The following is a 109984-nucleotide window of genomic DNA, read 5'->3' as shown; positions in this document are numbered from 1 at the left end:
TAGCTACATTGCACAATTTTGACAATACATGATCATAAGTCATTCATCTTGCTTTATTTAAAAAAAAAAAATACATAAAAAGAAAATGAAACCCTAATTAATAATCAACCATATATTTTGGGGAGTTATATCAAAAAGAAAAAAAGAGAGACCAAATGTGGTATATTAGTTGGTAATTAAGAACGTTATTCCAACTATATTAATTAAAGAATATTAAAAATATTTAAAAATAAATTTAATATATTTTAATTATAAAAATTTTAAAAACTAGAATGCTAAAAAATTCTAATTGATCCAAATGGGGTAGGCGCGATAGCCTATCTTGCACAGCAATTACTTTTTTTTTTTAATTATTATTAGGCTCTTGTAATTTATTAAAATTAACTATTTAATAATTATTTTTTAAAATTTAACTAAAATGTTATTGTATTTGAAAAAAAAAATTAAACTCTTTATTTCTTTTTGAACATTTTTGTAAAAAAAATACATTAACAAATTTATTTTTGTCTTGGTTACAAGAATTATATAGAATGAATAATTAAAATTATAAAAAATAAACAATATGAATAATTAAAATTACATAGGCTAAATAGTATAAATATTTAAAAATAAAAAAATTTAATAAAAATATTTAAGTTAAAATAAGTTAATTAACATTTTTTAATAAAACAATTACAGAGTTTTTTAAAAAATAAAATTAAATAATTAATTTTAACAAATTAAAGGAATTTGATAATAATTTCAACCTTTTTTTTTCCTTCCAATTTTGTTTTAGTGTTCTCATGAGTTTAATGGACAAAGGCATGATCTTTCCATCTATATGCAAGTCTAAAATACTTGGAGTGAGGTAGAATAATAAAGTAAAATTTTTCATGTGAATTTTTTTTTAAGTATTTAAAATTTTAAAGAGAAAATCTTATTACCTCACTAATTTAGTAAATTAAAAAATAAGAATTTTTAAAAATTATATTTTAAAAAATCTTTTATTTTTTAATATAAAATTAAAATTTGTATGCTTTAAAAAACTATCATTACTTTTAAAAATCTATTCCCAAAGGCTAAAGTTTTACAATTTCTTTACAATTAATTATGTCCTTTTTCTTCTCTTGGGGTTCGTTGTCTTCACATGGTTGTTCAGGCTTTTTTTTTTTTTTTTAATATAATATATAAAGAAAGAAATATTGAATTTTGGTTGCTTACATATATGGCTTCAAAAAGTTCATTGCAATAATGTTGGCATCCCACATGTCACTCATGATTTTTGCTCATTTGGCTCTTAATTTTAATCTTTAAATTAATAGAATATATTGCCCTTTCTCCCTTTTCTTCTTTTCTAATAATAATAATAATAATAATTACTATTAAACCATTTTCCAACCTCATCATCAATTTATTTGGGTAGATATCATGGATAGATTATACCAACAACATCGAATAATACTATAGTTTTATTTTTTTCTTTGTAAAAAATATTCATTGATTAATCAATGATTTCTTCATTTTCAAGATCATGAATATGGTTTTAGCTACCTCAATCAAACTTAAACATTACTCTTCTTCCCGTATGAATGCTTTAGTGGGCTAATTAATTTCTTCATTGTATATTTTGGGAGAGGGACTAATTAAGATTTCTCCACCAGCTGATCATGATCATCAATTAAGCTAAGACTAACCCAATTAATAAAAGCACAAAAGTATTAGCATTGTAAATTGTAATTAATAATAACGTTTTTCTTTTTTTTTTTTAAAAAAAAAAGAAAAGCAAGATAATATTATTCCTTAATAGTATAAATGCATTAATAAAGCCCTAATAAAGGGTGGCTGATGGGAAGTAGCAGCTGAAATCCTGCATGCCACATGCATGCAACTCACTAGAAAGATTCGAGATGCTAATCCACACCGACATTTTTTTTTTTTGGATATTATGCATTTCGTGGAGTTTGGGCCAACCAGACATTGACACAATTAGCCAAAGTGTCAAGCATATTTACTTTCTTTCAATTTTATTTATATTAATTATTAATAATTTGAGAAGATTAGGTGATTTAGCGATTGATTTTTATGGGATAATTGCTTAATTGTTCGTTTATTAATTTTTTGGATTTTTGAGTTGACATGAATTATTGGGGAAATGATTATTTTAAATATATAATCTTGGGATTATTATTATTATTTAATGTATTAAAAGTAACAGTAATTATATGATAAATGTCCTTAAAATCATGTTGTCTTTCTTTGTAGCTACTAATTAAGTACACAAATTAGTTAAGCACCTAATTATTAATTTATATTTTTCACGTTTCCAACACCAAATTGATTGTGCTGAATCATAAAAACTTGCCTCCTAATTAATCATAACAAAATCATCAATGATTTTTTTTTTTTTTTTATAAATTTTTATTTCTATGATAACGAATTATAATTTTCAGTTAAATTTCCCTTTCAAGTTTTTATTCATAGGAGTAAATTCCTGATTAAAGCTAGGATTCCGCACCTCTTGATTTAGTGAAGATTCATTTCTTGGAGACCTCCCTCCTGTTATCAGTGAGGATATTAAATGGCAATAAATAGATAAAAAAAGGCTGAAACAGAATCCCTCCAGAATGTCCATAGCAAGCGAATGAGATTGGAGAGCAATGAAGCAAAAACAAAGGGAATAATAATATAAATGATTAATGAAGTATGAAATTCTTGAAAATTCTAAGAAATATGATTGCAACATGTGAGTGGTAAAACGAGAGGCCATCCCCTTCTTTTAAAACCGTTGAGTATACTTTAACTAGTGGTGGATGTTGACACCTAGAAAAAGTGATCCTCTTTGTTTTATCCTCAAATGAAATTCCCAACTTTATCTCAACAGCTGGATCAATAATGGGTATTCCTAAATAATAAAAGCCAAGCTCTTTCACAGTCAAAACTGGTAGGTTTTTTAACCACCGTAGTTCAAAATTTCAAGTGGGTTATGTAGTTTTATTGACTCTGGCCACTGGCCACCTGAAAAAAAAAAAAAAAAAGTGAGAGGGAGGGAGGTAGGCTTAAATAAGGCACATGGGTGCATGTGTACTCTGGTTGTTTGTATGCTGTATGCCACAACGAAATGAATGCAAACCATGTGCCCAAAACGCATATTAATATTGCTCCGCAAGTTTTATCATTTCTCATCACATTGTTTGCTCACATTGTATTGTACTAGTTGTAATTTTTTTTTTTTTTTTAACTTCTTTCATTTCATAAAAATATTTACTTTTTTAAATAATAATTTATTTATTAACATACTCCTATTTAATATGCCTTAAAAAAAGTAAAATTTATTAGTTTTAAGAAAAATTTGATAATATGAATTATTTAATTTTTAATTGAGCAATATGAGTAAAGGGTATATTAAAAAAAATTTAAAATAAAAGTTATTGCTTTAATTATATTAATTATAAACTTCTTTCTTTTTAAATAATAATTTTTTTTATTTATCTTAAATGACAAACTTCTTTCTTTTTAAATAATAATTTATTTATTAATTTATTAATATACTCCTATTTAATATGCCTTAAAAAAGTAAAATTTATTAATTTCAAGAAAATTTTGATAATATGAGTTATTTAATTTTTAATTGAGCAATATGAGTGAAGGGTATATTAAGAAAAAATTAAAATAAAAGTTATTGCTTTAATTATATTAATTATATTTTATTAATTCATGTAAAAATAGAAATAAGTCTATCTTCATAAGACTAAGGAAATATTAAATTATCCTAAAGTAATAATTTCTTTTTTAATTTCTATAGTGAATTTCTAAATAGAAAATAAAAAAATTTAAAATAGAAATGCAGATTAAGTGACAAGTAGCATCGATTCATTTGGAGGAATTGAAGGAAAAATTTTATATTTCAATGTTGTGGAGAGAGAATGAAGAAAGAATAGAAAGATGAGAGAGAGGAAACTCCATTTTTTTTCTATTTTAAGGTTTTATTTTTTTAGTTTCTAATTAAATTATAATGCACTTATATGCCTCAAATGACACAAAATCAATTAATTCACATTTCAAAATAATTACAAAAATAAAAATTCAGAAATACATTAGCCCTCAAAAAATATCATCACTCATATGAGCATATGTAAAAAAGAAAAAAATCGTGGTCCTTGGGATTTCAATCATCGAATTGTCTTCACTTCACTCTCTCCCAAATCAAATCCAACCCTAAATGATAGTGATCAAACAGGAGCACTCGTGTGGCTTAATGAGGTCTGGCAACGAAGGTGATAGGTAGCTAGGTGGCTCTCCTTCAATTGGGACAGGGAACATATGTACCTCCTTCAGAGCTTCTCAGACCCCTCAAGACATTCCTCATAGACAAAGAAGTAGAGAGGCAAGAGTGCACTCAATTTGCAAGATTTCAGTTTTGATTTTGTGGTGCTCTGGTGGGGACATTTCGCCACATGATATTGTGCCAGTTTTCTCATTAATATTTTGGTGCTTTCGCGGACTTTAGGGGGGGGAGTGAAGTTGGATATTCAAGATACTAGATTTACCCCCCACCCCCTACCCCCTCAGCCCTTTCCACTCCCAGTTCCCCTAACACTAAAGCAACCCATCTCTGTTTTAATTCTTTTTATTTCATCTAGAAGCAGAATTTGATGCCATATTCAGCTAAGCTAACCTAACCACCTGTTATCACCATAACTACGCCTCCAACTCAGATATGCCCAAGCCAAATAGGTCGCTCCCCCAAATAATATGTGCACTGGGCGTCCTTTTCTCTCATTTTCCAGGTGTCCTAACCAGTAAAAATTCCTTAGTTCAACCAAAAAACGGTGTAACGCCAAAAATGATGACGTTTAGCAGTTAAAAGGCTAATGCAGAACTGTTCCCTCAACATTTTAAAGCAAATTAGAGATCACCACCAACAAGAAGAAATAGAGACCAAAAGAAAAACAATTTTGAGATGGTAAAATAAAACCCATTAAGCAAAGCCTGCGCAGTATATACAAATAATAGAACAAAACAGAGCTTCTATACTAATCTAGCCCCAAAGCATTTCATGCACTAATATACTCCAAAGGCAACTACAGAATAATGGAGTCTTTGCCCAAAAAGGCTCGAACCAGTTGTTCACAGATTGTGAGCGAAAGATTTCACTGGTCAATTATTCCTTCTAAAGTACTCAAAAGAAAGGACACAAAAATTTTAGAATAAAAGTAATGTGAGATAGAATTACTCAGAAACAAAAAGGGAAAAAATCGAAAAGAGGATGAGGAGAAGGACAAGTATTTAACATGAGATTACTGAGGAGAAAGTGGGGGAAAGATGAAAATTAAGAAAAATATATTGAAGAACCACGTAATGAAATCTGGCCCTGTGCCGAGACTGCCATCAACTCGTTGGCCCAGAACTAGAGCCGGCGCCGGAACTTGAGCTGGATCCAGAGAGCAGTTCAGCAAGAGCGCTCATGGCTCGAACTTGCATCTCCAAAGCAGCTATATAATCAGTCGCTTCTTCTAGAATAACAGGCAATGGTTGTTTCCGACAACCAGGAACCAATCGGCCTAGAAGCCGCACTTTCCTTTGCACAGCCGGCAAACTCTTCCCTTTCAACCTCAAAACACTTACTCTCGGCTTCTTCGACCTGCTAGTCCCGGTTGCCATCGAGGCAGTAGCCGCAGCCACCACTCTCTGCCTCTTGTGTTGCTTCCTGAACTTGAGCTTGATTCGGCTAGTCAATATGGCTCGGCTCCACCTTGTTCTCCCCTTAGCAGAGACGGCCAGGGCTCTGTCAGCGGCTTCTCTAACGGCGCGGCCTTGGCGCGGAGCCGAAGGAGAAGAAGGGTTGAGGCGGACTTGGCTCAAGGCTTGGATGAGTTTAGAGCAGTAGATTTGTCGCTGAGCTTCGGTTTTCCATTTAGCATGGCCTTGATTTTGACTCTCCTGGGATTGAGCTTGCGATTTCTTCTTCTTTTTCCTTTTCGAGCGATCAGAGTTAGAGTTGGTTACGGGATGATTCGAGATCAGAGCTGACGCCATCACGATCGATTCTCTTTGAATACGAATATAGCACCAGTCAGACACCAATATTCAACAGAACAAAAAAAATTCTCTATCTTGCTTCAAATTTTTGAGAATCGAAACGCTCTGATTTCCTTCTCTTTCCTCTTGGGCAAGCACCTGATTGAAAAGGAGAAATTTTAGACTCACATGAAAGTAAAATCGAGACCAGATTCAACCGCAAAAACACGAAATATAAACATCCAAACAAAGTTTAGCATCCACAATCGAGAAAACAAGATTAAAATACAATACATGATTAAAGAGACTGATTTTGATCCTAACAAGGGATTACAAGGATCAAAATCGAATGATTAGCAATTAAAGTAGATGATTTGTTAGTTGAGATTCCAAATTGGATACATGAATCGTAAAAACAAAAAAGAGAGAAACTTGTGAAATGGCAGTACAGGATAAGATTATTACCTTTCTAAGGAGAAAAAAGGAAAAATGTTTACATATCAACCACCGTGATAGAGCTATCGATTTACGAAAGCTGAAACTGAAGAAATCGTAAAACCGTTGTTTGGAGAGTGCGAAACAAACGGAACGGAGTTGGTAAGGGTGGGAAAGTGAGGAGTGGCCTGGGAGAGGACAAGAGAGAAACGGTGGTGAAGCTTATAAAGGAATCAAGAGAGAGCACGCATCATTTCCTTAAAACCAGATTAATTGATTTTCTTTTTTTTTTTTTTTTAATTTCGTCAATAGTTTCTTTTAAATAAATAGAATTTAATGATAAAATAAATTAAAAGTAAAGTAATGATAAAAAAAAATCCATAAAATATTATTGAATATATTATGGCTTTGGTTCCCATCTCTCAGATAGATCATTAGTCCTACTTTGAAAAAAAAAAAAGAAAGAAAAAAGAAGAGTATATGTTTAACGAAATTATTTTGTAGCGATTGGCATATATTCCAAAATTTTCAGAAAATTAATTATTTATCGTGCACAATTTATGCGGATGTGAATGGGCTCGTGCAAAAATCAATTAACTGTTTTTTCTTTTTTCTTTTTTTTTTTTGGTTACTGTTTTGTTCTGGACTATGTGTTGCAAGTCTCTGTATTTCAAATATAAGATCATCTCTTCTGATGTACAATGGCGTAAGAGGTTTCTAGAGAAGATTGCATTTCGCGGATGTTTGAAATTAGACACATAAAACGGGAATGAGTAGCTAATAAGCTGTATCACTTCTCTCCTCTATCGAATTTGCGATGCTTAACGGATTCTTGTGTTTCCGTTGGCCTGGGGATGGTCAGTCACTTACTTCAATGAAGATCCAAACGAAGATAGTGAAGGCTCATCTATTCTTCGGTTGGGTTTCTATGTCATGCATGGCAATAACAGTTAAGTCTTTTGTGTTTTTTTACCTTCCTTGACTCTACATGTCTCTCCGGTGACCTACGGGTGTTTGGGTTAAGCGGCGTCCCTACTGCTTCTTGCGCTAATGAGTCATGATTCCGAATTGATTACCTGTTACAATTAGGGTTTTTGATTTTGATGTTTGACTTATCTCTTTATGGGCTTAGTTAAATTATTTTATTTATAACTCCTTTGCGATAGGCTTCTTCAATCAAACATCTATCTTTAAAAAAAAATAAATAAATAAAAAATACCATGTGCCAGCCACAGTACATAAAGTGCTGGCAAAAGTTTTGTTGTCTCCAAGAAGGCTGAAGTTAGGAAAATGCAAAGCAAAGCTGATCCAATTTGTTTTTATTTGGTGGCTGTGACGTAAATTCCAAATATATATATATATTTTTTTACATATTTCTTGGACTACAAAAGGGTCTCATTGGTCAATTCAATTCTGAATTAAATAGAATTGATAAAATTAAAAATTAAAAATAAAAATTTTTAAAAATTAAATTAAACTGATCACTAAAAAATAATTAAATAAAATTAAATTAATAAATATCAATTCTATTTAGTTTTAAATTAATCAAATTAAATTTTATAAGATTTTATATTTTTAATATTTAATTTTAATAATAAAAATATATAAAAAATTTAAAAATCAAAATATAAAGATATTGAACTTCCTTAAGATATATATATATAATTTTAATTTAATTTTTTAATTTTAATCAAAATCTACTCACCCCTATTCTTATTTAAATATAAATCAATAACATTTAAGGAGGAGAAAAAAAAAAAACGATAATAGACTTTATTTAGAAAATTCCAAATTATTTCATTATGATTTATGTATTTTCCTCTTGTCCGGTGAACAGTGCCATCTCTTGCCGCATATTTCTAAATTCACCCATTTTCTTGCTCTCTCTCTCTCTCTAGAAGTAACCTTTTTTTGTTCTTTACAGGCAGCACACGGCATAAATCCTGAAGGGAAAAAAAGAAATTGACATTATGCACTGAACAAAAGGGATAAATACCAGAGTTGCTAACAAAAATATTAAAATTTTCATAATTGAATGGACTTCTCAACAGGTAAAAAAAATTAAAAATTCTAACTGGAAAGATGTTGAAGAAAAAAAAAACCTAAATTCCCAGGAGAAAGCCTTATTCAGGCATCACTTTCCTTACTGAAGGTTCAGGAGGACAAATACAACTCTAAAATCTGTGGTTTTGCTATCATCGCTAGAAACATATGCCAATCATACACAAATTAATATGAAAACCTTAAATCCCCTGAAAAAAGATTTAGAAATAATTAAATAACAATGATATAAACACAAAATGATGAATTTTTTTTTTCTCCGAAATGATGGAGTTGACTACTTGACAATTTCAACCCAAATATTAGAAATTGGGCAGGGTTTCAAAATCCAGAGACAACCAAGCTGAGAAAACCAATAAGCAGACTGAATATTATAAAAGCCTAGGGGTTGACGACGTCGCAGCAAGCGATTGGAAGGATTTGTGGTGTTGGCTTCCACTAATATAGTAGGAGTATGGGTCCAGTGTAATATTTTGTTATCATTCCGTGCAATGATTAATGAAGGTGATGATCCAGAAAAGAAATGATAAACAAAAGGAAAGCATGTGCAGTGTAGGTTGTTCCTCTGGCACTTTCCTACCTCCGGCTAAGTTTTTGCATTTGTTGGAGGAGATTTTGGAATTTTGCTACCTTGTAAGGTGTGGACAGTTATGCTTCACATTTCCAGCAATGGGTCCTTGATTAGTTCACCTTATACAACAGATATTTGTTTCAAGCAATCACTAATTGTATATGATATGTACTTGTCAAGTCAGACACTGCTAAGCATAAGAAATGTCCAAACAGATTTAACTTGATTTAACGGGTCGGCAAACCGGCAATAATCAAGTACAGGCTGTTTTTTCCTAATATTTTATCAGTGAAAAATAACATAAGCATGTTAAAGTCAAATACCAAATCAGTGAAAAATAACATGAAACATATTTAGAAGAAGATTTTTGGAGATAAGCCAAGGGTTTTTAAAGAAATGAGATTATAATGGATAAGAAGGTTTTTTTTTTTTTTTTTTTTTTTTAAAAAAGGCAAGGTTTTTAAAAAGTTTTAAAACCTTAAAAAATACCACTTTTCCAATTCAAGAGTTTTAAGAGGGTTTGCTACTTTACTTTTAATTACCTTCCTTTATCTTATCTCTTTCACACCATTCAAATACTGGCCTATGCATGTCACTAGGCTCCTCGTCCTTGGAAGCACCCTGTGGAGTTCATCTTTGACCAAGTAATAATGAAAAGCTAGTCACCCAATGTGATATCCACTCCATTGAGATTGATTTCGTCGAAATGTTCACACTTCCACTGTAGGTTTTCCTAGTAATGGCCAAAAGAGAGCTTCGGTTAACAGCTAGGTAGTTCACGACACTAACGAAATGCTAACCTGACTTTAAGGATAAACAACACAATGTCATTATGAGATGTTTGAGAGTGCTTGTTTTAATCATGAATCTAATCCTCATTATCACCGAAATCGTGGTATCATGTGTCTGTAACTCTACCATTGGACAACGGATTAAGAAACCTCAAAAGGGTGTTTTGAGAATCCAACACACTACTGGGCATTATGGCGTGCCAGAGAGATTGCCTCCTTTGCGCGACACACAATAAAACATTAAGCATTATAAAAGGCAACAACAATAAACAGCGTCAGAAAGTGAGGAAATTATAGCTAGTAGATAACGAACAAGAGTGATTTGAGACTGAATTCTTAAATCTCAGTGACTTATGACATGGCAGTTGTAAGTAGTTGATCATGATGGCCGTTAATTCTGACTCAGGAGCATCACACAGATGCTAAGGGTCTGATTATGGACGTTAGAATTTTGGTTCTTATATGATTCGGTATGAGTCTGTCATGGCGACTAAATTTCGGTTTTCAAGTTAAACTAACATACTTAGGCTTTGGGTCCAGAAAATTAACAACAGTAGAATAAAGGTTAAGGAACATATATACAAAGTTGCCAAATTTCATTCCAGTTTGATTAATATCTGAATTTCAAGTGCATCAAGGCTCAAACCAGAATCAAAGGTGTTTATGCAATATCAGGATCAAATCCAAAGTGGAATGACTTCAGCTGCTGTTCCACTCCACATCATCGCCATTTTATGGCTCGCTGGCCCCCGTCTACATAGCTGAATTTCTCTCAACCCCTGCCAAGATTAGTTGACCTGTGAGCTGGATTCAACAGGCTTAAGCACACATTGTATCTAGCACTAGAAGTCAAACATTTGAAATGCGCACGAAAATGCACAAGTAACTGTAGTCCCATCCTAGGATGATTATAAAAAAAAAAAAACCTCCAATAATTGTGGAATAGGAGCACCTCATATTCTAGTATGCTTGTTGACAGTTTGCATTTAGCTGGCAGGACTTGGTGGGAATGGTGCAATATAATGTTTAGGGTGTGTTTAGTAAAAGCTTAAAAAATTAAGAGTTAAATGTTAAATTTTAATTTTTAAAGAAGATTATTATTGATTTAGACTCCAAGATTTGTATACCCAATGAAATATAAATATTAATAAGATGAAAAGTATTTTAAACTCTTTAAGCATTCAAATATTATTGATAATAAATTAAAAATTAAAAAAAAAAGACAATTATTCTTATCAACCTTGTACCCAAACACTCCTTTAAGAGATATGAAATAATGAAGATTCTTCCAAGAATATAATTATGAAAATGTATAAATAACGACGAGATTATCTCAAGAGCCATATTGAATAAAGGATTAAAATGGCACATCAAATATTATATTACCACGCCCTAAAGCCCAAGATGTTCCTAAAAACATTCATTATATATTCATGAGCGTATGGATAGACACAAATATCTATACAATATAAAATGCATGAATGCTTATGACAGTTAATATGGAAGTCCTAATTCATTTTTATTTATGATTTAAGTTTTTTTATATATAATTAATAAAATAATTAAATAATTTAAATTATATAAAAAAAATTCTTTAATTTGATTAAATTACTCTTTATTTTATTTAATTATAAGAGAGTTAATAAGATGAGTTTTAAGAAATGATAAATAAATTTAGAAAAAATAACTTTTAAAAATTATAGATAAAAATGAAAAAAAAAATAATTAAAAGGTCCCAACAACAATATTTATCAACAGTTACTGAAGTTTTCACAAACATTATCAGTACTTCATTCGAATAGGAAAGAGATTGGACAATACTTAAAAAATCTCAACGTACCCAAAGGTTGACGAAGCATGGGAGGATTTTTCAGTAATGTACATAATTTAAATAAAAATAGGATTTGGGATGTGGCAAATGACCAAGGTGCAAAATTCAAATAGCACTCGCTCCATTTTAGAAAATGGATCTTTGGCCAGCCTACAAATGCTCTATGCAAACAAAATCAAATCACTCCATTTGTATAGGACACCAAAAATGCCCTTGCTCCATAATTGAACTAGGTATCGGCATAAGATGCCTACTGATGGAAAGCACACATCAAATGATTGTCATAAAGCCTACTAATAACTTAAAAAACTTTCTTTTTGGTATAATAAACCATTGCTTTCAATTACAGCTTGCTCCCCCATACCTTCTCTCTCTTAACAATGAATTTCTCTTATTCTAATGCAACAAGCTTTAGCAAAATTGTTGGTGGATTACACCAAATCTTTGCCTTTAAGTACAGCTAGCTAAAAAAGCTTCACTGTCTGATTAATAAACTAATTTCATGGATTACTTCAAATTATCCCCAACTTCCACCCTATCCACCCCGTCAAAAAGAGTGCACTCACACCCTGTCGCTTGGTTCCATGAATAATGTGATGCTTGAAAATAAAATCGCTGCTCATGGGGGAAAAAGTTACTTGAAGGTATAATTACCTTACGAAAATCCACAAATAACTAGCAAGTTTCAGGCTTCTCTTATTAGCCCATTATAATCTAATTACGAAATGGCAAATTAGATATGATTTACTCTCTTCACTAAGGCACTTTCAAGAAGAGCCCAATAGAGTTATACCCGGGGTCTTTCTCATATTCCGTTTCGTCCACTCTTGCAAGTTTTAACAACTTCCGTCCAAATAGCCTATCAGGCCTTGTTAGGCTGTCCTTTTATCGTAATAAAGAAATATCTAGTTAATAATATTAGTGTGGCTATTAAGCTTTTAAAGGCCTGTCATTATACACTTTAAAGATGTCCTTTCGGGAACATCCGATAAAATTATACACTTTAAAGATTAGCTTAATGTTGTCTTAATCCAACAATAAGTCTGCGCTCCGTAAATTTTCAGTAGCAAGTCACCCTTCTGATTTTCTAATACTTCCTTTATTTCATTTCAAGTGGTGCTTTAGAAATTTTTTTTATTCTATTTCATTTATTATTTTAAAAAATTAAAGATGTATCAATTATTTTTATTGAATTTTATCTTTATTTATTTTATTTTTAATAAATTATTTTTTCTTATTACTTTTTTAAATTTTAATAGGGTATTTTAGTTGATTACTATAATTTTTTTTATAAAAATGAAGCTATCTAACCATTTTCTTAATTATTATACAAAAATCTTAAAAATTACTTTGAAATAAAATAATAAAAAATAAACTTCTCCTTCTGTCCATAAAAATATATTTACTTTTTCTTTTTTATATGTCTCAAATTATAGCCTATTTTCTATTTTGAAATAGTAATTTATTTATTTATTTAATTACTAATGTTACTCTTATTTAGTATTCATTAAAAAAAACTTATTAGTTTCAATACTAATTTAATAATAAGTAAATTTTAATAGAGTAATATGAATAAAGGGTAATATTAAAAAAATTAAATAAAATTTATTATTTTAATTATATTAATTATATTTTTTAAATTATATAAAAATAAAAGTAAGTCAAAGTAAAATTTTTTACTCCTAAAGTTGACTGGATTTATTTATGTTTTGTCCTATTAATCACAAGTGATTTAACTGCCGCTTCATAATAAATTACCAGAAGACTTTGGCCTCCTAGGTCATGACTCCTCAGGTCCTTGTATTGAAGTTCACATTGCTTATAAGTTGTTTGAAATTAGGTTATACTTGGTAAAGTTTAATATAATACAACATAATTAATTATATAATATAATTAAAATTATAATGTAATGTAATTATTATTTTATTTTTATATTTGATTGTAAAATAAAAAATATAAGTGATGTAATATAATAATAATTTTTATTTTTTAATATTTAATTTTTTATAATGTTAATAATAAGTAATAATGTTTACAGTGATTAATAATTAAATAATAATGGTAGCTAAGCAGTGGTGGTAGTGGCGACAGCAATAATTAAATAGTGATAGTGACAGTGACTAAATACTAGTTATATTGATAATAAATAAAAAAATTAAAATAAATAATTATGATTACATATATTTTTGTATGTAATAATCATTATGTTATTTTGAATATAAATAATTACATTATCTAATTATCATTTCATTATGCTAAATTTTTTTGTATTATCAAATAATATAATCAAATATATAATGTAATTATAATTACATTACAACTTTGATTACACTCTACTAAATATAACATTAATTTGTTTCTTGGATTTATTTGAGTTTTTTATAAAAGTAATAAAAATAAAATATAAAATAATTAATAAAAATTTAAAATATTATATTATTTTTATATATTAAAATTAAATATAATAATCAAGTAAATTATCACGGATAATTCTCTAATTGCTTATAAGTTTGTTTAAGATTTTTATTAACTTGGTTATATGGCGCATCTAATGGCCTATAATTAATAGCATCAGATTAATATTATGTCACCTTAAAAATAAATTTTATATAATTGGATTTTAGGCTCAGATAACAAAAATTTGCTAAAGGCTCTTTTACTTGCCAATTCCATTTAACGTGATCCTTGTATCTTTTGCATACTCGTTAGGCAGCTAAGACCCAAGAAGTAAATTAATAATATGTTGAATACCCTTTTGTATGTATTATTATGTATGTATTAAAATCGGTAACTTGACATGGAAAAGAACTCCCAGACCTATCATACGATATCCTGTTAACAAAACACCTAAAATAACAGCAGATTGTACATAACAAAAAAAATAAAATAAAATAAAGGATGTAACACATTCACTTTAGCTAGTTCGTATATTCTACTGTTCTAGTGATTAATGTCTGTTCGGACAGCCAGAATGTCTGAAACTATATTTAAACTAGAGTAAGAAGTCATAAATAGTCCAAATAATGATAAGAAAAATTAATAAAAAATCTAAGCAATGAAATGCACAAAGTTAAATGAGCCGTGGCTTCAGCGATGGGTGACCTTAATGGAAAGTAACGATGAAGGCCGTTAGCAACTCTAGATCCAGGGGAAACCCTGCGAAATAATTTTTGGGATTTCAGTGAAGAGTTATTGAAGCTGAGATGACAATGAAATGTCAAGAAAATGCTAAAAAAATTTTATCAATCGGTACAGACAACTTTAGCATAATAAGCTAAACGAATGGCATTTTGGTTATTTTACCTTCAGAGATGATTTTTGACCATCTTGTCCATTTAAGTGAATAAGGTTAATGTCCTAAAATATGAATAAATATTGCTAAAAATTTAATTAAAAATGAGTAGAAAAGAAAGAAAACAAAATGAAATTTAAAAAACTTAATTATGACATCATGCATGTATAAGCATGATGCAATTAAAAAGCTCCACCCAATCACAATTTGATAAACGAATTAAAGGGATAAAAATGGAATTAAAATGGAATAAAGACAAAATTAAACAGCCATCTTCTTCATTCTTCTTCTAATGGCCTAAATTCCCACTCTCTCTCCTCCATGAAAATTCTTTCATCTCTCTTCAATTCTCATTGATTTCTCTCCACAAAACACTAAACCTTCTTCATTTAAACTTGTTATCTACCATTGGGGGAAGTGTTTGGCTGCTAAGAAAAGCTAAGAAAGTGAACTTTGAAGCATTGAGAAAATCTTCACATAAGGTTAGTGCCAATTCATCCATCCCTTTTTATATTTCTATCATTAGGAGTAAGAATTGAGTGGAAATTTGACAAAATTGAAAAAAAAATATACATGTTTGACTAGCTTGAATTTTCAGCAGCCTTTATAGGTTAGGGTTTTGATGATTTAATTGAATTGTAAATGGAAATTGATGACCCATTGACATGAATTTAGTGATTATAACATTAAATTGTATGTGTAGTGCAAGAATTAGAATTTTGGGAATTAGGGTTTGTGGCAAATTTAGGGTTTTGTGAATTGATGATAAATTGGAGTTATAATGGTCAATTAGTGACCATTTAAGGTAAATTGACCATAAATTGGAATGAGTTGTGGCATTGGAATGTGAATTAGTTGCTGCCCCAAACATGCCAGAATTTCTGGACTTGAGTTCAGTGGGTTTGAGTAGCCCTAACTGGACTTATGTAGCTCCAATTGGTGCAAGGCTAATTGAAGGTGAAATTAGACACATAATGCTACATTTTTTATGAAGACACCCTGCCCAGAAAACCAATTTGGGATGACCTAAAAATTGACCAAATCTAGGTAACTAATTCTGAACCTGGTTAAAATGATCAAATAAATAGTGTTTATTCATATGGCCATACCTTTGTATAGGAAGGTCCAAATGACCTGATTTTTGAACCAATAGAAAGTTTAAACAATTTAGAATAACTTTTATGAAGAACACAAACTCAAATTCTGACAATAACCAATTCAAATTGCTAGCCAAAATCAGGACACAAAAACTGCCAGAACCAAATCCTACCCAGAAAATCTGGACAATGAATCAATACGGCTAGTTATGGTAAAAATGCCATAACTTGAGCTACAAAACTGCTAATAGAGTGATTGAAAAAGGAAATTAAAGAAGACACATTAAGGAACAATTTTCAGAAAGAAAGTTTAGCCAAATTCTCACTGTAACTTAGTCCAATAGAACAGTAAACTTAGGCAATGAAATCTGAAAATTTGAAATAACTCTAAATGAGTTTTGAATTGAGATTGGCTATTAATGCCAAAAAGTCTAAAATCCAAAATGTAGAATTTTAGTGTAATTAGAATTAACACATCTGTTATGTATGAAAAAGTCAACAATTATGCACAAATAGTAAGGTGAATAGTAACCACTAAACATTAAGTGCAAAGAATTAAATAATTAATTTTGTAATATGTCCTAGTATGCCTAGAATAATTGGTTTGGATAGGTTGGCATGCCAATAGGGTTCTGATAGCAATACTACATATGGCTTTATGTCATTCTGTGATTTGTGGTATTTTATGTCATTATGGCTTATGGCCATTTTGCTATGCTTGACACACTTGGCCTTGTGCCCGATGCTCGTTATAGCTTGTTAGCCATTCTGTTGCACACCTGGTAAACACTTTGTGATCGATGGTGTGATGGCCCAAGGTACTTAGTACCTAATGCCAGTTTACCCATTTATCCAGTCCAGTCAACTGATATAGGTTACTTGAGCAATTAAAATAAGTCTAAATAAATTATTACCAATTAATGAACATAAAAGTATTAAATTAATAAAAATATTAATAATTACCAAAAAATTTCAGTTTGCATAATATATCAACATAATATCTACATATTTATTCATTTAGTTTATTTTTACATTATATTGGCACCACTAAGCTGTATTGCTTAGCGCGTCACTTTTTGATGCATGCATTTTATATCATCATTTAGATATAATTTTTGCACATAATTTACCTTTGTTCATAGCTATTACTATAGATGCTAGCATATATTTAGTCAATTTTTACAATTTTACACTTATTAGTTTAATTTTTGAATTTATTTGTTTTGTAGGTTAAATTTAGAGAAATTTAGTGTATTTTGATCAGAGCAGCCATTTAGAAGAAATTAGAGTTGAATTGCAAAAAATTTTGAAGTTGAGTTAAAGAGGCCGAAAGTGACACAACCTGCTTGTGTCACAGGTTGTGTCGATTGTCAGATATGCAGTTTTTCTCAGGCAGCTGGTTTCACAACTTGCGATACAATCGATTCAGCTTGTGTCATTTTTCTGAAAATTACTGACGTAGCATTTTTGTTCCTCTAATTTAATACATCACTTTCTCTAGAATCTTCTGCCTTTTTACCCATTCTAGGGTAGACCTTTGAACCATATAAAAGCTCCTTTATCTCTTTCTTTCCATTAGGAGAAAGGGAGAGATTTTCGGCAAGAAAGAAGGAAAGGAAGAGGAGCTCCTCTAGTTTTGCAGCAGCAGCAGAGGCCATTTTCTGCAACTCTCCAGTAGCTGATCCTTCATCATTTTATTGGGTTTTCTATTCCTTAGATTAGATTTTCATTATTTCTTCATTTCTATACTTGAGTTTGTCTTGAAACCATGATTTGTGAGTAGATATTTGAGATTCTAGAGATGGGTTTGTAAATATTACTTTGTATTGTAGTTTTTGAACTGATTTAGTCATTTAAATGAGATTTGCTGCATTTTGATTTATTGCTTGTGAGCTTGTTGCCTTGCTTGATGAATGAGCCGTTATTAAGTTAAGTTTTAATCCTTGATAGATGGACTAAAAAGTGAATGTTTGGGATAGATAATCTTGCAACAAACTTAGTTTTCTTGGTGTTAGAGATAAGCTAAGAGGATTAAGGGGACTTTCCAAAATCAATTAGAGTTTTAATTGGATTTTTGTTAGGTTTGAAATACCATGAAAACAGGGTTTGATTTAATGAATACCAACTTTGAAATGCTTGAAAAGGGTTTCAAAGAGCTAAGAATTGATTTTCCTCAAAATTGCAATTCTCATGTGTTTGGCTAAATTAGAGATAAACCACATGCAAACAATATTGAAAACCCTATCTCTAGAATCACTTTAATTTTTATTGAATTTAGATTTAATTCCTCCAAATTTCATAAATAGTAATTTCAATTTAAATTTTAGTAATCTAGTTTAATTAATTTAGTTAATTGTTTGATTTAGCTTAAATTCCTCAAATACCAATCTTAAATTTTAAATTTCATTTTATATCTTTAAATTTTACATTCTAATTAGCTTATTCTTTTATTTCCAATTTAAGCACAATTCCCTGTGGGAACTATATTATTTTTAAAACTCTACTATTGTGACCCGTGCACTTACAGAAGCTACTTCATAGCTAGCACACAATCAAGTTTTTGGCGCCGTTGCCGGGGAATTGTTTGTTTTTAAGTTGGATTTTAATTGTTTTAAGCTGATTAGAATTTTATTTTCTTTTATTTTCACTGCTATTCCTTGTGTTTTTCAGGTACTTTTCTTGTTTATGAGACGATCGAAAAGCACAAGTGATACTGAATTGTTGTTCAAACCTGAAATTGAAAAATTTTTTCGAGCCAACAAAAAGGAATACAAGAGAAGAAAGGAAGCAGAAAAAGAAGAACAACAAAGATTTGAGCAAGAGGAGACAATTGAAAATATGGAGAATCAAAATAAAGCTATTGGTGGAGACAATGGAGGAAATGAGCAAAACAGGCAAAATGAAGTTGTTAATCAAAATGATCCTCAGTGAAGATCCATGTTAGATTATGCTTTTCCTAGATGTGCAGATGTGAGAGATAACAGACCTATTATTGGAGCTAATCAATTTGAGTTAAAGACTGGTCCCATTCAAATGGTTCAGAATTCACAATTTGGAGGTAGTCCACTTGAAAAACCTCATTCTCATTTGAAGAAATTTTTGATGATATGTGGTACACAAAGGCAGCCTGGAGTTTCAGATGAAGTGATTCGGCTCACCTTATTTCTATAGCTACTTGGGAGCAACTATCTCAAGCTTTTCTATCTCAATTTTTCCCACCTGGGAAGACCACTTATTTGAGGAATTTGATGGTAGCTTTTAAGCCAAGGGATGATGAAACTTTGTATGAATCTTGGATGAGATTTAAGGAGCTTGAAAGGCAATGTCCTCATCATGAAATACCTAAATGGATGATTGTTCAGAATTTCTACACCAGAGTTACTCCAGCCATAAGAAACACAACTGATTCACAAGCAGGAGGAGATTTCATGAGAATGACAAGTGAAGAATGCTATGATCTATTAGAGAAGATTGCTCATAATACCCATTTATGGGGAAATCCTAGAGCACTTGAGCCAAAGAAGGCTGGGATTTATGAACTTGACTCAGTTAGCTACATGAATGCAAGATTTGATCAGTTGACTCAGCTTCTTAGTGATTTTTGCACAAAGGCAACAACCTCAACTCCTACGACTATGCAACAAGTTGCCTACACAGATGGAACCCAAAGTTGTGGAGTTGATTACTCTTCTTATGGTGATGATTATTTATAAGAACAAGCTACTTATGCAGGAGGTTATCAACAGAAATCTATGGGAAATTCTTCTCTAATGTGAACAACTCAACATGGAGACCACAAGTAACTTTTGCTCAACAAGGTCAAAGCTCAAATTATGCTCATAACCAGCAGTATATGCAGTAGAATAGATCTCAGTTTCAGCTTCAATTTTAGCCCACAAGGCAGCCACAACCTGGATATCAAGCAAGAGTACAACAAGCCCTTCCACCTCATGAACCGAAGCCAACCTTGGAAAGTATGATGGAGAAATTTTTTACTGAACAAAGCAAGATGAATAGCAAATTGGAGGAAGAAATGCAACACATGAGACAAACCATGGATCAATTACCAGTCCACAATCGTATGTTGGAGACTCAATTGGCTCAACAAGCAAGTTCATCGTGAAGTAAATCCTATGGCAAACTACCTAGGCAACCACAAAACCCTCATAAACAATGTAAGGTTGTGACCTTGAGAAGTGGTAAGAAAGTTGGTCAAGAGAGTGAAAACAAGAGAGAAGAAAAAGAGAGCACAAAAGAAGAAAATTCAGTTGAAAGCAAGAAAAATAAAAAAGAAAAAGAAAGCAAAAGTGAGCAAGATGAGGGAGAGAAACCATACATCTCACCTGAGCCTTACAAGCCCACCCTTCCCTACCCTCAAAGATTCATTAAACATAAGCTAGACAAACAATTTGGTAAATTCCTTGAAGTGCTAAAGAAGTTGTATATCAATGTGCCATTCACTGAGGCACTATCCCAAATGCCAAGTTATGCCAAGTTTTTGAAGGAGATTCTTACCAACAAGAGGAGGCTAGAAGATTATGACACCATTAACTTAGGAGAGCAATGCAGTGCTATAATTCAAAAGAAGTTACCTCCCAAACTCAAAGATCCGAGTGTGTTTTCCATTCCTTGTCATATAGGTGATAATTGTGTGGCAAATGCTTTATGTGACCTTGGAGCTAGTGTTAGCCTAATGCCTCTTTCAATATATGAGAAGTTGAATATGGGAGAGTTGTAGCCCACAAATATGTATCTTTCATTGGCTGACCGTTCAATTAAGTATCCAGAAGGCATTCTAGAAAATGTGCCTATCAGGGTTGGGAAATTCTACATTCCAATAGACTTTGTCATTTTAGATATGGAAGAAGACACAAAAATTCCTATCTTATTGGGAAGACCCTTTTTTGCAACAGCTGGTGCATTAATTGATGTAAAGGGTGAGAAATAGACACTTGGAGTGGGAGATGATCAAATGATATTCAACATCAATCTAGCCATGAAAAGGAAACATGAAGAAGTTGAGTCTTGTTTGCGGGTAGACATTATTGATGAGATTGTTCAAGAGCATTTCAAAAAAAGCTATCCACAAGACCCTCTTGAAAATTGCTTAGTCCATGGTGGAAGCACTGATGATGACAATCACAACATAGCTGCTTTTGCACAACACTTGGAGAGCTCTCCACCACATCCTGAAGCCACAAATTTTCAGCTTGAAGAAATGCAAACTTTGGAGATTAAACCACCATTATTAAAGGTAGAGGATGCCCCAAAGGTAGATCTTAAACCTCTTCCTTCCAATCTCAGGTATGCTTTTTTTGGACCAAATGGAACATATCCTGTTATAATTAATGCATCTTTAACTGATATTGAGATTGACAAATTGTTGAGAGTTTTGAGAGAATATAGGAGAGTTTTGGGTTATACAATTGATGATATAAAGGGAGTTAGTCCAACAATCTGTATGCATAGGATTTTCCTAGAGCCAAATAGTAGACCTTCTATTGAACACCAAAGAATATTGAATCCTACAATGAAGGATGTTGCGAAAAAGGAAATCTTGAAATTACTAGCTGCTGGAATTATTTACCCCATTTCTAACAGTGAGTGAGTTAGTCCTATGCATGTTGTACCAAAAAAAGGTGGGGTGACAGTTTTTAAAAATGAAAATAATGAATTGATACTCACTAGAACTGTTACAGGCTGGAGAATGTGCATAAACTATAGGAAGTTGAATAATGTTAGAAGAAAAGACCATTTTCCCCTTCCTTTTATGGATCAAATGTTAGAGAGATTAGCCAAGCATTCTTTCTTTTGTTACTTAGATGGATATTCTGGTTTCTTTCAAATTCCAATCCATCCTGATGACCAAGAAAAAACTACCTTACCTGTCCCTATGGCACCTTTGCATATCGAAGGATGCCATTCGGATTGTGTAATGCGCCTGCCACCATTCAAAGGTGCATGATGGCCATTTTTTTTTATTTTATTAAAGAAATTATGGAGGTCTTCATGAATGATTTTTTAGTATATGACACTAATTTTGATTCATGCTTGACTAATTTGTCTAAAATCTTGCAGAGGTGTGCTGATAATGATCTAGTGTTCAATTGGGAGAAATGCCACTTTATGGTTCAAGAGGGGATCGTTTTAGGGCATTTGATATCAAACAGGGGAATAGAAGTAGATAGAGCCAAAATAGAAATTATTGAAAAAATGCCCCCTCCAACCACTGTCAAAGGAGTGCGGAGTTTTCTTGAATATGCCGGGTTTTACCGGCGATTTATTCAGGATTTTTCTAAACTTGCTAAACCCTTAACAAATCTTTTGAATTATGATATTAAATTTGATTTTAATCAAGATTGTATGGTTGCTTTTTGCAGGTTAAAGACTGCATTAACAACAGCTCCTATCATGCAACCACCGAATTGGACTTTGCCATTCCAAATCATGTGTGATGCAAGCAAGTTTGCTGTTAGAGCTGTCCTTGGCCAGCGAAAAGATAGAAAACCTTATGCCATTTACTATGCAAGCCGAACCCTTAATGAAGCTCAAGTTAATTATGCTACAACTGAAAAGGAGTTCCTTGCGGTAGTATTTGCAGTCAATAAATTCCATTCTTATTTGGTCAACTCAAAGGTAATAGTTTTCATTGATCATGCAGCAATAAGGTATTTAATAAGCAAGAAAGAAGCTAAATCTAGGTTGATTAGATGGATTTTGTTACTTCAAGAATTTGATTTAGAAATAAGAGATAAAAAAGTTGTTGAGAATGTGGTAGCTGATCACCTTTCTAGGATAAAAACTGAAAATAAAGATGATGATATTGTGCCAATTGATGAGTTTTTTATGAATGAGCAATTGTATGTGTTGAAATCTGCACTTCCATGGTTTGCTGATATTGTGAATTACTTGTCTTGTGGTGTCTTGCCACCTGATTTATCTTGGCAGCAAAAGAAAAGATTCTTGCATGATGTTAAATTTTATTCTTGGGAAGAGCCTCTTTTGTTTAGGAGATGTAATGATGGAATAATTAGGAGATGTATACCAGAGGAAGAAATAAATGATGTTATTTACCATTATCATTCCTCTGAATATGGTGGTCATTGTAGTATCTCAAAAACTGTTGAAAAAGTCTTGACATCAGGTTTCTATTGGCCTATTATGTTTAAACATGTGAGAGACTTTATAAGCAAGTGTGATAGGTGTCAAAGGATAGTGTAACACCCTCCCGGTAAGGGGTGTCACAGATAGACAATATTTCCAAGAGAGATGAGATGCCCCAACAGTCCATATTAAAAGTTGAATTGTTTGATGTGTGGGGAATTGATCTCATGGGGCCATTTCCATCCTCTTATGAGAATAAATATATCTTGGTAGGGGTGGACTATGTATCTAAATGGGTAGAAGCTATTACTACACTAACCAATGATGCAAAAGTTGTGAAATTTCTAAAAAAATTTGTTTTGACCAGATTTGGTGCCTCACGTGCCATAATCAATGATGGTGGTAGCCATTTTTGCAACCACCAATTTGAAAAATTGATGAGAAAGTATGGGGTAAAGCATAGGATTGCCACACCATATCACCCTCAAACAAATGGCCAAGTAGAAAGCACAAATAGAGAACTTAAGCAAATCTTGGAGAAAACTGTCAGCAAGTCTAGAAAAGATTGGTCCCTTAAATTAGATGACACTCTTTGGGCATATGGAACAGCCTTTAAAACCCCTATAGGAACTACACCTTATAGGTTAGTTTTTGGAAAATCATGCCATTTGCCCGTGGAGTTAGAACATAAAGCTTATTGGGCCATAAGAGCAATCAATTTCGATTTACAAGCTGCTGGACACAAAAGACTTTTGCAACTTGATGAGTTAGAAGAATTGAGACTTGATGCTTATAAAAATGCTAGGATCTATAAAGAAAGAACTAAAAAATGGCACGATAAGCACATCAAGAAAAAGGACTTTAAAGGAGATTTGGTTCTCTTATTCAATTTAAGGTTGAAATTTTTTCCAGGAAAATTAAAATCAAGGTGGTCAGGTCCATTTAAAGTTGTGAAAGTTTTCTCCTATGGTGCAGTGGAAATTTTTGGTGAAAAATCTAGTAATTTCAAGGTAAATGGGCAAAGGTTGAGGCATTATTCAATTGGTGAGCCAATTGAGAAGATAGCAACCTGCTATCTCTCTCATTCTCCATAAAATTTTGATTGAGTAAGGTCAAGCTAAAGACCTAAACTTAGCATTTTTGAGCATAACCCATAATTTTTCATTGATTCTTTATTTCTTTCATATATTTGTTTTAAGTTTTTCTATACTCTTTATTCAAAGTTTGACATTGTTCTAATTTTCTTGTGCAGATGGGATACAATTAATTGCAAGCAAATGAGCATTAAAAAAATTTTTGTTTTAGTTCTAGTTTTAAATTTCAGCTTTAAAATTGTTCACTTATACTTTTCAGCTTTCTATTGTTGAATATTTGCTGGTGGATTTTGCAGGACTCATTGCCCTGTTTATTAATTTTAAGAGGAAGTTTTTCCAAACTTTGACATCTTGGTTTAAAAAGAAAATTGTTTGAATATGGATGTGTGAATTGGTGCTTTGAAAAAATTTTTTTATGAGTGTTTGATGAACATAACAGGTTGAGCAATTAGAATTCATGTTATAAAGGTCTAATCACTTGAAATCTAATTTGCTTTAATTTTTCAGGTACTGTGTAATTTTGTCAAATTTGGGCAGTAGATTTTACAACCTGCGGCACAATTGATTTTGGTTGTGTCGTAGCTTGTGTTCACTGGGTGCAATTTGGGCAGAACATTTCACAACCTACGGCACAATCGGTTTTGGTTGTGTCGTAGCTTGTGTTCACTGGGCACAATTTGGGCAGAAAATTTCACAACTTTCGGCACAACCTCCATCCTTGTGTTCTAACTTGTGTCATTTATTTTGTTTTGCAGGTTGATAACCCAATTCACTAGAATGGGCCCGCAACTAACCCCATGCCCAAAAAGCCCACTAACCCATTTTGAAAAAAATAAAATAAAATAACTAAACCAAACCCATGGCCCGTAGCCCACTTAACTAAACCCATACCCAACAGCCTTTACCTAATTACCAAAGCCCAAAGCCCACACCCATATCCAAAACCCATCACTTTTACTCCCTAACCCGAACCCATACCCGATAACCCTACTACCTCCTTCTTTCTCTCGACATAACCTCCGACACAACCCCACTCTTTTCTCTACGCCGCAACCTCCGCCACCCACGATCCACAACAACATTTTTCTTCTTTCTTCTTCTACTTCTTTGTATTCTTCTTCTTTTTCGGTCCCTCTCTTCCATTTTCACCATGATCGATTCCCCTCTTTCCTTCGAAAACTCCCCTCCCCATCCCTCACACCCTACGCCGCAACTTGAACCCACCAAACCCATGGATACTGACTTGCCGGCAACCTATTCTGGTGATGCTCCCATTGCTACATACAAGAAGAAGAAAGCAAAGAGTATTAAGCCACACAAAACCATAAGCGGCACAAAGAGAAAGAAATTCGAACAGCCCACATAGCCTCAACCAGTCCAGCCGCCCACTTTCTGCCGTACCTGGTGCTCGCCTTGGAATCCCGAGATCAGCGGTAAAGCGCCCAAGGAAATCTTTAGGTAACTCTACTATTCCTTCATCTGTGCCTACTACTAGACAATGGGTATTGCCTACTGCCGAAATGAAGAAAAATAAGACAAGAATTAAAACTAGAGAAATTGTTCAGACTCGATATTTGGATGTGTTTACACTTAAATCTTTGAATATGTATGATGAAATGCAGTATTTGTTGGATGCTTTGGGTTGGGTGAGATTTGTTCATAAACAGGAATTAGTTTACCCCACTATAGTGCAGGAATTCATGGCCTCCCTGTCCACTAGTAAGCATAAATATGAATTGGATAATAACTTAACAATCAACTTTAGATGCCTCGGTCAAGATAGGGTACTGTCCATGGATGATTTTCATCATATATTCGGGTTTCCCACTGATGGTTTGATTAAAATGCCTACCAGTAGAAGGGATTATAATGGGTATGAATTTTAGCAACAAATAGCACCCTTAGTAGGTGTTTTCAAACTTGGGCACAGTAAGGCCTCTAAAATTGAGAGTCACTCCTTGCGATTGCTTCAAAGATTAATTGTAAAGACAATTTTAGGAAGAGGAACAAGTGTTGGGACAATGTCTCAGTATGACCTATTTTTTTTGTGGTATGCCATGTGCTCCGCCAAACTACTAGGGGTACTGGTAAGATTGTGTTTGGAGGTTTGGTCACACCCATTGCACATTATTTTGGTTTTGACCCTCAAGTTCATAGGTGTCTTTGCCGTCTGGCCCAGCTTCTTTGTATTTGGATGGACCTCATTTTGCCAACCAAAAATTTTGTATTAAAAATGAGGCAACACAGCTTTATGAGATTCCGGCACCAGCAGCAACACCACCAAGCTCCCCTACTGCAATTAGCTCTTCCTCACCATCTGACCAACCTACTGAGCAGCCTTCAACACAACCTTCATGCCAGGCTCCACCAGCTGCACAACCTGTTTCATCAACAGCTTCTGGACCCTCCATGGCAACCCTTCTGACATTCATGGAGAATCTAAGTGATGAGATCTACTCCTTTCGGCAAATGACAGATGTCTCTTTTCAAACATTAAGGGATTTAGCTGATATATATTTGGATAGAAGTGCTGAAATGCAAGACGAGTTGAAAGCCATGCGAGCTAAGCTAGAGCAGATAGAAACTAACCAGGCACTCATTTTGAGCATTATTTCTCCACAACAACCACCAAAAGCACCACCACCTCCACAAGATGGCAAGGGCAAAGGAGTTATCATTCATGACTGATCAGCTTCTATTTTCAGTTTACATATCTCATGTCTTTATTTTAGTTGCTTAATTAATTAGTATTTTTAGTAGCCTGTTTAGTTAATATTTTGCTTGTGTTGCTTTTCTTTTACTTGAAATATTGCTTATTTAGTAATTTTTTTTTAGTTATTCATAAGCACATTTTTCTTTTGAATCTTTAATGCTTTGCTCACTTGCTTTTATATGCTATTTTGGAAGTTCACTTGATGAGTGGATATCTCATGGTTATATTTTTTAGCTTAACCTCTCTATTTCAACTTTTTGAGTTTAATTGCTTTAATGGATTCCATTCCACTGTTTCTTTTGCAATGAGTGCAGCAGCTGTCCAAATTTTATTTAATTAAATTGGTTGCACCTTCAATGAGGTAACAATTCTTATATCAGCTTGTGTCATTTTCAGCACAAGTTGTGCTACCACTTATGAAACAGGATACCCCTTATCCACTTTAGGCTTACATATCTATTTTTTATGCACATATTAGCCACCTATTTTCTGCACAATATTTGAGAGAACCCATTGCATTTATAGCCAATTTTTCCCATTCCTTGCAATCTTTTAACATTGAGGACAATGTTCATTCTGAGTATGGGGGAGAGGGTAAATTTTTTGCAAAAATTACTTTTCCCTTTCACTTGCATATAGTGACATATTCATTAATTCATACTTGTACATATTCACATATATACACTACATATAGCTTCATACACTTAGTTATGCATACTTAGTTGCATATAGGTTCATTATACATTCATACATTCATGCATTTCATTTATTCATTTAAAATTTTTGGATTTTTAAACCAGTTTTTGAGTTCCAGAAGCTGCTTATTCAAGCAATCCAACTTGCCTTTAGATGGTTAGTGGAATGAAAGTTCTAGCCGGGTACAAAGTCTTAAGCATTATTCTTTCTCTTACTTAATAGCTTAAAATTAATTATTTTGAGTTTTGAGTGTCTGAATAAGCCTTTAAGAAAGAAAATGGTCATTGTCGTCTCACCATTCCTAGAATAAGCATTTTAGATCTTTCAAAGCGAAATTTTTAACTTGCATTTGATAAGAATATGATTTAGGCATTCCTTCATATTTTAAACCTCATATTTAGCCTTAACCTACCTTAATTTCATATCAACCCTTGCAAACCCCCTTGAACCTTAATTTCCTAATTTCTTTAGAACCCAAATCATTTACCTAGCTATAAAACCTAAACACTACCACCTATTTATGAGAATAATATTTTAGCAATTAAGTGCATAAAAAAAATAAAAATAAATAAAATAAAAAAAACTCGGAGGATTGAAACATCTTGAAAAGTGCTAGAGTAATTGTGAAAATTTGATAAAAAAAAAAACATCACCAAAATATCCCAAAAGTAATTTTGGGTGTGACATGAAATAGGGACACATACAAAATTAAAAAAAATAATAAAAAAAGTATAAAAATTAGTCCCTTTATATAATCATTGTGATAGTACTTGAGATTCATTGTGAATTTCTTTCCTCTTGATATATATATATATATATATATATATATATATATATATATATATATATATATAAAAGAATATTGGATGCACTTTAAATTTCATGATTAATATTATTCTCATATTTTGTTTACCTTATTTTCTTTCTTTGTTAACCATAATTTTACCCTATTTGACGCCATTACAACCCTTAAAAAGACCTAATGATTCTTTGAAAAATGCTTGTTACATTAGTAGAGTTAAATCTTTTATGCTTGCATATGGGTTTGGCAATATAATCTTCCATACATTACTCACCATCTATTTGAGACACATTGGCTAACTATTTTATTTAGGTTTGTTTTCGCATAATTAACTCTTGTAACTGGTTGGTATTTGTTGCTTGGGTTGATTAGTTAATTCTTAGCTATTCTGTAATTGTTGAGAGTGATTACTTCATTCTTTGTGCTTCACTGGTAGGGATTTAGAATGTTGGTGGCTAGAGGTAAGTTGGTGGTTTGGATTAGTGATTTTTGTGTTTTCAAAGACTGATTCTATTCCATTCCAAATGAGTTTTAATGAAATTTTACTTGGGAACAAGCAAGAGTCTGAGTATGGGGGAATTTGATGCATGCATTTTATATCATCATTTAGGTATAATTTTTGCACATAATTTACCCTTGTTCATAGCTATTATTATAGATATTAGCATATATTTAGTCAATTTTTGCAATTTTAAACTTCTTAGTTTAATTTTTGGAATTTATTTGTTTTGTAGGTTAAATTTGAAGAAATTTGGTGTATTTTGATCAGAGCAACCATTTGGAAGAAATTAGAGTTGAATTGTAAAAAATTTTGAAGTTGAGTTAAAGAAGCCGAAAGTGACACAACCTGCTTGTGTCACAGGTTGTGTCCATTGTCAGATATGCAGTTTTTCTCAGGCAGCAGGTTTCACAACCTGTGGCACAACTCGCGACACAATTGATTCAGCTTGTGTCATTTTACTAAAAATGACTGACGTGGCATTTTCGTTCCTCTGATTTAATACATCACTTTCTCGAGAATCTTCTGCCTTTTTACCCATTCTAGGGCAGACCTTTGAACCATATAAAAGCTCCTTTATCTCTTTCTTTCCATAAGGAGAAAGGGAGAGATTTTCGGCAAGAAAGAAGGAAAGGAAGAGGAGCTCGTCTAGTTTTGCAGCAGCAGCAGAAGCCATTTTCTGCAACTCTCCAGTAGCTGATCCTTCATCATTTTATTGGGTTTTCTATTCCTTAGATTAGATTTTTATTATTTCTTCATTTCTATACTTGAGTTTGTCTTGAAACCATGATTTGTGAGTAGATATTTGAGATTCTAGAGATGGGTTTGTAAATATTGCTTTGTATTGTAGTTTTTGAACTGATTTAGTCATTTAAATGAGAATTGCTGCATTTTGAGTTATTGCTTGTGAGCTTGTTGCCTTGCTTGATGAATGGGCTCTCATTAAGTTAAGTTTTAATCCTTGACAGATGGACTGAAAAGTGAATATTTGGGATAAATAATCTTGCAATAAACTTAGTTTTCTTGGTGTTAGAGATAAGCTAAGAGGATTAAGGAGACTTTCCAAAATCAATTAGAGCTTTAATTAGATTTTTGTTAGGTTTGAAATACTGTGAAAACAGGGTTTGATTTAATGAATACCAACTTTGAAATGCTTGAAAAAGGTTTCAAAGAACTAAGAATTGATTTCCCTCAAAATTGTAATTCTCATGTGTTTGGCTAAATTAAGGATAAATCACATGCAAACAATATTGAAAACCCTATCTCTAGAATCACTTTAATTTTTATTTAATTTAGATTTAATTTCTCTAAATTTCATAAATAGCAATTTCAATTTAAATTTTGATAATCTAGTTTAATTAATTTAGTTAATTATTTTATTTAGCTTAAATTCCTCAAATACCAATCTTAAATTTTAAATTTCATTTTATATCTTTAAATTTTACCATTCTAATTGGCTTATCCTTTTATTTCCAATTTAAGCACAATTCCCTGTGGGAACGATATTATTTTTAAAACTATACTACTGTGACCCGTGCACTTGCGGAAGCTACTTCATAGCTAGCACACAATCAATTTTTACCACGCGTAGGTACTGGTGAGACCGATAGAGAGCCCAGCAGACCTCAGACTGGGTGAGCATTTAGATCTGCATTATGTTCCAGTGTCACCACATCTGCAGTGTATTTTGGGTAGGACACTAGGCTACAGCATGTATTTTGTATTTTATGTTAGATATTTATTTTGTTATGTAAATTATGGAACCATGTAAATAATTGTAATTATGTACATTAATGACATTTAGTATTTCATTTGTGAATGAGTACCAATTTTATTGGTTTTATATGAATGAAAATTGTGAATTTGAGTTTGAAATGTCGTGATTTGATGAAACTGTGTTGAGGTTTATTGGAGTTGCGGATATGATATGAATACTGAAAGTGTTTTTAACAGATTCCGAAGAATTGTTTTCTCAATTTTTAGCCGGCACTCTGCCGGATTTTCTGTAAAATTTTAAAATCCCAAATTAATTGAAAATTTCAATAAATGGCATAAACTTCACTTAGAGGATTTTAATAAATAAACTAAGAATTAGAACTTAAAATATGATGGAGTCCATATCATGCATTGCATTTGTAAGAGTTGAGGTGGCACTAATGCAGATCTATTTGTCATTGATTGTTTTGGTTAGGATATGGATCCTGCTTCGCAGAGAGAAGTTGAGGAAGAGGTGGAGAGTCATACTCCTCCCATGGCTTAAGCTGGAGGTAGGGGAGAACCTGCACAGCCTCAGTTTGCTCTATTTCAACAAATGACTAAATTTTATCGACAGATGATGGGGGCTATCCCACCACCATAACCATAACTACAACCTCCACCACCACCACAGAAGTCCCATTTGGAGAAGATAAGAAAATATGAGGCTGTGAATTTCTTGGGAAAGAAAGAAGATGATCCTCCAACAGCCGAGAACTGGCTAGATAGAACAGAATGAGTACTGAGACAACTTCACTGCACCCCAAAGCAAAACCTAGAAGGTGTTGTGTCCCTGCTTCAAGATGATATATATCAGTGGTGGGACAAAGTATTCAGGAAGGTATAGCCAAATCAGATAACATGGGAATTTTTTCTCACAGAGTTTAGGAAGAAGTATGTCAGCAATGTGTACCTAAAAGAGAGGAGAAGAGAATTTATTAGTCTAAAGCAGAGGCAGCTATTAGTGGCAGAGTACGAAAAAGAATTTATCAGACTGAGTAGGTATGGAAGGGAGATAGTCCCTACAATAGCTGAGAGGTGTAGAAGGTTTGAGGAAGAGTTGAATGATAACAATAAGATTATGATAACAGCTTTGGGGATTTCTGATTTTGCAAAATTGGTTAAAGCTGCACTAAAAGTAGAAAGAGTCAAAATTAATGAGTAGAGCAGAAGGGAGAGACAACAGAAGAGAGGTCTGGGTCAGACCAGTGCATCCTCTACTCCTGGTAAAAAGTTCAGAGGTCCTCCTACTCAGAGTACTAGTTAGCCACAAGGTCAGGGCCAGTCCTAAAGGCATAAATCTCAATTCACACCGAGGAGAGGCCAGTCCACACCATTAGTGGGTAGCTCTCCAGAGACGGTGTTCAGAGGACCAGCCCCAACAGTCTCTTCAGCCTGTCCACACTGCCAAAGGTGGCACATGGGGGAATGTTGGAAAGTGACTAGGGGTTGCTTTCGATGTAGGTCTAAAGAGCATCAAATTAGAGATTGTCTAAGGAGGACTGCTACAGCTACTCCAGCATCAACAGATAGGCCTTGCCCCTACAGCTCAAAGGGGTAGAAGGCTAGGTAAATCTGAGATAGCTAGTACATCACAGAGGCCGACAACAGAGTCAGCTGAGAGGCTACAGGCCAAAGCACTAGTAAGGGCGTATGCCATGAGAGCTCAGGAGAAGCAGGATGCTCTAGATGTCATGAGGGGTATGTTCTCTCTCTATGACATACCTGTGCATGCATTGATGGATCCAGGATCCACATATTCATACATCTGCATCGAGTTACTAGTAGAAAGGGGAATTCAAGTAGAGGAAAGTGATCAAGATATTTTAGTCACTAACCCACAAGGCCACAGTGTGGTGGTAAATAGAGTGTGCAAAGGTTTTCCATTGAGGATTTAGGGGTATGAGTTCTCGGCAGACCTGATTGAATTGCTCTTTCATGAGTTTGTTGTGATTTGGGAATGGACTAGTTGTCATGTCATCAGGCAATAGTGGATTGTATATTGAAGAGGATTACATTGAAAACTTCTAAGAATGATGAAATAATAGTTGTGGGAGAAAGGACAGATTTTCTATCTAATATCATCTCAGCTACAGCTGCAAGGAGATTGATCAAGAAGGGTAGTGAAGCCTACCTGGCACATGTGGTTGATACCAGAAAAGCTAAATCTAGTCTTCATGACATTCCCACTATGAGTGACTTCCCCAATGTCTTTCCTGAAGAATTGCCTGGTTTGCCACCAGAAAGGGAAGTAGAATTTGCTATTGAGGTAATGTAGGGTACAACACCAATCTCAATTGCTCCTTATAGGATGGCACCCATTGAATTGAAAGAGTTGAAAATCCAGTTGCAAAAGTTACTGGATAAGGGGTTCATACACCCTAGTGTGTCACTATGGGGAGCTCTGGTGCTATTTGTGAAAAAGAAGGATGGGACTTTGAGGTTATGCATTGATACCGGCAGCTAAATAAAGTAACTGTAAAGAACAAGTACCCATTGTCGAGAATTTATGATCTGTTCGATCAATTGATGGGAGCAAGCATTTTTTCCAAGATTAATCTCATATCAAGGTATCATCAGCTAAGGGTAAAGGATGCAGATGTGCCTAAGACTGCATTTAGGACCTGGTATGGGCACTATAAACTCCTAGTGATGCCGTTTGGGTTGACAAATGCACCAGTAGCTTTTATGGACCTTATGAATCGTATCTTTCATCCATACTTAGATCAGTTTGTAGTGGTCTTCATTGATGATATATTGGTGTATTCTAAGAACAGTGAAGAACATGATGAGCATTTGAGGATTGTTCTGCAAACTCTGAGAGAGAAGAAGCTACATGCTAAGTTGTCCAAGTGTGACTTCTGATTGAGTGAGATCTCTTTTCTTGGATACATAGTATCAGCTGATGGGATTAGAGTAGATCCCAAGAAAATTGAAGCAGTGATGGAATGGAAGCCTCCCAGGAATGCAACTGAGGTCAGAAGCTTCTTGAGGCTAACTGGTTACTACAAAAGGTTTATGAAGGGGTTTTATCTGATAGCTGCTCCACTGAGCGAGTTGCTGCATAAAAATGTCAAATTTCACTGGAATGACAAGTGTCAAGCCAGTTTTGAGAGGTTGAAAGCTATGTTGATAGAGGTACCAGTGTTGACACAGCCAGTATCTGAGAAGGATTTTGTGTTCTATAGTGATGCCTCACATAATGGGCTAGGATGTGTATTGATGCAAGAGGGGAAAGTGGTCGCCTATGCTTCCAAGCAGTTAATGCCACATAAATAGAACTACCCTACTCATGATTTGAAGCTAGCAGTGATCATATTTGCATTGAAGATATGGAGGCATTACTTGTATGGGGAAAAGTGCTATATTTACACTGACCACAAAAGTCTGAAATATTTGCCAACCCAGAAGGAACTCAACCTTAAACAGAGGGGATGGATTAAGTTCCTAAAAGACTATGACTGTGTAATAGATTATCATCCTAAGAAAGCAAATGTAGTTGTTGATGCCTTGAGCAAAAAGTCCATCACAGCTGTGAGATCACTAAATGCCCATTTATCCTTAACTCAGGATAGAGTTATTTTAGCTAAGTTGCAAGTAAGACTGAACCTGCTACGACAGATTCAAGATGGACAGAAGGTAGATGAGAAGCTAATAGCTATAATGGGCAAAATTCCAAAGGAAAGAGAAACTGATTGTGAGGTGAAAGCAGATGGGCGTTTGTACTATAAAGGAAGAGTGTGTGTACCAGATAATGGCAAATTGAAGACTAGTATTCTGAAAGAGGCACACAATAATGTTTCTGCTATACACCCAGGAAGCACAAAAATGTATCATGATATGAAGCCTCACTACTGGTGGCCTGGTATGAAAAAGGACATAGCTGACTATGTAACTAGATGCTTGACATGTCAGCAAGTTAAGGCAGAACATCAAGTTTCATCAGGTTTACTACAGCCTATAAGCATACCTGAATGGAAATGGGATCGAGTCACTATAAACTTTGTAAGTGGTCTACCTCTCACCCAGAAGAGACATGATGCAGTATGGGTGATAGTAGATAGATTAACCAAGTCAGCTCATTTTCTGCTAGTTAAAACTAACTACTCACTGGAGAAGCTAGCAGAATTGTATATTAGTGAGATAGTTAGACTACATGAAATCCCGCTTTCCATTATATCTTATCGAGACTCGAGGTTCACATCCAGATTTTAGAAGAAGTTGTAAGAAGCCTTGGGCATACAATTCCATTTTAGCACGACTTTTCATCCTCAGGCGAATAGACGATCAGAACAAGTAATTCAGGTAAAACTTAGAACTCATTGAGTTATTATAAATATTAAATTGAAATGATAATAATAACATGAAATATGTGATAGGTCCTTGAGGATATGATGAGAAGTTGTGTTGTTGAGTTTGAGGGAAGTTGGGACAGATACCTCCCACTGGCAGAATTTGCATACAATAATAGCTATCAAGCTAGCATTCAGATGGCTTCGTATGAGGCACTGTATGGGAGGAGATGTAGAACACCATTATGTTAAACTGAATTGGGCAAAGATAAACTCGTAGGACTAGACCTGGTGAAACAGACTGAGGAGAAGGTGAAGTTAATCAAAACCAATTTGAAAGTTACCTCAGATAGACAAAAGTCTTATGCTGATTTCAGGAGAAAAAACATAAAATATGAAGTTGGCAATAAGATGTTTCTTAAAGTCTCACCATGGAAAAAGGTATTGAGGTTAGGAAGAAATGGTAAATTAAGCCCTAGGTTCATTGGCCCATATGAAGGCATTGAACGTGTGGGTCTAGTGGCCTATAGGCTAACTTTACCACTAGAGCTGGACAAGATCCACAATGTATTTCACGTGTCTATGCTGAGAAGGTACAGATCAAACCCTTTGCATGTCATCTCCATAAAAGAAATAGAAATCCAACTAGATTTGATATATGAAGAGGAACCCATAAGGATCCTGACTCGAGAAGTAAAAGAATTGAAGAACAAGCAGATTCCATTGGTGAAAGTGTTTTGGAGGCACCACAACACCGAGGAGGCAACTTGGGAAAGCGAAGAGATGATAAGGCAACAGTTCCCTCAACTGTTTGCATCAAGTAAATTTCGAGGACGAAATTTTAATTAGAGGGGAAGAGCTGTAACACCTTCACTTTAGCTAGTCCGTACATTTTACTATTCCAGTGACTAATGTCTGTCCGAATAGTCAAAATGTCTGGAACTATATTTAAACTAGAGTGAGGAGTCATAAATAATCCAAATAATGGTAAAAAAAAAAAAAGAAAAAATCTAAGCAATGAAATGCACTAAGGTTAAATGAGCCGTGGTTCCAACGATGGGTTACCCTAATGGGAAGTAATGGTGAAGACCGTTAGCAACCCTAAACCCAGGGAAAATCCTGTGAAATAATTTTTGGGACTCCAATGAAGAGTTATTGAAGCTTAGATGACAATGGAATGCTAAGAAAATGCTAAGAAAATTTTATCAATCGGTACAGACAACTTTAGCTCAATAACCTAAACAAAAGGCATTTTGATCATTTCACCTTCAAAGATGATTTTTGACCAACTTGTTCATTTAAGTGAGTGAGGTTAATGTCCTAAAATATGAATAAATATTGCTAAAAATTTAACTAAAAATGAGTAGAAAAGAAAGAAAACAAAATGAAATTTAAAAAGCTTAATTATGACATCATGCATGTATAAGCATGATACAATTAAAAAGCTTCACCTAATCACAATTTGACAAACTAATTAAAGGGATAAAAATGAAATTAAAATTAGATAAAAATAAAATAAAACAGTCATCTTCTTCATTCTTCTTCTAATAGTCGAAATTCCCACTCTCTCTCCTCCATGAAAATTCTTTCATCTTTCTTCAATTCTCATTGATTTCTCTCCACAAAACACTAAGCCTTCTTCATTAAAACATGTTATCTACCCTAGGGGAAGTGTTTGGCTGCCAAGAAAAGCCAAGAAAGTGAACTTTGAAGCATTGGGAAAATCTTCATATAAGGTTAGTGCCAATTCATCCATCCCTTTTTATATTTCTATCATTAGGAGTAGGAATTGAGTGAGAATTTGATAAAATTGAAACAAAATATTCATGTTTGACTAGCTTGAATTTTTGGCAGCCTTGTATAGGTTAGGGTTTTGATGATTTAGTTGAATTGTAAATGAAAGTTGATGACCCCTTGATATGAATTTAGTGATTAAAACATTGAATTGTATGTGTAGTGCAAGAATTGGAATTTTGGGAATTACGGTTTGGGGAAAATTTAGGGTTTTGTGAATTGATGGTAAATTGGATTTATAATGGTCAATTAGTGACCATTTGAGATAAATTGATTATAAATTGGAATGAGTTGTGGCATTAGAATGTGAATTAGTTGCTGCCCCAAATATGCCAGAATTTCTAGACTTGAGTTCAGTGGGTTTAGGCAGCCCTAACTAGACTTGTATAGCTCCAATTGGTACAAAGCCAATTGGAGGTGAAATTAGACACATAATGCGACATTTTTTGTAAGGACACCCTGCCCAGAAAACTACCTTGGGATGACCTAAAAATTGATCAAATCCGAGTAATCAATTTTGGACCTGATTAAAATGACTAAATAAATAGTATTTGTTCATTTGCCATAACTTTGTGTAGAAAGGTCCAAATGACCTGATTTTTGAACTAATGGAAAACTTAGATAATTTAGAACAATTTTCATGAATAACACAAACTCAAATTCTGACCATAACCAATTTAAATTGCTAGCCAAAATTAAGATATCAAAACTGTCAAAACCAAATCCTGCCTAGAAAATCTAGACAATGAATCAATTCGGCCAATTATGGTAAAAATACCATAATTTGAGCTACAAAACTCCAAATTGAGTTATTTAAAAAGGAAATTAAAGAAGACATATTAAGGAACAACTTTTATGAAGAACGTGTAGCCAAATTCCCACTATAGCTTAATCCAATGGAATAGTAAATTTAGGCAATAAAATCTGAAAATTTGAAACAACTCTAAATGAGTTTTGAATTGAGATTGGCTATTAATGCCAACAAGTCTAAAATCCAAAATGTGGGATTTTTGTGTAATTAGAATTAACACATCTGTTATGTATGAAAAAGTCAACAATTATGCACAAATAGTAAAGTGAATAGTAACACCAAATATTAAGTGCAAAGAATTAAATAATTAATTTTGTAATATGTCCTAATATACCTAGAATGATTGGTTTGGATAGATTGACATGCCAATAGGGTTTCAATAACAGTACTGCATATGACTTTATGCCATTTCGTGATTTGTGGTATTTTATATCATTTTATGATATTATGGCCTATGGCCATTTTGCTATGCTTGACACACTTGGCCTTGTGCCCAATGCTTGTCATGACTTGTTAGCCGTTCTGTTGCACACCTGGTAGACACTTTGTGATCGATGGTGTGACAATCCGAGGTACTTTGTACGCAGTGCCAGTTTACCCGTTTATCCAATCCAATTGACTGATATAGGTTACTTGGGCAATTAAAATAAGTCTAAATAAATTATTACCAATTAATAAACATAAAAATACTAAATTAATAAAAATATTAATAATTACCAAAAAATTTCAGTTTGCATAATATATCAATATAATATCTGCATATTTATTCATTTAGTTTATTTTTATATTATATTGACACCACTAAGCTATATTGTTTAGCGCGTCACTTTTTACTACGCGTAGGTACTGGTGAGACCGATAGAGAGCCCAGCAGACCTCAGACTGGGTGAGCGTTCGGATCTGCATTGTGTTCCAGTGTCACCACATCTGCAATGTATTTTGGATAGGACACTAGGTTACATCATGTATTTTGTATTTTGTATTTTATGTTAGATATTTATTTGTTATGCAAATTATAGAACCATATAAATATTTGTAATTATGTACATTAATGACATTTAGTATTTCATTTATGAATGAGTACCAATTTTATTGATTTTATATGAATGAAAATTGTGAATTTGAGTTTGAAATATTGTGATTTGATGAAACTGTGTTGAGGTTTATTGGAATTGCGAATATGATATAAATATTGAAAGTGTTTTTAACAGATTTCGAAGAACAGTTTTCTCAATTTTTAGCTGGCACTCTGCCAAATTTTTTATAAAATTTTCAAAATCTCAAATTAATTGAAAATTTCAATAAATGGCATAAATGACATAAACTTCACTTAGAAGCTTTTAATAAATAAACTAAGAATTAAAACTTGAAATACGATGAGATAAGGTGCTCGAACACATTATATGACATACTTTGCTCGATCACACTGTAGAAAGGTGAAGGGTGTTACAAAAAAGATTGAATCTGGCCTGCCCCCCTAACTAAGTGACTCATTAAACATGACATCAAGGAACCCATCTGACAAGTAGCCCAAATGCAAAGGTGGAGAGAGAGAGAGAGAGAGAGAGAGAGAGAGAGAGAGAGAGAGAGAGAGGAAAGCAATTAACTGTAGAACAGAATTGAGAAAGCAGAAAAAAAGAAAAAGGACACAATGCACATGCTTTTAATTCATTAAGAACTATAAAAATGGGACTCGTTCACTTTTATTGTCTTTTAACTCAACTCTCTCCATTTCGCATCTCCCCTTCCGATTCCTATAGAATTCAGAGACATCCTAATAAGATATTCTGTATAGGTAATTCTCAATAATCCTGCATAAAAACCATAACAAATATCCTAATCAACGCTAAGAAATAGTAAATAACAGTACATGTTACTTTTTCAAATAAGGGAATTTTAAGTACGAATTAAAATCAAATTTAAAAAAAAAAATCTTAGACAGCAATTTTCTTTAAAAAAAATCATATTGGAAAAATAAATGATTGCTTAAATTCTTTTTACATATTCCTTTTCCTTATCATAAATCATATTAACCCCTCCTTCCCTAAAAAAAAAAAAAAAAAAAAAAAAAATCTTGTCCCAGATTTAGGATCTCTATGAATCTCACGTTCATGTAATATTTATGAGAATTTATGAGAAGTAGCTATCTTCATTGTGTAGCTCATCCAATGAAAAGAGAGTGAAGAATAAGAAAATTTCCTGTACATGATTAATTTCCATTTTGAATAATATTGACAAAAACATAACAGCAACAAACATAAATATAGACTAATTTTATACGATCAATAAAACATAAATTCTTTTTTAATTAAAACCAATGGGTTAAATAATTAGGAAGTCTAGTTGGAATAAGCTTCGTTCGTTAATGGATATGAAAAATGCCCCTATTGTTTCCGGACAATAAACAATATCAATGATTAAAATATTAAGAGCTGATCTGCCAAAAAAAATTATTAAGAGCTGCAATCATCAGATCAGTCAGGGACACTAAGCGATGGACTCGCTACGAACTTCAGCAAGGTATGGACTCTCAATTCGGCCCAGTCCAGTCAAAATGCAATGGACAATATAGTCTTTCTATCGGCCACAAGAAGATAAAGTGAAAAAAATAACCAATCTATCCATGATCTTGTTGAAACTGCACATAGTCAAATAACGGTCCAATAATATAATTACTCTCAATAATGCCAGCAGAAGAATGCAAGCATCACATCCAATAGTGGCTGGTGAAACGGGTTCCAATTCAGTTTAAAGTGGAGAGTTTAGAATGCTATGCCAACGTGAACATAATGTCATTGGGAAACCAACGACTTGAGGGGTTAAGAATGCGTCCATTCACTGAAACTACTATAAAAGATGGCACATATTGAGAACATCAGGAAAACGACCAAAACAGATGCAGAGTTGCAGAGAAAACTGAGCTTCGTATCACCATAGAAAACTTAATTTCTGGCCCACTAGAAAAGCATAATAGGATACATTGCTCCAGGAAACAGCAAAGTCATGCAAAGCAGCGTGGTAACCAAAAAGCTTTACTTGGACAAAGAGCATGACAACGAGGAGAAATTTTGGAGCAATAAAATGACTCAATTCAAAGGGGGGGCGTATAAGGATACAGATTAAACCATATTTGGAATGAAACAGGAAAGACAGAAGTAGCCATTAGCCTATATGCAAACATTCACAAAAAATAAGCACAAAACCTAACTCTGGAAATGCAAGACGCAATCAATTTTGGAAGCTTAGCAGATGTGGGTCCAAGTATTTCATTTAAGCATCAATAGCACAAATATGTAATCGAAATCCTAACTCTGGAAATGCAAGACGCAATCAATTTTGGAAGCTTAGCAGATGTGGGTCCAAGTATTTCATTTAAGCATCAATAGCACAAATATGTAATCAAAATCCTAACTCTGGAAATGCAAGACGCAATCAATTTTGGAAGCTTAGCGGATGTGGGTCCAAGTATTTCATTTAAGCATCAATAGCACAAATACGTAATCAAAATCCATAACTCACAAGACTTGATCTCCGATATCAAATGATTGTACAGGAACATCGAGCTCAGTAGCAAAAATAATCTATGAAAGGAGCATCCAATCAAAAATTAAATAAAATCAACAGCACTCCACAAAATAAATAAAAAAAAAAAATACTAAACTAACAAATGCAAAAAAAAAAATCATACCTCTTCCTTGCACTTCTTCAAGTTGGTGGTGGTCCACAGTAGGATTCCGCTCCCAAACCAAAGAAGAATACCACGGACACTGCAAGGCTCCAAAGCAAGAAGCAAAGAAACACAACATAACCTTTCGTAGAAACAAGTTCAAAATACCAGTCTGTCTGTTCAGGCACGGTGAAGAACTCATCTAGCACAACCTTAACTAATGCATCTAGAAGCTTCTTCGATTGCTGATCCGCATTAGCCGAATTCAAAACCCGAGTTCGAGCTTGTTTGAGGAAATTGGCCACAATATCTACCTCCACAGAACCGTTTGGTTTTTGGAATCGGTAAAGCTCCATAGACACATCGCCTGGATCAGCAGAGGTTGCGAGAATCTTTGAAGTCAGAGTAAGATCACAGAGAGGCAATGTTTCTAATGAAGCTGAAAGAACCGGATTGAACTCCAACACAGAACTCTGAAACAGGATCAATGAACTCGGCATGTTAATCAAAGTAATTAAGAAAAAATGCATATTTTATATGATTTTCTGAAAAAAAAAATTCAAAATAGAACCGTCGGATCCTAAATAAACAACACATCAATCAACGCATGTGGACGAGAGAATCAACACAAGTTAGAAAATATCGATCTAAAATTACGATCACCGAACCAAATGCGATGAAATATACAACAATAGATAAAAGAAATCTTCAGTAAAAGCCGAATAAGCAATGCACTGAACTGAACCATACTTGTGCCATTTGGCTGGTAGAATTAGCGTCTGAGATCTCTGAAATCGCAGAGAAATCACTGGATTCCTTTACGGTCTCGAACAAAACATCTTCAGAAACCGAGGCAAACGCACCATTCAAGCTTTTCTTAGCGATCTGCAAAAAACGATACATAGTCAAGCAAGAGATCACAGACAGAGAAAGACCAGAAACCGGAGGTTAAGATTTGAAGAGAACCTTTTGAGGCTTCTTCAATCGAGACTCCTTGGATTTCCGATTGGAGAGATCTTCCTTTAGTGGAGTATGATAGTCCTTCATTTTCGCTCTCTTTTTGGCGGGAGAATTTCAGATTCCAAACTTTTTCACGAATATATACAGCGCAAAGGAATGTGAGAACTAAGAAAAGGGGAAGCTTTAGGCTTTCGCTATTTACGGTCAACAGAGCAGTTCAGATGGCCTCAACTATGATAGTTCAGTGAGACTGATCTGAACCCAGTTTTCATAGACAATGACCCAAATTCAGCCAAAATAATAAGAATTACACTGCATAAAGGATAAATCAAACCCTCCCTCCGGCAGGAGTAGGGAGGAATCCAATATATAAAAGAGTAACTCTTACCTAAAATAATGGTGATCTCATGTAATTTTAGATACAATTATTATAAGCTAAGGTTATGTTTGGTATGATAAAAATTATAATGTAATCATGATTACATTAGATATTTGATTACAACGTTTGATAACATAAAAAAAAAAATTGATATAATAGAAGGACAATCACATGTTGTAATTAATTATATTTAAAATACTATAATGATTATTATATATAAAATGGATGTAATTATAATTAATTATTTTAATTTTTTTTATTTATTGTCAATACTATCATCACTATCACTATCTAGATATTATCGCTACTACCACTACTACCTCCAACACTATCATCACCGCTATCTAACCATCATTACCAGCACCATCACTACTACTACCATTATTATATTATCATTACCGCTATCGCCATTGCAACCATTTGGCCATCGACTATTGCTATTTTTACCATCACCTGGTTATTACTATTACCACTATCTCATCTCGCTACCATCACTATCTAACTACCGTTATCACCATAACCACTGTTTAATCACTGTTATTGCCACCACCACTTAGTCACTACTATCAATAGATTACTAATCACTGTAACTAGTATTACTTATTATTAACACTATAAATAAATTAAATATTAAAATTAAAATTATCATTACATTACATTACTTATATTTCTATTTTACAATCAAATATATGAATATAATGACAATTACATTACATTACAATTTTGATTTCAATACATGATTAATTACATTACATTACGTTTTATCAAATATAATATAATAACATTTAAATGAAATATTTTATAAGATTCGCACAGATCCATTAAAATGATATAATGTATATATTAAAATTACATGAATTTCATAATAAATATTTAATTTAAGAATTATTTAAATTATTTTTATATAAAAATGATTTTATAATAGTTATAATTAATTTTTTATTAATAATAAGATATAAATATTTGTAAAGACTATGAGAGTGTTTAGTTTGACTTGAAAGTTGGTCAAATTTACTTATAAGTAAAAAATTATAAGTAGATTAATATTTGGTTTAGTTTATAAGTTAAAAAAATTACTTAAAATAAGTTAGAAGTCATAAGTGTGAATATTTTACTTATAACTTTCTATTTATTTTAAAATTACTCTTTAAATAAGAAAAAAACTGTATTATCTTAATAATTTTTAAAAATATTTACATTATTTTCATTTAACAATTACAAAATTTACAATACTTAATTACATTTTCTTTTTGATAATTTTAATAAATTAAATTACTTTTAAACAATGCATAACTAAACATTTAGATTATTTAAAAGTTATTTGTATGTAATTTTACTAAATAATTAACTACTTATTTTTAATTTAATTCATAAATTAAAAAATATATTTGAAACTAATAACATTTATATATGTACGTTAATTTGATAAGGAAATAATCACCGAGGCCGCCATAAAAAGGTGGCCAATCTATTACTATTAAGTATGTAATTGTTTGGTGGTCAACCGTAGAAAATTCTGATACAATGGTGTATCCATTAAGTTTGTGATCCATCAATTATTGCGGGTGAGAATAATTTCACCTTTTCCAACTGTTGAATCCTAAAATGGCAGTAGATACAATCCTTTATTAATTATTAAAAGATTTTTTCGATATGCGATTAATTATTGCAAGATTGAACATTTAGAATACAAATGCATTTAATTATCAATTCTAATCATAATTACTTCCTTGGTGGCCATTGCCCCTTCCAATGGTGCTACAATATTCATGCCACCACCATTTGCCCTTTTTTCAGTGCTCAAAATTTTATCTCCAACTCCAAGGCCTCGAACTAAATGGTCCTTGGTTAAACAGCAACAGAATTTTGCCTATATATAGCAACAATAAGAAGTAAGAACCCATATTTCCGATGCCAGTACCTATAGGAAGTTCAGGTTAAGTACACACCATAACTTAGCTTCATTTCCCTTGTTTTTGTGCTTGTTTTACTTGCCCTTATATTATGACTTCAAATTGCTCAGTTGTTTACAGGTTATAATTAGAGAGGAACTCAATCATCATGAAGATCTTGGTAGCATTCTTTGTTGCTTTCCTCTTGATCTTGGAAACTTTCCAAGCTGATGCCAGAGAAATTAGAACGGGGAACAAGGTGGTGATAAACCGCCATCTCTCGACTGAACTAACATATCAAAAAACAAAACCTGGATTTGCTGAAGTCAAGGACTCCACTTCAAATCAAATTAAAACCAACAGCAACCCTAATAGCGGCAGTAATATTGATGATGATGATGATGATGCGAACCAGAGTTACGGCAACTATGGACAGAATAACAGTGGAACTAAGACCCACCACTATTATCCGACAGATCATAGTCCCATCAAGAACTAATCAAGGCTTAGTATTCCGTGAAGCGAATGAAGCTTATGTAATGTGTGTAGCTTGTAATAACGTGGGAAATAGATGTTTCTCGCCATAAGTGTGCAGCACATGTACTAGTGTAATGTAATGATGCAATGCAAGTTCTGGCTTCCAGGCCAACAAAACAATGGACTTTGCATATATAGAATAAGAAGACCATGACGACTATGCCTGGCAACGTTTGGTGTTTCGTTTTTCAACTTTTTATACCTTCCAGGAATCATCATCTAGAGACGTTAAAAACGATATTAATTAATTTTTTGCGAATGGTTGCATTTAGTAATTTCACAAATAAGGAAAAGCTTTGAATTCTGTTAATGAAACTGAGGTTTCAATAACTACCGCAGCTACTTCGGATGTCCAGTATAGCTAAGCTTCTGGAATATCAATATTAATTGGAGAAACAGACAGAAACTTGACAAAAGTATTATTTAGACGTATCATGCTGTGTATCTCGTGTTTATGACTTTGATATATCATATTTAAGCAATTTTGCTCTTATGAGCCGCATATATACACCAAGAAAATGAAGACATTGTACCATTGCTATTATTTAAACGAGTAAATGAAAGATCGATATAATTTTTGTCTTAAGTATACAGCAAAACCCTAGCTAAGTAATCTATAAACTGTAATTGAAGCTTGCAATGTTTTGTTTACTTTTGCTACCAAACACAAGTAAAAACTATCTCTACAAGGAGATTTTGGCTTTCCTCTCTCCAAGCGTGAGAGTAAGTTTAATGCATGTATGTGAGAGTGGTGGATTTAGAAAAAATTTTTCCTAGGTGGACATATATAATAATGTGGATATTAAAAAAAAAATTTATATTGATTTTAAGTATTAACAATTTAATATTTAAAAATTTAGTATGATAAATTTGATAAATTTTTATATATATTGATAAATTTGAGCCAATTAATCAACATTTTCATGTGAAAAGAATATAAGGAACTATTAGATTCAAGCAAATTATATAAATAAGTAACTTAGATTTAACTTTTATTAAAAATTAATCATCTAACTCAATATATATTGATTTAATAATATTTAATCTAAACCAAAATAATCGAGGAATTAAAATAAAGATAGGAGTAATTTTGTAAACAAATATTGTTAAAAGATATAATTGTAATTATTGGCTCAAAAGCAATTAGTAAAGAATCTTTTACCATTTCGCCTGAAAGTATGAAATAATAATGTGAATGCATTAAGTAAAAAAATATGATCAAAGATTAATCATCTCTAAAATAAAATAAAATATATAATTTACTAATATATTTGATAAATTATTTTTTATAGTCATATAGAAATAAAGTTATAGATGTCACATGAATTTAATATTTTAAAATGGCTGTTAATATATTAATTTTCCAGTTCTTAATTATAATAACAGGTTTGATAAAAATTGAATTTATAATTAAAAAAGTAAATTAAAATTAAATTTCAATCTCAATTAAGATAAAATTATTAAATTAAGTTTTATCTAATACCATGAATAAATTTACAATTAACAAAATTAATTAAAATGAAATTTCAAATTCAATTAAGATAAAATTATTAAATTAAATATTATATAATGCCAATAATTAAATTTATAACTAAAAAAGATAAGTTAAATTGAAACCTTTAAAATAAAAATATTATTTTTTTAATTATGTCAATTGTCGATTACTGGTGAATACAAATGTCAAATTTTAGTTAAAAGTTTTTATTCTTTACCTTTCATACACATGTTAAATTAAATTAATATTATTAATTATTTAATTATATATTTATATTTTTATGCATTAATATAATTATAAACACAATTATTTTTTAAGGAAAAAAAAATTTTAAGTCCACATATAGTGTATGTATATTCAAGTGTTAAGAACTATTAAGTACTCATATTTTATTTTTGATCATTTCTATCAATTTTTTTATATAATATTTATTCAATATTGTATTACACATATTTTATATGTATCTATACATATTAAAAAATGTCAAAATTTAAAAATTTTTGAAATATAAAATAAACATAACTTAATTTATATTAATTATATTTTACATGTACTATCTAAAATTATTAATTTCTATATATATATATATATATATATATATATATATATATATATATATATATATAAACTGAAATTATATTTATATTAAATATATTTCTTTTCATATTTTATATTTCAAATTTTAATAACTCAATAATTAAGGTAAAATTATTTAGTTAAATATTATCTAATACTAATAATTAAATTTATAATTAAAATGATAAATTAAAATCAAATTTTTAAATAAAATTATTATTTTTTAATAAAATCAAGTATCAATTAATTGTGAACTAAGTGTCATTTGATGCTTATATTTTAATATGGATCTACCATTACCCGTGGGCTAGTTGCTAGCATTTCCCATCCTTAAAGCCAAAATCGCAATATTTATTTATTTATTTATTTGTCTCATGACATATAATTAGCTGCATTTTATTAGGGAGGATAAATTAATGAAACGACTTATCTCTACCCCTGAGCTCATCAATTCTCCAGAAGAAAAGGCAATCCAATTAATATCCCCAGGCGTGTCATTAATTAGTGGGCAAAGCAAACTATATATACGCCTGACAAACATGAATTTACAAGAAGATTCACAACTAGAAGGGTGCAATTCTACTCAGCTTACACATTTGAGGACTTAAAAGATTGGCTCTTTGATGGCGAAACGTCAGTGTTCTAGTCTATAATCTAATACAAGTGGCAGCAGCTAGCACAACATAAAATAGGAATTTGACATGATTAACCTAGCAAATGGCTAGAAAATGGTGATGATCTATGCCATCAATTTGATTTTCTTGATGGCTATCGTTATCAGTACTGTTGCTGGTATATGTAGTAGCTCACGCTCAGTTTGCACTTTGAACTTGCTGCTGATTTTCTTTTTTACTTACTTGGCAAGTTCTCTACTCTCCACATTATCAGTCTCGTCCATGACAAACTTGATGAAGGAAGTTGAAGAATATCCAATGTAATATTTAAATTCTGAATCATGACGCCTAAACCACTCTAATAAAGTGTAATTAGGGGTAGAGCAAATCTACATAATGATGTATGATAAAACTACATATCACAACTATTTGGGAATAAGATATATGATTTTATCAAATAAAAATTAATTAAATATTCTAACCCAGCAAGGAAAGTTTGCTATCGAGAGAGTGGAAACATTAATGGTGATGTCCCACTTAATTAATTGAGGAAATGGATAGAATCAATCTGCTGCGAGATTATGTGAAAACATTTTGGGATGATTAAATAATTTGTTTGTTAACTTTCATTTTTATAATATAATAAATATTATTGCACATTAATTTTTTATTTATTATATAAATTCTATTCACTTTTTCCATTAGATTAAAAATAAAATATCCAAGTTGATATTAAACAATTAAAAAAAAATACTTTTTAAATATAAATTCTGAATTCAAATATTGATCAATAAAGCGTGCATCAAAGTTAATCCTTTTAACTTATTTCTTAATAATAATAAACATTGTAGGCTCTATTTATTTTATGAAAATATATATATATATATTTTAATGTTTAGAAATTAAGAAAAATAATTAATAAATTAAAAAAAATTATTTTTTATTTTTTAAATTTTAATAATCTTATTAAAATATAAAAATATTTACACGTATATGATATAGATATATATCATTAATTTAATATTATAATCAAATAATAAAAAATATTTTTATGGAATATATTTTCAGGATGATATCTAGAAATAACATTTTTTTTCTTTAGAATATTATGTTTCAAATTTCACTAATAATATTTATCTCTTTATTCATTACTATGAAAAAGTAATTTGATGGAGTTTGTTGACTTTTAAAGGTGACTTGTGGTGAGATGGTGGGGGATCCCTGGGGTAGAGGTATGTTATTAAATAATTTTTTTGAAATAATTTTATAATTTATGAGCACTTGCTTTTTTTTTTTTTCTCCTCTCACAATAATAAATTTGATTGTTTTAGTTAATTAGATTATTACTTTTATTGTAACTTATTAATAACTTATATATATATAAAAAAATATCATTAAGCAATTTGATATGATTCATTTTCATAAATATAATATTTATATGAAAAAAAGTTCAAAAACAATTCAAAATATCTAATAGAGGTAAATTATATGCCCATATTTAAATATTAATATTATTTTAATTAATGTGTAAATAAATATAATTTTTTATAACTATAAAATTTATTTTAGTAAATAAAAATTTATTATTTTCTAAATATAAAAATTTCATTTATTTTTTTTTAAATTATTTTATATAAATATATTTTTATTTTCAGAAATTTAAAAATCTAAACGTATATATCTCGCCTTGCTTGTTTTTTCCACCTTCCATGAGGCCCAGATAATTTTTAATAAGGAGATGTCCAATGTGCATATGCCACAGCCCAATATTCAGCCTAATTTAGTGACAAGCAACTAATGAATAATGACCCATAATCCATGATTAATTATTGCAAAATTGAACCTCTAAAATGCAACTGCACCTTACATATCAATTATTCGATTTTAATCGTAGTTAATTGTTTTGTGGTATTCATTGCATTCTCCAACGACTGAAGTGCGCCACTTTCATCCCCAGTTTGGACTACAGTTGCAGAAAATTGCCCGTATATATATTTGATCCCTAAGAACCCATTACCATTGCAAAATACATCTCATATGTTGGGTATACTTTGCTTCTTCTTTTTTTAAGCTTAATAAATGTCTTATATATGAACACAATGATCTTAGTTACTTGAATTGCTTACAGGTTGTTAGAGCGGACACACTTTATCATATCATGAAGATCTTGCTAGCTCTCTTGGTTGCTATTTTGTTGATCCTGATAAATCTGCAAGCTGAAGCAAGAAGGCTCCCAATAATGGAGCATGAGATGATGTCTGGCCATCGTGCGCTACTGGGTGAACCTGCATCTCTTGTTGCAAAGGCAAACGCCGTCGATATTAACACTGGTTCTGGGGATTCTACTTCAAGGAGGGTGTCAACTAACATGTGTGGTGAAAATCTTCGTGATCATCATGGTCGTCATTATGGTGGTCATGATAATAGTGATTATGATTACCATGCTAATAATCATAATTAATGATTATGATCATGATGATGGCCCTGATAATTGAATTGTCACAAGAATAATGATGAAGGTGATAATGATACAAGTTATATGGTAGCTATGGATGTGGATGATATTTATTTTGCTTATTATCACAAGTTCAATATCAAAGCTTCTTATGTTAGCCATGGAAGCTTGATTGCATGCGTATTAAATTAGTTAGAAATTAGCATGTTTGTGGGCAAAGAGTAAAATATGCATTAATTGTTTTCCAAATGAAACTGTAATTGCAATGATAAATAAATAACTATAAAAAGTCAGTTGGTTTCCAGGGTATAAATTAAATTAAAAATCATATTAGAATTCGCTTAATTAAATTTGAAATTCTACCTATTTCAATTTTTTTAAAATTTTAAATTGATCAAAATCAGTAATTTAGTTTTTTTAAGAAAAATTGAAAAAACTTGGAAGCATATTTGACATTAAAATTAAAACTGCAATTAAATTAAATTAAATTAAAATTAAAATTAAAATTAAAATGAAAACGGTTGAATTTAAACCATTTTTAAATTAGATCCACATAAAGTCTAATTTAAGACATTTTTAATTATAGAATACAGGCCGCCACTAATTCTTAGATAAGATAGAATCAAAATGGGCTTGCGACAGGATAGGTGGCAGCATTGGGCATGCAGACCCAGTCTATCTTATTTCCTTATAAAAGCAAATTCAAATCACCTCACCCAACTCCAAAAATATTCCCCACCCGTTTTAGCTAGAAACCATGCTGGTCATATTATATGTTGGAGCTGCAAAAGATTTTCAGGAATTATTGATCATCTAAATCTGGAAGCTTTAGCTTGCCGAGAGGCAATTCAACTTGCCATTTTCAAAGGGTTCTCTCAAATCCTTGTAGAGGTAGATTCTAAATCAGCAATTGAGATGGCAAAGGGAGCCATAACTATTTGTGACCTTCAAAAAATTTTCAATAACATATCAGTTCTCTCTTCAGATGTACCTCATATATCTTTTTTGTTTGCTTCTTGTATATGCAATAGAGCTGCTCATAGCTTAATGCAGAAATATATGCATGATGACTCCTTTATGGTAAATCCAATAGAGCAATTATACTTTGTAACTCATCCTTTACCTCGTTAATGGAATTTATATTTACTAAAAAAAAAAGGACATCCCGACTTCCACTTCCACTACCACTACCAGAGCAAAAAAATGGAGTGTGCATATCTCTAGTTTGTGTGTCAATCAAATTCCATCACAACCGTCTATTTTTATAGATATCTAATGGCATTAGATTCACGCAGGAACTCACGATCTGTCTTGTCCATCATATACCCTATGCTCTTAGAGTATCTTGTGTCTATTTTACCTCTTTGTTATTTTCTAATAATTGAATGACAAATAAATAGTCAATTAACCTTTGTGTGAAGTTTGATAATTTGCTAAATTTTAGTTTTTCTCCCGCTTATGATTCAATTTTGTTTGCTATATTTATTAATGGAGATGAGAGTTGTAAGTGTGAAATTATCTATTCAGTTTTTGCATTAGGAGTTGGGCTGGTGCTCTTTGAACTCAGAATACCAGTTTTATGAGATTTCTTTGTGAAGTTTGTATATGCAAATGTTTAATATGCGTTATTGTTGGTGATAATTAAGAATTTAAATGCTTGTGAGATCTCAATGATAAAAAAACTTCAAGGACCAAAGTTTTTGCCTAGTTGTGAGAATATTATGCAATTTGCTTACAGGGTATTCGATATTCTATTTGTGCTAAATTTTAACGCCAATTTAATGCATCTTTACAGGAGCAAAACGTGGAGACATTTGAAGCTGACGCGACAAATCCCCTAACTGTGTCACTTTACCAGATGGACCTGGATAGGACTCAGTTTCTGTTGGGATCGTATCTCCGAGTTCACCTACAGAGTGGCTATCAATTATGATGTTCCATTAGGGTGTGTTTGAATGGTGGAAATTGATGTTGAAATAATTCAACTAAAACACCCTAGGATCACATGCATAAGACCTTAAAACACAAAAATGAATTAGGTTGAATTTAATTAAAAACTAACTTGATTTAGTAGAATCCATAGCTGAACCTGATTTTGAGGAATCTATTGCTGATTCAAGGCTTTTAATTAACTTCAATTCTCGAAATTTCTACTTGATTTTCTCCGCCCGACCAACCCAAGATAGATAGCAGTGTTTTCTCTAAATTTCTTAGGTATTTCCAGTGAAGAAAATGGGAGCAAATGAGTTGGAAAGAGAAGAACTTAGCCTTATAAATTAAAGATTATATGGGCCCTGCATCAAAGTCCATAATTTTTTGGACCACACTAAAATATATTCACAACTGAAAATAGAGAACTCAATCTGATTAATGAAATTAAGCTATCATTATGCTTCAAATCAATTTTATGTGTTAATCCATTTGAAATTGAATCCCACAATAATATCGCTCATAAATTGATTAATTTTCTTACAATTTAATCTGCCACGAAATATCTTAAATGCCAGTCAAATTCTAGTTAGTTATTTGTTTATCAAGTTTTATTACAGATTGAGGACTACTTGTTCCACATTCTAAAAACTGATGAGCATCTAAACGGGCTTTCAAAGCAGGAACAAACGTTTGCACGAAGATGGGTAATGATCAAACTTTATTGTCACTTACTCTGTGTGTATGGCTCCAAAGCTATTGAATTTGCACTCCTCAAAATTTGAAGTCAGTTTTATAATCAACCAATATTTATGTTGAATCACTTTAACTTGTTGGATAAATTGTAATTTAGTCTTTAGGTTTAGTGAAACTTATATGATAGTCCTTAATCTTTTAATAAATTTACAAATTAGTATATAATCACAGTTAAGTTACCGTTAGTGAGAATGAAAAGGCCAAAATGTCCAAATGTTATCTTCTCCATTTGTCAGATTAATTTCAGAATGGTAGGTAAAATTAAAATATGCACGTCTTCGTCTCTTATGGCTGCCCAAATACGCAGGTCCTCAACTTGTCCAGAATATTTCCGCTGTAAATAGGAAGATATGAATCCATGGGATAGCACGGGGATACAAGGTGGTTCATCACATGGGCATGGCTATTGTTGCAGACTAGAGAATAAATGGAGAATTATAATTAGCTGAGTTGTTGGTTGGTTGGCGAGAGTTGAGAATCGTTATGGATGAGCTGGAGTTGTTAGTGTAATATGTTTCATTTCTGTTATAAATACTTGTATATCAGAGTTGTAAATTATGGAATGAGATAATGATAGTTTCTTCTCTCTGATTTCTTCTCTGTGCTTCTCCCCTTTCTCTATTTCTGTTCTTCTACAAGTTCTAAAACTCTGATTCGCATCAGCTATTCACACCTTTGATGACATAATGAGGACAAATGTTCTGGGCTGTACTTTGTTACAAGTTCATAAAGAAGCCTTTAGAGAAGGGCAAAATATATTTGGTCCAAGCATACAAGTGATGAGAAGAGATACAAGTGATGACATAATGATAGTAATGCTTGTCTTAAAGCATGAGAAGAGACACAAGTGATGGCCCTCTCCTCCCAAATAGATTTGGTCGTGACTGTGCCTTAATCTAAAATTCAACGTCCCTTCCTAGTTAGTTCCTAATGGCTTGTTCCTAATATTATATACCATCATAAAATTTTATAAGGGCATTTTTAAAATTAACATTTTTAAGTACAGACATACTGTTAAGAAGAACAAATTAAAAAGGTAGTTTTTTTTTAATAAAAAAAGCTATTTAATTGTTTAAAATTTTTATTACTAAAATATATTAAATTTAATTTAAAACTAAATTTTAATGATTTTTAATTAAAATATTTAAGATGATATAATCAAGTGAGTTAAAACTTTAAACATGGAGGAGAATATTTTATTGGGGCATGGTGGCGAAAATAAAATCTTGCATTAAACACGACCAGAGAAGAAAGAGCTTGTACTGAACGAAAAATTATACACCACAATATATATTCTTGACAAAAGCTAGACAACACAGGCACAAACACGAGGGATTCAAAGCTGCCGAAATGCCAAAATCAATGGAAAGAGACGTAGGCAAATGGAACTCAACCCAACAAAACTTAGTTTTACTCACTATAATACAATTTCTTGTTTCAGAAGAGAAACGGAAACATAATACTGTTCCTTTTCATTAATAACCTCCATCCATTATTAGATCAACAACATGACAAAAATCGACAGCTAAGAATCACAAGTCAATAGACAAAATCTTAAGCAAATCACCAAAAGATAGACCGTCTTTATCATCCCCACCGCCCAATTTCATCATAGCCTTAATATCATCATCGCTGGCATCAAACCCAGCCCACTGCATGTAACTCTTCAAATCTTCGTGGCTCAATTTCCCATCCCCGTCTTTGTCCATAACCTTAAACACGTCTTCCATGACCCCGTTATTACGACTCCTCTTCTTTCCATTATCGTCCAAAACACGCTTGAATTCCTCGTACTCCACGAATCCATCTTTGTTGAAGTCCGCCACAGATATCATCGACCCTATAACATCGTCGTCGTTGGGGTCGCCGCTTGACAATCCGGCGTAAAACTTTCGAAGATCGTCTCTGCTTATTTTCCCATCATGGTCGGCGTCGAGAATATCAAAAGCTGCCCTCAAATCCGACGTAGTTTGGGTGTTTGAAGCTAAACTTCTACCGGACGGACACATATTGTAACTTTCAGAAAATGAGAAGAGAGACGAGAGGGCTTTGGTGTTTTTGAATAAGCTTAGGCTTTAAGAGAGAAATGAAAGAGCTGGGCTGTTATTTATAGGGGGGAGGGAAAAGTGGGCCCAAGCGAATATAGGGGTCCACTATAATAGAGGCAGGAAACGAGGCTTGTTTGACAAGCTGCGAGACAGTGAGAGTCTATGAATTAGCCACGTTGGACTTTTTGAATTGTGATACGTATGCGGTGACGTAGGGAATCTGTTCGTTGGAATACCGAGTCTGAGTCTATTGGTAGTGACTGTTAGGTTTGTTTTGTTGTGGTGAAGTTACAGATACCTCCTTCCTTGTTTTCATTCACAAACCTACTTGCTTTTGATTTTCATGGGCATTTTAGACATAATAATAAATGTCTTATTTCCACCATAAAATGGAAAATAGATATTTTTCAGATAAATTAAAAAAAAATATTTAAGTGACTCAAAATTTGAATCTCAATTAAAAAATAAAAAAAGAAGGCTATTTACGCTGATGAAGCTGTAATTCCATATCCCAGCATGTTGGAAAAGGGTAAGTTTGGAAGGCGGCGTAACAAACTTCACATGTGTGCTTACCTGGGAAATTGCGATGCAAGTAATGCAACTTCATACGAAATTATGCCACAAGGAAAATTACAGAATTATTTAATTAAAAAAAATATATTTTTTCTCTCTCCTCTATTTTTTTTTTTTTCTAAATTCAGAGTAAAATAGTTCGAACAACAGTTTAGTTTGAGTTTAGAACTGAATTGATCAACTCAAATTCGAAAATCGACGTGATGAAACCGAATTGAATTTAAAATTTTTGGATTTAATATTTAAACCCCTTGGGAAAGTTAAGTAGCCCATTGATAAGTACAACCGGAACAAAAGTGAATAATTTGGTTTCGTAGACGGAGAGCTGTGGGCCAAATGATTTGGCTCATCTGGGTTTGAAATAGCATTGGACTGAACTTGGGGTGGATTTTGGTTGTCTAGTAATATACGTTAGAAGATGGATGAGTTTTTGGCAAAAAAACCCTACTAATGGTCCCCGTCGTCCACACCAGAAAAGAGGAAGGAAGCTTAATCATATTAATAAGAGAATTTCCCTTATGCTTCTCTCTTTATCCTCTTCCTCAATCTCCACTTTTTTTTTTACATACAGTTAGAGATGCCTCTTCATAGGACCAGCCTTTGATCTCATTTCTATGTTTTTGGGGTTTTTTCAAAATTTCTTTTTTAGAGGCTAAGATTTTGATGCAGATATTAGGTCACTTTGTCTTTCTTAATTCACAAGGCAGTTACCACTCGTTTAGAATTTAGAATTTTATAAGAATTGAAATTAATTAATTTTTTAATTAATTTAAATATTTAAAATAAAAAAATTCAATTATTTTAATTTAAAAAATTTTCATTTTAAAAGAAATAAAAACTTTGATTTTGTGAGAATTAAATTAAATTATTTTTTTGTAAATAATTTATTATAAAGAAAGCTGATGAAATCCTGCAAGATTCATTTCACTTTTATTTTTTTAATTTTATTTTTAATCATTTGTTATTCCCATGACGGTATGGAATCCTTAAGATCTGAATTCATTTAACTTCGATGAAAATTACAAGCATAATTTCTGAGGACCCATTAATTATTGATTATATATAGTGAAGTTAAATTACTATATGATTATACTAATATGTGTATATGATGAACATGCACGGGGCTCTTAGCAAGCTGTTCACAGCCAGCTATGTTTGATGCATATTTGGAGCCTAGAAAGCCCTGCCTAATATCCTGCGCTTCGATTATTTTTTTGGTTTGGATTATGTTTGGGGCAAGAAATATTATTTGGAACTACAATGTATATTGTACATATATATGCATGAAGTGCAAACAGAAATGGGGCTGTTGGTGGTGCATCGATTTACTTAACCGGACACATGATGCATGAGTTTCCGAACAAAGCTTTGCAATGGAGGTCAAGCAAAAAGTCCATTTTGAACTTTTAAATCACAAGGTTAATATGCTATGCTATACCTGCAAACAGGCGCATCCGCCACTTTAGCCTCTTATAAGTTGAATCCATTAGAAAATTTACAAAGATGAGACATTTACTTTAGCTAAGGAATCGGTTTTCAAAATTCACCCATTTTAATTCATCAAACAATCCAATAATACGAGGGTCGAGGAAGAGAGAAAATATGGTTTCTGATAAAATCTTTAATCTTTGTTGTGATACTAAAAACTACAAAAGAAAGTCGAAATTTCCTTTTCTGGTATAGGCACTTTTCCTACCCTGAACAAAGAGAACTACGCCTTAAGAAAAATTAACTAAGCTGCCTGTCGGCATCATCAACGGACAGGATTGGAAAAGAAAATAACGACAAAATATACAAAAAACCCAGCAAGAAGAATCCCACCATAGATATAAGTTTGTGAAGAGTGGACCGGATATTTGTACTCAATTTCACAGCACTTCATTTTCTCTCTCTCACTTGCCAAAACATGATCCACATACCTGCATTTCACAACTTTACATTAAAATCAACCTACCTAGGCAGATGAAATTAGTCCAAGAAGAAAACTTACTGCTGTGTAAACATAGAGCTCTGAAGAATTTCTGAACTATTCAAATGTGCATCTTGTAACTGGTGATCATATAACAAAGAAGACAAATCTACAAGCTGTTCCTCAAGCCCCTATCATTAATTGAATGGCAAACTGCATGTTATACTTTTTTAGATGTTGGAATAACTAAAGTAGTTCCGAGTCAAAAGTGACTTACATCAAGGTATTTCTCCAACCTGTCAACTAATTCATGCGGAAAAGGTTCAGGCAAGTTGGTTGTTTTCTTGTAGAATTTCTCTAACCACAGTTCAGTGGTCGTTTTGTTTTTCTTGCCTTTCACAGGCTCGCCAAGAGGGGTTTTCAGATATTCTGCAGCAAATGCTTGCACAGCCTACCAAATAGAAGGATTCCATAAGCAACAAATTTATGCAAATAATCACCAATCGCATGCTTAATGATGAATCAAAACCAACCTACCTCTGAAGTATCACGAATTCTACGAAGAGCAGAATCCACACGTGCATATATTGTGTTCCTCTGCCAACAAAGTATGTAAACAAACAATTTCAGAGAAATTAAAAGATGGAATCCAATTAAGTAAATACAAATAATAATAACCGGAAATGTTAAACAAGGATCAATAACCCTCAATAGAGCCAGATCAATAAACATATCTCACCACAAGAAGTTTTTTAAGAGATAATATAATATAACATTTTCATAGACCTGAAGAATTTTGTCAAGAAATTAGCCTTACCAAGGCAACATCCTTCAGCAATTTACTGATTTTCAAAGTATTAGAGAATGGCCCAAATGGATGACAACCAGCTGCCCAGAGCCAATTTACAATTGGCCTTTCATGTACATGAGATGCCTTCTCATATGGTGCACTCACCCCACCAACAGCAGAAGCGAGCCCCGCCAATATGTGCCGCTGTGCTAGAGATGGAAGGGCATGCCTTCTTTCTGTTTCTGATACATAACTGTCTCAACAAGCAATTCAGGAAAAAAAAAAAATTTAACCAATATTGAAATGTTTTGGGGAAAAAAATATTACGAAATATTTCCATTTCTCTATACAGAACACAGATATATGCTACAGAAAATGCTAATAGACAATTAAACTATGCAAGAAATATAAAGCAGCAGCAGTTCTTCAGAAGCAGTGTCATAAAGATTTCGGATCAGCAGAATATTTATTTATAAGAGCCATCATATATGGCCAATGGTGTAATCCTTCTGTTACAAATATATAATGTATACCAAGGGATATAGCATGCATGTATATAATGTGAACTTGAAAAATAGCATAGAATTAAACATGGCAAATAGATACCATATGCAAGAGCCATCATATTCGGCATATGTGTTACAGGGAAAGAAAATTGATTCTCATTGAAGCATAAGAGATATCAATGTTTTTGTAGAAGTGATGTAAATGCTCATCATTTATTTTATTAATGACCTTTTTGTTATGAAGTGGATGTTAATGATGGCAATGAAGTACATAAATTGTTGCTTGATCAGTGGACAAGTAATGAATTGAAGACAATATGAAATGAGACAACTGCACAACACCAAACATGCTTCACTGTAGAACTACAAGTTAAAGAAAACTAGAAATACACTATATGTCCATAGTTGAAGGGTAATGTGTTATGAAGGCAAACACTTTTCAATTTGAACTTTGAAGACAATACCAACTATGCAACTAAATAGTAAACATTGGTCAGTGTTACTCACCTCAAAGGAATCTTTTCATGTTGATGCTGAAGTACAATGACAACATCATTGCTTGTCCAAACAAGGCTTTCGTCTTCCATCATAAGGTGTGGGTCCACATCAGCCAACGATAGCACAAAGCTGCAGTAGAAGACAACAAAGAATATTGTCACCTTAAAAATGATCAACATTAAAAGAATGTGTACCAAACTACCAATCATTTATGATAATTTTCTTCCTCACTGTCTTATATTGATCTTGAGACGTTTTAAAGGAAACAAAAGAAATGTTTGTAAAATTTATTGACTGGAAATTATCATAAAATCAACTCTTGACATCGAATGCACTTAGCTGTGATTATGAAAGTACATATCACTGTAGAATATTAGTTAAAAACAGCCACATGAAGCCTTTGTCTTTGTGTCAAGAAAAGAGAAAAAGAAGAAGTCGATAAAACTGCAAAGCTTACTCCAATTTTAAGGAAAAGCAATTATAAAATCAACTCTTCACATCAAATGCACTTAGCTGCGGTTATGAAAGTACATATCACTGCAAAATATTAGTTAAAAACAGCCACATGAAGCTTTGTCTTTGTGTCAAGAAAAGAGAAAAAGAAGAAAAAGTCGATAAAATTGCAAAGCTTACTCCAATTTTAAGGAAAAGCAATTATAATATTTAAGGTTCAAAGACCATATGATGCAGAGGACCACGTGTATGCTCACACTGGGATAATTCTTGTTCCATAAGTGCGGTGTAGATCCCCTTGTTTCTTCTGTTCATTCTGTTTCTTATTCTTCTTCTTCTTCTTCTCCTTGCCATGTCTTGAATCATAACTAGCCCATAGAGGTTTATGCTTCAGAATGGAGTCATCTGAACCATCAGATTCATCCATCCAATTCTGTGGGGGACACAATTCATTTTAGCATACAGATTATATTCCTAAAATACAGTAATTAAATGAAAATGCTTCAGTACAGAACCCCTGTTGATTACAATTAATAATATATGAGTTAATGATTATAAACCGACCTGGCGGAGAAAAAATTTACTTGAAAGAGATGGGTCAGCCAACTCAACTAAACCTGCAGCAAGCACATCGGCAGAACGTTCCATCTCCTGCAATGAACAATTCAAAGAACGGTAAATAAGGAGCAACACAGCATACAAACCTTCATTGGAAGTACTAGGCTTCCAGCTGAAGCTGTGAAGCGTATTTTCAATCTTCTGAATCCCAGCAAGGCATCAGCAAGTAGAAGAAAGCACAGAAAAAGAAAGCAAGTCAAGATGGCATTATGGTTCAACCAGGTTGGAACTAAACAGACGTGAGATGGTGCACAAGCAGTCCGAGTCCACGAAATAAACAAGATTACTGGCGCACTGTCTGTACTCTAGAAGCGAGAAGGAGTCAATAGAAAGCTAGACTTTTGGAGTAGTACTATAGAGTCAAAGGGCTTTAAGTTAAATAGAACGAAGACAGAATACATGCATTGCAAGTTCAGTAAAGACTGAACTGGTGATAGAAAATGAGTTAGTTTGGATTGAGTGCTATTGTCCCAAAGTAATCACTTTGAATATCTTGGCTCAATCTTTCAAGTAAATGAGGGATTTGAAAAGAATGTTAGTCATAGGATTAAAGCAGGATGGTTGAAGTGGAGACGTGCCACTGGGGTTTTATGTGATCGCAAGATTCCCAATAAGTTGAAAAGAAAATTTTACCGTATAGCCATAAGACTAGCCATGTTATATGGTAATGAGTGTTGGGCTATGAAGGAGTCGTATGTGTCTAAGATGAGAGTCGTAGAGATGAGAATGTTAAAATAGATAAGTGGTCATACTAGACTAGATAAAGTCTAATAATGAGAGTATTAAAGAAAAGATAAGAGTGGTGCCAATTGAGGATAAGTTGAGAGAAGGGAGATTGAGGTGGTTTAATCATGTAAAGTATAGACATACGGAGGCTCCAGCTAGACAAGTAAAGCACATTGGATTAGAGGATAGAAAGAAAAGAAGGGGTAGACCTAAACTGACTTAGAGGAGAGTAGTACAACATGACCCAGAAGCATTACACATTTCCAAGGATTTAACCCAAAATCGTTTAGAGTGGAGAAAGAGAATCTATATAGTCGGCTCCAATAAATTTTTGAGATCAAACCTTAGTTGAGTTGAGTACTGGTGCACTGTCTATCGAACGTGGAAAGAATTGATAGTGCCCCTTGAAGACAATTAATATCCATGGGAAAGTTAAGTGTACCTCATCTTTTATAGTATATTTCTGACTTCCGCAATGATTAAAAACTAAGTTACGAACAACTATGTTTTCAACAACAGATAAGTGCATCATATTTTTTCAAAACTGAACAATAAATTTATTTTTTTTTTTAAGAAAAAAGGCCACCTCCTTAAGTATAGCGCCATCAAGATAAGTCTTGGTATGCACATGGAATCGCCCATCCTTTTTAGTTTCTTGCAAAGAATGACCTCGCATTGCTTTTGAAACAGCAATAGCCAACTTCTCATGACGATGTAATGCATGTGAACCACCTACAATCACAACTTCTTGTCCATCATGAACCATCCTCTTCACCTGTAAAAGGACAAAAAAAAAATGTACACTGGGCATATCAGGGTTAGCGTTCGTGAGAATCCTGTAAAGTCTGTATTAGGGTTCCTTTTGTTTTTTGATCATTTATTTATTGAATCAGCTAAGATTTCATAAAGTAAATAGTCATAGGCAGCTCAGCTTGAAAGGACAGATTTGTATCTCCTAATCATGTAAGGCATTTATCATGTTCTAATCACTGTATGGGTAATAGCCACTGCAAAGTAGAGTTTTGCAGACAAGTCATCTTGGGATGACCATTATGTTAAGAATTCAAATGTAAAGAAAGAAATTTCATGTAAAACAACTCACCTCTGATTCAATTTCTTCAATGTTTATGCTGTAATTATGACCCTTCTCCATAACATTATATCTATTATGGTTTTGAAGCACAATGATAGGTATTAGCAACCTTGTTGCCAGGTCAACAGTCTCAAACCTAAATCGACAGAGTATTTCAAGAAATCAGCTTCTAGGAGGAAAAAAAAAAGTAATGAGATTAACATGCTTGAAAATCAATGAGTAAAAAGGACTTCATAAAATACAAAAAGGACTTCATAAAATACCTAACATCTGGAGCTATAACATGCTCAACTGTGGTTGCTATCAAAGCAGCAAGTTGCCCAACAAAGATATCATGGGACACATGATCACTAATAGCATTTACACCTATTGGAAACATTATGTTCCGTATCCGTGGCAATGTTCTAGAACTGACACTTCCCTCTTCAGTTTCAATCTTTCCATAAGTGCAAGGTCCTGCTGACAGGTCGATCACAACAAATCTGAACATTGTAGCAAAAGCATTAGACCAAGTATAGAGAGATAGAGAGAGAAGAGGAGAGGGGAGTGCATTTTAATTATCATTCTGTATAGGATAGAGAAGCAGTAATCTAGTGAAAAGTAAAATATGAATTGCAGATTGGATCTAGGTTTTCTGACGAAAAAAGAATATCTTCAAAAACTAATTAACAACAGCAACGACAATAACTAAGCCTTAATCTCAAACTAGTTGTCGGCGATATGGACAAGGCCAGAACCATCTGCAGTATGATATTATCTTTATATATATGAATTTACCAGTCTCAAGACATACAAATAAGTTAATCATTTTCATACCTGTCTGAACTCAGCCAAACTTGAGTAGCTCCTCCTCCATTATATCGATATCGGTAAACGTAGTTTCCCTCTTGTTTACTAATGTCCTCATTGGTCAACGTGGTGATTTTCCCATACATTAAGCTATCAAGATTAATTTCCTTGTTTCTGGGGTCCATTCTTACCTGTATAAGAGATGATAAACATGGATTGGAAAAAGTATATGAGCATTTATTTCCCGCCAAAATAATTATTGTCTGGATAAAAGAAAAACAAGTAATCTGTAAAGTTCTTCAATCAGGTAGGACGGTGAGCTACTAGATTACAAACCAACCATACCTTATCAAAATTGACAATAAAAATTGCATTGGGAACAGGCCTATCATTCTCCGCAGCAGTATGCCTCATATTCTCCATGTCAAATATGTAAGAATACAACTTGTGAAACACAGGCTCCACAACTGTTGCCTCCACCTCAAACAGCGGCACCTCCCTTCCAAAATCAGTCTAAAACGTATTTTAAAACACTAACAATAAGAAACTTACTTGAGGGAAAATGATACAAATGACAAATATACATAATGATATACACCTCTCTCGCAGTCCCAGCAGGAACCATAGCCTCCTTCAGCGCCTTCTCGAGTGCAATCAGTTCCGGTTGCCCAGCCTATTACAACAGCAGATAAAGAAATAAGAACTACCAATAGACTTAAGAACTACCAACAGCAGATAAAGAATGCCAATTTTTAGAGAGCTTACAGGAAATGCGTTATAAACAACATGATGTTCAATATCGAGAGGCTCGCCGGTCTCTAGGCATGAAGGTCTGTGAGATGGAAAACTAGTTCTCAGAAATTCTTCCAACTTGTGCGTATCTAAGGTGAACCTATAGCCTCCATCTCCATTAAATCCAATGAGCACCACATTCACCTCCAGTGGTACCTGGAACGGAACCTGCATAAAACACCTCCAATCAAATTGATAGCTATGACAATTAAATCTAAAATGTCATAACATGTATCGATCTTTTTACAGAGGAAGTACCTCCGCGCGAGTGTGGAGCATCCGGCGGACATCTGAACGAACGCTGTCTCTGACATCGTGAAATGCGCCGTGATGCCACTGAGGATGCCCTGGGTCTCTCCGAAAGGCCTGAGGTGCTGAGTTGGACCGAGTCACGAGCAGAATCACCGTGAGAATCGTCGCGTAATATAGAAATAGAAAGCCTGAATTTGATTTCCTAGACATAATTAAAGTAGGAATAAGCAGGAATTGTTAACTTGGAAGAAGGGAAAATGATTCATGAAGCATCAGTAGTTTAGATCGCTCGTTGAGACTCTCTGGTGTGATTCTCTACCAGGCTAGGTCTTCCGCGAAAGAACTCCATTGGACTGATACAATTCCCCAATTGCCCCTACTTTTTGGAATTAACAATTCTGTGTGCTCAGTTTTAAGTCGGATCCTTCGTCCCGTTGTGCTAAGAGAACGGCAAGTCGTTTTTTGATTTTTTGGGTTTTAAGAACGAGCCACCAGGTTAATTTCACCCTTGTCTTTCAACTTAAGTGACACTGTGCCTCTCCATTTTAATTTGTATTATAAAATTTTTTTATTTTTAATTTTGATATTATTAAATTTTTATTATTATAATTTTTAGATTAATATATAACTAAATTTTATTCATCATTTCTCAATAAAATAAATTTATTACAGTCTTTATATTTAGCCTAAAATTTTAAATCTCTATTTATTTTTTATTTGTTTAAAATAAAATCATATTTTTAAAAATAATTTAATTTATTATATGAAATATTTTTAATTCAATTTTAAGTTAATATCTAAAAAATTTATATCTAATTTATTTTAATTATTTGATTTATTTTAATGTAATAAAAAAAATTAATAGCATATGATTATTTAACTTATTTTGAAAATATTTAAACCTTAATTAAGTATGAATGATTTTAACTTTTTTTGGGTTAATATTGTATATACTTTTTATCTTTATTTGTTAAATTAATAAAATAATATATCAAATCTTAATTATTATTTAGTACATTTTATATTAAAATTATTTTTATATAAAATTAAAATTTAAAAATTTTTATGAGGTAAATTAAAGTTGAAGAATGGGTGTATTATATTTATCAAAATTAAGGGACAACAACCAAATGCGGAACCAACAAATTAAATTAGTGAGCTCAAAAAAGTTTTGTTTTCCTTGATATAATAGAAAAGAAAATATTATATACAATAATAAATTATTTACTGAAAAAATAATAATATATGTAAATAAATAATAACAATTGAGTAAAAGAATAAATTCATAAATTAACAAATTATTGCTATAATTTTAAATAAATTTTTATTTTCTAAAAAGCATTGTTTAATCACTTCATTATTAATGCTATCAAAAACATCTTTCAATATATGTAATTAAATAATTATTTAATAATTCATCTTTCATTTCTCTGCAATTGAGTTTTATAATTTTCATTATACAAAAAACTCTTTAACACTTACGATTGTAACAAAGAATATAAATGTCAGTTTCACCAGACACCAAAGTTAATAGATACATTAGATTTTTTATAGATTAGATGTCAATTATCAAAATATTAAATACAATAATTATTAATATTTATTTCAATATTAATTACCATATAAGTAAGTATAAATTTATTAAATATAATAATATTTTAAGGAGATAAAATTTATTTTAATGGGTTGCATGGATAATTTAATAATGTATTATATCTAATTTAATTTATATATATATATATATATATATATATATATATATATAAAAGATTTTAAAAAAAAAATTATTGACCCCACTCCATGTAAAGTAGATTCGCCTTAACGATAAGTGTGAAGTTTAGATATAAATTAATCTAAAAATTTATAATGATAAATCATGAGACATTTTAATAATATTTAAATTGAAATTAATATAAATTAAAATTGAAAAATATCAATAATACGATCAAGAAAGCTGAGTTGATGGGCTATGAATGAAATTAACCCTGAAAGGAATGGAATGAAAGTGAATGACAGGTAGGGACAAATCCATTAGACAATTACATGATTTCCACTGGACAAATCCAGTCCAATGCAAGTGACATGTAGTTGGTTAAATGAACCAGTTTTCATTTATTTTTAAAAGGAACGGTAAAAAGAAATATGGACACTGAGACTGGAAAACGAAAGAGAAATTGAAGCAGATTATATAATAAGAGGGTACACATGGATTATACGTAGCAAAATTAAGTAATTTTCTAGCAAAGCAACATTTTACAAATTTTAAGCCTCTCATAACAAGTGGGCCTCAGCATTAGTATCCAAGTAGCACAACAGCTTTGTCAGTGCCCTCTATATCGATATAGATGAGCATATACGTATATGTATTGCCAATGGTATGTGTAGCATTCGTGTTACTGTTGGCCGTAATAAGAGGAAGCAGAAAATATGTGAATTGAGTTTCAAATTATCAGTGTTCCAGAGCACTTCGGATGGAAAGTGGAGGGTCTTGCACTGTGCCTCTGGATATAAGATCGTGATTTAAGAATAAAACAATGACTGTTATATCATCGTGAAAGTGGCGTCGAACCTTCTTGTCAATCCTACGTAGATCTGAATATCGCATCTCTCTTTTTCTTGCTGCTTCTTGTAGGGCAGCCTTCACAAGCCTTTTGGCACTTCCCTGCGTTAAAACAAGTTCAATGAGTACAAGCCAGGACTCATTAGGGCCGGTTTCGGTTCAAAGGGATTGTAACTGGCCCTTAAGATTTCTCCTTGGTTCAGTTTGGTTTTAGTTACAGTTTCAGTCCGATTTCAGTTTTGATCAAATCCAATCTAAGACACATAATACCACAAGTATTACACAGATAATTTGCATGAGGCCAATAGCATAACCCTTGCTCAGATCTAACACAAATGATTATCAGTTAGAGCTATCTTTAAAAGAGACTATTTACTTTGAAGAGAGAGAGAGAGAGAGAGAGAGAGAGATTTCAATAATCTAAATGTACACTCAACTATATCCCCAATTGTACAGAGTGCACATTGAAGAAAGATAAGAAGGTAAACATGAATTAAAACACTATAAATCTAGGATCTTTGATAATTGAAATCCTAGTCGAGAATTGATAATCCAACTACTTTGAGCATGTAAAACACCAATGTATGCAGAAACCATTCAAGCAACATACATAAATACAATATATAATTCTAATATACACTCTGTTTAATCTTATTGACTGATTTCTTGAGGTCTTCAAGATGATGCCTAAGCCAGTAAGTTAACCCACCAAACATAGCTAAATATCAAACTACTTTATGTCTAATTATGTCCACGAATTCAACTGAGGATCACCATGGCACCATGCCGCACACTTGACCTCTCCTAATGCCAAAGATAGGATGCATATGAAGAAATGAAGTAGGTATCTATAATTAGGTTAATACTTCCAAAATATACACACCCTTCTGAAAGATGTTTTACTCTTATCATCTATAATTTCTTTGCAAAATGCACCAGAGTGTTCTACATAACAGCTGAGTGGAAAAGTAGATCTGAAGTAGCTTAACAGAGGATAAAATTTTATAGGGATTGAACACCTTAAATAAGCAGACGCAAAAGTATGAATTCAACTTTAATGCACACAAGTGTGACTGGAAAAAGGGAAAAAAAAAAAATAGAGGAAAAATCTTACTGCATGTGGATGACTGTGGACAATATCCACAGCTTTTTCATTACTCAAGTGTTCCCAAAGCCCGTCAGATGCAAATATAAGGAAGGAATCATTCGGATGGAGAGGATGGGAAATGATAGTTGGATTAGCATTCAAGATAGGCATGTTCATTGGTTCAGGAAGTCTGAATTTTCCATTAATTGGTTCTCTGTTGTACTGCACGTGTTTCATATACACATCGCCTATAGATCTAGAAACCTGCATCAAAAACAATGATGGGAGTTTTTGACATTAGATCTCTACTTGTGAAGAAACAATAAAAGTTGAGAAACTAGAGGTTGATATTCCATTCTAAAATAAAATATGCAAGGAATTTCCATGACACAGTTGACTTCTATATTAACATAAATCTGTCAGGGGAAGGGGGAACAGAGATCCAATTAATCTTTATGATCAAATACCCTTATTTACTTAAATATATCAATAAACAATATCACAAAACTTCTAGCTATATTTGCCATGCAATTTTACATATTAGCACAGAATTTAGTGCCTCAAATGATGCTGAAATTTTCAAGTTGCTATAATAGAAAAAGAAATTTCAAACAACTTATTGGCTTTTGTCTTTTTCCTAGGAAATAACCTCACATCCTCAAATGTATTAATTCATCATTTTCAATATATATATAATTCTTCGTGAAGAATGTAATTCCATTGCATCCTTATACAGATAACTTTACCACATGGTTTTTGTCAGTGCCATATACCATTACGCTCTGTAGTTTGTGCTTCTACGAAATCTAAGACTCTCTCCCATCGGTTATTTATACTGTGAAACTCTGCAGCCAAGCACTGTAAATCCATTATTACATATCCTATAATGCAAGAAATAACAGTGAAATTTGTTTGCATTAACCACTATAATAAATGGTCAATGAGTTCCCAGAAGCATTTACAACTGAATCACAAATCATTAGAAAATTATCATTTTTGCTTTATTTCATGGCCAATGCCTCAAGATATCTAATCAATAGTTGCATAATTTCTCAGCAGTAGCACAAACATCTAATTAACATTTTAAGATAAAGAATATGGCCAAGAATACAAGAAGCAACAAGAATCTCAAAAGGCACCTAATGACGTGCTTCATTTTGACACAATGTGAAGGATAAATTGGGTTTCTGAAACAACCTGAATAATCCCCTTTACTCTCCAAACTCCATGCTTAAGGACAACAATCTGGGGATCATTTGGATGCAGTTCCTTGAGTTCATGCCGAATGGCCTCATTGTTTGCATTATGTTCTGTTGATAGCTGAATAGCAGCAATGTCTCCAGTGCTACCAACTTTCTTCCCCAACACGACTCTAGAATCTCCCAAGTTTGCCACAAAGAGGGTCTGCTGAAATATGACTCCAACTAGACAGCAAGATCCAGTAGTTGCAATTTGGGGACAAGTAGTCCATAACTCAGACACAAGAGTAGTAAACCCTTCTTCGGTTGCATGAAAAGCTCTTTGAATAGTCTCAGCTGCCACAACTCCCTGTGCATCAGCTGATATTGCTGCATAATCACAAAGCCCAAGAATGCCAAAATAAGACCAGCTCCTCATTTAAAGTTAAACAACAAGAAACATTTCCCTGAGAAAGCCAGCGAAATTTTTTTCTGAAAAACTTAGAAAAACTGACGATGGAATGAGTAAGCCCCACTATTAACACTGGCGCAAGTGTCAAAGCCATCAGCCTTGTGCAGAATCCAGTTTCTGTAGCAGGTATTTTTCATGCATTGTGAATTTTGGTAGCATTTTCTTACTTTCAAGACCAAAAACTGCAGTACACTTCGGTGCATAAAAGGGAAACAAAAAAAAACCGAAGTAATTAAACACTATGCAAAAAGTTCTGTTGGCAACTTTTGAACAAAATTGCATTGGTTTTAACTGAAGACACTCGCATATGCTAACGAAAGAACAACTGATGCTTCACCGCTCTGTTCCAATTTTCAACTGTACCTGATACTCTGAACAGTTATCCAATCAAAACAAACTCCCAATGGAAATATCCTTAAACAGTTATCCACAAAATTGACGAGCACAAAGAAGATAATCAAACATGTGGCCACTCCGAAAATTGAATTCTTTTCAGATTTAAAAGAAAACCATGAAAGACACATGCAAATCCAATAAAAAGGTTAAAGTGGTTTTAATTCTTAAAACAAGAAAGCTACTTTTTAAAATCAAATTTAATTTTATATGATACTATCTTGTCCCAACTCATATAAAGCCCAACCAAAAGCAGAGCTTTCAAAATCTCAGGGTGAAAAAACAAATTGATTGAGATATCACTACTAACAGTCTCCACAAAAGTTCACTGAAACGTGGTTGATTCAAAACCACAAACCAACGCAATTAAAAAGGGGGGCAGGGGAGAGGGAATCCATATAGAAATGAAGAGGATTCATGAAATTTGAAAAATAACGGACCTTGAAAGTGCCTGAACAAGTGATCACAGACATAGCTAGACGCATCAGGGCCACCGTGACCATCATAGACACCAATAAAAGTCCCAAACGATCCAGACTCGATCTGGCACTTGTCCTCGAGTACTTGATTAGCTTGCACAACAGCCATTGAAAAATCTCCAGACCCATATCTCCCAATATCTCTATACCAAAGCAACCCGTCTTTCCCTTCTTTTCCAACACCAGCTGACTCAAAGTTGCCACTAGTGCTGCTATCGTGCCCAAACGGCCTAAAACATAAAGAAAGCAGATTCATCAATGCCTGAAGCATCCCACATCTCTCAGTTACGCTGACCCCAATCTCCTCTCCCAAGGTATCCCAATCTGGTCGTTGATATAATGATCAAATTTATATTTGACAAGAAAGTGGGTGTACAGGATAAGAAGAGAGAAGGGTGGTGGTGGTGGTGGTGATGGAGCTCTGTGCCCGGTGGTAGAGGAACAGGGAAAGGGTCATTCCATTGCTGGGGAGGAGATGGTGTAGGGAAGAGTTTTGTTGGGTGTTGTTTTCAATGTCTTTTGTTTGTATTATGGTGTGTATATAACAATAACCATCAATTTGATGTACGCAAAAAGCAAGTGTTCTTCTTGCGATGCCTCTTTAGCTTACATTCTTTCTTTTTATGTGTTTTTTTATGGAATTGTTTTCCTCTTGTTTTTCACTTATGGGTGAAAGTGAAAACTTTCAAAAAGGGAACCACTTTCTGCGACTCTCAACTCTCAAAGCTTTAGTTTTTGCTTTGGTGACTTGTCATGACTCATTCGAGTTTCTACTTTTCTACTTCTACTCATTACTGCCCACTGGTAAGAAGTAATAGATGGAGGAAGAGGACTTCCATTGATTCCAGACCAGAACCAATTACTGAATTTGGGCGAAAATCAACTTAGCCAGAGCTTGTAGAAACTTAGGCCTGACTTTCAATATTTTTCTACGTTTCTTTAGTGGTTAAAAAATGAGAACACTTGCTTCTCTACTACCCATATCTATAAAGTTCACCTTTTATTCAGATTAATTATGATAATTTTTTATTTGTGGGATTGACAATTGGAGTCTAGACTCTAGATGATGTAGGTAAGGTAACATAGGCACTCACTCAAGCATCTCACTAGGGGGACAGTGAATTGATGGTGGATGAATTTTACCTTTCAACAAATAGCAAGAGATTTGATCCACAATCCGCTCCCCCATCCCCACCATGGCAATTTGGAAATTAGCTCTGTGCCATTAGGCCACCATTACAGATTCTTTATCCTGAGAAAATCAGAAATGGTCAAGGATAATTATTCTATTTGTGCTTATCCTCGTTTCAAAATCAACATCACTGAATTTTATACTTGTTAATTATGGAATTAAAATATTAAATTGAGAAATAATGCGTTCATTCTTATGCCTAAGGTGACTGTAATGTTTATATATTTTTACCATATTTGACTGTTAACCTTAACGCAATTGCTTGAAGAGTTTAAATTAATGTTCTCCATTGAATTTCTGTTAAACATATAGCGAAAACTTTTACATCTTGATATCCTTTTTGGCAATGGTTTTTCTTGTCAAATTTACGTTACATGCCACACTTTTTTGTAGTTGAAAACGAAAAATATTTCGGTTGTTGAAAAACTGTGCATGGAGACAATTGAAATGCAAAGATTGTGACATCCGCTTATCTGCTTTTCTTGCCTAAAGAAAACAACAATTTCAAGCAGCTTCCATTGTCATAGTTTGTTGCTTCTTGTTAAAACCTCTTAGCAAAGTTCTGGGGCACACGATGGCAACTTGACAAGGAGAGTCCCTTCTTCTCTTCAAAAATCACTAACCCATGTTCTAACATTGAGAAACTTTCATCAACCATTAATATTAGTCTCTTACATACCTAGTAAGTAGCAACCTTCATAGCTTGCCCTTCACAACACAATTTAGACATGAATTGACGTTTCCATTTGCCAGTGCAAGCCTGCCATACAAGCAAGAAGTTGACATCAAATTGACCGGGCAAACAGTCTCTTGTTGGTCATGTGGAGCAAAAACAATGACTCGTGTCTCTGTGGTTTCATTAAGCAAACAAACTGGTCATCAGATCTTCCTTCTCTACTTGCGTATATGTGGAGCATTTGGGGACAATGCATCCAAATTTCCTCTCTTCCGAGATGTCCAGGGCCGGGTCACCGAGATGGCAAGCAGGAAATGGGGCCTATATGGTTCCAGCTTTAGGAACAAAATTTCAAAGGGATTCAGAAATGGGACCATGCATGAATAGAATATTTAGCCATGGCATGAGGGATTTCATGTTATTGTTGGTTGGTATAGTTTTGAATTATTGCAGCCCCAGTCTTCACTTGTTCGTCACTTGTCTCTTGGGTCTTGGCTCCCTTGTTTTATGTAGGAAGCAATTGTGGCCATCAAACATTTCGGTGACAGCTCGCATATATGGTGATGGTATTCACACCTTTTGGGCTTAAAGTGTAATCTTGGATCACAAAGAAGTGAACTGTTGGGTCAGTGGTTGTCTTAGACTTCCAGCTAGTGTCCAGTTTTAGCAATACTTGCTTCTGTTGCTGCTCGCTACATTAAATTGAGAAATGGGCTCTTTTGGGCTTCTACGAGCGTCAGTCTGCTCACCCATAAATCGGTCAATCCAGAATCGCCGACTAAAATCTTCCCATGGCCCCTTTTATTACAAACTCTCTGCTTTTATTTTTCTTGATTTGATCAATTTTATATTTTTATATATAGATTAAATTAATGATTTTGAAAGATTTTTTATTTTATAATTTATTTTTATTTTAATAGAACTTTATTGTTTTATATTATACAATTCTAATAGCTCTTAATTCACGTCGCTGGAACTGGAAGAAACTTCCCAATCCTACGTGTTTCATGGCTAAAAAAGTCAAAATCTAATGGAAGTTTCAGGTTCATTTGTGCTAAATATGTTGATGATAATTTCTAGGTTATTCGGTCGAATTTGCTAACCTCTTATTGTGAGTAGAGATGCAACAGACAAGCATCCATCAAAATCATCTCTTTTAATTGAAATTTAATTAATATTTTAAATTTATTTAAAATTATTCAAACTTACCGATACACAACTCTTGTAAGTTTTTCAACAGATCACCATATTTGTTAGCTTATATGTTAATAGAATGCAGATGGAATCAAATCAGTTTATAAATTTTAAAAATATATTAATATATTTATTTATAATAATTTTTAAATAATAATTTTTAAATTTATAAATTAAATTTATAAATAAAAAAATAAACAGGAGATTCAAAGTATTTATAAGTTAATTTAATTAAATATTATATTTTATTATTTTTATTTAATTTTTAAAATTTTATTATAAATTTTATTTAATATCTTTGTAATTATTTTGATAATAAATATACTTGTAAGTTATTTTTTATTAAATATATTAATTATTCATCAATCACTTATAAATTATTTTTTTTTAAATACATAACTACTTAAAATTTAAAATACTTATAAACTTAAATTATTTTATAACCTTTGAATATTTATAAATTAATTTAAATAAATTAAGTCAAATATTTTTTAAATCTAACCAGCTTAAACTAACTTCATTATAAAAAGTCAATTAAAAAGATAATAGATGAATGAATAAATAAGGGATGGAGAATGTATCCAATCATTTTTTTATATTGTATTATAATAAAAATTATAATTAAAATGTGAGTTTTTAAAAAAATTGTAAAAAAATACAAATAATTCTAATGAGAACATAATAACAACGTCGTTATAATTTTATTTATTCTAAATAAAAGAATCAAATTAAGAAAAGGAAAAAAGACAAAAGAATTGTAACGCCCTAGGCAAATCCCACATCGACAAAACACGGGAGAGATGCTGGGTTTATAAATTGGTGGTTCGTAACCCCTAGTGACGCGTTTTAAAGCCGTGAGGGCTTCAGCCCAGAGCGGATAATATCACTAGTGGGCCGGGCCGTTACACAAGTTGGTATCAGAGCTCGGTTGAGGTCTAGTAAACTTGCGGAGCATAGGATCCTTAAAGTCTTCGTACTTTTTCATCTGTCTTAATTTGGCTCACATTTTCAAATTTAATGCTTGTTTATTAAAATGAATAGGTGCCTAGGTCTGTTAGACGTAAGAGGAGAACTAGGGCCAAGGGTCTTAATGGTGCAAACTTTGATCCAACAGGGGAGGTACCACCTCAAACTATTAATCAGACATCTGAACAGACGCCTATGGCTAAGACTGGGGCACAACCATTCCAATTAGTTACTGCAGCTCAAGCACCTAGGGCTGGTCAAGTTACTGTGGTAGATCTGGCAGCGGGATTGCATGCAGTGAATCGTGCTGTTAATACTATAGCTGAGTACCTTACAACTCAACCACAGCAACCAGTGGTTGGCTCTACTTCAAAGACCATTTCGGGATAGGGCTCGATTCCTTGACTCTACAGATTTTCTCAAGCTAAAACCAAAGGAGTTCACTGGAGAGGATGCATTAGTTGATCCCTTAGATTTTCTAGATGACATGGAGAGGTATTATGACACTATGGGTTGCAGTAGTGCTAGGATGGTGATGTTGGCAGGAAATCAGCTTAAGGGAGTTGCTCATGAGTGGTATATCTCTAAGAAGAATGGGCGACCTGAAGGTTCTATCCTCTGGCCTGAATTTCACTCTCTCTTTTTGGAGCGATTTCTCCCTCCTAGTGTTCAAGAGGCTAAGGCTTTGGAGTTTGAAACCTTGAAGCAAGGTAAAATGACAGTTACAGAGTATGAGATGAAGTTTACCAAATTATCCCTTTTTGGTAAACACTTGATTCCAAATGAGGAGAAGAAGGCTCGCAGGTTTGAAAGGGGCTTACGAGATAGGCTAATTGATCGTGTAGCTCCTTTACGACTACCTAAATATGAGGAGGTAGTTGATCGGGCTAGACAAATGGAGATGTATGCTGATGAACGTTGGGCTCGTGAGCAACGCAAGCAGTTTAAGAAAGATAGTCAAGGTAATCAATTTAACAGAGGACAAAGTCATCAGGGTTCTTATCAAGATAATAAGCAGGGTTCTCAGTCTACAGTTGGTAATAAGGCACATCAATCTGGAGTTGGTCAGGGACGTGAGCAGAGGACACATGCAGGGAATGCTCGGTATAACCAGATTAGCACTGATCCTATTACCACTCTTTGTCAGCATTGTGGTAAGCCACATAAGGGCACTTGTCATTGGGTTACTGGAGCATGCTTTGGTTGTGGACAGTTGGGACACCGTAGACAGGACTGTCCTATTAGTGAGACAACTCAGGGTGCTGGTCAAGCAACACATTCTGCTCCCTCTCAGGTTCAACCAGTTTCACAGTATAGTGGTAGAAGTCAGGGTTTTGGTGGTCGTGGACAAGGTGGTAGAGGTTCTGGTGGTAGAGGATTTGCTCAAACTCAGGGACAGACATCTGGTAGTAGAGGTAAAGCTAGAGTTTTTGCTTTGACTCAGTAGGATGCTCAGGCATCTAATGCAGTAGTGACAGGAACACTTCCTATTTGCTCATTTGATGCTAGAGTACTGTTTGATCCTGGTTCCAGTCATTCCTTTGTTTCTCCATACTTTTCCATGAGATTTAGTACACCACCTACTTTGTTAAAGTATCCTTTATCTGTATCAACACCTATGGGGGATGCAATAGACACTGATATGGTGTATAGGGGATGTACAGTTCACATTGGAGATAGGGAATTAGCTGCAGATCTTGTTTTTTTGGATATGTTTGAGTTTGATGTGATTTTAGGCATGGATTGGTTAGCCACTTATCACGTTTCATTAGATTGTCATAATAAAATTGTACTCTTTAAAATTCCTGGGGAGGCAGAATTTCAATTTCAGGGAGATCGTAGTATAGCCTCTAGTAATCTTATCTCTGTAGTGAGTGCTAGACGATTATTGCGAAAGAGGTGTAAAGGGTATCTAGCTTATGTTAGAGATGTTCAGGTAGAAGGTGCAGGTTTGGAGAATGTTAAAGTGGTTAAGGAGTTTCCTGATGTGTTTCCAGAAGATTTATCAGGTTTACCCCCGGAGCAAGAGGTAGAGTTTGGTATAGACTTAGTTCCTGGAACTGAGCCCATATCTATGCCACCTTATCGTATGGCAACCGCAGAACTTAAGGAGTTGAAGGAGCAACTACAGGACCTACTAGACAAGGGGTTTATTCGCCCTAGTGTTTCTCCATGGGGTGCTCCTGTGTTATTTGTACGGAAGAAGGATGGGTCTTTGAGAATGTGCATTGATTATAGGCAATTGAATAAGGTAACTGTGCGTAATAAGTATCATCTTCCACGCATAGATGACCTGTTTGACCAACTTCAAGGTGCAAAGTATTTTTCCAAGATTGATCTTCGATCTGGGTATCATCAATTGAGGGTCAAGAAAGAAGACATACTTAAGACGGCCTTTAGGACTAGGTATGGACACTATGAATTTCTTGTAATGTCTTTTGGTCTTACCAATGCTTCAGCCACTTTTATGGATCTCATGAATAGAGTTTTCAAGCCTTTCTTAGATCAATTTGTTATAGTGTTCATCGATGACATTCTAGTGTACTCAAAGAGTAAGGAGGAGCATGAGCAGCATTTGAGAATTGTCCTTCAGACCTTACGAGAACACAAGCTATATGCCAAGTTCTCAAAATGTGAGTTTTAGTTAGATAGTGTGGCCTTCCTAGGCCATACAGTATCTAAGGATGGGGTGTGCGTTGATAAGAAGAAAGTTGAGGCAGTGCTTCATTGGCCTAGACCCACAACTGTGTCAGAGATTCGTAGTTTCTTGGGTTTAGCAGAGTATTATAGACGGTTTGTTCAAGACTTCTCTCATATTGCAGCACCTTTAACTAAGTTGACACAGAAGAATGTGAAATTTCAGTGGTCTGAGGCTTGTGAAAAAGGTTTTCAGGAGCTTAAGACTCGTTTAACTATAGCACCAGTGTTAGCCCTTCCATCTGGATCAGGGGGTTATGTAGTATATTGTGATGCTTCTAGGATTGGTTTAAGATGTGTTTTGATACAGCATGAACGGGTTATTGCATATGCTTCTCGTCAGTTGAAAAGGCACGAGCAGAATTATCCAACTCATGATTTGGAAATGGCTGCAATAATTTTTGCTTTGAAAATCTGGAGGCACTATCTATATGGTGAGACTTGTGAAATCTTCACTGACCACAAAAGTCTCAAATACATATTTGACCAACGTGATCTTAATCTTAGGCAAAGGAGATGGGTAGAATTGTTGAAGGATTATGATTGCACCATACAGTATCATCCTGGAAAAGCTAATGTAGTGGCTGATGCTCTAAGTAGGAAGTCTTCTGGTAGTTTAGCCCATATATCTACCAAGATGAGGCCTCTGATTGGTGAATTACATGGGTTGCTAGATCAGGGAGTAGAGTTTGAAATTATAGCTGGATCATTCTTAGCACATTTTCGAGTTAGGCCTATCTTTATTAATTGAATTAAGGCTGCTCAAAAGAGGGATTCTCAGCTGTGTGAGATTATAAATAGTATTCATCAGGACCAAGCTCAAGGGTTCATGTTGAGTGATGATGGAGTTCTTAGTTATGGCACTAGACTTTGTGTCCCCAATGTTGATGAGTTGAGAAGAGAAATCATGGAGGAGGCACACCATTCTGCTTACACAGTACACCCAGGTTCAACTAAGATGTATCGTGATTTAAGGGAGCATTATTGGTGGGGTGGCATGAAGAGGGATATTGCAGACTTTGTTGCTAAATGTTTGACTTGTCAGCAGGTTAAGGCAGAACATCAGAGACCATCTGGGTTACTTCAGCCATTGCCTATTCCCGAGTGGAAGTGGGAGCATATTGCCATGGACTTTGTTGTGGGTTTACCTAGTACACGAGGTGGTTACAAATGCAATATGGATGATAGTGGACAGATTGACAAAATCTGCTCATTTCCTTCCTGTGAAGACTACATATGACTTTGCTAAACTTGCACAGTTGTATATAAACAAGATTGTTAGTCTTCATGGAGTTCCAGTTTTCATTGTCTCTGATCGTGGTACTCGCCATTTCTCGATTTTGGAAGAAATTCCAAGAAGCTTTAGAAACACGAGTAGACTTTAGTACTGCTTTTCACCCTCAAACGGATGGACAGTCAGAAAGGACCATACAGACATTAGAGGACATGCTTCGTGCATGCGTTATGGATTTTGGTGGCTGTTGGGATCATCATTTGCCTTTAGTGGAGTTTGCTTATAATAACAGTTATCAGGCAAGTATAGAGATGGCTCCATATGAGGCATTATATGGTCGAAAGTGTAGGTCACCGGTTTGTTGGGATGAAGTTGGAGAAAGAAGGCTTACTAGACCAGAGTTGATACAATTAACTTCAGAGAAGGTTCGACTAATTCGTGATCGACTTTTGACTGCTCAAAGTCGATAGAGAAGTTATGCTGACCCTAAGCGTAAAGATGTAGAATTTATGATTGGTGATAATGTATTTCTGAGAGTTTCCCCTATGAAAGGAATCATGAGGTTTGGGAAGAAAGGGAAGCTTAGCCCTCGTTTTGTTGGTCCATTTGAAATTTTGGAGAGAATTGGAGCAGTTGCTTACCGTTTAGCCCTTCCACCTGGTTTTGCACATGTACATCCAGTTTTCCATATTTGTATGCTTAGGAAGTATGTACCAGATCCATCTCATGTTTTACAACCTAAAAAACATGCAATTTAGGGATGATATGTCATATGAGGAGCAACCAATAAAGATTTTAGATCGACAAATTAGGAAATTCTGGTCTAAGGAAGTGGCTTTGATCAAAGTCTTGTGGCATAATCACTCAAGTAGTGAGGCCACATGGGAGGCAGAATCTGAAATGCGAGCCAAATATCCTCACTTATTTGATTCTTCAAGTTAGAATTTTGTTTATTTAAATTCGGGGACCAAATTTTTTTTAAGGGGGGAAGTATGTGGAAACCCATATACATTTATTATTTATTATTATTTTATTTTAATTAGCTAATAATAATTTAATATATTTATAAATATATATATATTTTATTGGATGGTCTGCTTATTTATTTTTAGATATATATATATATATTATTTTTGAAATTAAATATATATCTGCAATCTGAACAACCCAGTTCAATAATAACTCTTATCCCATTCTACACTTAATAGAACTCTTGAAATATATATATATATACCCTAGTCATCTCTTCTGCTAAACTTTGCTCTCAAAACCTATTTGTCACCTCCTTTTTTTATCAAACACTCTCAACAGAGAATTCCTAAATTTTTACTTCTCTATTTATCACATTCGATTCTGTTTTCAAGGTAAAAATTCTCATTCTTTATTCAATAATGGGTGAATTTGATTTTATTTTTTTTATTAATTTGTTACAATTACCCTAAAAATTTATTTATTTATTTATTTTTTATCATTAGTATTGAAATGGGTTAATCATAATTATTGTTGGACAATAATTAACTATTATATATATATATATATAAAGCCGTAATAGCCTTTGGTCCCTCCCACCATGCGTCCATGTCACGACCCAACCTATGGGCCGGACCGGCACTAGGACCTGGGCCAGCCTAAAGCCCCCGAGGCCCGTAGTAAGCCTTAACTATTCATTAACCCAACTCTAAGGCCCATTTGGGCCCAATTTCAAGAAAACAAACGGACAGAGTCCGGCCATAAAATGGACTTTCCAACGGGGAGTTTTTGACTCATCCGACCTGTAAACACAATAAATACTCAATTGGGGAGCTCAGCTCACCCTCCACATACTCATCAACATAAAATAAATGGGAGCTCAGCTCCCTCATCCAATCCATCAACATGCATAACATATTTAAGTTTACAGGTCCAACATGATAAAAATATTACATCAAATTCAAATAAATACCGCTAACACATGCGAAATTCTAGGAGTAATTAAAATTACACAATATTGATAAACAACTGCGAGGTAGAAAAGCGAGTTAACCTGCAACAAAATATCCTCCTGTGGCTGTAAAATTTTTGAACAGGAGTGAGCGTTCGACTCAGAGAGTAAAATATCAACCTTAACTATAATCTCTATAACTATCTGAACTAATGCACCCTGTAGAGTGAAATGCAACATAAACAACATTTTCACATCATAGCATCAAAAAGGTAATTTGGAGCACTCACACACCCTGTAACATCATTCATAGTATATGGAGCCGATCCCTATACACTCTCTTAAATCCAACTGGTGCCTGAAGAACTCACTGACTTCCACTTAAATACCAAATCGGGTCCCAAAGAAGAACTCAAGCCGTGTCTACCCCGAAGGACCGGGTCCCAGCGAAGAACTCAAGCCGTGTCTACCCGTCCTATCCATAGTCCACACCACATCACACGCACGCCAACGCACGCACACTGCTCCAAATTACCACAACAACACTCATGGCACATTAACAGTTATCAATGCAACATAATTCGTGCCTAGAGTTTAACTTCATAAATATACGCATATAAGTGATGCATGTGCATGATGAACATATAATAATTTCGAAATTAAATTTAAAATTAATATTTTACTCACAGACTTGACGACAAATTATCGTGGCGGTGGGCGGAGGAAGAAGAAGGCATCGCTCACCTGACAATCATATTACATTTATTTAATACAATCTGACTCAATACAACAAAGAAAAAGACCAATTACGTCCTAAGTCGTGCCGAAAATCCGGCAGAGTCTCCCCTATACCTAGGACCTACCCAACCTGCAAAAGGGTTCAAAACACACTTCTATACTCACAATCCATATATCAACGCTCAATCATATCACACAGCCTCCCAGGCCCATCAAATCAGTCATCAATCACAATACGCAAAATTTCAATTTAGTCCTTATTATTGATCATTTTTGCAAAAACTGCCCAAACAAGCTCTAAAAATTATAAAACTTTGCCCCGCGGTCCTTAGTAATATTACTAAGCTATTGCAAAAAGAATCGTAATTTTCTAAGCTACCACGAATATTTTATGGATTTTTAATCCTATTTAAGCACTAGAAAATTACGTAAAAACAAGGTTCGGGTTTACCTTTGCCGATTCCGACTTCGGGAACGCGCTCGGGGCGTTTGACAATGGGGGGCTAGCCAAAACCTCGGCCCAATTCGGAGACTTTTCAGAGCAGTGCATGGCGAATTTTGCGGAACCGATCAATCGCCGAATTTCCGCGAATTGAGGATACCTACACGAAGCCCATTACACGGGGGTTAGTACATAAAATTTTCAGAATTTTCTAAGCTCATTTAATGCTCGAAAATACACTGCGAAGTTCCGTGGGACCCACCGAAAAACGGTGTCGGAAAAATTCAAAATTTATGTCGTTGCGAAGCTCTCGACGAATGGAGGGTGCTGGTGGCCTCGGTTTCCTCGTGGGATTCACGGTTTTCGAGAAATTTAGCCCAAAAGTCGAAATGGGCTAAAATCTTCCCGAGCTAAAATCGGACAATCCGCTCGATGGATTTCGGCGTTCTTGGTGTCTATGGAAAGCCCTCGCCGAGTAGATGGTTTTGGACACAAGACCCGGTCCAATCGGTGACCGGATCGGCCGGATTTGGCCGAGGAAGTCAGCGGCGCTGGCGCGAGGACCTTCGCAGCGCGCATTGCTCACAGGCGGTTTACTGGCCGGTGGGAGGCGCCGTGAGCGAGGAGGACGAGGAGGCGGTGGCCGTGGCGGGGAGGGAGGAGAGAGAAAGAGAGAGAGAAGGGGAGAGCATCGCGCTGGAGGAAGAGGAAGAAAAGAGAAGAGAGGTCCGATTCGGCCGGTCGATTCGGTCGATTCGATTCGACCGGTTTGATTCGAATACAAAATTTTGAATTTTTACTCTCGGGACCGAAAACGAGGTCCAAAATTCGAAAAAATTCGAAAACTCGAGAAAAAATACGTAGACTCCAAATATATTTTTAGTTTTGACACGTGTTATTTAAATTAATTTTTATAATTAATTAAAGTTTATATTTTCTGAATATGGAACCCTATTTTTATAATCAGAAAAATATATAAAATTTTCCTATACTTCAAATAAAATTAAAATATGAAACATACTCATAAATAATAAAATTTGGGGTGTTACATTCTTCCTCTTACGTAAAAATTCGTCCTCGAATTTTTACACAAGGCGAGAATAAAGTACATGATTATACATTGAACAAGTAAGGGTACTTGCTACGCATGTCCCGCTCGACTCCAGTGCACTCTTCCACCGATCGACTCCTCCACAAAACCTTAACCATAGGGATCTGCTTTGGATCTTAGCTGTCTTACTTGGTATTACACTATGGCTACAGTTTGCTCCTCAAATGTCAAATTCTCCTTTAGCTCTATCACATCCATTTGCGAAGACATGAAAAGGATCGGGAATGTATTTCCTGAGCATGGAGATGTGAAACACGGGATGAACGTGAGAAAGGTTGGGTGGTAGCTCCAACCGGTAGGCAACGGCTCCAACTCTATCAGTAACCTCAAAAGGTCCGATATACCGAGGTGCCAACTTGCCCTTCTTTCCGAATCTCATGACTCCCTTCATTGGAGATACCTTCAGGAATACATAGTCGCCCACTGCAAACTCCACATCCCTCCGTCTGGGGTCTGCGTAACTCTTCTGTCTACTGAAAGCTGTCCTCAGTCGTTCCCTGATTAAAGGAACTACCTCTGAAGTGTACTGCACTAGGTCTACATCATGCACCCTTGCTTCCCCCATTTCTGTCCAACACAGAGGAGACCTACACTTTCTTCCATATAATGCCTCATAGGGTGCCATCCCTATGCTGGAGTGATAACTGTTGTTATAGGCAAACTCCACCAAAGCTAGCTGCTCATCCCATTGACCTCCAAAATCCAAGACACTCATGCGAAGCATGTCTTCCAGTGTTTGGATTGTCCTTTCAGACTGTCCGTCTGTCTGAGGGTGGAAAGCCGTACTGAAGTTCAACTGTGTGCCAAGTGCCTCCTGCAACTTTCTCCAAAACCGAGAAGTGAACTGGGGCCCTCTGTCAGATATTATAGAAGCCGGAACTCCATGCAATCTGACTATTTCTCGAATGTAGAACCGGGCATACTGTGCCATAGAATATGTAGTCTTCACAGGTAAGAAGTGAGCTGATTTGGTCAAGCGGTCTACAATTACCCATATCGAATCATATCCTCGCGTGGTACGAGGCAACCCAGTCACAAAATCCATAGTGATCATTTCCCACTTCCATTCTGGGATAGGGAGCTCTTGCAGCTTCCCTGACGGTCTCTGGTGTTCAAACTTCACCTTCTGACAAGTCAAGCACTTGGACACAAAGTCTGCAATGTCTCTCTTCATGCCATTCCACCAGTAGCTATCTTTTACATCATGGTACATCTTGGTGGAACCTGGGTGGACACTGTACAGTGTATAATGTGCCTCTCGCATGATTTCATTCCTGAGGTTGTCCACATCGGGCACACATATCCTAAAACCTTGCACTAGGGCGCCATCATTGGCAAACCCAAACTCACCACCTTCACCTTGCTGTACTCTTTCTATGATCTTCATCAATTGTTGGTCTCTGTGCTGGGAAACTCTAACTCTGTCCTTCAAGTCTGGCCTCACTGAAAAATGAGCCAACAATACCCCCTCATCTGAAAGATCTAGGACTAAACCTTGATCCATCAACTCATGTACCTCCTGATCAGTGGTCTCTTCTCTACTGAAATGTGCGCCAAACTTCCAGAAGATTTTCTGCTCAAGGCATCTGCCACAACATTGGCCTTCCTGTGGTGGTACCGATGGTGCAATCATAGTCTTCGTAAGCTCCATCCATCTCCTCTGTCTCAAGTTCAAGTCCCTCTGTTGGAAGATGTATTTCAAACTCTTATGGTCGGTGTATATCTCGCACACTTCCCCATACAGGTAGTGTCTCCAGATTTTTAGTGCAAAGACTACAGCCGCCATTTCCAAATCATGGGTGGGGTAGTTCTGCTCATGCCTCTTCAGCTGCCTTGAAGCATAAGCCACTACCTTTCCATTCTGCATCAAAACACACCCTAGGCCAACTCTGGAGGCGTCACAATACACGGTGTATCCTTCACCACTCACGGTGTAGTGTCAACACGAGCGGTGGTTAGACATTCCTTAAGCTTCTGGAAACTCACCTCACAGTCATCTGTCCAAATGAATGGAACATTCTTCCTGGTCAACTTAGTTAGGGGAGCCGCTATCCTGGAGAAATCTTGTACAAAACGCCTATAGTAACCAGCTAAACCCAGAAAACTTCGCACCTCAGTGACTGTTGTAGGCTTAAGCCAATCAGTTACAGCTTCAATTTTCTTGGGATCCACTTGAATGCCATCTCTAGAAACCACGTGTCCCAAGAATGAGATGCTTTCTAGCCAAAATTCACATTTTGAAAATTTGGCATATAGCTGGTGCTCCCTCAACGTCTGCAACACCATCCTCAAGTGCCACACTTGTTCTTCCTCGGTTCGAGAGTATACCAGAATGTCATCTATGAATACGATGACAAAACGGTCCAAAAATGGCTTGAACACCCTGTTCATCAAGTCCATGAAGGCTGCTGGTGCATTAGTGAGTCCAAAAGACATCACCAAGAACTCATAATGACCATATCTTGTCCTGAAAGCCGTTTTGGACACGTCCTCATTCCTGATTCTCAATTGATGGTAGCCTGACCGCAGGTCTATCTTGGAAAAGAATCTAGCTCCTTGGAGCTGATCAAACAAATCATCGATCCGAGGAAGTGGATACTTGTTCTTCACAGTCACCTTGTTCGGTATGCGTAGTCGATACACAACCTCAATGACCCATCCTTCTTTCTCACAAATAAAACAGGAGCACCCCAGGGTGAAGTGCTCGGACGTATGAAACCCTTGTCCAAAAGCTCCTGTAGTTGCTCCTTCAACTCTTTCAATTCTGCTGGTGCCATCCTATAAGGTGGCATGGATATGGGGTTTGTACCCGGAATAACATCAATGCCGAACTCTATTCCCCTTTCTGGTGGCAACCCTGGAAGCTCTTCAGGGAAGACATCCATAAATTCTCTGACAACAGGAACATTTTCCATGCTGACACCTTCTACAGATATATCTCTCACTAATGCCAAATACCCTTGGCATCCACGCCTCAACATTTTTCTAGCACTAATTGCTGACACCAAATTATATGGAGCCACGCTCCTGTCACCATCAAAACTAAACTCTTCCACACCAGGTATGTGGAAATACACCTTTTTGTTCCTGCAGTCTAAGGTGGTATAATGAGTTGCCAACCAGTCCATCCCGAGATTACATGAAATCCATTCTTGGTAGAGGAACCAAGTCTGCTGGGAGGATCTTTCCATCCACTACCACCGGGCTACCGGAAAAACCATATCTACATCTATGTTGTCACTAAGTGGGGTAGCTCTTGACAAAGGGCACTCTAAAGTTGTGGGGTTTCTACCCAACCTCATGGCAAACACGGGAGACAAATGAGTGCGTAGCACCGGATCTATCAAAACACGAGCCTCATAAGAGCAGGACGGAAGAATACACCACAAGCGCATTGGAAGCCCGAGCATCACGGTGGGTCGGGGTGAAAACTCGAGCTTGTCCCCTACCCGAGTGGCGTAACTCGACATCGACTTCTACCTCTCGACCGCCTCCAAATCCACGTCCCCCTTGTCCTTGGCCTGTGGCCATCGAATCGCACTGCCATGTTGGAAGCACCGGATACAATTGTCGAGGAACATTTGCAATAGAACCTCGTGACCCCATCGTGGCTCATCAGCACGGGCGATCTCTAGCAAAGTGGCCGGTTGGCCACACACAAGCATACTCGACCCCATCAAACAAGGTCTGAATGTCCTCTTCCACACTTTGTGCACGGTGCCAAAGGATCTGAACGAGCAGAATCGCCTTGCCTCGAGCTGTTACCCTGCTGGATCCGTACCCTGGTCTGAACCCTCGAGATTTGTGTCTAAAACCACTCCTCTTATTTCTGCTTCTTCCTCTGTAAGTAGTTTGGCCACCACTATCCATAGTACCCATGTGGGAACACACGAAGAACCCTCTGCTCTGTTTTCTTTGCTCTTCATTGTCATCCACAGGCATAGCTAACCTCAATCTGCAGCTCGATCCACCACCACATCAAAAGGCGATCGGACATCATGGCCAGTTCGCATACCTCTGTCAAGCCCCTTTAGGAATCTTTTCACCTTCATCTTTTACAGTAGCTCTGCTGCAGGGGCATATCTGCTCAATTCGAGAAGTGCAGAGCATATTCATCTCTGGACACGCCATTCTGTCTTAAGGCCTCAAAGGCCCACTTGTTCGATCTCTGAAGCTTTCGGCACAAACCGATTGATGAAAAGTTCCTGGCCCAGGCCCATGTCAAACCCTCCATCCGGGGTAACACATAGTCACTCATCCACTGTCTAGGCATAGGCCCCATGACGTGCTGCATACACTCTACCAATCTTCTATCAGTCAACTGTAATTCTGTTCCTGCCTGTCTGCAGGAATCTAAAAACCGATATGCGTCGTCTGACACATCATAAGTACCGGGCACCAACTTCTTGAAGTTTATGATCTGTGTAACACCCCTGATTTTTTTATATATTATTATTGGGCTTCGTGTAGGTATCCTCAATTCGCGGAAATTCGACAGTTGACCGGGTCTGCGAAATTCGGCGAACCAGGACCGTTCTGGAAAAGTCTCGAATTGGACGAGGTTTTGGCTAGCCCACCATTGTCATGCATCGAGCAGCGTTCCCGTAGTTGGAATCGGCAAAGGTAAACCCGAACCTTACTTTTTCGTAATTTTCTAGTGCTTAAATCCATAAAATATTCGTGGTAGCTTAGAAAATTACGATTCTTTTTGCAATAGCTTAGTAATATTTATAAGGACCGCGGGGCAGAGTTTTATAATTTTTAGAGCTTATTTGAGCAGTTTTTACAAAAATGATCAATAATAAGGACTAAATTGAAATTTTGCGTATTGTGATAGATGACTGATTTGATGGGCCCAGGAGGGGCTGTGTGATATGATTGAACTGTGGATATATGGATTGTGAGTATAGAAGTGTGTTTTGAACCCTTTTGCAGGTTGGGTAGGTCCTAGGTATAGGGGAAACTCTGCCGGATTTTCGGTACGACTTAGGACGTAATTGGTCTTTTTCTTTGTTTGTATTGAGTCAGATTGTATTAAATAATTGTAATATAATTGTCAGGTGAGCCGGGACAGCCTTCTTCCTCCGCCCAGCCGCCACAGTAATTTGTCGTCAAGTTTGTGAGTAAAATATTAATTTTAATTGTAATTTCGATATTATTATATGTTCAGCATGCCCATGCATCACTTATATGCATATATTTATTTAGTTAAACTCTAGGCACGATTTATGTTGCATTCATAACTGTTAATATGCCATGGATGTTGTTGTGGTAATTTGGAGCAGTGTGCGTGCGTTGGCGTGCGTGTGATGTGGTGTGGACTATGGATAGGACGGGGCAGTCACGGCTTGAGTAATTCGCTGGGACCCGATCCTTCGAGGGGTAGTCACGGCTTGAGTAATTCGCTGGGACCCTCGATTTGGTTATTAAGTGGAAGTCCGAGCTTGAGTAATTCGCTGGCACCAGGTTGGATTTAAGAGAGCTGTATAGGGGATCAGCTCCCATATGTTATGATTGATACTACAGGGTGTGTGAGTGCTCCAAATTACCTTTTTGATGTTATGATGTGAAAATGTTGTTTATGTTGCATTTCACTCTACAGGGTGCATTAGTTCAGATAGTTATAGAGATTATAGTTAAGATTGATATTTTACTCTCTGAGTCGAACGCTCACTCCTGTTCAAAAATTTTTACAGCGCGAGAGGATATTTTATTCAGGTTAACTCGCTTTTATACTTCGCAGGTTGTTTATCGATATTTGTGTAATTTTATTTACTCCTAGAATTTCCGCATGTGTTAGCAGTAATTATTTGAATTTGGTCTGTAATATTATATTCATGTTGGACCTGTAAACTTAATATTTTAAGTCTGTTTTGATGGATTGGATGAGGGAGCTGAGCTCCCATTTATTATTATGTTGATGAGTATGTGGAGGGTGAGCTGAGCTCCCCAATGGATGGTTTATTGTGTTTACAGGTCGGGTGAGTCGAAAACTCCCCGTTGGAAAGTCCATTTTATGGCCGGACTCTGTCCGTTTGTTTTCTTGAATTTGGGCCCAATGGGCCTTAGAGTTGGGTTAATGAACAGTTAGGCTTACTACGGGCCTCGGGGGCTTTAGGCTGGCCCAGGTCCTAGTGCCGGTCCGGCCCATAGGTTGGGTCGTGACAAATGTGGTATCAGAGCGTAGGCATCAGATTCTTAGGGAAAAAAAAAATTGTCTAAGTGTTGGGAAGAGTCCACTAGGAGTCACATGCGGAAAAATAGGGTCCACATTCGTCTTGCATTGTCATCTTTGCTTCTAGTTTCTGCTTCATATAATTATGTATAAGTATGGGTTTAAATGGTGTGCCCATTTCGTGTAAGGCACGAGTACATAAAAGTGAGTCTTAAAAAATGCAGTTGCCTAGATAAGGATGAGGATACCACTCTTTGGCAGTCATCAGTAGATGACCCAGTCAGAATAAGTTTGTGATAATAGAAGATTCAGGAGAGATAAGAAATTAGGAGACCTAGTCTGTCAGGACGTATCGTAGTAACTATACAATGTTCTCGATGTCTGCTCTGTAAGCTGCAGATTACAGTACCGACATGAGATTATTGTGTAGAGCTGCGTGCATCCCCGTGGTGCTCCATGATGAGGGTGTTTGAGATGGCTTCTGTTTTGGTACAGTTATGCCAGAACAGAGTTCTATATTTGCAGAGGAGTTGAGAACTCCTGGCTAAGAGTCTAGAGTTAGAATATTGAAAGGTCACAGTTGGGTGATAACTAGAGTCAGTGACTCAGTTACCCCAGCATGAGCTAGAGTTACATCAAGAGTTGCCATCAGACCAGAGGATCGGACTAGTTGCAAAGTAAAGGTGACACTTATAGAGTGAGAATAGTATACCTTGTGTGTATCAGTATGGAATAAAGTACAACTCTACTACCTAGAGAAGGTCGAAACTATGAATTGATGATTTATAGAGCTATGATATGATAAAAGAGTCATTAACTTGACATGGTTCTGGCAAGGTGGTAGATGTAGTACCTTTGTTGCAGCAAGTTAGGATATAGTCCTATCTTTTCAGAATGGATCGAAGGTTATTACTGATAATGATGACTTATGGAATAGTGTCCCAGATGGGACTGTAGAGTGTGGTAGAGAGTAGTTGGCTCGGGTATCCTGGAGAGGATACAAGTTCCATTATAGGAATCATATATAATCAGATCACGATGGATGTAAATCCTTTGAATTGGATGACGGGTTTGGGTGCCCGAAATCTTAAGTTTTGGAATTGAGTAAACATGGAAAATAATAATAATAATAATAATAATAATAATAATAATAATAATAATAATAATAATAATAATAATAATAATAATAATAAATAAAATTACTGCAGAATCAGTTCTCGAGGTAGTAAGGGTATTATGTAAGCTAAAGGATAAGAATAGAGATCATACAATAAAAGTATGACTGTAATTTGCTGAGTTCCTTTCTAATTTCAAATTATTCAAAACAATAGTATAATCTAATTATAATAGTGTTAAGAGTAATAAATTAACGAAGATAAATCACAGAAGGCCAATGGATAAAGAAAGTGCAGAATGAAAGTTTGGGCAATTGATTGCAGATGCAATATAATCTAAATGCTAGTGGAAGTACTAGCTAGAGTGGTCAAAGGACCAAATCTGAGTATACAGACATATGATAACACGTTAGAGACTCTGTAAGATATAGTTAGCAAGTTCAGCTATTATGTTAGGAAGAAGAATGGAACCAGGGATAGAATAGTCAAGTTCTATTTTGGGTAAGACAAAGGAAATAAATGAAAGGACAACCTAAAGAGCGCATAATAAAAGGAACAAAGTTAAGATATAGGATAGGCTAAGTGTTATTCTTGGCAAGGAGAATGACAAGGATGGAAAACCCAAAATGGGACCACATTAGTGAGAAAAGTGATGGAGGTATGGAATACAATAATAATGAGTAAATGTTAGAAGGTGTGCGATGGTATTGCGGACTACCTAAATAGGTAGAGAAAGAGAAGTTAGTAAGCAGTAAGTTGAATAAAAGTCAGTCTAAGGGATCAAATAGGTATGATGAGAGGAAAAGAATGATAGATAATGACACATAGGTTTTAGGTTAGACTTTTGAGATAGTGAGAAGGTAGTTAGAGGTTCGTTATGAATGTCAGGCAAACATTTTTAGTGTGATCAACAGAATCACTTTGTAGTGAAGCAATAACGACAGGACAATAGTAGGGGTAGAACGAAAAGTGACAAGTCTGGATGGTTATAAATCACTAGAAAGTTCAAGGATCAAATTAATGACCCTAGATAAGGGTGGAATTAGTGTTGGAAGAATTTATTAGTGAGAGAAATCTTTCAGGAATCAACAAAAGTTAAGGGCACAATAAAAACGATGATAGATATGAATCATAGGTCGAGTATAAGTAAAGTTAATAAATTATAAAATATTATGTCAAGAAGGAAAATGGTACGGTAAAGGGTTCATGCAGATGATACCTTATAGGTAGAGCATAATTGTGCTAGGAGATGATGAAATTTGGAGAGAAAGACCAAGAAACTTAGGTGAAACATTATAATATGACAATCGGGTGTAGTTGAATATAAGAGGATATTTTCTTTCTTTTCAAGTTTAGCTTGTGCTTTTGGTTCTAGAAGGTTATATAAGGAACAGAAACTGAGTCAAGGAGACCTAGTTATTGAGAGTTTAGTAGGCACAAATTCATACATAATTTCCTGATATGAGAATGACAGTAAGTGCATACCTAGTATTAAGTATGAAAGGACGACAGTAATGACATGAGTTAAATTGAGTTAGCTACTAAGGCTTGCAATTGTTTTAAACTATGAGCTGGAGGAAGTACTATTTATGGATGAGATTCAATAGATGAAAGCTATTCTTGATGGGTAATTTGAGGTTGAAGTTTAGAAAGCTATGGGCGATATATATGATTATATTAAGGAGAATGAACACGTGAAGTATCTTGTTTGGAATTAAGGCATGACACATATTTCCTACAGTAGTGTTAGTTGGATGGAACTTATAGTTTATGGGGCTCATATTCATCCAGGATAAGCAATTTCCTACTAAGGCTGATAGGGAATGATAATGTTCTGATAGTTAAGTTGGTAAAAGGGGATGCAAAAAGAATTTTCTATGGTTAATTATAAGTGTTACAAAAGGTGAAGAATGTCTTTGGTAGGAGTAAATCATAGGGTTAGAATTCTTGAAGTAATGAAACTAGTATTCAAGATAAGACTAAGAAATAAAAAGAAAGTTAAAGTTGATGATGGGATAGACATCTTTGAAGGAAAAGGTGTAAGGATGAGATAGGACTAAAATTAAGGAATAAGTGACATGTTGAAAAGATACCAATAATACCAAAAATAGGAAAAGGGAAGTGGATAAGATGCAAAGGGCAGAAGAGAGCTCGATAGAGTCGGTTATAATGATGAGGATAAGGAGTGTCTAACCACTGCCCCTGTGTTAACACTACCTATGAGCGGTGAAGGATACACCGTGTAATGTGACGCTTCCAGAGTTGGCCTAGGGTGTGTTTTGATGCGGAATGGAAAAATAGTGGCTTATGCTTCAAGGCAGCTGAAGAGGCATGAGCAGAACTACCCCACCCATGATTTGGAAATGGCGGTGTAGTCTTTGCACTAAAAATGCGGAGACACTACTGTATGGTGAAGTGTGCGAGATATACACCGACCATAAGAGTTTGAAGTACATCTTCCAACAGAGGGATTTAAACTTGAGACAGAGGAGATGGATGGAGCTTCTGAAAGACTATGATTGCACCATCCAGTACCACCATGGGAAGGCCAATGTAGTAGCAGATGCTTTAAGCAGAAAATATTATGGCAGTTTGGCGCACATTTCAGCAGAGAAGAGACTGTTGATTCAGGAAGTACATGAGTTGATGGATCCAGGTTTAATCTTAGATCTTTCGGATGAGGGGTCTTGTTGGCTCATTTTTGGTGAGGCGGACTTGCGAGATAGAGTTAGAGTTTCCCAACACAAAGACAAACAATTAATGAAGATCATAGAAAGAGTACAGCAAGATGAAGGTGGTGAGTTTGGATTTGCCAATGATGGTGCCCTAGTGCAAGGTTCTAGGATATGTGTGCCCGATGTGGACAATCTCAGATATGAAATCATGCGAAAGGCACACTATACATCGCATACAATGTCCACCTGAGTTCCACCAAGATGTACCATGATGTGAAAGATAGCTACTGGTGGAATGGCATGAAGAGAGACATAGCAGACTTTGTGTCCAAGTGCTTGACTTGTCAGAAGGTGAAGTTTGAACATCAGAGACCGTCAGGGAAGCTGCAAGAGCTCCCTATCCCAGAATGGAAGTGGGAAATGATCACTATGGATTTTGTGACTGGGTTTCCTCGTACCACGCGAGGGTATGATTCGATATGGGTAATTGTAGACCGCTTAACCAAATCAGCTCACTTCTTGCCTGTGAATACTACATATTCTGTTGCACAGTACGCCCGACTCTACATTTGAGAAATCGTCAGATTGCATGGAGTTTCAGCTTTCATAATATCTGACAGAGGGCCCCCAGTTCACTTCTCGGTTTTGGAGAAAGTTGCAGGAGGCACTTGGCACACAATTGAACTTAGATCTGACTTTCCACCCTCGCATGACGGACAGTCAGAAAGGACAATCCAAACACTGGAAGACATGCTTCGCATGAGTGTCTTGGATTTTGGAGGTCAATGGGATGAGCAGCTAGCTTTGGTGGAGTTTGCCTACAACAACAGTTATCACTCCAGCATAGGGATGGCACCCTATGAGGCACTATATGGAAGAAAGTGTAGGTCTCCTCTGTGTTGGACAGAAATGGGAGAAACGAGGGTGCATGATGTAGACCTAGTGTAGTACACTTCAGAGATAGTTCCTTTAATCCGGGAACGAGAGAAAGCTTGACTTTCGGTAGGCAAAGAGTTATGCGGACCCAGACGGAGGATGTGGAGTTTGCGATGGCGACTATGTATTCCTGAAGGTTTCTCCAATGAAGGGAGTCATGATATTTGGAAAGAAGGGCAAGTTGGCACCTTGGTATATTGGACCTTTTGAGGTTACTGATAGAGTTGGAGCAGTTACCTACCGGTTGGAACTACCACCCAACCTTTCTCACGTTCACCCCGTATTTCACATCTCCCTGCTCAGGAAGTACATCCTAGATCCTCCCCATGTACTACGGCAGGATGTAATAGAGCTAAAAGAGAACTTGACCTTTGAGGAGCAACCTGTAGCCATAGTTGTAACACCCCTGATTTTTTATATATTATTATTGGGCTTCGTGTAGGTATCCTCAATTCGCGGAAATTCGACAGTTGTCCGGATCTGTGAATTTCCGGCGAACCGACTCTGGAAAAGTCTCGAATTGGATCGAGGTTTTGGCTACCCCACCATTGTCAGGCATCCCGAGCGCGTTCCCGAAATCGGAATCGGCAAAGGTAAACCCGAACCTTGCTTTTTCGTAATTTTCTAGTGCTTAAATAGGATTAAAAATCCATAAAATATTCGTGGTAGCTTAGAAAATTACGATTCTTTTTGCAATAGCTTAGTAATATTTCTAAGGACCGCGAGGCAGAGTTTTATAATTTTTAGAGCTTATTTGAGCAGTTTTTGCAAAAATGATCAATTATAAGGACTAAATTGAAATTTTACATATTGTGATGAATGATTGAGTTAATGGGCGGGAGGGGCTGTGTGGCGTGATTGAGTTGTGGATATGTGGATATAGAAGTGTGTTTTAAGCCCTTTTGCGGGTTGGGTAGGTCCTAGGTATAGGGAGACTCTGTAGGATTTTCGACGCAATTAGGGCGTATTGGTCTTTTTCCTTGTTTGTATGGAGTCAAATTTATTAAATGATTGTAATAAAATTGTCAGGTGAGCCGGGACAGCCTTCTTCCTCCGCCCGCCTCAGTGACCACCGTCAAGTCTGTGAGTAGAATATTAATTTTAATTGTAATTTCGATATTATTATATGTTCAGCATGCCCATGCATCACTTATATGCATATATTTATGTAGTTAAACTCTAGGCACGATTTTTGATGCATTGATAAATGTTAAAGTGCCATGTATGTTGTTGTGGTAATTTGGAGCAGTGTGCGTGCGTTGGCGTGCGTGTGATGTGGTGTGGACTATGGATAGGACGGGTAGACACGGCTTGAGTTCTTATTTGGGACCGGTCCTTGGGGTAGACACGGCTTGAGTTCTTATTTGGGACCCGATTTGGTATTTAAGTGGAAGTCCGAAATGAGTTCTTCTTGGCACTGAGTTGGATTTAAGAGAGCTGTATAGGGGATCAGCTCCCATATATTATGATTGATGTTACAGGGTGCGTGAGTGCTCCAAATTACCTTTTTGATGTTATGATGTGAAAATGATGTGGATGTTGCATTTCACTCTACAGGGTGCATTAGATTTAGATAGTTATAGAGATTATGGTTAAAATTGATATTTTACTCTCGAGTTAACGCTCACTCCTGTTCAATATTTTTTCAGGCTACAGGAGGATTTTATTTTTGGTTAACCTGCTTTTCTCCTTCGCAGGTTGTTTATCAATATTTGTGTAATTTTATTTACTCCTAGAATTTCCGCATGTGTTAGAAGTATTTATTTGATTATCGTGTGTAAAATAATTATCAAGTATGCACTGTAAACGTATAATGATATGTATGTTTGATGGATTGGATGAGGGAGCTGAGCACCATTTATTTTTATGAGGATATGAGTATGTGGAGGGTGAGCTGAGCTCCCCAATTGAGTATTTATTATGTTTACAGGTCGGACTCTGTCCGTTTGGTTTCTTGAAATTGGGCCCAAATGGGCCTTAGAGTTGGGTTAATGAACAGTTAGGTTTACTACGGGCCTCGGGGGCTTTAGTGGCCCAGTCCTAGTCTTGGGTCCGGCCCATAGGTTGGGTCGTGACAAATGTGGTATCGAGCTTAGGCTCGATTCATAGGAAAAATCATCTAAGTGTTGAGAAGAGTCTACTAGGAGTCACATGCGGAGTATAGGATTACATTTCGTCTTTTCTGTAATTCTTTGTTTCTAGATTCTACGTTATACTTGGAAATATAAGATTACCTCGGTTAGTGTCTTGATTTTCGTGGAGTACATAGAAATGTGAAATAGAGTTAGTAGGCGTGTGAGGTCTATCATGAGGATACGTACTCCAAGAAATGTTATATTTTTGTCTGTATGGGTTTAAATGGTGTGCCCATTTCGTGTAATAAACGAGTACATAAAAGTGACTCATAAAATTACAGTTGCCCAAGATAAGGATGAGGATACCACTACAGGCAGTCATCAGTAGATGACCAGTCGAGAATAAGTTTGTGATAATAGAAGATTCATGATAGATAATAAATTAGGTGACCTAGTGCATCGGGGCGTATCGTAGTAACTATACAATGTTCTCGATGTCCGCTCTGTAGCTGCAGATTCTGATGCAGACATGAGATTATTGTGTAGAGCTGCGTGCATCCCCTTGGTGCTCCATAAGGTGGGTGTGTGTGATGGCTTGTTTTGGTGCAGTTATGCGAGCGAGTTACGTATTTGCAGAGGAGTTGGGAACTCTTGGTTAAGAGTCTAGAGTTAGAATATTGAAAGGTCACAGTTGGGTGATAACTAGAGTCCGTGACTCGATTACTGACATGAGCTAGAGTTACATCAAGCGTTGCCAACAGACCAGAGGTTTCAGACGAGATGCAAGGTAAAAAGTGACACCTATAGAGTGAGGCCATCTAGTCTTGGTATGGAATTTTGGATGATTTTTGCAGAATGCCAGACGTTTTGCTTAGAACTTAGTGAGAATAGGATACCTTGTGTGTATTAGCAAGATGTAAAGTGCAACCCTACTACCTAGGGAAGGTCGAAACTATGAATTGATGATTTATAGAGCTATGATATGATAAAAGAGTCATTAACTTGACATGGTTCTGGCAAGGTGGTAGATGTAGTACCTTTGTTGCAGCAAGTTAGGATATAGTCCTATCTTTTCAGAATGGATCGAAGGTTATTGCGATAATGATGACTTATGAAATAGTGTCCCAGATGGGACTGTAGAGTGTGGTAGAGAGTAGTTGGCTCGGGTATCCTGGAGAGGATACAAGTTCCATTATAGGAATCATATATAATCAGATCATGATGGATGTAAGTCCTTTGAATTGGATGACAGGTTTGGGTGCCCGGAATCTTAAGTTTTGGCTAGTTGAGTAAACATGGAAAATAATAATTATAATAGTGTTAAGAGTAATAAATTAGCGAAGATAAATCACAGAAGGCCAATGGATAAAGAAAGTGCAGAATAAAAGTTTGGACAATTGATTGCATATGCAATATAATCTAAATGCTAGTGGAAGTACTAGCTAGAGTGGTCAAAGGACCAAATCTGAGTATACAGGACATATGATAACGCGATAGAGACTACGAAGATATAGTTAGCAAGTACTGCTATTATGTTAGGAAAAAGAATGAAACCAGGGATAGAATAGTCAAGTTCTATTTTGGGTAAGACAAAGGAAATAAATGAAAGGACAACCTAAAGAGCGCATAATAAAAGGAACAAAGTTAAGATATAGGATAGGCTAAGCGTTATTCTTGGCAAGGAGAATGACAAGGATGGAAAACCCAAAATGGGACCACATTAGTGAGAAAAGTGATGGAGGTATGGAATACAATAATAATGAGTAAATGTTAGAAGGTGTGCGATGGTATTGCGGACTACCTAAATAGGTAGAGAAAGAGAAGTTAGTAAGCAGTAAGTTGAATAAAAGTCAGTCTAAGGGATCAAATAGGTATGATGAGAGGAAAATAATGATAGATAATGACACATAGGTTTTAGGTTAGACTTTTGAGATAGTGAGAAGGTAGTTAGAGGTTCGTTATGAATGTCAGGCAAACATTTTTAGTGTGATCAACAGAATCACTTTGTAGTGAAGCAATAACGACAGGACAATAGTAGGGTAGAACGAAAAGTGACAAGTCTGGATGGTTATAAATCACTAGAAAGTTCAAGGATCAAATTAATGACCCTAGATAAGGGTGGAATTAGTGTTGGAAGAATTTATTAGTGAGAGAAATCTTTCAGGAATCAACAAAAGTTAAGGGCACAATAAAAACGATGATAGATATGAATCATAGGTCGAGTATAAGTAAAGTTAATAAATTATAAAATATTATGTCAAGAAGGAAAATGGTACTGTAAAGGGTTCATGCAGATGATACCTTATAAGTAGAGCATAATTGTGCTAGGAGATGATGAAATTTGGAGAGAAAGACCAAGAAACTTAGGTGAAACGTTATAATATGACAATCGGGTGTAGTTGAATATAAGAGGATATTTTCTTTCTTTTCAAGTTTAGCTTGTGCTTTTGGTTCTAGAAGGTTATATAAGGAACAGAAACTGAGTCAAGGAGACCTAGTTATTGAGAGTTTAGTAGGCACAAATTCATACATAATTTCCTGATATGAGAATGACAGTAAGTGCATACCTAGTATTAAGTATGAAAGGACGAACAGAGTAATGACAGGAGTTAAATTGAGTTAGCTACTAAGGCTTGCGACTGTTTTAAACTATGAGCTAGATGAAGTACTATTTATGGATGAGTTTCAATAGATGAAATTGTTGCTGATGGGTAATTTGAGGTTGAAGTTTAGAAAGCTATGGGCAGTATATATGATTATATTAAGGAGAATGAACACGTGAAGTATCTTGTTTGGAATTAAGGCATGACACATATTTCCTACAGCCGTGTTAGTTCAGATGGAACTTATAGTTTATGGGGCTCATATTCATCCAAGATGAGCAATTTCCTACTAAGGCTGGTAGGGAATGATAATGTTCTGATAGTTAAGTTGGGAAAGGGGTTACAAAAACGAATTTTCTATGGTTAATTATAAGTGTTACAAAAGGTGAAGAATATGCTGGCAGGAGTAAGCCGTAAGGTTAGAATTTTCGAAGTAATGGAACTAGTAATCAAGATAAGACTAAGAAATAAAAAGAAAGTTAAAGTTGATGATGTGATAGACGTCTTTTAAGGAAAAGGTGTAAGGATGAGATATGACTAAAATTAAGGAATAAGTACAACAGGTTGAAAAGATACCAACAATACCAAAAATAGGAAAAGGGAAGTGGATAAGATGCAAAGGACAGGAAGAGAGCTCGATAGAGTCAGTTATAATGACGAGGATAAGGAGTGTCTAACCACTGCCCCTGTGTTAACACTACCTATGAGCGGTGAAGGATACACCGTGTACTGTGACGCCTTCAGAGTTGGCCTAGGGTGTGTTTTGATGCGGAATGGAAAAGTAGTGGCTTATGCTTCAAGGCGGTGAAGAGGCATGAGCGAACTATCCCACCCATGATTTGGAAATGGCGGTGTAGTCTTTGCACTAAAAATGGAGACACTACTGTATGGTGAAGTGTGCGAGATATACACCGACTATAAGAGTTTGAAGTACATCTTCCAGAGAGGATTTAAACTTGAGACAGAGGAGATGGATGGAGCTTACGGAAGACTATGATTGCACCATCGGTACCACCACAGGAAGGCTAATGTAGTAGCAGATGCTTTAGCGAGAAAATCTTACGCGGTTGGCGCACATTTCAGCAGAGAAGAGACCGTTGATTCAAAAAGTACATGAGTTGATGGATCAAGGTTTAGTCCTAGATCTTTCAGATGAGGGGGTATTGTTGGCTCATTTTTCAGTGAGGCCAGACTTGAAGGACAGAGTTAGAGTTTCCCAGCACAGAGACCAACAATTGATGAAGATCATAGAAAGAGTACAGCAAGGTGAAGGTGGTGAGTTTGGGTTTGCCAATGATGGCGCCCTAGTGCAAGGTTTTAGGATATGTGTGCCCGATGTGGACAACCTCAGGAATGAAATCATGCGAGAGGCACATTATACACTGTACAGTGTCCACCCAGGTTCCACCAAGATGTACCATGATGTAAAAGATAGCTACTGGTGGAATGGCATGAAGAGAGACATTGCAGACTTTGTGTCCAAGTGCTTGACTTGTCAGAAGGTGAAGTTTGAACACCAGAGACCGTCAGGGAAGTTGCAAGAGCTCCCTATCCCAGAATGGAAGTGGGAAATGATTTCTATGGATTTTGTGACTGGGTTGCCTCGTACCACGCGAGGATATGACTCGATATGGGTAATTGTAGACCGCTTGACCAAATCAGCTCACTTCTTGCCTGTGAAGATTACATATTCTGTGGCACAGTACGCCCGGCTCTACATTCGAGAAATAGTCAGATTGCATGGAGTTACGGATTCCATAATATCGGCAGAGGGCCCCGATTCACTTCTCGGTTTTGGAGAAAGTTGCAGGAGGCACTTGGCACCTGATTGAACTTGATGCGGCTTTCCACCCTCAGACAGACGGACAGTCCGAAAGGACAATCCAAACACTGGAAGACATGCTTTGCATGAGTGTTTTGGATTTTGGAGGTCAATGGGATGAGCAGCTAGCTTTGGTGGAGTTTGCCTACAACAACAGTTATCACTCCAGTATAGGGATGCCACCCTATGAGGCACTATATGGAAGAAAGTATAGGTCTCCTCTGTGTAGGACGGAAATGGGGGAAGCGAAGGTGCATGATGTAGACCTAGTGCAGTACACTTCAGAGATAGTTCCTTTAATCGAGGAGCAGCTTGACTTTCAAAGAGGCGTAAGAGTTATGTAGACCCCAGACGGAGGGATGTGGAGTTTGCAGTGGGCGACTATGTATTCCTGAAGGTTTTTCCAATGAAGGGAGTCATGAGATTTGGAAAGAAGGGCAAGTTGGCACCTCGGTATATTGGACCTTTTGAGGTTACGGATAGAGTTGGAGCAGTTGCCTACCGGTTGGAGCTACCACCCAACCTTTCTCACGTTCATCCCGTGTTTCACATCTCTATGCTCAGGAAATACATTCCCGATCCTTCTCATGTACTACAGTCGGATGTAATAGAACTAAAGGAGAACTTGACATTTGAGGAGCAACCTGTAGCCATAGTGGACTACCAAGTGAGATAGCTAAGATCAAAACAGATCCTTATGGTTAAGGTTTTGTGGAGGAGCCAGTCAGTGGAAGAGTGCACTGGAGTCGAGCGGGACATGCGTAGCAAGTACCCTTATCTGTTCAATGTGTAATCATGTACTTTATTCTGCCTTGTGTAAAAATTCGAGGACGAATTTTCTGTAAGGAGGGGAGAATGTAACACCCCTGATTTTTTATATATTATTATTGGGCTTCGTGTAGGTATCCTCAATTCGCGGAAATTCGACAGTTGTCCGGATCTGTGAATTTCCGCCGATGCACAGACCTACCGGAAAAGTCTCCGAATTGGATCGAGGTTTTGGCTACCCCACCATTGTCGCATCCCGAGCGCGTTCTCAAATCGGAATCGGCAAAGGTAAACCCAACCTTGCTTTTTCGTAATTTTCTAGTGCTTAAATAGGATTAAAAATCCATAAAATATTCGTGGTAGCTTAGAAAATTACGATTCTTTTGCAATAGCTTAGTAATATTTCTAAGGACCGCGAGGCGTAGTTTTATAATTTTTAGAGCTTATTTGAGCGCTTTTGCAAAAATGATCAATTATAAGGACTAAATTGAAATTTTACATATTGTGATGAATGATTGATTTAATGGGCGCAGGAGGGGCTGTGTGACGTGATTGATTTGTGGATATGTGGATATAGAAGTGTGTTTTAAGCCCTTTTGCAGGTTGGGTAGGTCCTAGGTATAGGGAGACTCACGGATTTTCTACGCAATTAGGACGATTTGGTCTTTTCCTTGTTTGTATGGAGTCAAATTTATTAAATGATTGTAATAAAATTGTCAGTGAGCCGATACCTTTCTTCCTCCGCCCACTACGGTGACCACCGTCAAGTCTGTGAGTAGAATATTAATTTTAATTGTAATTTCGATATTATTATATGTTCAGCATGCCCATGCATCACTTATATGCATATATTTATGTAGTTAAACTCTAGGCACGATTTTTGATGCATTGATAAATGTTAAAGTGCCATGTATGTTGTTGTGGTAATTTGGAGCAGTGTGCGTGCGTTGGCGTGCGTGTGATGTGGTGTGGACTATGGATAGGACGGGTAGACACGCTTGAGTTCTTCATTGGGACCGGTCCTTCGGGTAGACACGCTTGAGTTCTTATTTGGGACCCCGATTTGGTATTTAAGTGGAAGTCCGAAATGAGTTCTTCACTGGCACTGTGTTGGATTTAAGAGAGTCAGATAGGGGATCAGCTCCCATATATTATGATTGATGTTACAGGGTGCGTGAGTGCTCCAAATTACCTTTTTGATGTTATGATGTGAAAATGATGTGGATGTTGCATTTCACTCTACAGGGTGCATTAGATTTAGATAGTTATAGAGATTATGGTTAAAATTGATATTTTACTCTCTGAGTCTAACGCTCACTCTGCTCAATATTTTTTCAAAGCTACAGGAGGATTTTATTTTTGGTTAACTCGCTTTTCCTTCGCAGGTTGTTTATCAATATTTGTGTAATTTTATTTACTCCTAGAATTTCCGCATGTGTTAGAAGTATTTATTTGATTATGGTCTGTAATATTATTATCATGTTGGACCTGTAAACATATAATGATATGTATGTTTGATGGATTGGATGAGGGAGCTGAGCTCCCATTTATTTTTATGAGGATATGAGTATGTGGAGGGTGAGCTGAGCTCCCCAATTGAGTATTTATTATGTTTACAGGTCGGGTGAGTCGAAAACTCCCCGTTGGAAAGTCCATTTTATGGCCGGACTCTGTCCGTTTGGTTTCTTGAAATTGGGCCCAAATGGGCCTTAGAGTTGGGTTAATGAACAGTTAGGCTTACTACGGGCCTCGGGGGCTTTAGGCTGGCCCAGGTCCTAGTGCCGGTCCGGCCCATAGGTTGGGTCGTGACAATAGTGGACTACCAAGTGAGACAGCTAAGATCAAAACAGATCCCTATGGTTAAGGTTTTGTGGAGGAGTCAGCCAGTGGAAGAGTGCACCTGGGAGTCAGAACGGGACATGCGTAGCAAGTACCCTTATCTGTTCAATGTGTAATCATGTACTTTATTCTGCCTTGTGTAAAATTCGAGGACGAATTTTCTGTAAGGGGGGAAGAATGTAACACCCTGAGTTTAATATCTTATTATTGGGCTTCGTGTGGGTCTCTTCAATTCGCGGAAATTCGATTGACTGGTTCATAAATTCGCCATTGCACTGCACGGAAAAGTCTCCGAATTGGACCGAGGTTTTGGCTAGCCCACCATTTTCATGCATCCCGAGCGTTCGAAGTTGGAATCGCAAAGGTAAACCCAACCTTGCTTTTTCGTAATTTTCTAGTGCTTAAATCCATAAAATATTCGTGGTAGCTTAGAAAATTACGATTCTTTTTGCAATAGCTTAGTAATATTTATAAGGACCGCGGGGCAGAGTTTTATAATTTTTAGAGCTTATTTGAGCAGTTTTTACAAAAATGATCAATAATAAGGACTAAATTGAAATTTTGCGTATTGTGATAGATGACTGATTTGATGGGCCCAGGAGGGGCTGTGTGATATGATTGAACTGTGGATATATGGATTGTGAGTATAGAAGTGTGTTTTGAACCCTTTTGCAGGTTGGGTAGGTCCTAGGTATAGGGAAAACTCTGCCGGATTTTCGGTACGACTTAGGACGTAATTGGTCTTTTTCTTTGTTTGTATTGAGTCAGATTGTATTAAATAATTGTAATATAATTGTCAGGTGAGCCGGGACAGCCTTCTTCCTCCGCCCAGCCGCCACAGTAATTTATCGTCAAGTTTGTGAGTAAAATATTAATTTTAATTGTAATTTCGATATTATTATATGTTCAGCATGCCCATGCATCACTTATATGCATATATTTATTTAGTTAAACTCTAGGCATGATTTATGTTGCATTCATAACTGTTAATATGCCATGGATGTTGTTGTGGTAATTTGGAGCAGTGTGCGTGCGTTGGCGTGCGTGTGATGTGGTGTGGACTATGGATAGGATGGGGTAGTCACGGCTTGAGTAATTCGCTGGGACCCGATCCTTCGAGGTAGTCACGCTTGAGTAATTCATTGGGACCCTCGATTTGGTTATTAAGTGGAAGTCCGAGCTTGAGTAATTCACCGGCACCAGTTGGATTTAAGAGAGTCAGATAGGGATCGCCCCATATGTTATGATTGATAGTACAGGGTGTGTGAGTACTCCAAATTACCTTTTTGATGTTATGATGTGAAAATGTTGTGTATGTTGCATTTCACTCTACAGGGTGCATTAGTTCAGATAGTTATTGAGATTATAGTTAAGATTGATATTTTACTCTCGAGTCGAACGCTCACTCTGTTCAAAAATTTTACAGCCGCAGGAGGATATTTTATTCAGGTTAACTCGCTTTTATACTTCGCAGTTGTTTATCGATATTTGTGTAATTTTATTTACTCCTAGAATTTCCGCATGTGTTAGAGTAATTATTTGAATTTGGTCCGTAATATTATATTCATGTTGGACTGTAAACTTAATATTTTAAGTCTGCTTTTGATGGATTGGATGAGGAGCCGAGCTCCCATTTATTATTATGTTGATGAGTATGTGGAGGGTGAGCCGAGCTCCCAATGGATGGTTTATTGTGTTTACAGTCGGGTGAGTCGAAAACTCCCGTTGGAAAGTCCATTTATGGCCGGACTCTGTCCGCTTGTTTTCTGAATTTGGGCCCAATGGGCCTTAGAGTTGGGTTAATGAACAGTTAGGCTTACTACGGGCCTCGGGGCTTTAGGTGGCCTGTGTCCTAGTGCCGGTCCGCCCATAGGTTGGGTCGTGACAACTGCTTGTAAGATTCCTCTCTTGGTGCGGTGGATCGCTTCTGTGGAGGATGGACCATATACCGAGCCATCATGTCGATGGTTCTCTGCATCGACTAGAGTAGCGCCATGGGGTCCATGGGACCGTGCCATAAAGGATCGTTTGTATCGGGTTGGCTGCTCCTCTACTTGAGCAGCTCTAGGCCTCCTACCCCGCCTCCTGGCGGCGCCTCATCTGTGCCGACACCTCGTCGGGCACATCCGTTCTCGTGCGATGGCGCTCTCCCGCTTCTACGCATTTTCCGAAATTCAGCAAAGATTAGCCCACAAAATTCAAAATCGCACATTGCACACTCTATAGACTCATATTTACATACAATATATGAAGCGTAAACTAGAAGCAAAGACGATAATGCAAGAGCGAATATGGACCCTATTTTTCCGCATGTGACTCCTATTAGACTTTTCCCAACACTTTAGACAACATTCCCTAAGAACTGGAGCCTAAGCTCGATACCACATTTGTCACGACCCAACCTATGGGCCGGACCAAGACTAGACTGGCCACCCTAAAGCCCCGAGGCCCGTAGTAAGCCTTAACTATTCATTAACCCAACTCTAAGGCCCATTTGGGCCCAATTTCAAGAAAACAAGCGGACAGAGTCCGCCATAAATGGACTTTCCAACGGGAGTTTTGACTCACCCGACCAGTAAACACAATAAATACTCAATTGGGGAGCTCACCACCCTCCACATACTCATCAACATAAAATAAATGGGAGCTCGGCTCCTCATCCAATCCATCAACATGCATAACATATTTAAGTTTACAGTCCAACATGATAAAAATATTACGGACCAAATTCAAATAAATATCGCTAACACATGCAGAATTCTAGGAGTAATTAAAATTACACAATATTGATAAACAACTGCGAGGTAGAAAAGCAGTTAACCTGAACAAAATATCCTCCCGTGGCTGTAGAAAATTTTTGAACAGAGTGAGCGTCGACTGTAGAGTAAAATATCAATCTTAACTATAATCTCTATAACTATCTGAACTAATGCACCCTGTAGAGTGAAATGCAACATAAACAACATTTTCACATCATAGCATCAAAAAGGTAATTTGGAGCACTCACACACCCTGTAACATCATTCATAGTATATGGGAGCTGATCCCCTATACAGCTCTCTTAAATCCAACTGTGCCGTGAAGAACTCACTTCGGACTTCCACTTAAATACCAAATCGGGTCCCAAATGAAGAACTCAAGCCGTGTCTACCCCGAAGGACCGGGTCCCAGCGAAGAACTCAAGCCGTGTCTACCCGTCCTATCCATAGTCCACACCACATCACACGCACGCCAACGCACGCACACTGCTCCAAATTACCACAACAACACTCATGGCACATTAACAGTTATCAATGCAACATAATTCGTGCCTAGAGTTTAACTACATAAATATATGCATATAAGTGATGCATGGGCATGCTGAACATATAATAATATCGAAATTACAGTTAAAATTAATATTTTACTCACAGACTTGACGACAAATTACTGTGGCGGCTGGGCGGAGGAAGAAGGCTGTCCCGGCTCACCTGACAATCATATTACATTTATTTAATACAATCTGACTCAATACAACAAAGAAAAAGACCAATTACGTCCTAAGTCGTGCCGAAAATCCGGCAGAGTCTCCCCTATACCTAGGACCTACCCAACCTGCAAAAGGGTTCAAAACACACTTCTATACTCACAATCCATATATCAACAGTTCAATCATATCACACAGCCTCTCCCGCCCATCAAATCGAGTCATCAATCACAATACGCAAAATTTCAATTTATTCATTATTATTTATCATTTTTGCAATAACTGACCAAACAAGCTCTAAAATTATAAAACTTTGCCCCGCGTCCTTAGTAATATTACTAAGCTATTGCAAAAGAATCGTAATTTTCTAAGCTACCACGAATATTTTATGGATTTTTAATCCTATTTAAGCACTAGAAAATTACGAAAAACAAGGTTCGGTTACCTTTGCCGATTCCGACTTCGGGAACGCTGGGCGTTTGACAATGGGGGCTAGCCAAAACCTCGCCCACCCGAGACTTTTCCAGAATCTGTCCGTTCGCCTAATTTTGCGCACCGATCAATCGCCGAATTTCCGCGAATTGAGGATACCTACACGGCCCATTACACGGGGTTAGTACATAAAATTTTCAGAATTTTCTAAGCTCATTTAATGCTCGAAAATACACCTGCGGTTCGTGGGACCCACCAAAAGCGGTGTCGGAAAAATTCAAAATTTATGTCGCTATAAGCTCTCGACGAATGGAGCGTGCTGGTGGCCTCGGTTTCCTCGTGGGATTCACGGTTTTCGAGAAATTTAGCCCAAAAGTCGAAATGGGCTAAAATCTTCCCGAGCTAAAATCGGACAATCCGCTCGATGGATTTCGGCGTTCTTGGTGTCTATGGAAAGCTCTCGCCGAGTAGATGGTTTTGGACACAAGACCCGGTCCAATCGGTGACCGGATCGGCCGGATTTGGCCGAGGAAGCTGAAGCGGCGCGGCGCGCGCAGGGGACCTTCGCGCGCGCCTGCTTCGGCACGCCGGGCCGGGCCGGGAGGCGCGCGAGGAGGACGCAGGGAGGCTGGCCGGCGGCAGGGGAGGGGAGGAGAGAGAAAAGAGAGAGAGAAGGGGAGAGCGTCGCGCGCGGGAGGAAGAGGAAGAAAAAGAGAAGAGACCGGTCCGATTCGACCGGTCCGATCCGGTCCGGTTCGATTCGGCCGGTTCGATTCGAAATACAAAATTTTGAATTTTTACTCTGCCTCGGGACCGAAAACGAGGTCCAAAAATTCCGAAAAAAATTCCCGAAAACTCAGAAAAATACGTAGACTCCAAATATATTTTTAGTTTTGCTACGTGGTCTTTAAATTAATTTTTAAAAATCGTTAAAGTTTATATTTTCGGAAAATCAAACCCGATTTTTAAAATCCGAAAAATCTCAAAAAAATTCCTAAAATTCAAATAAAATTAAAATACCAAAAATACTCATAAATAATAAAATTTGGGGTGTTACAGTCCAGTTCACGTGTGTATATATATATATATATATATATATATATATATATATATATATATATATATATATATATCATCCCACATGCACATGCACTGCACTCGTCCCATCCAAATCAGCTGCTGCCTCTCCACCACAAATCCACATCCGCAAATATATATATATATATATACATATATATACACACGTGAACTGGACTGTAACACCCCAAATTTTATTATTTATGAGTATTTTTGGTATTTTAATTTTATTTGAATTTTAGGAATTTTTTTGAGATTTTTCGGATTTTAAAAATCGGGTTTGATTTTCCGAAAATATAAACTTTAACGATTTTGCGGATTTGGATTTGTGGTGGAGGAACGCGACGCGGATTTGGATGGACGAGGTGCAGGTGCATGTGCATGTGGGATGATATATATATATATATATAAAAGTTATTATATTTTATTATTATTTGATATTTTTCTTTAATATTTTGGATGTGTAGGAGATTTGAATATTCAATCAGTCAGTTGAAATTGTCTCTCTTCCATTGAAATAACTATTGTCTTGGAGGTTCCACGTGAGTGTTAATTATAGTACATGGCACCGTTTTTGTCCCTTTTAAAATTTCTTAGCATTAAGTTTGTTATTAAATGAAATTTTAAATCAATATTTTAACAATGATTTTATATGTGATTTTCTAGAGTTTTATTTTATTATTGAATTTTATCTCGATTTTGATTAAATAATTGATTTTACCAACTATCTCTGCATTAGACCCATTAAGATTCCGGGAACAGGCCTTTAATGTATTTATATTGATTGATATTTGACTATAAAATTTACCGATGTGTTACTGAATTGATTTCAGATTGATTTGATTTTATTTAATTGATTTTAGATTGATTTGATTTTATTGACTTTTTGAAACTATTGAAATACACTATTGGAATTGTGCTATCAGTTATTATTTGCTATTTGAAATTTTTATTGATTTTGATTGATTTGTACAAATTGATTTTCTATTTTGAATTGGTACCTGTGCCCAGTATCTGTTTTTGTTATCTGGCCCCGCCGTGTGGACTATCACGGTATTAGGTTGCATTGTCGAGTCATGCATAATTGCAGTTTATGGTTTGCATTAGTATCATATGTATTGATATCTGTGAAGGAGGAGCAAGGTATCTAATATCTGGTAGCGCGCTTACCATCTGGCCTTTGGTGATTGAGGTATTATCACCTTGGTGCACTGTACCATGAAATTTTTATTGAATGAATTTCTTTTATATTTATGTTTTTATGAAGTTATTTTATTAATGATTTTTCATAGCATGAGCATGATTTTATTGAATAAAAAATTTATTATGAAATTAATCAAGCGTCTATCTATTCCTATTCCGTTGTGTGCTATAATTATCATTCACTGAGCATCTAGCTCAAACCACGTTTTCTCGTCATATCTGTTTTGCATCAAGAGAATTCAGAGTGATCTAAATATTCATTCCATTTTCTGGAGGGGGACAACTTTGATTTATTCTCATGGTATGCTCGAATTCATGTTTTCTCGGGCTAATAATTAGTTTAGTTTATCGAACAGTTTAAGTTTTTATTTGAAATCTGTAGAGACTCCGCAGTTTACTTATGGGATATTTATGATGTTTATTCAGTATTTTGTCTATTTGGATTTTGTCTATTTTTTGGATTAGTAAGTGACAATATATTTACTTAAGATACTCTGATAAGGCTTGCATGATTTAAGAATACTTAAATTATGCGCCGGTCACGGTTCAGAATTTTGGGTCGTGACAAAGTTGGTATCAGAGCCGCTCTGCGTGCAACCTTGAACGATGGTGGGGCAAACCTCAGCGAGGATGCTGAGTCCCATAAGGGGGGTGGATTGTAACACCCTAGGCAAATTCCACATCGACAAAACACGGGAGAGATGCTGGGTTTATAAGTTGATAGTTCGTAACCCCTAGTGACGCGTTTTAAAACCGTAAGGGCTTCGGCCCAGAGCGAACAATATCACTAGTGGTCCGGGCCATTACATTTGTGGTATCAGAGACACTACGCGTGTAACCTTGAACGATGGTGGCGCAAACCTCAGCGAGACGCTGAGTCCCATAAGGGGGGTGGATTGTAACACCCTAGACAAATCTCACATCGACAAAACACGGGAGAGATGCTGGATTTATAAGTTGGTGGTTCGTAACCCCTAGTAACGCGTTTTAAAATCGTGAGGGCTTCGGTCCAGAGCGGATAATATCACTAGTGGGCCGGGCCGTTACAAGAATGCAGATTAAGATATTAGCATTCTGAAAAAAAAAAAAAAGTACTAAGATATTAAAATATCTATAACCTAGCATGTTAAGGTTAAGCGCGTGGTTCCCCCAAGACCGACTGAATTAACCTTTATTTTTTAACCCAATCAGGAGGAGCCATACGGGACTCCGGGTGGGAAGTGTTGTGTATGGATAAAGAGAATAGGGAGTATTCCTTCAATGAAATTTCTGGGCTTTTACCCGGTTAAGCTCCTTGAATCTTTTTGGATTGCGTTCAGCCTTCTGGGTCCCAACCCAAATATCCATTGCTTGTCAAAATCTGCTTGATTCTGTGATGGGACACTGCTTACCTTGTTTAACGCCATTTTTTCTTTTTTGTTTTTATTCTGAGATTCTTCCCCATGATCTGATTTACCATGAACGGCTTTGATTGGTCAACTTGGAGGATTTTAGTAAGAGTCAAACTTTTGTTTAA

At 35.4% G+C, this 109984-nt stretch overlaps 5 protein-coding genes, 2 long non-coding RNA genes and 3 other non-coding genes across 13 annotated transcripts; 3 read left to right on the top strand and 7 right to left on the bottom strand.

Annotated features, from left to right (window-relative positions):
* Window positions 1–4932: 4932 nt before the first annotated feature.
* On the bottom strand, window positions 4933–6683 carry LOC110669418 (transcription factor bHLH147). Its single transcript, XM_021831085.2, has 2 exons — window positions 6463–6683; window positions 4933–6156 (listed from the first exon to the last, which is right to left on the bottom strand). Exon 2 carries the CDS (start codon window positions 6013–6015, stop codon window positions 5368–5370), a length of 648 nt encoding a protein of 215 aa, XP_021686777.1. The 5' UTR covers window positions 6016–6156; window positions 6463–6683; the 3' UTR covers window positions 4933–5367.
* Window positions 6684–14632: 7949 nt separating this feature from the next.
* Window positions 14633–42611, bottom strand: LOC110669423 (uncharacterized). 4 transcript variants are annotated; one of them, XM_058137216.1, is made up of 4 exons: window positions 42269–42611; window positions 42053–42187; window positions 41324–41775; window positions 14633–14842 (listed from the first exon to the last, which is right to left on the bottom strand). In XM_058137216.1, the coding sequence occupies exons 1-3, from the start codon at window positions 42347–42349 to the stop codon at window positions 41341–41343; spliced, it is 651 nt and encodes a 216-aa protein (XP_057993199.1). In that variant the 5' UTR covers window positions 42350–42611; the 3' UTR covers window positions 14633–14842; window positions 41324–41340. The 4 variants fall into 4 exon arrangements, with proteins under 4 accessions (XP_057993199.1, XP_021686785.2, XP_021686783.2 ...); XM_021831093.2 differs by lacking the exon at window positions 14633–14842 and adding an exon at window positions 39190–39389; XM_021831091.2 differs by lacking the exon at window positions 14633–14842 and adding an exon at window positions 39190–39446 and having other exon boundaries at window positions 42269–42610.
* On the bottom strand, window positions 19309–19415 carry LOC131174295 (small nucleolar RNA R71). Its single transcript, XR_009144543.1, has one exon. It is a non-coding gene; the product is annotated as a small nucleolar RNA R71 (small nucleolar RNA).
* Window positions 42612–44383: 1772 nt separating the features above from the next.
* On the top strand, window positions 44384–45240 carry LOC131173931 (uncharacterized). The gene is made up of 2 exons (XR_009144250.1): window positions 44384–44577; window positions 44675–45240. It is a non-coding gene; the product is annotated as an uncharacterized LOC131173931 (long non-coding RNA).
* A 6653-nt stretch (window positions 45241–51893) lies between these two features.
* On the bottom strand, window positions 51894–52436 carry LOC110669431 (uncharacterized). Its single transcript, XR_002497684.2, has 2 exons — window positions 52273–52436; window positions 51894–52130 (listed from the first exon to the last, which is right to left on the bottom strand). It is a non-coding gene; the product is annotated as an uncharacterized LOC110669431 (long non-coding RNA).
* Window positions 52437–54139: 1703 nt separating this feature from the next.
* Window positions 54140–55024, bottom strand: LOC110669406 (calcium-binding protein CP1). The gene has a single exon (XM_021831066.2). The coding sequence runs from the start codon at window positions 54902–54904 to the stop codon at window positions 54428–54430; it is 477 nt and encodes a 158-aa protein (XP_021686758.2). The 5' UTR covers window positions 54905–55024; the 3' UTR covers window positions 54140–54427.
* A 1457-nt stretch (window positions 55025–56481) lies between these two features.
* LOC131174337 (small nucleolar RNA R66) lies at window positions 56482–56558 on the top strand. Its single transcript, XR_009144585.1, has one exon. It is a non-coding gene; the product is annotated as a small nucleolar RNA R66 (small nucleolar RNA).
* Window positions 56559–56617: 59 nt separating this feature from the next.
* Window positions 56618–56710, top strand: LOC131174358 (small nucleolar RNA snoR118). Its single transcript, XR_009144606.1, has one exon. It is a non-coding gene; the product is annotated as a small nucleolar RNA snoR118 (small nucleolar RNA).
* A 396-nt stretch (window positions 56711–57106) lies between these two features.
* On the bottom strand, window positions 57107–64335 carry LOC110669405 (uncharacterized). Its single transcript, XM_021831064.2, has 16 exons — window positions 63949–64335; window positions 63664–63858; window positions 63497–63571; window positions 63244–63411; window positions 62926–63089; window positions 62373–62591; window positions 62119–62245; window positions 61603–61791; window positions 60237–60323; window positions 59930–60105; window positions 59229–59348; window positions 58243–58468; window positions 57963–58022; window positions 57703–57876; window positions 57507–57616; window positions 57107–57435 (listed from the first exon to the last, which is right to left on the bottom strand). The coding sequence occupies exons 1-16, from the start codon at window positions 64150–64152 to the stop codon at window positions 57270–57272; spliced, it is 2460 nt and encodes an 819-aa protein (XP_021686756.2). The 5' UTR covers window positions 64153–64335; the 3' UTR covers window positions 57107–57269.
* A 1763-nt stretch (window positions 64336–66098) lies between these two features.
* Window positions 66099–71019, bottom strand: LOC110669425 (probable protein phosphatase 2C 42). Its single transcript, XM_021831095.2, has 4 exons — window positions 70073–71019; window positions 68787–69157; window positions 67617–67853; window positions 66099–66604 (listed from the first exon to the last, which is right to left on the bottom strand). The coding sequence occupies exons 1-4, from the start codon at window positions 70380–70382 to the stop codon at window positions 66392–66394; spliced, it is 1131 nt and encodes a 376-aa protein (XP_021686787.2). The 5' UTR covers window positions 70383–71019; the 3' UTR covers window positions 66099–66391.
* Between the last annotated feature and the right edge of the window lie 38965 nt (window positions 71020–109984).

Source organism: Hevea brasiliensis, chromosome 15 (assembly GCF_030052815.1).
Source record: "Hevea brasiliensis isolate MT/VB/25A 57/8 chromosome 15, ASM3005281v1, whole genome shotgun sequence".
NCBI lineage: Eukaryota > Viridiplantae > Streptophyta > Magnoliopsida > Malpighiales > Euphorbiaceae > Hevea > Hevea brasiliensis.
Note: the sequence above shows the minus strand (reverse complement) of the source record. Positions and strands in the feature narration are given on the sequence as shown.

Coding starts and splice junctions, on each gene's coding strand:
- LOC110669418 (XM_021831085.2), bottom strand. CDS start 6,015: ATGGCGTCAGCTCTGATCTCGAATCATCCCGTAACCAACTCTAACTCT.
- LOC110669423 (XM_058137216.1), bottom strand. CDS start 42,349: ATGAAGGACTATCATACTCCACTAAAGGAAGATCTCTCCAATCGGAAA. Junction 42,188..42,268: donor GATTGAAGAAGCCTCAAAAG/GTTCTCTTCAAA, acceptor CGTTTTTTGCAG/ATCGCTAAGAAAAGCTTGAA. Junction 41,776..42,052: donor CTACCAGCCAAATGGCACAA/GTATGGTTCAGT, acceptor ATCCTGTTTCAG/AGTTCTGTGTTGGAGTTCAA.
- LOC110669406 (XM_021831066.2), bottom strand. CDS start 54,904: ATGTGTCCGTCCGGTAGAAGTTTAGCTTCAAACACCCAAACTACGTCG.
- LOC110669405 (XM_021831064.2), bottom strand. CDS start 64,152: ATGTCTAGGAAATCAAATTCAGGCTTTCTATTTCTATATTACGCGACG. Junction 63,572..63,663: donor TTGTTTATAACGCATTTCCT/GTAAGCTCTCTA, acceptor CTGTTGTAATAG/GCTGGGCAACCGGAACTGAT. Junction 60,324..61,602: donor ATGGCGCTATACTTAAGGAG/GTGGCCTTTTTT, acceptor TGTTCATTGCAG/GAGATGGAACGTTCTGCCGA.
- LOC110669425 (XM_021831095.2), bottom strand. CDS start 70,382: ATGCTTCAGGCATTGATGAATCTGCTTTCTTTATGTTTTAGGCCGTTT. Junction 69,158..70,072: donor CTTGTTCAGGCACTTTCAAG/GTCCGTTATTTT, acceptor GTGATTATGCAG/CAATATCAGCTGATGCACAG. Junction 66,605..67,616: donor TCCACAGTCATCCACATGCA/GTAAGATTTTTC, acceptor GTTTTAACGCAG/GGAAGTGCCAAAAGGCTTGT.